General features: G+C 39.5%; 1 protein-coding gene across 1 annotated transcript; it reads left to right on the top strand.

Moving 5' to 3' along the window:
• The first annotated feature begins 39801 nt into the window (after positions 1-39801).
• On the top strand, positions 39802-143211 carry CDH6 (cadherin 6). The gene is made up of 12 exons (XM_058833195.1): positions 39802-39987; positions 91337-91692; positions 113203-113497; positions 114928-115047; positions 117007-117174; positions 118717-118904; positions 120324-120577; positions 126344-126480; positions 130878-130999; positions 131800-131917; positions 132005-132256; positions 136042-143211. The coding sequence occupies exons 2-12, from the start codon at positions 91465-91467 to the stop codon at positions 136530-136532; spliced, it is 2373 nt and encodes a 790-aa protein (XP_058689178.1). The 5' UTR covers positions 39802-39987; positions 91337-91464; the 3' UTR covers positions 136533-143211.
• Positions 143212-144179: the final 968 nt, after the last annotated feature.

The following is a 144179-nucleotide window of genomic DNA, read 5'->3' as shown; positions in this document are numbered from 1 at the left end:
GCCTCATTGTAAACGCGTCCCGGTTTGCAGTGGGAAGAGTTAATGTGAAGACACACTGTCTATCATTCTCTTTTGCCCTTCTTTTGAAGATCATTAGAGTTGGCATTAAGAGGAGTTATACGGATAAAGGCAGCTAGGTCTGCTCTCACTGCTCGATGAAACAGCTATCATCACAAGGCAGCATACCTTCAGCAGGCTATTAATTACATCCCACTAAAGTCCTTAAAAGGTAGTTGATTTTAACCTTAAAATTTCACCATTTGCTTCTAAGAGACCTTAAATTTAAATAATATTAATAATATGAAATAATGAAATAATGCGTTTAATTATATCATAAATGAGTAAATAATAAATTACTGAAGTAAAAAGTATTAAGATAATAAATACTAAATACAAGTGTCTTAATAAGGGTAATATTCAAAGTGTAATAAGGGCAATAATAAAATAAAGCCTTCACATTGCTGTGCTTAAAAATCTTTTGTACAATGACATTCTTTTCTAAACTGAATTATAACAAAGGATCATCACCTTCTTCAATTCTCTCCACCCGCCGCCCCCATAACCCAACACTAAATTTAGAAATGGCTCAGGTTCTTCAATCAAGCTAAAATTCCACCACTCTCCCCTTTTCTTCATCTCTCCTCATCCCCACGTCGACTTTGCACTCCAGCCACACAGAGATATACATTAGAAAATCTCACACTTTAACATGTCACTATGATAGACTACAAAATATATCAACCTTAAAGGATCAGGAAGAAAAAAATGAAAGTATGAAGGAATAATAAGAAATATTCATTCACTCATCGAAGTCTGTTTCAAAATCACAAACAAAAAGGATAGGAAGCCTCAGTACTCACACATACTCTTTTTATTCTTCTGTTTTCATTAACATTTGTATAATTAATTAGAGTCCTCAGGGAAAAAAAAATAACTAACACTTCTTTACACTTCTTTAGTTCTGAAAAGCAATCAAGATCTATAATAGCCTCTCAGTTCTGAAGTTTAATGTAAGCTTGTATGAGTGAGGGAACCATAGCTGTTTTCTTTCTGCTTTTTTACAAAAAAAAATAAAAAAAAAAAAAGAGGAAAAATAATATATGATGTTTGGGACTAAAGACATTTAAAAACTAATAATTCTATGTCCCAGTAGCAAATAATACGTTTAGGAGCCTAGGATGAATTAAACAACTTGTATTTTTCAGTATCGTACTGTATCATTTACAACCCAGTCAAATTGAATCAAATACAACAACAATCCCGTAGCATAATTTTAACATAATTTATAGCTCCATGAGGTAAACAGAAGGAGGATTTTTTTGTTGCCTTCTGTTTGCTACTTTAATCACATTCTGGGGACACAATTCTGCATGGAAGTGGCTGTAAATATGCTCATGCATTTCCAGCTCATGGAGGCGGTTACAATGCGCATATTAAGGACAAGTTTTACAACCAAATGTGTGATGCAGAGTGCTTTGATTCTGATGAAATTGCACCTCTCTAAGGGTGAGATTAATCCCATCTAACTTTGGCTGCTCAAGAAACTAACATAAGATGGCTAACTGGATAGTCAACAGAGAGTTAAGTAACTCCAGAGAGGGATTCTTCCTATCTACTTTGGACATCAAAGTTTGTCTACTAATGAGCTGTCAGACACACTCCTCTGACTGCAGAGCATGCCTAAATGGGATGTTTAGATTAGACACCTAATTTCCAGACAAGTGAAGCTGGCAAACCTAACCCCATGCTGCAGCCTATCTGCTCCACAGCTAAAGCCAGCTTCAAGGTTGTTTTTTATGGAAGCCTGAGCTGGGAACTGAAATGAACTGTAAGGATTTGGAGCCAGTGCAGCAGAGGTTTCATTGTGTATTTCTTGCCTGGGCATCTCTGTGGGGATCCTGGCCAGCCTGCATGGGGATTGTAGCTACAGTGCCTGTGCTGATCTAACAGCTGGGAAGATTCAGGCTCCCTCCTCAGCCTCTGCTCCCAGCTGATTCAGTATGATCCTTTTCACTGCTCCCCGTGCTGAAAGAGCATGCTAAACTAACCCAGGCAAATTTAAAAATAAATAAATAAAGTAAGGTAAGAGAAAGAGGAAGGAATACTTTTCAACCTACTAGGTAAGTGACTTGGGAATTGAGGTAGATGGCACAGCATAGGCAGGACACAGGACCTCAGCAGAAAGAGTAAAGGAAAGAAAAGAAGGAAGGGGTGAAGAGGGAGCTCCTTGGCAGTGCTGAGACATTCACCTGGCTTGGCCGCTGAGCAAACCTGAGTTTTCCACTACCCTGCAAGGCCTGTTACTGCTACTGAGACAAGCTGGTTCTGAAGGCAACTCAGGTATGTCTCAACACAATGCAGTTAGTCCAATCAGGTATGGATACATTCCAAGAAGGCTGGGTTGATTTAAGCTACCTGATGGAAACATTAAATTTTGGTATTGGACCAATGTTTGGCACACTGCTTTAACCCCCTGTTTTTTCTTGGCAGTGCTACTGAGCAGCCAGGTCACAGCTCTGCCTTAGGAATGGGCTGGGGAATGGGATAGGCCAAGCAAGGTAAAGCTCTGTTGAGCCCCGTGCATTGCAATGTGCACAGGATAACTCTGAGGATGGAATCAGGATGTTCCATCTCTTGATGATGAGAAGGAAAATCACTGGGCACTGCCTCATCCAGTAAGCTAATTATCAAATACAAATTTATACAGTGTCCTTGGTCTACCGGTAGCTAGACTTTGGAAAAGAATGTCCCTCATGAACTGTGTATACCAGAAATCACAGTGACAGATAGATAAATCCAGGTACTTGAGCAAAGTGTGTTTGCTGCCTACGGGGCACAATGACAAGGGGAAAATTATAGCCTGTATTGGGTTTTGCTGGAACGTAAAATGCACATAAAATCTTTTAATGCCCTCACGCTCTGGTTTGCTCTGCCTGACTGACAAGGTGCACCAACACATTGGTATCAGTTTACACATCTTTTTCTGCAGAGAGGAATCCAGCGCCACACGGCACATGTTTCCTGCTGAGGCACTTTCCCAACACACCTGCAGTGCTGCAGCCCAGCTAGCAACCACTGATTGCCTCTAAAAGGCTGGTCTGTGATCATTCCTTCCCCTTCCTTGACACACTGACATGTGCTGCAGCGACTATTACCTAGCACTGTACAAAACCACAGCGCAAAAGGTAATGTATACTGATCTGCAGGCACAATTTGCTTTTGAAACTTCCCCTCCTTCCTCTGGCTTGAGGTAGAAAACAGGGCATTATGGTACTGGGTCAACAAAGGATGAGAGTCTGTTATGGGCCTCAGGGAAGTCAGGGTGCCAAACTTACCACCTTGGCAAAGTGGTAGTGAGTCAAAATGTTTATCATAAGAATAATGAGGGAGGAGAGAGGAAACCTGCTGAGCAATCACTTTTTCACAGCCCTGGTTTCTGGAGTTTGCAGTTCTCCTGGTATAAGCCAGATGGGCAAGTGGGGAGTCATGGTTTCACTGGAGGCTGTATTGCATGATCTCCCTCAGTGTTACAGCTCTGGACCCACTGCTGCACAACCAGTACTTAAGGGGACAGCGTGAGACACAAGCTCAGAACCATCCAGGGCAAATTCTTCAGTGAGTGGTACTGGGATTCTTACAAACCCTGAAAGTTTCTGCTGCAGCAGGAAACAGAGGCCATGGTGGAGCACCTCAAGTCTTGGATAGTCTGAGGCAGGGAACATCCCACCTCACTGTAAGTACTTGGCCTCCCCTTCCTCCTGTGTGACACCTGGCCATACTCTCCAGGGCAAACCACATGGGAACCAGTCTGCAGGTTATTTTCTGGCACAGCTCCCAAGTTCTGTGTAAATCAAATGACATTTTTCAAGGATGCTAGCGGGCAGACCAGGATTTTTTTCTTTTTTTTTTCCCTTTGGTCTGACCTGTCTCCTTGTCTAGTAATAATATATTAGTGATTATACATGACACTTACATAACATTCTTCATCTGAACTGCTTCACTGCCCTGCAGAAAAAAAGGAACAGTCTTGTCCCTACATTACTAAGTGGGAAAGTAAGGGGGAAGGATGTGCTGACTGCAGTGACAGAGCAGGGCTCCTGAGTACACCAAGCAAGGGGACTCACAGCCAGTCCTGAGACTTGTCTGCACTTCTCCATCTTGTTTCCAAAATCCTCCTCACTATCACCCTTTCCTCAGTACTTCTCTTCTTTTGTTTTCCCAGAAAAAATTTCCTACATTTATATTATTGTTACTGATTTATTTAATGCTTTCTTCTTCAACTACACAATTCACAGCCAGTATATATCAACCCTTCTTTAACTTCTCTCCACAGGATTGAGGCAGTCTTTTGCTGAAGCTCGAGACAGAGAAAAAAGTGACTGACAATGCACAAGGCAGCAGGGGCTGGATGTATCCTCCTGCCTGGCTGGACCTTCCTCACTTTAAGCTGCTCTGAGAAGCACAGACAGAAAAAAATGTCTATTATGAAAGAAAAAAAAAAATAAAATTTGGAATCATTTAACATGTTCCAGACTGTTTCACTTTCCTAACAGACCTACCCCTGCACCTGAATAAAATTTCTGTTTGGTAGAATGACAGGATGACAGAAGTCCCAACATGCAAGTTCACAGGGCAGTGAAGAAAACATGAGTTTCCCCACTAACACAGGTCACCATGCAATATATTTCCATAGCATATGACCGAAGTGCATCTGTGCCATGTTCCTTCTACAATAATAGTTCACAAGTCAAAGCATTATAATGTCATAGTACAGATCCCACTAGAACATGCACTGACTTGGGTGCCTGAAGTATGAATATTACTGCTGGCAACCAAATAATTTTGCTCATTACCGAACATAGCAAAAACTCTCAGAATTCCATCTTTTATTCTCTTATACTGGAGAAAAATAAGTCTCAGACATACACTCTACAGGCTCTTTTGCAAAGAATCCTTTAAGTACAGCCTCAGATTTTGTTTGGATAATGACAGAACTGAGCTTTGGAAAGCCAGTCCAGAAGAGACTTTTTTAGGTGTTTTCTTCATCTCAGAATAGTCCACACAATGAGATTTCTGTCAAAGAGGCACAGTATAGTTCAGGTTCCCCTGAACATACAGAAGATCAGCCAGTGTGTTCAGCTAACTTGTTAGTCAGTTTTTATTTGCAAAGGACAGCATCTGGTATTTAATCTCCAGAGCAGAAGTAACCATTTACACAGATCTGAGATCACTTTGTGACAGGTGCCAAAGAGTCATTTCCAAAGGCTTGTGAGCTGACCATATGCTGCATCTTTCCCAAGCTGGAATAAAAGCATTCAGCCATCATAAAATTCATTAGCATCATAGGATAAATAGATAAATTAGTGATGAAATCACACTAAATATATAGTAGGTATATTTATTTCTCAAATGAACTAAGCAAAACTAATTACAATGCCAAAATTATGGTTCATGGTTTGATTCCAGAAACATGTAAAGAACAAGCTGAACATTTGGTTTTGCAATACATTAAAAAAAAAAGGTGCATCACAATACCACTTCTTTATCATAGTCTGTGTTCAATATGTTGTTGCTCAAACAAGCCTGAAACCATATTTACAGATTTTTTTTTTTTACCAAGATGTGATTAAAACATGAGAAGAGAATGGGAAGGATTCACTGAATAATCACTGTAAATAATAATAAAATCAGAAAATTATTCAATAATCAAAGTGGTTTTTGGTCTGATTTAACTAAGTTCATGTCCCAGGACTGAGCTACCAGGAGAGGAACAGGAGTCTGGATACTAATATTTTACATGTGGGAAGTGATGAGTAGGATCACACACAAACCAGTCGTGAGATTTTCCTTATCATCATTTTGTGGAAAAATTCTGAACTGAACTGAGGTCAGGATATTTTCAGGCCTCACATTTCCCTAATTCTGACCTCAGAAGTCTATATTCCTTAATAGAGGGTGAAAAAAAGGAAAACATCCACATGTTGTTCTCCTGGTTGTCAAAATCCTGCAACACTATATCTGGGCAGCTATTTCTATCACTTTTTCAGAGGCACTGTTTGGGATAGGAATCTTTTCTACATTTCTCAGAAGATCTGGAGAAAAAGGGAAAGAATTGAGAGGTCTCCTGGGAAAGAAAGAAAAATCTTGCCTCTCATGATTGATGTTACACAAATGCTATTTCACACACTTTGTAATCTCTAGTTCTTATTCCAAAGACTAATGTAAACTGGAAGAATCCTTTCTACCACGGGTGGCCAGTGACAATGGGATGGAGCAGATAAGGAGTCGTTTGGAGTAACCAAGCAAGCAGTTTATCCAGAGTCATTCCCTGCAAAAAGGCTTTTCAGGATCTGGACTGTGTAACCAGCATAAGCCTAGCACTGATGGGTTCAGCCATCATTAATTTCCAGCCATTTGGGAATAGGTGATTATTTGACAGTAAGATGTGATCTGAGAGAGGTGCTATTAAAATGTGGAGAGAACTGCTATTCTTGCACTGCAGCAGTGATCTAATACAATGGCAGAGCAGTGTGACTGGTAAAATTCACAGGGGAACAGACTTCTTCCCAGGGCTCAAATTATCAGCACATTTTCATTGCTGCCTCCAGAAAGAGACATGTAATGCTGTCAGATGCTCTTTGAGTTGGGAGTTTTTAAAAAGAGATGGAAGTGTATGCATTAAAGAAACCAATATTTACACAAGGACTTTTCTCTCATGAAATATAAATGCTGGAATTCTGCTGGTTACAATCCTTATTTTGAACTTTTACATGAGGGCAATAAACTGGAGAGGATGCAATGCTTCCTTCCCACTCACCATTTTGATTATCATATATGAATTTTAAAGGGGTTGGGTAAAATCCAATCAAAGCTTCATTTATAGACGCTTGTACTTTATACTGCTGTCCTTGGTACACACTTAGTCCAAGCAAAATAACTCCAATTCAGGCAACAGTTCCTGAAAAGGAATGCGACTTTAATGAAATAAAAGGCTCATCATGACAAGTCCAGGTTGAGAATAACACCCTATCCTGTTGCCATTACAGACAGAGACAGGAATATATCAAAGTCGCCTCAGCACTTGAAAGAGAATGGCAAATAAAAGGGACATGTCCAAGCAGTGCTGATGGCAGGTGTCGGAAAGTGAACATCAGCAGGATCAAATAGGAGATCTTTTCTCTGTTGCTTCTTGAAAAGGAATAAAAACCCCAAGACCCACAGAATTTTATTAAATACAAAGGAAAATTAGATTAAGGCAACACTAAAGGAAGAGCCTGGGGTTCCTACAGCATGGGCTTGCAGAGCTTGGCTTACTTGCCTCCCAGGACACGGTAAAAAGGCAGAGCATTTGGCATCGTGTCTTTGCTAGCATTTCCTCATGGACTGCCTCAACCGGCTTCTGGGTGGGCTGAGAGATGTGTGAAAGCAGTTCAAGGTGCATGAGGTACTTTTCATTCCCCCCACCTTGATACAATCCTTTTGTGATGCCTCACTGAAGAAGAGCAGATGTATGTGCCAGGGATGTTAAGATTTCCCATCAGCTGGACCAGATGGGGCTCTAAGAACACTCACCTGCTGTGGCGTCAAGCACGGTGCTCCCATCCCTGCTCTGGAAGAAGAAGATTCAGCTTCCATGGTTAATGAACAAAACTTAGGAAAACTGTTCTCATCTCTCAGCTCTGCTGCCCGTGCTCCATGTGACTTTAGTCAGATCTCTGAGGTCACAGGTATGTCACATCTATTTCACATGTATGTCACACATAACTGGGCTGGCACTGTCTGCACACAGCAGGGAGCCCAGGGCCAGAAGTGATTAGTTCACACAGCGCTAGGTGAAATTACCAGCTTGCTTCTGAACCAGCTTGGAAATCCCTGCACTGTGCTCCACTGATCCATAGAGATATGTCTGCACTTCTCTAACACGTGATCAAGCTGGTACCATTTATTATGCTCACTGATATTGCCAAGTTGCGTGCCCTCCTATGAGTCCCTTGACTCAGCTGCCTCCTAACTTTACCCAATTCAACTCATTTGGCAGAAATTTTACTTGCCCATTATCTGTGCAGTTATTTATATCTCTTCCTGCAAGATTTCAGGCAATGCTTTCTAGTCATTTCCAAGAAAAAAAGCTAATGAGAAAATACATTATTCTCTTCATGACAATCCTTTCTGTGGAATTCTCTCCTGAAACTGAGCATTAGGCAAAGACCAGAAATTTGTCTCAGGAGAAAAAGGAATAAATCAGGGTTGTGCCTATATGAAAATTAGCCCAAATGTAGCCAAGTTAAAAGTCTTTGAATAATTGGTGTTTGTGCATATCTACAATAGGCTGTTTTGATTTTAGCAGCCAAATTCCCCAAAGAATCTTCACAGGATATGCTGGAGATTTTCACAACTCCTGAGCTTGAAGGAAGCATTGTCTGTACTACTAAGTAGAGAACAAGGGAGTGTGTTCAAGCCAAGGGTCATAGGTATGGTTTTCCTCTGTAATGACTGCTTTGATTCAGATACACAGGATTGTCTTTCCTGTGCTATTGGTGCCCCTACTGCTGGCACCCAAGCAGCCTGGGGAATATAGCTCAGGAGATGTGTGAAATGGGAGAGAAAGGCAACAGATCTGACAGAGAGTTGGTAGAGAATGTAAGGGGATATGGAAGCGAAAAAAGGTACCAGGAAAAGATTAAATAGGAGAAGGACTTTATGGTGAGTGGTACAAAAGTTGTACTAATTGCATATGGTATTACCATGTTCATTTTATAAACATAGAAGTGATAAAAATGCTTATCCCACATATAGAAAGTTTTAATCCTGACATTTCTTAAATGTTTGAAAAACATGGGTTTAATTAAAAAAAAAAGGTATCATTTTGTGTATGCATTGTCCCAAATTTAACTGAAAATAACTAAACAATCTAAAATACAACAAAACATACACAGACATAACTTTTATTATCTGGAGCCTTCCTAAAACACATGCAGGTCATCAGCAGAGTTGAAAGCTTTCCTGCCAGCACACAGATTTTGCCACTGAGCTAATGGAGCTGCTGCTTGCATTAATAGATTGCCGTCCTCCTTGCAGGCACATTCTGAAGGGGGATGCACACCCCATTCTGGCAGATGATTCCAGGCAGAGCAGCAACATTCAGGGATCAAGATACTGCTCAGATTTGTTCATGAGCTACCTGGCTCAGAAAGGGAGTGTGTTGATGCAGCTCAGACACATCTATTACTTTTCATAAACTTGGGGGTTTTTTCTCATGCAACCACTCCACAGAAGCCTGATCTTGCCTCTTCCTTGCCCTTGGCTCCTAGACCAGCCATGTACTTGACTGGGTTCTCATGCCCCCAACCTGCTTGCCCACCGAATCTTCATCTCACTGGATGCACAGCCTCTGATTTCTAGACCCAGAGCCCTGTTGCTCTTCCTGTGCCATATCCAGCCTCCCTATTCCCAGTCTATTCACCTTTCTTCATCACCCAGCACCACGTGTACTCTCCATGAGGCCTCCCAATGCTATCCCCCTTGTCTTGATCTTGTGTATCTCCTGTTTCCTTCACTCTCTCCCTTCTCTCTCACCTTATCTCAGCCTCACCAGAACTCTGTCCTACCCTCCCAGCCCATGCAGTTTTGTCTCCGTCCCACACGCCCAAGCTTTGTTCACTACACCCAGTCATCACTTCTTTGTAGCAAGAATGGATTTCAATGTCCTGCCATAAAGATGGTGATGTCTTGCCTGACACAAATGCTAAAACACCCTGAGGGAATTTCAGAGCTTGGAAACTTAGAGCCTCGTGAAACTGCTTTAGCATAGTCTAAACAAAAGGTTTCTAGCAAGTTCCTTTCTCCAAGAGTATCTTCAAAGCCATTTCAATGCTATAAAAATTTGGCCTCTTGTTAAAAGACAATAAACAGAAATCGTTGCAATGTTCAGTCACTGTTGCTAAATGACAGACATGGGACAGGGTTGGTCAACCCTAAAATCAACTAATGTCATCAAACACACATTCACTAAAAGTGACTGCAAATAGAGCTTTAGAGTGTAAGACAAACTGTACTGAAGTCAATATGAAAAACAAGCAACTAGTCTTTCAATTTAAATGCCCTTTGAATTTCCTAGGTCAAGGAGCTTGAAGTCCAGACATTTATGTATGGCTAATTCACTCAGTGAACTGCAATAGTTATTTACTTGGTGTGATTCATGTAATTCGTGTAATTTAGCTGACCAGTCATCATTTAGCATCATTATAAAACTGCAAATAGTTGTACATTAAAAACATCGACAACAACAAACCAACAAAACAAACAAACAAACAAAAACCAAAAAACCCCTTCCATTCAAGGGCTGGATGTAAAACTGCAGCTGGAAAATTACAATCTTGCAACAAAAAAATCTTTCCAGAAAAGAAAAAAAGTCACTAAATATGCAATTTCTTACAAGTGAGTCACTCAGATCCATTATTAATTGGACTAACTCTGGCTACTTAGTGGTTTTGATTGGTTTTGATATTGTTTATTTTATGATGTTTTAATTATTGTTGTTTATTTATTACAGTAATGGCATTTTAATTGTCTCTGGAGCAGCACCCTGACTGTCTTGGCAGGGAGTTACTAAATAAATAAAAGCATTATTATTATAAACATAATTGATGGTAATAGTTTCTCACTGTTATTGTTAGCAATGCATAAAGAAAAAAATATATATATAGTCTCTAAGAGAGAAACAGTAATCAGAACCTCAAGGTTATATATCCAACTCTGCCACTGATTATATCTGTGACTTTGAAAAGTCACTTAGACTCCCTCTTATCTCAATTTATTCATCTGTGAAAGGATTATCATAACACTGTCAAATCTCCCAGGATTAGCGTAAGAATTAGCTAATGTCTTTAAAGCATTTTGATCTCCTCAAATGAAAAGTGAAAAAAAGCTTTAATCTTTAGATTATTAATGGTAGAACAGAAAAAATGGCATAATCTACTAAACTGGAAAGTTACTCTAGTATTAATATTTTTAATCTATAATTGGTGCATTTGTATTGTCCATACACAAAAAATAAATCATTCTACTACCAGCTACTACTAATAAAGGCAAGAATGTGCTCCAGAAAGAAAGCAAAAATGTTTCCAAAGTTTCCAAGCTGAGAAAAAAGGGGGAAGCAGTGCTTTGTGGTACATAGAATCTTTCTCCTCCCTATTTCTACAACCAGATCCTTTTCTTAAAAAAAGGGAAAAAAAAAAAAAAAAAAAGAAAAAAAAGAAGACAAAAACCCAACAAGCCAAACAAAAACGTACACTTTTTTCTTAGGATATGCAAACACAAAAGTTGTTTATGTGGATTCACAGAAGCAGAATGCAAAAAAAAAAAAAATAGAGGGCAAATGCTGCACACCATAATTCAGAGAACAAATCCAAGCTTTAAAATCAGACTCACTCAGAAACTTACAGGAAAAGAAAACCTTGACAAGTTGCACAAGAGAGGGAGATTTAAAGATTTTATTGCATTTTTTTAACGTTTCAGATATTTGGATTTAATTTAAACTAAATAATATTGTTTTAGGCTCTGAATCATTACACTGGACTTTCACTGAATTAACTGGCTTGGGGTTTTTTTCAAATAGCTTGTCAGAAACTGCTGTAATTAGTGAAAGTAGCAGAAAGAAACACTTGACTATAGCAGCCTACCCACTTGCTGGATCTCTAGCCTGAGGTGACCTATCTACTCCTCTTTCTCCATATTCCCACCCAAATTCTTACATGTCTTTTTACTGTTGTAATTAACAGAGGGTTCAGCAGAAACGCAGTAAAATCTCAAACAAAATGCATTCATTTTTGATATGAAAAGATTTGCTTGACCTCACCAAGATTCATTTTTCTTCTCACTATAGAGGGCTATACCCTAAGATGTGATTTGTCCATGAGGGGGTTTTTTGGTCCAGAAAATGCTGCCCTGTCTTTCACAGCTGCATGGTTTGAGTTATCCTCCCCACAACGATCTTTGCCTTGCCATGCTTCACTCGCACACATCAATACTGATGCCTGTTGACAGTCAAATCCCTGCTCATACTCCTATTAATTAAAAATTTATACAGCTGATAATTTGTTAACACTGAGAATATTGCAGCTATTATTAATGATATTTGGCTTCCCATCCTTTTCTCCCTTCAGTGCTATTTGCAATGTTATTGATGACTGCAACAGAACATCATTGAAACACTTACCAAATTAAATTCTGTTTTTCCATAGACTGTCTTATTTGTGGCAAAGAGTTACCTAAAATTTCTAAAGAATAAATTCATACTTAGACTGTGAACAAGAAATTAATACTTTACACATACAGCATCTCCAGTGCAAGGATTCCATGTTATTTATGCTTCATGTTGGGACACCTGTGTTTGGCAGGTATTACAGTCACAATTGATTTTGTACAGCCACTGTAAGGTCATGACAAAATTTTTAGCGAGGGCTCAGAATACCTCAGATGAGCCAGATAAGCCTTATATGCCAGAAGTACCAAGCCCTAGGTATCAGTCAGGGTAAATCAAAACTGCAGTACCAAAGCCCCTCTGAAAGTTAGACCCTAGATTACTTGAGCTGGGCATTCAAAAACCCAGGGACCCAAAATCAATGACAGTTTTCAGCAACTTGCCTGAGGTAATGGAGCAAAACCCTGGCAGATCTAGGAGTGTATCCCAGTTCCCTGATGCTCAAATTGCTGCTATAGCTACTGTGGCATCTTCTCTCCTAAGAAAAGCCATGCTTAATGTGTCGAGCTTGTCCACCAAACCCAGTGTCAGAGCACTCTGCACACACAGGCAGAGAGATCTCGCCTCACCTGATCCCTGCATTTGACTCCTATTAATTTTCAACAACAGCCTAAGAGTGTTAGAATTCAGGGCCAGCCAAAGGATGTGCTGCATGCAGCTGCCCAGGGTTCATTGATCACCTTGGTCACTCCCTGTCAGCATCCTTTCTGGACAGCATCCATGGACCCCTGGTTCACCTCTCTTTGCATGATTTGAGAAAAATTCAGTTCCCCAAGAACCTACAATCACAGCATCCACATCAGTTTTCTTACTGCTTTCATAATGAGAGTACACTTATTTTCCAGTCAATGTCTGTAATCGCATCTTGATATCTATGAGCCGCTGAAATTCACACCCTCAAAAAATGGGCCTCTCTATCATATAATCAACCCCTTTACCAAATCTTCCGTTCATCTCAGTTGCTTATCTAAGTCTGCCCAGGTCTTTTCTCAGTCCACAGACACCTAAAGGGTTTTGCATGGCAAGTTAAAGTATAAATTTGCAACACATCGACCTCCTTTCTCCACAGCCTTACACTTATGATCAATGCATTGTGTTTTATACTTTGTCTTCCTTCACAGAAGGATGAAATACCTCAGGTTACTTTACAATTACCATGGCACAAGGGCATACATGCAAAAATGTTACCATGGAGCTGCTGAAACACTGCAAATTCACAGCTTCACTTCCTCTGTAGAAACTTATTTGGGTGTTCCTACCCACAGCTTATTTGCACAAGTTCTCAGAGAGACCTGAGCCTGGCACCGAGCGAATCAAACCTCCCTGCTTATTATGGTGAATGGGAGCCGCATATGTTGGAGTCTGTGGGGCTCTTCTTGTCTGTGAATAGCTGCCATTAACATTTATGGGGGGTATGCACATTGAGGAAAGAAGAGAATGGGCACCCACTGAGAAGAGAGCAGACTCCAGCAATTCTATTCTTATCACATTGTGTGCTTTAGTCTTCACTAATCTCAGCAAAGTATCCTTATGCAAGTCTTCTGAAATGGTTGTTTTTTTTTTTCTTTTTATCTCCACGGAAATTGTATTTTTTTAATAAGAAAGGTGATGAACGGTTAGCTTATGCACCAGTAAATCCACAGAGTGAAATTATCTCATTTAAATATCTATTCAACTCTCAAAACAAATATCAAAGTTCAGACTTTGCAGATTCATTCTTTGCCAGAAAAAGTAGGAAACTCTCCTTTATACCTGTTTAGGCTACTTCAGGGTCTGCTTATTCCCTCACATATACACCTGTGTTCTCTTGTAAACATTTTAACCTGTCAAACGAAGGTCTCTTCCTTTGTCATAGGGCCAAGAGACTTTCACAATCTGAGCTGTTTCTCAAAACCTCTGCAGCACTACAGCCAACAGCAGACTTTCACCACAGGGAGGATAAGCACAGGCTAGGCAGTGACAGGATTTTTACTCTTGCCTGCTCTGAGCAAGATTAAAATGCCAGCAGCTAGTCCCAGTTAGCCCCTCTAACTGTTGTTATCACCAAGAGAGGTGAATCAGTGCTGTGCAAACGCTGGGAAATCTAATGAAAAATGTTAGTGCCAGCAGAAGCACAGAGGCTTAACTGAAGTGCTGATAGAGAATACTTTGGACAGCAAGAACTGATAGTTGCATACAGTGGGAAAAAGCCTTCAGAGTTTGCCTTTTCTTCTTCAAAAGCATGCATGAAAATTTTCATTTAGCTAAGATTTAAATTAAGGTTTTGATTTTTAAAAGTTTTACAGTTCTTTCTAGTATGCAACCAAGGACTGCTGGTGTGACAACATCAATATCAAATGAAAAAATAAATAGATTCTTCTCTCTACTTAAGACTCACAAATGATGAAAAAAACTCTGCCTGAACTAGAACAGACTTTTTCCCCCTTTAATTCAGAAATCCCATGTTCCTTTCCTGTAATACCAACTATCAAACGAAAAAACATTTAGTGTCTCCTTAGATTTAGCTGACATTTGAAGTCCTACAAACTTGGGAAACAAGCAAATGTGCAAGATTGCTGTCTGCTAGAAACCAGTCAGTTTCCTGTGAGGTTACACCAGAAAGTCTCATCACCACAGAACAAGTAGTGACTGACATAGGACTAAGGATGAGCTTGGACTTTGGCCACCCTTCTTGTATAATCTTCCCCCAAAATAAGAAAATGAGGTGCAGGAGCCTACTGAGAGCGACAGAGATCCAACCTGGCAGGACAATAGCAGTTTCTCATTTGTCTGGCTCCTTGGAAGAAACCTTCAGGAGAAGATGCAGGAGAGTATTCCCTGCCAAAGAACAGCCCCATAGAGATCATTTTGAGCAATGAATTGCAAGTCAAACACACACAGTTTGGTTAGGTGGCTTATTTAATGAGAAGATATCTGACCACACAGAAGTGCTTGTGATGGTGCAGGTGCTGCAAGGTATTGTGGATTAAGTTAACTACACTTGTGCTACTGGCTCATTAAATCTAATTCATTCTTCAGAGATCTTTCCCACCTACCAGTCACCACTACAGAAATGAGAATGAAAAGCTCTTATCGCACAGCACTACCCTGCTCAGCAGAACAAGTGATGATGCCTAAAGCTATCACTGAGCAAAACAGAACTAAGTTATGGAAGGAGCATTTGGTACAGTCTCCTCATTATCAATATTTAGTCTCTTGACAGACCTGAGTGATAAATATATTTTCCTTTATTTTAGAATGTTAATTGTATCACAAACCACAGAACTTTAGTGGCATAGGTGAAAATTCATAACTGTTAGTTCCCTGGCCTGCTGTCCCCTCTAGACAGAGAAAAGGCCAAAAAGGGTCTTTGTATCCAGGTAATAGGAATATTGCAACCAGTTAGGGATATAAACAACTTGATCAAGCAGCTTGTTCCAGCCTGTGATAAACAATGATTTTGTGTCACTATAAGTGTTCTCTATTGTTCTGGTGTCCAGGCTCTATTGCCTATTTCTCTTTTTATGAGTGCTGTCAATGGCTGCTGTAGTCTTGCAAACCAAGCAGGTGCCTATGCCCAATGACACCAACTTTCTTCCAAGTGTCTCATTTCCCTTCAAAACACAGGCTTTTTCCCCAAGCTACCACAGTCCTGGCAGGTGCTTTTCTTTATGAAGTTCCCACAAGGATTGTAGGTTACGGCATCTTCTCATTTCTGTACTATGCAGTTTAGCATGCACAGCAGCGCAAAACCAGCACGTCACTGTAACTGAGAGCAGCTCCAGGACCTTTTTCTCAGCCAACCAAGGCCTTAACCAGTAAGTGGCAAATAGAAGTTGCCATGCAGAAGGAACTGTAATTAGGCTCAAAACAGACAGGTAACACCGACAGAGACAGATGACCTTGAGATGGATAGGTGATCAATAGATAGATAGTCTGGTTCTTTTGTTTTTAAATCATTATTGATAGTACATCTTAAATTAATCCATCATTCTGTAAATCTTCGACTCTTCTAAAACAAAAGCATACTGGAAATTTTATTTATCTTTTTTTCTTCCTCCTTTTTTTCTTCCTCCTTTTTTTATTTTTTTTTTTCTCTTTTTTTTTTTTTTTTTAACTAACACATATACTAAGCAGCAGCTGAAAGGCAGGAAAAATCAAGTCCAGAACAAACTAGCTGTACTCAAACATTTGTAATTAAGCATGATAACCAATTACAGAAATACCTGGAATAGCTCCTGATTCACTCTCATATCAGAGGTTTCCTAATCAATTTGAAACAACTAGACACTGCTACAGAAAATAAGCAAGATCACAGCATTTGCTAATGAGTCTCAAAAATGGATTTCACTGTATGAAAATCTTCATTGTCGGGAGAAAGCCTGTGTTCCCTGAATCTTTAGGGTCATTTTCATTTGCATTAAACTGGAGAAAAGTCCTTTGTTCTTTTCTTCCTTCTCACATCCTCTACAACTCCACACTTTTTTTTCCCCTCTCTCCCTCTGTGAGTTGGTGTTTTGTATCAATGTGCTACACTAACTGCTAAAAATACATCCAAAAAGACCCTTTGTGCTGAAGTAGCTTAAATCCACTTCAATTATTACCTAATTTCTCTATGTTGCTCTGATTACCACGAATATAAATTTGGAGATGTGTGATTTCTGGAAAATTATATGGCAGAAGATGCAGCAGCATAACTCTGATGCACGCACCAGGGTAGTGCATTATGTTATGAATAATACCACTTAAACATTTGTAAAACGTAAAGCTTTTCTGAACTCTTCTCCTTCCCCTGAGACTTGAACTCTTGTTGAACAAGCTGTTCAAAGCTCACCACTCCAGTAAAATCCTACCCCAACAAAAGAGCGACAGTGACTTTTTTTTTTCATTATTATTGTTATTAAATCACTGTTTCAGGTTTCCAGTTTCTTGATCTTCCTGCGACAAAAAAAACCCAACAGGTATCCATTTGACCTACTTGTCCCTAACCCAGCAATGTTTGGAGCAAGATGAAATCTGATGATAATGAACTTTTCTTGAAAAAGGAATTGCAAACTATGTCCCAGACCCTGCAATCAATTATTCATGTGAGCAACTTTGAACTCAGCAGGAGCACCCACAGGCATAAACCTTCTTACAGGGGAACAGTTGGCAGGATCAAGACCCACCTCAGGAGGAAGACACACAACACAACATTTGAACCCTCTGTGGCTCTTTTTATTTTTATTTTTTTCCCCCCTTTTTGACCTTGTTATTGTTCAATTTCATTTGCTAGTATATTTCCCACTTCCAGCTGGGAGTAGAAGCGAAGATGCCAAAATAAGAAGACAAAGACTGTTGTTATGCTCAGCTGGAAGAGAAGGTCCTAGAAACCTCTCCAAAAAAATAAAAGGCATAGAGAATTTCAGACTAATTTTTAACTCCCCAAGGGCAGCATGATTGTTCAAAGAAATTTTGTAAATTTTGTAATGTAAAGCAATGGAAAACAAGGCAAGTTACTGGCGTGTTGCAATTGTCCTGCCTAACTTCCCTCAACATAATCTTTCTTCATCAAGATGTTAACAGTCCCTAGCCAGATGATGCTGCAGAGCCCTCTAGATGCAGAAAGACCCAAGTCTACATGCCATGTAACCCTCAGCCCTACAACCACAAGAGAAAAAACATCTCTTATGATCCTCCTCCCAAAGAAAAGGTGCTCAAATACCCCTGGGCAGAGAAGATGTCACCCTTAGAAAAACTCTCTGCTTTAAAACAAGCACTTCCTATCCTTTGAGCTCATTCCCTCAGAGAAGGAATGAGATGGCTGGCTGTTGATAAAATTCAGAAGAGCCATTTTTGTACACCCAAATCTCTTATTCACAAATGCAGAAACTTGGACTCAAAGAGTAAATTACTGAGTCAGAGGAATTAATGTCTCACTTTCCAGTTAAAGCTGGTAAGGGGAAAAATCCAAAGAAATTTAGACATGAAGAAATGAACAAAGAATTGCTCAGAAGAACTGGAATATGTGGTAAACTAGAAAGGGAAGACATATTCCTGTACAGAGGTGTTCCAAGAGTGTTGAAAAGCAAATACACACTATTCATGGCACTAGCCACATGTTTTTACAAGCCATGAAATGCCTCATGAAACACCTAAGTACTCTATTCAAGCTGTGTGATAGCCACTAACAGTTTCCAGTATTCAGCTCTATCAAAATCCTCTGCCAAACAAAATCCGTTCTTTGTACTGCTGCTGGGTAAATAAGCAAGAGGATCCCAGCTGAGATTAAGGTATAGGATACAGGTGTTTTGCATTGTGTGAGACCATAGCCAGAATACTGTCCTGTTCAAATGTCCACTCTACAGAGGGATGACAGTAAACTGACAAAGGCTCTGAGAAGAGCTTGGATGTTTATATTCACTGAAACACATGCCCTATGGTGACATGTCTCAGCCTTATGACAAGGGGATACAGGTATGATTTGATCAAAAGCAGGGGAGAACTACCTGAGTTCTCTTTATAAATGTCTCTTCATTATCTAAACTTAGAAAACAAAAGCAGAAGAAAAGTCAAAGTCTGAAAGTCAGAACTAGACAAAATTCAAGCTAGCCGTAAAGCAGACTTTTTCAACAGTAAGGATAATTAACTACCAGAGTGTTAGAAATATTACAGAGAGGAATCTCCATCACTGGAAGTGTTTTAGAATAAGGGTGGGATGTCTTTTTTTTTTTTTTTCTGACAAGCTCAGATGATAAGTCAATTAGGAAATTCCTGTGGCCTACATGATTACTGAGGTCAGAAGTGGCTGTCAGTGTTTCTTCTGGCTGTGCATTTTGCATGCTGAATGCAAGAAAAAGCTCCTGCAAAGGTCCACAGTGTATAGCTGAATACCATCTGTAACTCTGGGTTTGTTTTCCTTTCATCCATTGTTTTCTTTTCATCTGCTGAGCATGTCCTAAAGACTGCCAGTGGTTAGGCTTTATATGGTGCTTAACAGCAGCATTCCCACCATGTCCTAATTATCAGAGCTTTAGAAAATATGAAGGAGATCAGTCATTCCCACCAGCATATAGAAGCTTTGAAAAGAAGAGTACTCATAATTGTACATTATTCTCATTTTAGCTCTTATGCTGGATCGAAGTAAAAAGAAGCACTGCAAATCACTCTGCATCTTTGGTGCTGTGGTATCAAAGGGTGTCTTTGGGATCACAGACTGTTTCTTCGTCAGGGAGAAATTAACTCAAAAATTAGCTCAAACATTTATGGATCTATATGAGCCGAACAGAGCCATAGTCCATCCTGACAAGCAAAGCCTATAGACACAAGGAGGCTTACACATTCTACTAGCAAGAAAACCTCTTCATTTTGGGGGCTCATTTCAACCTCTGAGAAGAGATAATCTTCTAACATATCACTAGTTAACTGAAATTGCAAATGATGAAGCAGTGAGGAGAATTTCAAAACCAGACTTCAGTATCAATATTGTGACTATCTCTTATTTGGGAGGTGAGTCTCCCAGGCAGTCAGGGAAGCTAAGTTCCTGATGGTCGTGGCCTTTGTGACTTTCAGCATTGAGGAACGAGGGACTATTGAAATAAATAACTTTGCATCCCTGACAACTGTAATATTCTAAGATATTGCAAATGCTTATATGACAGAAATATAGCATACTCTCCAGTAGCAGGAAAAAAAAATCTTCATAAAGGCTAATAAAAATTTGGCATCTGTATGTGAAACATTTAAATTTATACCAAGATCATGCCAAAACAGTATGAAGAGAAAACCCTGAATCAAATGAGGTAATAGCTTAGAAAATGTGCTAGAAAATTAATAAATAGAGCTTCATTTCACTTTAACCAAAAATTATTGAAAGCATAGAAAAGCAGATAGATAAACTCACAGTATATAGACTAAAAGAAAAACATATGTTCAGCTTTGGTTAAGTCCTTCAGGGCTATCCACATAAAAAGCCTGGAAAAGACACCTGAGAGCATGACTTCACTTCACAGAAATAGACCTAACTGTGAGAAAAATGGTAAGTCCCAAAGCAGTAATGGCTTTCCAGTGGAGTTTTATTTAAACTCTAACTAAATAACCCCCAGTCTCTTCGATGAGCTCCATGAGGCCAAAAGAGCAGTATCTCACCTCTGACCAAGTAAGAGGTAACAATATGTGCTACTCAGGCTAAGGAAGAGATCCTGCTGACTCTGCATGCTGGAAGCCCATTTCATTGATAAATTATGACATGATCATTCTTGCCAGAGCCTTAGTCTTCAGCTGGAAGAAGTTATGACTCAAATTATTCACGTAAATCAGGTCAGATTCATTTCATGTCAGGTTTGGACAGGCTACCCCAGGCCATTCATTGAAACAAGTACAATTTCACAGCACTCACAAGAGCCTTTGGGAGCCTTTTTGCTAGATTCTTTCCTTAGATTTGGCTGGGATGTTCCCATAATTTCTAAATGGCATACAGTTTGGTGACCAGTGTTGATTAGAGTGGATTAGGCAGCTCCACACCCTCTCCTCCTGCCTGTGTGCTTCCTTGCCTCATTACCAAGGCAGGACCACTTCATCCCAACTGGCTGAGTCAGCACTGGTACCACTAAAATGAGCAGCTGTGGGGATTGGAGAGTGCAATGTAGAGGTAAAACTGACCATAGAAAATGACAGCAGCAACAGACTGCTTATTTGGACCCAGCACAGACTCAATTCTTGAGCTCAGAAAGCTCAGTGCCCAAACTGTTGAACAGTTTGGCTTCTTGCCTGGATGTGGGATTAAAAACAACAGGACTTTAGTGGGATTTCCAATAGCTGTTTTGACTGCCAGGTGAATTTATTTATCTAGGAATTACAATTTCTGGAAATTTAAAACAAATGCTTCAGTTATCATACCAATCACGGATAAATGAGCTCTATCTCCATAAAATTTCATAAAATCCTACTTCAGTGAAATTGTTGCCCAGACAGATCACATGTTCAAGCAACTCCATTACTATGCTCCACAAACCACACAAACCAAAGCAGCTTTTTCTATTATAGTGTGGTACTATTTTCAAATCTGTTTTCCAAAGTGCTACTGCTGTTTGTGTGGATATTCATCTCTCCAAGAGCTTGTTCTTAGCATGACTTTTGAACTCATTGGCCAAATTTAGACAAGCTGAACAAAAGGGCAGAGGCTGTAACAGTCTTAAATTCCTGTGAGTTTGATGAAAAGAGATGAAGGGTAAGAAGATCTCACTACTGAATGAATCACTGAAAGGCTGTGATCTAACCATAAGATACAATTCTCCAACCTCAAATCACCCACTTCTAAGAAAGAAGGCTTGCCTCCAATGCTGATGGGCTACCTTCCTTCTAGAACAGGGAAATGTCCATATATCTATTTTAAAGAGACTGTACCTACTAGCTGAAAATCAGTTGCTAAGATTCCCAGACCTGAGGTAGCATTATGATGCCTTTGTAACTAGTTCAAAACATAGCTTTCTGAACTACTCTTAATTTAAAAAAAAATAAAAAAATCCTAGAAACCAAAAGCTTTGGAATTTTGTAGATGCCAAACACTACATGTGAATGTTGGGCTCTGACGCTGCTCACAGCACGGCAACCACTTGGTCCACCGAAATCCTTCCCACTGGTGTTAGAAGATGTCCAGGTATGACTTGACATTGCAGCTTCACCCATGGTTTCAGCACAGTGTGGAAATACTTAATTTTCCACCCAAGTAGTGTGAGTACCAGGCACAATAAACTTAACACAGCAACATGGAGGTCAGTGTGGACTATTCATCCACACTGAATTGACTCCAACCCACACTAGTCCTTTCATGATAATTTTTCAGATGTAGTCAGTGCAGCAGAACCAGCAGACTAGAAGTCCTGAATAAAGTCTGAATATAAAACCACATGCTTTCATTCTTTCTCTCTCATCCATTACCTCTAATCCCAGAGTTTGGCAATACAGAGATGCACGGCTGCAGCGCACATACCCCCACATGGGCCAACCTGCACATAATGAGCTAGCATAACCTAGAAAGGTTTCAGCAGAGCATGCTTCCCACCTGTCTGGAATACTCAGTTCACCTCAGGAGGCAATACTCTATATTAAACATATCAAAAAGCACTCAAAATCTGCACACCTGTAGCAGCATTGTGACACACCAATGGTGCATTCTAACCCCCCATGTCACTGCCAGACTATCCACTGCATCCTTCTACCTCTGTCTGGGTTTGTTTGTTTTTTGTTTTTTTTCCCTTTCAACTTCTAACTGCTTCTGCATTTGAAATCACTGGGAACAATGAGGATCCAAGCACTGGACAAACAGATCTTTCTCCTTTCTAATGCATTATATTTTGGTATCCAAATATGGTTATTTTGTAGCACTTGAACACACAATGTAGGAGAAAAGCACCAAAACAGGAAGGAAATTGCCCCTTGGCTGAAAGTCCAGCAGTTTGTGAATCACTGCAAACTGACATGTATTGAAATGGCACAGTTTGCACAGAATCATTTCACAGAATCACACAATGGATCAAGTTGGAAGGGACCACAGTGGGTCATCTGGTTCAACCTCTCTGCTCAAGCAGGGTCATCCTAGAACACATGGCACAGAATTGTGTCAAGGCGTTTCTTGAATATCTCCAGTGAGGGGGACACCAAAACATCTCTGGGCAGTCTGTTCAGTGCGTGGGCACCCGCACAGTAAAGTTCTGCCTCGTGTTCAGGTCGAACTTCCTGTGCATCAGTTTTTGCCCATTGACTCTTCACCTGTTGCTTGGCACCACTGAGAAGAGCCTGGACACCCTCCCTTAGGTACTGATAGACATTGATGAGATTTCTTCTCAGTTGCGCCTTCTCAAGGCTGAACAGACTAAGCTCTTTCAGCTTTCCCTTATAAGAGAGAGTGTCCACTCCCTTAATCAACTTTGTTGCCCTCCTCTGGACCCATGCCAGGAGCAGCCTGTCTTTCCTGTACTGAGGAGGCCAGATGTGGCCTCACCAGGGCTGAGCAGAGGGGTAGGACCACCTCCCCCCTCCCCGACCTCCTGTCAACAATGTTCTTCCTAATGCATCCCAGGATACTTTTGGCTTTCTTGGCCACAAGGACACACTGCTGGTTCATGGACAGCTTGTTGTCCACCAGAAGCCCCAAGGACTTCTCTGCAGAGCTGCTCCCCAGCAGGTAAGACCATGCTGGTCCATGGAGTTATTCTCCTCCAGGGGCAGGACCCTGCCTTTGTTGAATTTCAGAAGGTTCCACTCTGCCCATCTCTCCAACCTGTTGAGGTCATTCTAAAGGCCTGCACAGCCCTCTGGGGTATCGGCCACTCCTCCCAGCTTTGTGCCATCAGTGAACTTGCTTATCTGGAAGCAGTTTCCTTCATTAGAGGAGGGCTTGTAAATTTGTATCACGCCTATGCAATTTCCTTTGATTTTTTTCTTTCCTTCTGATTTTGTCCATACTTCTGTAGTTTATGGAAGAGTTTGTTTTAATACCTCTAGTGTGAAAAAAGGGGAGGGTATCCATATGAGCAAGACATTTCAGGGTACTCTACCTACATCTTTAACTGAAGAACTCCCTCTAAAATTAAAATTCTCTGTAGACTTTAAACCTAATTTAGATTAGAACATAAACTAAGACAAATAACTTTCTAACATACAGGAAATCTCATGTAAATTTGAACCTGTCAAGAGGCAGTTACCAAAATAAATAGTTCCATGGCAGAAGTGTTGCACACCTTCGGTGAGTCCCGCTTCAGAGCAGAACATTAACTTTTTCTGATGGAGTTACAGTGAACAGAGAAAATTCATAATACCTCTAAAGTACTCAGATATTATGATATTAACCATGCAAATAATTAAATAGATAGATTAATTTTCCTTTTTGCAATTGAGATCCTTGTTTAGCTCACAATTCCTTTTACTTCAGTCAATAACTCTTTAACCATTTCACTTTTAGTAGTCTCTTATCCTTAAAATTTCCAATTAAATTTATGGTTGGAAATTATAGAGCTGTATTTTAAAAAAAAAAAAAGATTATATTGCTCAGCTCACTCTTCAGTATAATTCAACTGGCAGCCTACAGCCCGATTCCTCAGAGATCCTTGGACAGGGGAAGAGGGGAAGCATTTCTCTATTTCCTGTGGATAGGCAAAAGCAGAAAGATAATGGCACCTGCTGGAGTACTTCTCACTGCACTCTTTGGGCAGATGCCACTCCTGCCCTACAGAGGCATTACTCCTTCATTTTCCTACTGTGGAGCATCACTGTCAGCTGGAAAGGGACCTGGGTAATCTTGTTGCCACTTCACCCCTCTGCAGGAGTATGTAAAGCTGCATATTCTCAACAACAAATGTTGCTGTTTTAATGTGCAACTTCAGCCTTTGTTCATACACTTTGACTACTGGTAATGGCCAAAACTGGAACTAGTTAGGGCCCATGGAACTGGAGAAGTCTTGACATTCATTTAAACTTTGTTGCAGAGTTGAAATGCCCTTGACAGGAGTGCAGTGGCAGGGTAGGAGTGAAAACAGAGTTGTCCTGGCAAATGAAGGAAACATTTTTTAGGCGATCCTCTTTTAGGGCAATGTTTCTAAATAGGTTATTTTGCATAATTACAGATTGTTTGTTCCTGGTTAAATAGGAGAATAACCAAATGAAAGACTCACAGAATGGTAGAATTGTTGAGGCTGGAAGGGACCTCTGGAGGTCATCCGGTCTAAGTCTCCTGCTTAAGCAGGATCACCTGGACAGAGTTGTCCAGTGCTATGTCCACAGTACTCCTGGTGTGGTCTCACAAGCACTGAATAAAGGGGATGGATCACATCCCTCTGTGAGCTGGCAATACTTTGCTGAATGTAGCCCAGGATAACATTAGCCTTCTTAGCTGCCAGGGCATGTTGCTGGATCATCTTCAGCTTGGTCTTCAGAAGAACCTCCAGGTCTTTTTCTGCAAAACTGCCTGCCAGCTGGGTGGTACACAATGTATATTGATGCATGGAGTTGTTTTTCCCAGGTCCAGGATTTTAATCTTCCCCTTGTTGAATTTTCTGAGGTTTCTGTCAGCCCATTTCTCCAGCCTGTCAAGGTCCCTCTGGCTGGCAGCATGACCCCCTGACCTATCAGTCACTCTTGCACTCATTCATACCAATATCGGAACAACACATTTGTACACTTGAACTTTCTTTTAATTCATAGGTGGAGATGAAAAAAAAAAAAGCAAAACACTGTACAAGTAGACTCTCATGAGCATATTATGGGACAGAGTCAAACATGGGATTGGTAATAACTGATGCAATCGATTGTCTTTCAAACTATAATAAAAATTGCTAATAAAGGAAGTAGGGTGGCTATTTCACAAAGCAATATAGGGTTTGGGTAACGTTTTCTTGTTTGTCTGGGTCTTTTTTGTTTGTTTGTTTTTAGGTTTAAAGACATCTATATAGTATCAGTAGGAATTAATGGATACCTAGGACAGAGATGGATTTGTGCCTTATTAATGAGTCTGTTCCAGAGAATGCATATATTTCTACAAACAGAATATGGAAAAGTAATATGGAAAGACAGACAGAAAAGGATTTTGTTCTTCACTACAAAGTAGTCATGACAAGCTTTTGTTTTCTGTGATTACAAAGCAGATAACACAAAAAAGTGCCTTGCAGCCCAAGAACACCTTGGTGACAACAATAGATCATGGGCATGGATAGGTAGCAATGCAACTACCATGCACATAATAACAGCGGACAAAGCACTGAAAAGGAGAGATTAAGAAAGTTTGTCTACTTCCCAACTTTATAGTCACCCAAACAAACAATTAGAAAACATCACACTTGTGTTTTTCTGCTTTCGTCTGCTCCACACCATATCTTTCATCCCACTTCTTGGATAACTCGGTGTTTGAAAATGAAGTCTAAAAACTCAATGAGTTTCTCCTGATTAAAGGACAATGAGGATCCAGCTTCAAAGCTTCATGCAAACAAAATCAACGGAGTCACTGTGTGAGGCAACTGCAACCATGCTGGGCTTATGATTCTGGCAGCTACTTTCAATATTAAGGAGCAGGAAACAGGATGGCAGAGACCCTTCTCTACATATCAGACAGATACTTCAAGCCTTTTGTTAACATTCAGAAGAGTTTCTCTCTGGTCTCAGAGGAGAAAACAAACTAGAATCGTATCATTTCTGTTGCAGCTACATCAGTTGATGATGATGACAGGGAAACAGGAAAGGAAGAGTGACCTTACCTCCTCTGCCTTCTGCTCATCAGCAGTACAAAGGCCTAGAAAGGCAGAGGGAAGTATAACATGAGACATTCACATAACTACAGTCAGATCTAAAGAATAAAAGAGGTATCTTTTTAGCCTGTGCCCCAACAGGCAAACTTTTATTAAGTACTATTCATATGCACTGTATCTGAATTGTAGTATGCTAAAACACATCAGCAAATATGAGTACATCTATTATTCCAATTAGTTTTTGTGCCTCCCCTGGAAGATATTAATTTGAGATCTAATGAAAAAATGGGAAAAACAATTATTTTGTTGAAAGGATGATGAACAAGACTGGTACAAAGTTGATTAAAATAAGTGGAAATCACTGCTTTCTAATGTGGGATTTTGGCTAATTCAGTGGGACACTGAACACCCATTTTACAATCTTTTTAGCCCCAAGCAGGAGACATGAGAGATAAAATCCCCAGCAGGGGGTAATGTAATGTGACCTCATTGGGACGTTCCTACAGAGATGATAACAGAAGGTTTTGATCATGACAGGGCAGCCTGTAAATGTACTAGTTAGCTGAAATTTGGTAAAAATTTTATGTGTGTGGCTTTTTTTGTCACAGAACTGCCAATATTTTATGGAGTTGTTATTGCAGTACTAGTGGGAGAATCGTGTATTTACCTGATTCCTATAATAGAAGAACCATTCACAAAATAAAAGGGGAAAAAACCTGCCTGGAATCCTGTCACTAATTTTAAAGGAATAAGTAAGAGTTTACCACCCAAATACCATTGAAAAGTACAAGCAGTTTGGTATCTGAGTCTAAATGTTGTCTAAATATGACTAGGCTAAATGTTTACGTGCAGTTACGTGCTCTTTTAATTGAAGAGAAACTGGAAGAGTCATAGATGAGCCTGAATCACAAATTAAATACCACAGGGATAATTTACTCCATCTAGAGCTTTTGTTTTAGTGTAAACAAACATCTTTTAGCCTGCTCTATTTTAAGATGAAGACTGTACAGTGAGAAGTGGCTGTTCCTAAGATACTCATACCTCCGGGAGCAGTGCTGCAAAATAATACACCATATTCTTCAACTCTGACACGGAGGGATTGCCAGAGAGCTCAGAGTGGTTGGGTCAGCGCAGTTCCCTGCTCTGCCTCTCACTTCACACTGCAGCCTTACCCTTCCTGATGAGCCACAGCAACTGTTTATCTGACTGCTCTGTAAACCAGATCACTCAGATGCTTGGGGTTAAAAGTAACCCTGAGAAGTTACAGCAAAATAACTTCAGTGACCTAGCTCACTGGTTCAGCTCTCATCGAGCTGTGTCAGCAGAGCTGGAGGAGTGGGGACGGTGAACTGCAATGCAGTCTTCAGCATTTCCCAAGCATCCTTCCCAAGTGTAACACGTAATTACACCCTCCTCAGCCTCTGCAGCCCTAGGAGCTGGATGCCTCTTACCAAAAATCTCAAAAACAACAAGGCTGTGCTTTGGCAATATAGTACATTTGGCTTCAGAGTTCATCATAGATCGTGGATGTAATGTATTAATTGACTCTGCCAGTGGTGACAGGTGAATTTTTACCAGTTGGCTGTATCAGCAGTTGTCTGTTGCCCTATAGCCAGCACACAGCCACTGTACCAGCACATCATCATTCATTACTGTGAATCTGTGGTCTGTTCAAGAACCAAAGAGAAAGCAACTGTGAGCCGCTTCTTGATCCAGGCCAGATGTCTGTTTGGCAGCAACCTAGCCCACAGATCCACTGCTTAGGAGTGTGGAATTACAGGCTGGTGTGAAGGCAGCCTCGCTGCCACCTGTGCCTCATGCCTGGCTTGCCCCAGATCTGTTCCAGCAGGATGAGCCCATGCAAGGAAGCCCAGCAGCTTTCACCTGATATCACATCAGCTTGGCCACAAGAGCTCTCAGTACTGCTATGGCTATAGATGCATTGTCATGCAAGCCTGGGAAATTATTTTCATCCAGCCCTAACGGCGTTCTCCTTTAAAAATTTGCCCGCTGTGTTACAGAGTGAAAGCTGTGATGGATTGCATTCTACCTGGCAGCTGACACAGTTGGCGAAGGCCAACTGGAAAAGCCTTCTTGAGGAGGGAGAGCTGATGTGCCATTCCAAAAGCCGTACTGGAAGGGGAACTTTTCCATAAAAGGTAACGCTGCAGCTCGGAGATTTTGCAGGGAGATGTTGCAATATGTCTAGGGCAGCTTCTGCGACAATCAGTTTCCAGTTCCAAACCAATCCTGGTAACAAGCACAGCTTAAATTCAGATGGCTGGTTCAGAAGGAACAGGACAAACCCACTCCAAAGCCCTTTGGTCATCTTGTGACACCAGCTACACTTTGCTGAGATTACTTTGAGCTTTCAGAAGCATTATTCACCTCCTTAACGGATATGGAACCTGTGTACATGTCACTTTTCATTCCAAGATTTTGGATCCCTGAATAAAGCTCACCTGTCCTTTCACTATAACATTTCTGATTTGGTTTGGTTTTGCTGTTTTTTTGGGTTTTTTTTGTTGACTATGCCCCTACTCCTTTCAGATTTCAGAGAGTCGGGTTTTCTCTTGCAAACTATCCAAGAAGAGAAATGGAAGTATCTTGTAAATCCCAAACCAAGCCAGCACAAGCTAGTGAGTGCAAAGGATGGAAAGAACCATAACATTCTGGAGATTAAATGCAAGGGTAAGAAAGGATTCTCTGTGTGTTCTTGCCTCCTTATGTGCATTAGAGGTTCATTGCAGCCTTTAATTGCTGATGCGGGTGGATAAAATAGAAGGTTGAAGAAGAGAGCCAAGGAAAAAATAATGGAAATCTGACCAGTGACAGGAGCTGATTACTGTTGGCAGACTGTATAGGTTTCAAATTCATGCTGTGACTTAGGAAATAAGTCCTGGCTGGGATGCATTTTTCTGGAATATCTATCAGTGATTCATCTAAGCAGCTACTGGATATCATTACCACTCTACCAAAAATGAGGATAAAATAACAATCTGGAAGAAATGAAAGAAACAAGTGCCCCAGATTTTCTCTCCAGCTGTAGTAAAGAGATCACAAGGGTGGGCAAAGAAAGGAGGGGGGAATGAGGAAAGGGCTGAACTTTTCATCTGCATGTCCTTAGCTTGCCTTTAAGTTGTGCACATCTAGTTTACTCGTCAGAAGCTACCACCACCGTACTTTGTAGCTCCCAAAGAAAGAGATAATTGCCTTTTCTTACAGTCACATGCTTACTAATACAGAACTCGATTTCTTTTTCCCCAGCCCTACACAGTAGGACCTCCATCATTCAAAATAGCATAAGCTTTGCTAGAGATGTTAATGCACCATCCAGAGCAAATACAATGCACAGGCTTTGACAGGTTCACATTTTGAAGTCCCTTTTGAACTCACAGTTTCTCTCTTTTTTGTCAGATGAACAGTGGCCAATTATAAATTATGGCTCTTTCCTAAGGCCCCATCCCATGAGTTATGCTCCTACTGGGTGTGTGTTACATTAGGCTGATTTTATGTCTCCAGATAGTTGTTGGGCATTTTCCCTGCTGTGGTGGCTAGCTAATATATAACTAATCATAAGGGAGAAAATAGAAGGGAAAATTAATTCTAGCAAGAAAGAGCCTTATAAACTTTTTTTTTTTTTGGTCAGGGACATGCCAAGAAACCTATTTTTATCTATAGCATCCAATACACAGCTGGACCTCGAACAACAGTTCACTAATTTATGTCAGATACCCCATAGGGTCTATTTGATTTGCAAGTTTAAGTAGAAGACTGTTATTGAAATCACTGTTCTTATATATAAATACATAGCTGATCCAAAGAGAATGTAAATATCTACCACAAACCAAATTTACCCTAGATTCTCTGAACCTTGCAGGAATTAACTGCAAGAATTACACTTTGGAGCTTTTAAAACAAGAGAAAATTGCCTCTTTTTTTCTGTCATGGGTTTACTAATACAGAACTTTAGATTTTCCCAATCCTCCACAGTGGGACTTCCATAAGTCAAAGTAATGTAAACTGTGTGAAAGATGCTAATGTTAAGCACTACAAAAATATTCAAATAGGCTATACAGTATTTCAAGTGTAAAACAAAGCCTGTGGGTTCAGGAAATATTTCCTCACCCAATTCAAGGAGAACATATAAACAAGATTTTTTAACTCTTCATAGTCTGCAGTGGAGCTTTAATGTAGCGCTACTCCCCATACTACCTTGAGCCCTGATTCAACAAAGATGTAAGATGAACTCTCCAGACTGGGGTGGACTACTCTGGTGCCCAAAGTTTAGTCTGTTTCTACTAACTTGCAGAGCTACAACCTAGGTCAATAGGATTTCCAAGAAGAATCCCAAAACAGCTACTGTCTTCTCCTTCATTATTGTGGGTCCTTGCTAGTATACTTATTTTCATTCAACTATCAGATGGTCTTTTTTCCCACAGGACTCCACATGCATCACTCTAATTCCTGCTAAAATGTTTCTTACCCTAACAGAAGCTGAATAAAAGGTTAGAAGGAGGATCTAGTAGAGGATGTTTAGCTATTTCCTTTTCAGTATAGTACCTATTAACAGGATCAAGGTGTATCCCACAGTGTTGCAGTTCCTAAAATAGCTACAGGAAAAGGAGACAGTGAAGTGCAGAAGGCAGTGTGTTAGTTCTCTTGTGAATTACTATCACAGTTTACTACTAATTGAGAAAGTAAATAAAAAAGGTCCTGACAATATGTTCTTTCCTAGTGGGGACTATTCTCATTAAATGCAAAATAAAAGGCTTCTGCTTTTATTTCTGACTGGAAATCCCTAACAGAGGCAAGAATATTTCCTTTCATTCAAGAAAAAATGGCCCAAAATTATATTAATAACAGGCTGAGTAGCCAGCTACATTATAGACAGCTACATTATGCAGTTTCAGTATTTCCCTTGCATTTCAGAGCAACCATTACTGAGCTGCCTTGTCTTTAGGGACTTTACTTCTAATGTCACACATAGGATAGTTGTGCGACTCCATTTGAAGGGAGTCAAAAATTCTGGCTAGAGTTTGGCTCCTGGTTCTAATACAAGTTCCTTGAAAGTGCCAGGACTTGAGGATAAAGAATACAGGATGACTGGGCAACCATGTAAATAATCCTGGAGGATTAGGATGAGGGGTTACAAATTACCAGCATGGAAGCAGATGAGGTGGAAATCTTTTAAATTTTGCAGCCTTATAAGAAAAGTATATGTATTTACAGACACTGCATAGGCATTTGTACATTTTCAGCTGCAATCACACATTTATTTGAAATTCAGCCATCCACTTGAATTCAAAATACCCTTGCCTTCTTACAATGTAGACTGGGATTTGTGTCACTTTCCTACTGCAACAAGTAGGAGAGTACAGTACAGTCAGATGGGATAGGGACAAAAAAGTTAAGAAAATCTCCTGCCTAATGGACTTCATAAACTGGAATCACGAAGTTGTCCTGGTTACTTCAAAGAAAGGCATAAGGAACTGCAATTTCCACACTTCAGATGAAAGTTTTTGTGACAAAGCAGATGAGAGGAATTCCTAAAAGAAGGACAGAGTGAAGAAAGACGCATTGTAGGGAAGAATAAAATAGCCCATGTGAAATTCATCAAAAAAATTTGCTAGACCCCTGCCTTCAGTCAAACATCAGGAACAGCAAAATATGTTCATAGATAAAGCAAATAGCATACAAAGAACCCACAAAGGTGTGTTTCAAAGGGTGTTTGTTTCTTCTGGGATGACTATATCGGTTGTCAAGTAGAAAGGCAGCAGCAGATTCACTGATTAGCTCAAGTAAATGCTAATACAAAACTCCCAGGTCACTTCAAATTCTGTATAGAGCTAGAGAAGTGTCCTGGGGATTTTTCATCATTTTTATTACTATGCTGCTACACAACTTCTTCTGGAAAGGGAATGTATCTCTTAATGTGTAATACGACACTACATTTTTTCCAGTGACACAGTCATTTAAGAATTTTCCCCCAACCAATACTCTCCTGCACATACACAGAAGTGCAGTAGTTCACGATCCACTCAGATTTACCACTGCAACAGGTGACTCAAATGGTCCAAATTACAAAACTAACTTTGTCAAGAATAATTTGTAACCATATTGATTTCTGTGACCAGGTTACAGCACATCCCACTGATGGTTTTGATGAGAAAACTGGAGAGAGGTGAGTGGGGGCAGAGGCAGGTAGAGGAAAGGGAAATGACTTAAACTGGTTTGTCAAAAAAAACGCAATGTGCATTTGCAGCCTTAGTGTAAGGCAGGTTTGTGGGTGGGTTGGTGTGGGTATGTTGCAGAATTCAGTGCTGGTGTAACCCCCACAGGTCACTGCAACCATACAAGGAACATACTTGGGACTATATGAATCAAAAAGTGAAGGAGATGGGGAAAAGCAAAGCACCACTTTTTAGAAAACTACTCAAAAATTATCTACTATTCATTGTGTAAATGACCTAGCCTAACAGACAGAAAAGTGTATGTGTCAACATTGTTATCAGGAAAGATGAAGATTTGGACTTAGTCTTAATCCTGAGAAGGAGGAACCGATCAGCCTGGGGTAAAAGAGTGACCTGTGGTTCTCAGCAATACTTATCTGAAAAAATTAGAAAAATACATCTGGATCGAAACCTTTGGTAAGGACCAGCCATGACAGGAACTCTGAATAAGAGGATAAAATTCTGGTTTGAGCTAGAGCAGAGTAGGAGTCAGGTTTGAATTTTATCCCCGGATCTAAACTGATCCACTGCATGAATCCTAACTCACTTCATCTCTTCATTTTCCTTTTTAGCATCTGCTTTTCATCTCTATTTAGGTGACAAATCCTTTGGGCCAGGAAATCTGCAAATGAATGCATGTATGTGTGCACAACTGAAAAATACACTGTGATTTTGATGTATTAATAATTTGCATGACTTTTTTAGTGCTTTTTCTCCCATTGAACCAGGTACTGTGCAAGCTGAGGTAGAAAAGACAGTTATTTCTCCAGAGGTTATTAAAATACAAAGTATGTTCATGACAGACTCACAAGCAAGTTATTACTGCACAGTGAGTAGCCTACATCAGCTGAAGCATAGTACCTGTTCATAGAGGCACTCTTAGTCAGGAACAAATGGAAGGTAATTCTTTTTAGCCCAGTCCACAGTGAAAAGGGATTGACAAAATCAAATTACATGGTGTTCTCTACCATCTGAGAGTACATACAGACAGTCACTGTGGCTCGGGCAGTGAGAAGTAACTGGTTAAACCATGGTAAATTACAAAGAAACTCTTAGCCCTTAGAGAAGAGAGAATCGATGGATACAAACAGACAGGGGACTGGTAAGAACGTCAGCTTTGCACAAATAAATAATAGGCTTCATGGCTAAAGTGGGGCTTTGTGGCAATAAATGCAATCATGTAGAAGAGTTCTGCAGGTTATGCAATAAAATAAAGGGTATTTTTTACATAAAATTAAGTATTTCTTGAAAAATGTTTTTATAAATCTTGTAAAATATTCCCAAAGCATCCAAAATTTTGACTGATATGGAAAAATGCATTACCTTCTAATTTTGCTATAATAATATTGCATGTGGAAAAGGATAGTATCTCCAGATTTTGACTAGTGCCCATGACTAAAAACTCCTACATCAGATTATCACTGATAACCTTTTGTATCAGCTCCATGGAAGCTATCAAGACTGCAGCAGGATGATGTACAGTGAAATTTTCTCATGGACTGATTCTATTGTATAATGATTATTCAGATAGAGGGATAAAATCTGATTTTTCATTTGCTGTCATCCCACGCATGCAGATGTGTGTTGGCTCCTCATTTATCCTAATGATGTCAGCTTTCATTTTTAAAGACCATACTGCTTGAGGTTTAGTTGATCTCCATGGTGTTTTGCATGGAAGAAGTCTCTGTCCTTTCAGGCCTTTTCTATGGCAAGTAGAAGTGGTGGCTGCTTGTAGGAATGCTGATTAGTGCAATTATAACTTCATGTACCTGTTGAGGCAATGAAACTCCCCAGGCATTAGCTGCTATTTACCCATCTTATTTGTTACTCTGACATTTTTATGCTTCTGTCAGGAATGATCAATCTGACATATTGGGAATGCAAAAGGTGAAGGATGTTGTATATTATTTTTAACAGGAGAGTTTCTTGGTTGCTTGCCATGAGTGAGGGGTGAACCCTGATATACAAAGGTTTGGTTCAGCAGAATCTATTTAAACTGTGTGTGAAACTCACCTGCCACCCTTCAGCTTGTTACTTTCACAACACAATTCTGTAATTACTAACTCCACAAGCAACATAACAACAGCTGTTCTTGTGATATTTTAATACCACTGGAATTAGGAGAGATAAGAAATTCAGAGGTATATGACAGTTTTGAAAATATCTGTTTCAGTATGAGTTTGATGCAAAATGAAATTGTTTTTGCCATCCCTAGGCAAAAAAGGCATGGACTAAACACTGAGGGAAAAACTGGCGAGGGACCACAATGGTCAGGTTTATTCATTTCAGAAGTAAAGCCATTCCTTAAAGAAAACATGCATTTCTTTGAAACAGTTTACATGTACCCAGAGAAGCAGAGGAATAGCTACCATGGCAATCTACTGGAAAGTCGAATTTCCAGAATAATTTTGAAAATAAATTTTTATAGTCAACCTAGACAAGAAGACTGAAGTTCCAGTTTGCTCAGAGGAACTGCATTATTAATAAATAAATACAACTACTTCAAGGATAAACCAAAAATGTTATTACTATTTTCTAATTGCCATCATTCCTTGACTTTCACCACTGAAAAGGGGAAAGACAGACACTCAAGAAACCATGAAACTGCAAGTATCAGGTTCTCTACTTGGGAAGCAGCTGAGAGGTTCAGACAGAAAGCTAAGAAAAAACAGGCAGATTTCATAATGTTTCCACAAAATCAGCAAGCTCTGATTCACATTTTGCTTCTTTGTTCTTTTGTATCTCGCAGCAGGAATCTTTTCACCCTAAAATGTCTATGGAATAGGCAGACATGGAGTAGCTCCTCATGTGGCTTATGAAGGAACCAATCAAACCATCTGCTGCTTTTCTTCATCCTTTCTAGAAAGGGCTAAAACATGTAACAAATTCAAGTTAGAACAAGGCATTCAGATTCATTGGAATAATCTCCTTCTGCAATTTTGGTGGCCTCACTTGAAGAAGGACATCGACAAAGAACAAAACTATTCAGAGACTGAGAACAAATATGCTATGCAGGGCTGCATGCAATCACTGGAATCCATGAGGCAAACCACTATGCTTCCAGTGGCCAAGCAGACCAGAAGGAATAGACAGAAAATGGAAAAGTAGTTTGTGCTACCCTGTTTCTTAGGTATTTGCAGCAGACCAGGACTAGGAAGCCACCAGGGCTGTTTCAGTGCTATGGGAAGCACATCTTGCTTGAAGAATGGTAAAATGTGACATTATCTCAGCCCTTAAAATTGTCTGGCTAATCCTTGATCACTGCATATATATCTACAGGATTGGGCTTAAAGAATTGAAAGATGTGGCATTACAGCTTGAGAAAGCAAGGCTCCCCACCTCTAGGGAAAAAAAAAAAATAAATAAAAAGCAGAAAAGAGTGAAGAGAAATTCTCTTAGACTGAGGTTCCCCTTTATAAATTCAGAGTAAGGTCCCTCTTTTTTTTTTTTGGAAGAGGCTGGGAAAACTCTGAAACGCGGAGTTACAAAGTGAGACATTCAGATTGTTTCCTAGATACTGCAGCTTGTAGTGAACCCTAAGCAGCTGTTTAGTCTTTAAATCCCACACAGACATCTTCTATTGTTTGGAAATAGTATTTCACCTGAATAGCATAGAGAATATCACCATATATTCCTAGCTCACACTGTACTTTGTTTTTATGCTGGTGACTGAGATTCATAGACATTTTGATCACAGTTGGAAGGGTTTGGGCATTCCACAGAAACTGCAGACGCAGAAGTTGCCACTTGGGATCTTCGTTCTGGCTAATTCTTGTCAGCCCATGGGCAGGAATATTAGCTTAAGAGAAAATCCACAGACAAGATAGGCGTTGGGACTGTATGTTTTACCTTGAGTAGTCATTCTGATTTCCAAATACGAGATTGGTTCAAGAGCTGAAAACAATGTTTGTCTCCTTTCTGGTCTTGGAGTCTTAGACTCGTGAACATCCAGTTCTTCTCTGAACCGTTTTATATTCTCCACCTCATGGCAAGGAAGTTGTTTTCAGCCAGTCTTGATCAATTTTCACAATCCTAGCTGAGCCTTTCACTCAGCTAATGTATCAGGTATACAAGGACACTTCATTGGCTAATGATGTGATCTAACCTACTAATTCTATTATCATTATAGCTGTCAATAGAAGAGGGCTGAGGAAGAAAACTGCCATTCTAACAATATTTTTTTTAAAAAGTGAAAGAAATTTTCTTCACACAGCTGTGGACTTCAAATTGTGAACCACAAATTCATATAATTGATTAGAAGATAAATATCTTTTGCACACATTATGGAGAACACAAGAGTTCCTTCACTTTTCCTTTTTAACAAAAATGCAGAAGTCTTTCTTGGATATTATTAATTCCACTCTGGCTGAAAAAATTAAAATAAAATAAAATAAAATAAAATAAAATAAAATAAAATAAAATAAAATAAAATAAAATAAAATAAAATAAAATAAAATAAAATAAAATAAAATAAAATAAAATAAAATAAAATAAAATAAAATAAAATAAAATAAAATAAGCAGCCTTACTAAAGCTAATCAGAATATGACACATCTAGGAATGAATAATGCCCAAGGAGACCTCAGGGTTAGAGTGGGCAGTGAATCGACAATGCAATATGGCAGGGAACAAGAAAGTCTGTAAATGTGGTCTGTCATAAAGAGAGATAGACTGTGTCCAGAAAGCTCCTGTGGGAATACTCTGCAAATATTCACTGAGTTCCTGACCTGTCATTGCTGAAAAAAAAAATAAAATAATGAGGGAACTAGGGTAAGTTCAAACAAGAGCAACCAGAATGATCTGCAGGCTGGAAAAACTCAGCTGTGGAAAGACTAATATGGCCAGATAATGGCAGTGGTACCTAAGTGGGTTTTCAGGGTGATTTGCTCGAGTTCACAAACATATGCAAAGCAGAAGCCAGCTTCTTTACACTGCTTTGCCTCTTGTAGTATTATACAGAGTCCTTAAAAGAAGAATTTTGCCAACACAGTGGTTCTGGGAAATAGCTTGAAGACTTTCTTAAGGACCCTGTTCTCTACAAAAATCAGATTCATTACCTGGTGTGCAACAAGCTAATAATTGCACACTCAAGAGAGACATTATTTATTTCGCAGTTGCACAAGCCCGGGTGCTTGGTGGTATTCCACAAATCAAGCACACAAGCTATCAAATTTTTACTATTTATACAGTTCAGCAAACAAAGGAATTAGTGTTCATTGGTGACAAGTTACATAGTTCTCTGTTAGTATCCTGTCTTCTATTGGTTGATGATTTTCTTGCTTCTCATGCTAATTAATCTTTATGCTCAATCTTTCTCTTGAGTTGTTGGGTTTCTTGGGTCGGTGGTCATGATCTCTCCCTGTCAGAATTACCTTTAACCCAATTGGAGCTGATTTCAGCACAATTGCTGAGTTAGCTTTTTCCTTACCTTGGGAGTTCTGCCAGTTGTCCTTGTGGCCTGCAAATTCTGCATTTGCTGTGTCCACTGTCAATGGAACATCCTTCTTCCCAAGCTCTGGTAAACTCCCCCTAGGTCCAAGATCACTGTAGCATGTCAGACTCTAACCCTTAAGAAGGCAATTCTCCCCGCAAGTAATTTGTTTTTCTAACACCTGGACATCACTTAGAGTGTGCTTGTTAGCTGTGGTTTCATGGATTAAATCTCCCTTCTTGTTGACTAGTCATGAGAGTACACAGAGATCAAATATTAAAGAACATCCTTCCTTACAAAAATTTTACATATTCCATTTTACAACAAGCGCAGCACCAGTTTCAGCTGTGCTGTGGACATGGTGCTGCAGCACTGTAGAAATTACAGCACAAGCAGCAAGATTGCTACCTGAATTTCTAGTGCTCAGGGTATTTAAATTACACTAAAAGCCTTGAAATAGTCCAGAAACAGGACACAAAGATGGCTTAGAGCCAGCACAGATCCATCCTTAAGACATACAGCATACAAAAACTGTGAAAGGTGGGTAGAAGCAAGGGAAGAAAAAAGGAATAGAAAAAGAAAGTAAAACAAGATGACTAGATTTACTAGCAGGGAAAAAAATCATAAAGGTCAAACCTAAGACTGTGGAGATGCGAGAGGCGAATGGCAGAAAGCTTCACTTCTTGCAACATTTGCCATGAATCTTAAGGGGACACCGTGCAGCTGAATTGGAGAGGACTCTTGTCAGGTAAATAATAAACTAGCTGGCAATTTCCATCTTGTAATTTAATATAGAGGAAGAAAATGCAAAACCTTATTTCAGGCTGTATTTAGGCAGCTGGGGGGTGGGGGGAGAGATTGTAAAAACGCATGTGTGCAGAGGGGCTCCATGAGTCCCACAGCAAAATCTGAGATTTCAGCCTGTTCTGCGTTAAGATTAGTCATAACCTCCTGAGTGGGGAGCCCTCTGGGAAGAGAGGGATCAAGCAAAGGCAAGCACCTAGAAAGTCCCCCTCTGCTGCTTTCCATTCACATAGAAACCGCCACCTGCGACCAAGAAGTGTCATCTCCATTAATAATTCACCGAAATATCTTGATTCATCAAGTCCATGAACTTCCTGGGAAGTGTGGGAAAAGACCAGCGCGGCATATCAGGTATCGAGAAAAGGACTTAAGACCAGCTCGGAGGATGAGAAGCCGCACAGCACAAACACACAGCTCCCAACAGCGGAGCGCGCCTCTGCCTCCTCTTATTCCCCCTCCCCCGATTTTATTCCGCTTTAGCTATCGCTACCAAGCGATTGGGAAGAAGCTGGCTGCTCTCCACCTCAAGCGCGGAGCTGCTCTCGGGAGGGAAGGGGGGCTCCCTGGCACAACCCTCCCCCTCTGCCCTCCCACCGCATTCAGTTGCAAATCCCTGTCCGCTCGGAGGAATCGGCTCCGCGCCCGCTCCGCGCCCCCCCGGCCCCAGTGCGGCAGCTCCGGCGGCCCCGGCAGCCGCAGCGCCGGCGCCAGGGGTGCGGGTGCGCGTATGTGCGGGTGTGTGTGCGCGCCTGCCAGGGAGCCAAGCCGAGAGGGAGGAGTTTGGCTTTTTTTTTTTTTTTTTTTTTTTTCCCTCCCCCTCCTCCTTTTTTTTTTTTTTTTTTTTTTTTTTTTTTTATTAATCAGGAGCAGTGAATGGAAACCAATCAGATAGAGAGCCCCCTCGGCTCGGGCTGCCTGCATGCCGGAGTTAAAAAGTGCTGCTGGCCGAGCGGGAGCCCTAGTGCGAGGCGGGGAGGCTGAGCGGCGGGAGAAGGGGCCGGGGAGCTGTGCTGCCGCGCCGCCGACCCGGGCGAGGCTCGGCCGCGTCGTCCCTGCGTGCCGGTAAGGAGATGCGGCTCTGCACCTCTGGAGGGGCAAGTTATAGCTCTCACCAGCCAGCCGCCTTCTGCTTTTTCCCCCCCCCACCTTTCTTTCTTATTCTTTCTGCCGTGCTTATTGGGAATGCTAATTAAGGGGGGGGGGGTGCGAACGGAGGAGGGGGATAGCACTTATTTTGCAAAGTTGGCAGCTGTCTTGCGGAGGGGTCTGTCCCCGCCGCCGCGCCGGGGTGACCCCCTCCAGGGCTCCGTGCCCTGCCCGATGCTCAGGGGCGTGTGGGGACCACGTTTGCTGGCGTTGTAAGTCAGGCGAAAGGATGCGGCGTTGTCCTGGGGACTGTCATCGCCAGCAAGACACTTCGGGCGAGGAGAGGTGGTGAGAGCGGGAGAAGGGTCGTGTGTGCTTGGAAGAGAATAGCAGTAATAATTAATAATAACAACAGCAAAAGGAAAGTAATATTTTTTAAAGTCTGTCTCGGTTTCTTGATACTGCCGAGTTGCTGTGAAAAGAATACAGGGCAAAGCCCTTCGGATCATGAGCGAAATCCGAGGCAAAGTGCAGAACTGAATGTAGAGCGCAGTTGAAATGAGGCGCTCCCTCAGTGAAAAGAAGGGGGCAGAGCGAGCAGATCTAGGGACGTTACAGGAATTGACAAATGTGAAGTCTTTTATTTGATAAAAGAACGGGTTGGGGAGTACTGGAGGAGGTGGAAGTAAGAGGGTAGGCGTATAGGCATTTTTACAGGAAAGAAGTTGGGTAATTGCAGAAAGCATCACCGAAACTGGTGGTGTAGTAAATGTTTCTAAGGAGCTGGTAAGATACTTTCTGTGTCAGCTAGGTTGAACTATTTATGTATTCATATGTATGTAACACTACTTATATGCACACACAGGGAAAACAGTTTGCTTACTACATCTGTGTATTCTTATGCAAAAGGTTGAGTCAAGAGATAAGCAATAGCAGTAGAGGTCAGTGGCTGTGGAAAGGAGTCCTGTCACTGCTGCAATAAAATCCATATTTTACGGAGAGTTAAATGCAGTACTTTTTAAGTGCAAGTGGATGGTCACCTAAGTAACTCCTGATGACATTTAAGGTTCGGGAAGTTTAACGACCGAAATTACCGCCAGCACGATGGCACAGCTACTACTTTTATACAAATCGAGAAGATAGGGCACCTTTTTCCTTTTACTTGTGTGTGGTGGGGGATTTTAAAGTTCTGTTAGCAGTGCATGAAAGATTGAATAGCACAAATTACTTACAGAGTGTAAGGTTAGTCCTTTCTCCAAATTTACTGTTCTTCTAGCACAGCTGGAATAGAGAGTACAGTTCTTGTCTATTTAAAAATCTCTGAGGCTGGAATGTACATCCTACATGTGTACCTCATGAGCTACATGCATGAACATTTGCACAAGGACAACATTACAATCAAGAGCAAGGTTATTTCCACTCCCTTTTGTCACAGGACCGTGTGTAGTAGCATTCTGGAAATGACATAATTCCAAGGGAATAAAATTGCTTGATCGTGCAGACCTCTTTGGTTTTAATCAAAATAGACATAGCTCTCCCAGTCAAGATAAAGGCTTATCTCCTGTATTTGCTGGGCTGAAATCTCTATTATGCAGACAGTTCTTTGCAAAAGTACTTGCATGTTACTTAAAACATTCCATAAAACTGATTAACATCTGTTCCTGAGCAATATAATGCTATGGGTAATGGTGCATCCCTATTCATTTCTTTTTTTCTAATTCCTGTTTAAAAGCAATAAGTTTGCATGTCACAGGAGAGTCGGGTAGGGCTCGGAGGCTTGTGATCAAGATTAAGTAGATTCCTTTATCATGGATATATACAGTTTTAAAGGCCTGGCAGCAATGACACAATTGGATAGCTCCTTTAAAGAGCCCAAACATGCTAATAAAGACTGCAATCCTGAATCTCTTTTCCCTCTCCTCTCAGATATTATCTGACACAGCACCAGTAAATATATAATCTTGTATGCTTCTGGCTTTCAGCTGCACCATAATCTTTCTGGACATATTTCTAGTGGTTTGCAGTTGACTTTTGAGCTGGGGGAGGGAAAAGGAAAGCAGCCAGTCTTTTCAGAATAACGTAATCAGAGCAGCAATACTTTTTTGGGGTTTCTTTTTTTTTTTTTCTTTTTTTTTTTTTCCCAGGGAAAATGGCATTGATTCAGCCCTGTTGTAGCTCTCTGCAATTATCCTTTGCAGTCATTTAAGTAACTGGGGTCCCCATAGGGACTTATTAGTCTCTCTAGGTATTTTAGTTTTCACACCAGTTCACAGCTCTTGCATATCTCCATGCCAGCACTGTAAAGATTGCATTTATAGACACGGTCATCATTTTCTAACCAAGTTGTTCAGCTAGAAATGTGCATCTTAACTTCTGACTCTTCTCTCCCTCCTTCCCTCCCTTCTTCCTTTGCACAGCTTTCCATGCAAACAGTAACCTGCCGCTCTTCCATAAAGTTTGCATTTTGCCATCTGCTGTTTCAATAATATTTAGTTGAGAGACTTCCTTCAAAGCAAAACATACACGTGTTAAAAAAATGTGGGTTTTTTTCCCCCCGCTTTCTGCAGAAGATCTCAAAACTAATGTGAACTTGATGGAAGTTAGGACTGTGCCTGTGCTCTCACCAGCTGAGATCCTTCTCTAAATGAGCAGCCTTCTTTTCAAGGGCACACTGAGTTCCTCTGGGCAGGAGCCTCCTTCCAGACCACTGTTCCCTCAAGTGTGCTACATCATTTTTGCTTTGACTGAAGAAGTTTTCAGCACACTGATATACTGCTTATTAATAGAATCCTGCAGTATTTTAGGGTTTGGAAGGAATCACTGCTGGGTTTTCTAGTGAATGCTTGTGTGCTGTGTCAAGCAATGTATCTGTAATTAAATGAAATGATGGTCTCTGTCTCATGTTTAACTGAACTTTTCAGTGTGTCACCTGGCCTTTGTTGACTACTTTTAAATTGTGCTACCTTTCTAGTACAATCTTGCACCATTATGGCTCAAGATGTGCAGGAAATTACTTATGGATCTCCTTGGAAATGGTGGCTAATTACTAAAATGAAAGGTAGCTGAAATCTATAAAAAAGAGTGGGTAGAATGCATTTGAAGCAGCAGGCCCCACTGTGATGGTGCCTCATCTTACATAATGGTTACAATTCCTCTAGTGGCTCTGCTGCAATTATACCAGAATGAAGTTGAATTGGTTTTCAGTATCTTTTGATTATCATAAGCGTGCGGGAAAGGCTTTGCCTTGGAAGCTGGGTGTTAGGGAGACTTCTCCATTAACCCCTTGAAGACCTAGTAAGCTGCAGTAACTGTTCTTGTGTCTTCAAAGGCTTTGCATCATTTAGGGTTTACTCCTTTTTTTCATTTTTCTTTTTCCTATATAATTGCTTGGGTTCATAGCTCTTAGAACCAGGGCTGATAAACTCAGTTGTGGTTATCCTGACTGACATGGTAGGGCCAAATTTAGGATCTTTTCAATGTAAATCTTTAAAGTGAGTCCTCCATCCTGTGCACAAAGTGAAGAGTTCTGTGGCACACGGTGAATCTCTTCTGCTGGCTTTATGCAGGATTCAGTTTGCCATATAAACATCATTCTCAAGTTTAAATGTGTTCTGGTTGAGATAAAAATCCAGTAGCAGCTGGTTTGCTCATGCTGCATGCTTAGTCATGGCAGACCTTTCCAAGGGGTCTGAAAAAAACTATGCTGTGTGAGGGAAAAGGTATGGCATCTTGCCTTGTTTCATTTGGGATGGGGAGAAATGAGATGCAGCATGAACATTTAGTATTAAATGCAGCTTTTAGTTGTCTTTATTGCTTAAGAAAAGTCACTGGACAGATTATTAGTCCCTGTTTTAAAATCACCCTTGAAGAATGCATAATTAATACAAAACATCAGCAGAAAAAGTCATCCTCTCTGAGTTGTGCTGTGAGTGTTGCTGCAGTGGAATTAGGTGAGGAAAGTGCTGGATAAAAACATTTTTAAGCTTTGAGTGTGAGTACTTCAGTTGGGCTTTCTGTGCCGTAAATCTCAGCCTAAGAACCACTTTTTGGTTCTTCCCCAGTGACTGGCTGGAAGTCCACCCAGGCTTAGGTTCCTAAGCTTCTGTAGGGCACTGCTGTGTGTCCTAATCCTGATCACCCATCAGCTACATCCCCACCCCATTTCAGTCAGGCTTATCCCCCTTTGTACCCATGACCATCTCCTTATTCCAGGTGGGGCTGGTTGCCACCATTGTCTTTCACTTAATTTATTTTCCTAGTTGTACATTTGGCACTGAATGGCCCAAAAAAGACTGTAAATATTTGAGTTTATGCTTTTGTTTGTTTGTTAGCAAGAGCATTCCCAGAAGAAAATAGGATGACTGAATTTCAGGAGTGTTTATAGAGTGGTGTGAATTAATGTTACCAGTTGGTACGTACACTCTCGTGGAGCTGACTGCTCCTTGAGTATTTTTCTATCTCAAAACAAACCAGAAAGGATAGTTTCCTCTGCAGCTGCAACCCTCTGAGCAGCAGCGAGGATCAATGCTGATGGGGAGAGGTGAGAGGAGCCTGTGAGCCCTGTCAGGGTGGAAAAGGCTCAATTGGCATGGTGTCCTTCCTGAGTTAGGATGCTGGACCTCTAAAAAGAGTCTTTAAGCAAAGAAATGATTGCTTAACTGTGATGATGCTGGAGCACTTGATAGCACCATGCTGAAACATCCAAGACAGAGCGATCTTTCTTTGCACCCAGCCACAAGACATCCTCTCCATACCCTCCTCTGCGCCAGGCGCACAGACAAAAAGTGCATATACATTTCCATCTGGTCTCATTCAAGAGCACTGCCAGCCTTGCTATGTTTTAAGTAACCTGTTCAATAATGGCTTTATTCTGGCATTGTGGGCAAATATTTTATGGGTTAATAGCCTGTCTTGTCAGGATATGCATATATATTTATATATAGTCAGAAAATGCTTAATTCTAGCCAGAATATGACTATTAAATTTCATTTGCAGCATAAATACCCGTTGTACCCCTCAGCTCTTCCCTAGTGACACACCGCAATGCACAGAGGAGAGCACTTTATGAATGAGATCCGTCCTGTACTATCTGGGTACCGTAATTCCTCTCAGCTAAACTAATTTCATTATCGTGCTGCAATGTTTACAGCTGCCTCTGAGATAATAGGTAGTGTATCTTTCCAGCATTCCCACTTCTGCATCTAATCACAGAGTCAGAGCAGGAGGACCTAGGAGAAGGGTCAGCAGGAATTGAAAATTAGCACAAAAATTAAACACTAGTCAAGTTTCCCCAGGTACTGCAGGTTCGTGCCTGTCTGGTAGAAAGCAGAGCTGCCTCTTCCCTCATTGCAATTGTCAGCTAATAGCTTCTATAAGCACAAAGGCTGCTTAATCAACACGATCATTAGCATGTAGCTCTGCTTTGTTGTGAGGGTAACACCAAACTCAAAGAGAATACTTGCCTCTGATGCTAACTCCACTTAGCACTGAAGGTCATGGTGATCCAGACTTTCATGAGAGGCTGTGGAGTGGTGGCGGAACTGCTTGTGACTGTGGGCCCCAGCTGGCACTGCGGTACTGGGACCAGCCTTCCTACTGACCTCTCACTCCAGGGAAAACCCTCTCTCTTAGAAAGATGTGTCCTTCTCCCTCATCCTCTTAGATTCAATACCATAGCAAAAATAATTAAAAGCACGGTTGCTTTTAGTTTTGCCCTGAGGACTCAGGTGAAATCTGTTTCCTCACTGAATTGATTCGCTTTGAATGCCTGCTGGTTTGTAACTTTAGGGTGTCATTAGTCTGGCCATCATTATTTGATAAAAGTATCCTCATGGACAAATAGGAAATGATACAGCTCATAGTAGTCTGCAAACCCCTCTCCCAAGAACCCACAGATACTCTGTGGACATTTGGGAGTCTCACTTCAAGTAAGGGACAAAGTGAAATTCATTGACATGGCGCCTTCACTCAAAAGCTGTTCAAGTATTCTACAATTCCACATCTTCACCACTTGGCCCCTCTGTGAGGCTGGCCTGTATAATTGGCCGTGTTTTACAGCGGGGGAAGCGAATCACCGCGGAGGTGAGTGACTTGCCCAAGGTCACAGAAGGAGATCATAGCACAGCAGGGATGCTGAACCAGGCTCTTATAGCAAGTACAGCTTGCAGTCAACCCACCTGCCTCTCTCCTGCTCTCTTTAGTTGTTGTAGCTGATCAAAGAATGGATGAGGGGCGAAAAGTCAGATTTGGGTCTCTTCTTTTCATCCAAAAGAAAGCCAATTATTTTTCTCAAGGACTCCTTGCATCTGCTTTGACACTCTCTCCCCAAAGGATTTTCTGGATGTTTTTTCTTGCTTGTTCAGCCATGTTTTCTGTGGAGGGGAAGGGGGAAGCTGGGTAGCTCCAGAGCTGTCTGAGACAAGACTGAGTATCTTACTCCCAGGAGAAAGTAATCTGAGCTGTCCCCAAGCAAGGCAGCAATGACCTTACTCTCTGCATTGGCCGAGTTGGACTGGCCACAGAGTTTCTTTACCCTTGCCTGCCTCATACATTCCCACCTACTTATGCCTGTGGGAGAGAAGGGGATAAAAAAAAAATCTCATAAAAGGCTGCCTATTCTGCATGCTGCTCCCTGTGGTTTGGGGCAGCCAGAGGTCATGCCACACTATCTCTTGTTCATGTTCATGCCTGCATGAATTCATTTCAAAGCACCCCTGCTTTGTAAACATCTAAGGAGTAGTATTCCTAGCACATAGATATGAAGGTGAGTCAAAGGGAAGTTACTTGAATAAGGACATGGTGTACACCAATACCCCTGACACGGGTATTGATCTTAGTGTAAATAAAATAGAGGGAGAAGTAGAAAAAGGCTCATAAAAAAGACACATTAAATTTACAAGTTATGTGGCTAGTTTAGATCGAAGTAGTACCAGGTCCTGAGCTCTGTACCACCTACTATGACCTAATGCTTTTGGAGCTGGCCTGACAAACTGATCAAGCTCTACAAGAATTCAGGAGAACCTATTTCCTCACTTTCATAGTGTGGAGAGTGCCCTGGCAGATCACAGAGCAGGAATATATAGAGGTAGAATCTCTTTCAGGGAGCAAATTTCTTTTGTGAAATTGGTGCTCAATTTAGCTGTCAGGGCTGAAAGGGAAAAGGATGCAGAAGCAACTCTTAAGTCCACCAGCCACATCCCTTTAAGCAATTCATGCTGTGCCAACCAGTTTTATAAAACCCTGTATTTCATATAAACTCCATATAAGTCTAAATAATATGAATGCTCTTCTATGATGTTTTCCTTCTCACTGCTGATAATTACCAAGTTATTTCTGCCATAAACAAAGCATGTTCTTTTCTCTGACTTATAGCTGGTCCCAGAGCAGTTTACTTTTAAAAGTACCAATAAACTGCGCTGAAGTCCACAAGCCTGTTTGGATACTTAAGTGTCGTTCTGGATCAAGATGTCAGGCTTTGTAATAAAGTGTTTACAAATTTGCAATTATTTTCATGGTGACCACAACATGACCACCAAATGTTTGTATAATTTGTATCCCTAAATAATAGACTATGCAAAATGGGGATGGAAAGGAAAACTGTGTAAGGAATAACTATAATTTCCCATTGATGCCACTTCACCAGTATAGCCCTGGATCATCTGTACAGCATGGAGAAGTATTCTCTGCTGTCTGCCAGCTCCCATCAGCAGTTGCAGAGGGGATAGAGAGGACTGGACCGAGATTTTCACTTCCTGGCTCTTTCTGCTGGCATGTAATGGGAACATACTTCCTTTGTGCAAGTGTCACTGTGCGTTGCATCTCTAAAACCAATTCTTAGCTCAGATTCTTCCTCCTGGTGCCTGTGTCTCCGAGTCATCTGCACTTAAGAGGAAGCAGAGCATAAGCATCTGAAGAAAAAAGCTGGCCCAGTGTATCATATTTATTAATATTTACAGCCATCAGCACAATTCTGCAGACAATCTAATCTCAGGTAGCTTTGAAATTCTGTGCTTTTCAGGACGATGTTTCCCATCAGAAACAGAAGTGTGCACTCTGACTTATAGGAAAGATTTCTGTTCCTCTTGTAAAAAAAACCAACAAACTCTACAAAACAACACAAAAATAGGCTCCCACTTTTCTCAGCACGTAATTTATATTGCTATTAAATGAAATGTATTACCATATTGTAGCATGTAAGGGTCTCTCTTGCAGTATTTCTGAAGCAGCTCCTCATTAATCCACTGTAATTCATTTGTCAGATATCTCAAAGCTACTTGATATCAGAGTTACTTTAAAGTATGACAGAGTTTTCCTTAGCATCAGGTTGTAATTTCAACCAGGCTGGTAAATGGGAGGTCAGAGGCTGGTTGCTGCAAATCTAGAAGGTTAAAATAGGCTGCATATCCTTCTTCCCTGTTGCAATAACATCCTGAGTCCTGGATGAGCAAAAGTAAATACTGGAACTATTCAGGAAAAACAGTTTTCTTCCTCTTGGAATGGTCACTTAATATTGCATGTTTTGTGTTTATTACAAAAGTGTTTATATTTGTCGAGCTAGCATTAAAACCAGCCTTCATGTGATGCAGACACCTCAGGCTCAGATTTAGTTTCGAGCCCTGACCCGAGCAAGTATCTGTTTCATCTCGGAGGCTGTGGGTCTCTACGGACAGAGCTGCTGGAGCCGTGGCAGTGCCTGGGGGGGGTTGCAGTGTTAACAACAGATATCCTGACATGGGCAGGCAGGCATCCCAGCACTAGGAGCAGCCAGAAAACTTACTTCTGAAGGCTGAACTGAGCAAGGCAAATGCAGAAACTAGTATTTATGAGCAACTGCAGCTTCAATAAGTGTCTGACTGGGGCCAGCTTGGTGCAATCCAAAACACCAGAGGTCTTTTGTTAAGTCCCAGAATTAGCATGCTTTGCTGCTGGTGATAGAATGTACCAGGTTATGGCAGCAGCAGCAGTTTCCAGCTCTGGGAATGGTGGGGTCAGCATAAGCAGGAGATATTCAACCAGATGGTGTTCAAGTCCTATTCTTCACTTCCTTCAAATCTGATTTGGTGGAATGTTTGTTACTTTTTTAAATATGCTGCTGATGGTAGTGCAGGACTCATGCTTATTGCAGGTTTATTTCCAGAATATGTAGCATTAACGAGGACATGCTTTCAGATACCACCTGACTTTCCATATTCTCCTTCCCTTACAGATTTCTTCCATAGGAATGTTTCATACTCATGTTCATCTGTTGTTTTACAAAATAATAATTCTTTGCTCAGCTCTGTGCGTATTCTAATCATAGAATATTTTAGGTTAGAAAAGACTGCTAAGATCACCAAGTCCAAGAGTTAACCTAGCACTGTCAAGTCCATCACTAAACCATGTCTCTAGTGCCATGTTGCCTCAGGAAGGACAAGGCACACCAGGAAGCAAATAGTTCAGAAGACTTCGGTGTGTTGGAAGTAGGTGTTTGTCATCACGTAGTAAGGATAAATGATGCCCCCCTATCACGAGGCTGGATTAGCTTGCTCTTGCAATTGCTGTTTTACCATAGACTCCAAGCTGCCCAAAACAAAACGACTAAGGAGAATTCATCTGCAAACAGGGTTAGGATAAATTATCACAGCATGTTCTGAGTTGGAAGGGATCCATAAGGATCTTCAAGTCCAGCTCTTAAGTGAATGGCCCATACAGGGATTGAACCTGCAACCGTGGCATTATTAACACCGTGCTCCAACCAAATAATTGAACTGAGCCATTAGAAATAAGTTGCTAATGTAAGCAAGATTAACTTGATGTGCTGCCTGAAATGAGATGTTAGAGATGATAGGCAAGAGAGAAAACTTTTCATTTAGATGGAAACAGGACTGATTAATTAAGCAGTAACGAACAGGGAACCTTGCCTTGAATTGATATGAGGCTTGCAGTGCTAATTTAACACAAAATACAGCTCCCAATTTGTTATTAAATTAAAATGGCTTTTAAAATTGTTTACTTTTTTTTTTCCTTTTCTGCTTCTGTGTGGCAAAGTGATTATTCTGGCTAGTTAGAGAAACCAATCAGAGCAGCAGAAAGTGTGAGTTGAAAGAGGAAAGATTGTTCTGTTGTGTAATTAAGAAATATACACTAATATCCATGACATCATGAATAAGCACTTCAAAGTAGTAAGTATGCTCTGTATTGCATATTAAATGAAACAATTAGTATGCTAACAAGCTGCTCTGGACATACACTAAAAAGACATCACACTTCAGGAAATGACTGTTTCTTATTTTTCACTCTAAAGATCTGCTCACCTGACTGACAAATAGTATTAAGAAATAAGGAGGAAGAAACATTCTTCCTTTTTCTCCTTTCCCCTTTTCTTGTAATTTTCAAAGCAGTTTTAATTTCAGAGACTTTGTGGTTACTCCATACAAAGGAACTTCTTCTACCCCAATCAAATTATATGGTGGAAGTGTGCAATATTGTGTGTGATAGACAAATCCTATGGAACAAGAGGGAAAACAACCTTGTAGCGACATTGCTTTTTTTAGTCTCAAACAAAATACATTCTTGACAGGAATGATTCCTTGTAATTTATTGTAGGATAGCTCAACAGTAGCAATTTGTCATGCGTAGTTATGTAATTTGATGGGTTCATTTCTTAAATGAATTATGGATTATGGATTACCTCTGTATATCAACAACAGAGCTGCATCTTTTATGTAAATATTCCCTCAACTTTTCCTTCCTCTTCCAATCCATTTTCCGTCATACAGAGATGACTTTTTTCCATCTAATCTTTCAACTAATAAGGTGTTTAATAATTTAGCAACCTAAAAAATGAGCATATTTCAAAGGAGTTAGTATCAATGGTAGTGTAAGAGCCTCAGGCTACAAAAAAGTGGATGAGGTTACCAAAGTTTTAGAGTCAGGATCCCAACTGTCTTTCTGCTTCAGGCAGCTATTTTATTAAAGTTGGTATTAAACAACACTGCCTAAGGTCTGATTAACAATTTATGACTTCCTAAGAAGGATTAACAGAAGCCTATCATTTTTATATTTAAATCTTGATTTGCATCTAAGAGAAATCATACCCAGGTTTATATTTTCATTATTTTTTATTTTTGTTATTATTATTGCTACCTCTGAAATGTTGCTTGTGTGAATATTGGAGGCACCAATTTGTTGTGCTGATCTGTTGGTACTTCATCCCCTCATATGTGATGGCTTTTTGTCTCACGCTGGGCTCAGTTACTCTTGACTGTCCCTGAAGTTGGGACAGAGGGTAATCTGCAGTTGGCAGTCAGGCTGAGACCTGCAAGACCAGGAGCTGAATGTCATCCAGCTAACATTACTTTGGGGAGTAAAATCCAGATGTACAGGTCTAAGGCTCACCTGACATACCTTCCCCATGGGGAATTTCCCTGTTTGACATTTACTTTGTGCAACCAGTAGCAATTCTGTCTGTGTCTCAGTTTTTTGTAAGCCTTCCAGTCCTGCTTATGAGGTTGCTTCTGGACCACCTCTGCTAGGACAGGAGCAGAGGATGAGTCTGCTGCTGTGTTCTGGGATGTAACAGAGCAGGAGCTGTTGTTCCTTGCTTTTGCAGGAGCAAAGCAAAGGCAGCCCAGGAAGCAGCATGCTACCAGGTGGGAAAAACGTGAGAAGTAGATACCAGAATCTGCTGGCCAAACTTTGCTCACTCTCCTGTACAAGGAATCAAGCCAAAGACATGCAGCTTAGTGGAACATAGTGGAATTTTTTCTACTTCTGGCTAAGATATTTTTTATTATTTTTGTTTTAATGTTCGAATAGAAAATAATAACAATGGCCTGTTCTGCTACCTCTTTTCAAACTGTCCTAATTCCCCCACTGACTGTCTTTTCCTCAGCTGCTTAAGAAAGTCATGTAGCTTCTTTTTTTTTTGGCTTTTTTTCCCCCCTTGTGTATTTCCATTTCTGATACTCTTCAGTGAATTTAACACTCATTTCACTAAGGGTTGGATGTGGTGGTCATAGCGTGTAGAGCTAAAGGAAAAGATTGTCAGCTAGGGGCTATGAGCTCCACTGGCTCACAGCAAGGGAGACATTATTTTATTTTTTCTGAGCTTCTCTAGTCAGTAAGATACTATAGGTTCTGAAGAAATGTTGATATTTAAGGATCTTTACTACTTTGTTTGAAGTCTCAGTGTGTCCATGGTTTTCCTTATAATCAGTAGCATGGTTTTTGTCTTAAGGGCTTTTAAGTTTAAAAATACTAGAGCCATAATCTGAAAACTGCTGGTTCTTCAGAGCAAAAACCAGCATTACCACATTCAGAGAAAGATTTCTCATTCTCCTGGCTTTTCAGGATGTGCTAAACTGAATTTAAGTTTCAAGGCTGCATTCACATTTCAATAATCTGCTGTTAGAAAGACTCCAAGAACTGCAGTCAGAATATTTTCTTGTGACACTTGCCTTCGGCCTGTGCTTGTGGGTCATTATTGACAGAGGGATTTAAACAAATGCTCAAAAGATTGTGCTGAATCAGGGAGCAGTACCTGTGAAGAATAAGCCCTTTAGATGCTGGATTAACAACATTCAAGGTTTCTAGTTTATTCTTCAGTTCTGACTAAAATTTTATCCAGTCATTTTCTCAGTCAAAAGATGACAAATTAACATTATTCCATTGACTTCCAAGGAACTGTAATGATAAATATGTGCTGAAAAACCAGACCAAGGAAGCAGAAGAAAATGCATGAATAAATTATCAACAGTGGACATGCCCAGGAATTTAGAGCAGTCAGCTCTACCCACTTTTTCTTCTCTCTCTCTCCTACTGAAAAATCCTTGGCCATGTATCCAGAGAGCAGGAGCAATATCATGGGACTTCTGTGGCCAGAGACACAGAAATCAACAGTGCAAGTGGATAGTTCATACTTAATCTGTACAGTGAATTAGTTATCAAAACTATTCTACAGCAACACATTTATTTTTATGACATTAATGTCCACAGGTCCTAATTGTGGGAAGCAGTGCTCTAACCTAATAGAGTCCCAGCTGGCAAATATGTTCAGAGAAATCAGTCTTAGCTGCAGGATTATTTGACCAAAATATGGCTAACTTCACAGGAAATCATATTATAAGAGAGTGGTTAAGTGAGTTCTATGCTATAATAGATGTGTAAGTTAAACGTGTCGGCTATGCTTTTGTCCAATTAAAGCATACTTATTAAAAAAGATAGCTGAATACCTGCTGTATTGTGATTCATTCTGTAGCCACCAGAATGGTTTTAAAGTCTTCTGTGCACAGAATTTGCAGGTGAGGTCAGTGTGATTTTTCACTCACAAAAATGGCTTCCTGGTTCCCTTAAATGAATCAGAAATAGAAAAAAGCCCAGGTGTGACCATAACACACAATAATGTCTTATGTGAAGGAACAGCATGGTATCAGGCATAACACAGAATATCACAATTCTTTAAAGAAAATAACAGAAAGAAGTAAGAAATGAAAAGTGAGGTACAAAACATTTGCTGGGAATCACAGGAGACCATACCAACTTCAGTTGTCTTCAGGATAAATTTTGCTCAGAGAGCGACACATCCTTCCCCTGTATTTGTAGATAGGAGTGTTGCCAGGAAAATGACCCCTTCTTTGAGCTTTGATTTTCATTTTATTCCTATTCTGTGACTACACTGTCAGAACTACATAAGCTGTTCAACCTTGGTCAATAGCTATTTTGTGGATATCCCAGGTTGCTTTCTGGAGCAAGGTTAACTGAGTTTGGAGGGAAAGGCTGTCTGTGTCATCACAGTTTGCAGATATGGATATGGTGTATCCATCAAAAGAACCGCAAGGTGAACAGTCTGTCAGGACCTGTAAACATCTCTCAACATCTGCTTTTGGATGCTCATTACTAGCTGATTTCCATCACATGCCAGTGCTCTAAAATGTTCTCATGTTCTCCTTTCCAGGAGAACACGTGAATAGGCTTGCAGTGTCAGCTAGCCCGAATCCAAACGTAAGGCCAAGTACCTTCCCATTTTGAAAGTTTCGCAAATGGTCTCATCTTGACATGACTGAATGAGGGAAATATATAAAGTTGTGATCTCTTAACATCTGCTCCTGCCTTATTTTCTGAATCTTCAGAACGAGCAGACACCTAACCCTGCATTCACACACCCAGCTTTAAATGGGTTGCTGGTATTCTGCACTTTGCTGCTTGAGTCCTTCTGCGGCTTCAGCCCAGCTCTGAAATGTGTCCCTCCAGGTTAGCTTGCATAAACATAAAGCCCCAAATTAGCATTGCAAGCAACCATTGCCCTCAAAAACCAGTAGTTTTTCTGTTCTCAGTGCATATTTGCCATCTGCTAATGCATTAAAAAAAAAAAGAAAAAAAAATAATCTCGGCCAAGTCCTTAATTTGGAGTAAATCCATGTCTAACTCTAGTAACTTTAAGGAACTGTCATTGCCTTTACCAGCTAATGAACGGGCTTTTGCAGCTGCAAAGCAGAGGATGCTTTGGAGCATTTGGGCTATGCATTGTTTCTGCCTGCCTGAAAGGATGCCAAAAAGATGGAATACGTTTACAGGAGGCAGCCTTCTGGTTGTCCACTGTACAGAACGGGGTGTGTACCTATACACTGCAAGTCTTCTGTACTGCTTGGCTCTAGGCACAGCTCACATACCTATGTGATATAAATACTCAGCTTTGCTTTCTCAGCTCTAACCCTTCCCATGCAAAGTCAGAAGCGTGGACACTGTGCCAAAAATAGGATGCTGAATCCTAGCTCCTTGCAGAAATGATCTCTTTAAAAGCCACAAGTAAAGAGGGAAAATGATCTGGAACCATCTCACCCCGTAAAGGATATTTTGGTTGTCTGGTGACTTTTTTTCTTCTATGAGGAAAAAAAGCCCCAAGCACAATTAAAAGATTAATATTATAGCACCAGTTCCTGTAGACACAGGAATGAGCATTTTACCCAGAGTCCTGCTCAGGACAAGTAGTGTGTGACTGTCTGGCTTGTGCTACACCATTACTATTCAGGCCACTGGCACTGGGAAAAAAAATACACAATGTCAACACAAGAAATATAGAAGGGCAAGAACTTAGAGAGAATATGATTGTATTTTACATCTAAAATTCTGTCTATTTTCAAAAAGAAAGACTCCTAGAATTATTTTTTTTCCCCCACAGTATGGTGGGTTGAGAAATCACTTTGGAGGAGCAATACTTTTGGACAGAATAAGATCTTCTCCAAAAGTTTTTATACAATACTACCTGGACAAGGTAGAGCAGTAGGAGTGTTTTAAAAGGTCTCACAAGAAATTCTGTGTGTTTATTTCACAGCTCGCCCTCACATGCCTGTCTCTTTCGATAAAGTGTTTCTCTGCCATTGAGAGTACCTGGCGTGCTGGCTAGTGTCACACATCTTTCAGTATGTTGATACCAATGTAGCTGTTATTCTGCAGGGGACTGGCAATCAAATGGGTGTTTGAAAGCCCTCTACCTTCAAGGCCCCTACTCGAACCCCATCCAGAGCAGATGCCAGCAGTCAAAAGCACCATTAGTACCACCTAATGGCTCTTCACAGGACTGTGTAAGCAAAACAAGTATTTTATTCCCTTTCATACAGAAAAAAAAGATAAACAGTAGTGGGTTGTACTAATAGCATCATCTGTTGAGAACTTCAGTGGCACTGGCCCATGAACTAGAAGCAGAAGTGGTATGGAGCACTTAGCACTGCCAAGTGATATCTAGGCTCCTTGGTGAGGTGAGCTGAACAAACTCTTATTGCTGCTGTTTATCCATTATCTGTTCTGTGGTCAAATAAACCTTCAGCCTCTGAAGCTGACAGTGTCTACACTGCAGAAACATTGCACCAATAAAAAGATTTAAAAGGGAAAAAAAAAGTGCATTCCAAGGTAGATGACTTATCATGGGAAAATGTCCTGTGCTTTTGGGCCCCTGAGTTGCTCAAAGAGTAACTGTGTTTGGCCTGTATTTTCTCATATCTGCAGAGAACTACAGGGGTAATTCTAATCTCAGGGTGGAATTCACTTGTCTCACATTGTAGTCACACAGTGAAAGATCTGCAGTATATAAATATATACCTGATGCATTCAGGCTACGTTTTTAAATTGTAGAACTTTGACTTGTGAACATCTCCTCTGATGGAGGAGGAACAGGAAAGGAGCACAAAAGATACAGTTTTGCAACCACCCATTAAAAATACCACTTTTTAAAGAAGGAATTGGATAACTCCAGGTTTGAGAGTCAGTGCCCTTCCTTTCATGAGTGATCTCATGCTGAGTTCAATTTTTTTTCCCCCTAAAGTACATTTTATCACTGCCTTTTAAGGGCTTTATACCCCAAAGCAGATCACTTGCAAGTTTACAATGGAAAATTATTTCATGAAGCTGGTAATGACTCACTGGAATAGGTATTTGCAGACCTGGACACTGGAGTCTGAAGACTGTCTGAGTGCACAAGCTTTTTAGATATGCACCCTAACAGAAGCACAGGCATGTAAAAAAAAAAAAAAAAGATTATATGGCATGTAATTGTAAATAGAACTGATTCTTGCCCTCACACAAATAGATGTGTATACAACTAGAATGCATGTATCTATTTATCCCATACAGACATCTTTTTCTTCTACTTAAATCCAAGTCTGATCTAAAACTTAGCCTTAATTTTCAGTTAATCAAACAAGCACATCACTATTCTTCCACGGAAAAAGCAAAACCAAACCAAATGAAATTTATAACAGGACATGATCCTGTTTTCTGTCATTTAGATTGTCTGGCCAAATGACAGGACCTACAGTCACTCTTAGTTAAATTGAATTATTGGTCCTTCCTCTCCACTGGAGATCCTGGTGACATTTTCAGTGGACTTCTATGAGTTTGCAAGGTTGAGATTTCAACTCATAGATTTTAAGGAAATGGTCAGCTTATGTGACTAGAATTAATTAATATTTTATATTTTAGGGTTTTGGTGGTGCTTGTTTCTTCTGAAGATTTATTGTGTGGGTTACTCCTTGTTGTCCACTCTTAGCATTGATTTCCTTAAAGGTCTGACCAGTTAAGGTAAGGATGTTATTATACATGGATTTTACTAAAAAAGTTAAAAGTGTAGCTCTTGCATGTGAAGAAGGCCTTGAAAACATGAAGTCTACCGAAGGAAAAAATATAAAGGCCAATCTTAAGCCACCCAGCTAATGATTAATTTGGAGACTTTGCAAACATTTATAGCTTCCTTGCTAACTAGTTGTTTATTACATTACCAGCAAACTTATCTCTCAGCTTTCTGGAGCAAGGCATATTTCAGGACTCCACTTTTCCATTCCTGTGGTCTCCCTAGTTCACACATGTGCAGCCTGGTGAAAGACATTGGATGCCTTTGTCACAAGTAGCTAAATAAAACAGAAATGTAATAAGTAAAGGTGAATGATAATGACTGTAACACTTAACACTTGCATGTTCCTCTGTGTCCAAGAGCTTCACAAGCAGGAACTAATTACAATACATTCAGTAATAACGGTGTGTTCAAAGACATGCTAAACTGTGCTCTTCTTGAAATAAACTGCTGTGCTGGGAAAGGAAATCACTAGATTACAAGATAGAAGGCAGCATTTTTAGGATAATCCCTATGTAGCCTCATGCACCCAGGTCCTTCCATGAGATGGCACACATCCACATTTCCCTACTAACACCTACTCCGCAGAGGTTTGTACCTTGCCTGCACTGCCTTTGCTTTAGCTTTGTTGGTGCAAAGGGGCTGCAGGGCTACAGGAAGTTCTGCCTTTGTCTGTTTTTGATAGGACATAGAAAAAGGATTGGGAAAACATTTTTTAATGGCCATGGCTTTAAAGAAAGCTGACTAACCCCTAAAGCATTTTCAGTTACATATTGCAGAGCAAGACAAAAAAAAAAATCTCTTTGCTGCTCTGCTGTACTGCTATAGCAGAGTCATCCTGTGTTTTCTCCTTGAAGTATGTGATGTCACCAAAAATTGATTGCTTGGGCAAAAAGAAATAGGATTGCAGGGAAAAAACAGATTTGTTATGCTAACCTGATTATAGCTTCAGGTAATAGATAACCTTATGCTTTATCCTGTGGGGAAAAAAGATAGCTTTTTTAAACACTTAAAAATTTCCCATTTTTAATGAGGTGTCTAGAAACAAAATAAAAAAAGCATCATCCTTTTTTTTTTTTTTTTTTTTTTTTTGCTTACTTGAAAAAAACCTTCAAGGGACAATTCACATTTCAATATAATCTTTTTTTAACTTTAGCCAGTAACCCTTTCCAGGAATTAAGTCCACTGCATGGGAGAGGTGGTGGCAGATACTTTCTAACGGGTAATTAAATTGTGCATGTTGTGCTTTCTCAGTACTGAGCTCCAGGCTCTGTGCAGCTGCCCTGGAGCTGCTCCTTGGGCTCCAGGACATGGTGATGCAATTTCTGTGGCACCTCAGGGACCAAAGTCATGTTTGATAAGAGGGGTCCTACAAAGTTTTAGGCATTAAATGAACTTTGGAAATGAACAGGAGTTTCTATTGTTTTGGCCGTGCTCCCATACAACATGTTCATGGCATTTCTGAGCTTGTCCAGCACACATCACTGCAGGCAATTTTGCTTTTCCTTGTAAGGGATGGTGTGGAGATGAGCTTTGCTATCCATGGATGCTTCAGGCATGGATGTTCTTAAAAAAATATACAGCCACTAAACAGCAATGGTGGGTATCTTGGTTACTGGAAATGCCCAGGGTTATGGAAGAACACCCACCCCCAACTTTAGTTTCTTGACATTAAAAATTGATCTTGAAATACCAGCCCTGTAAAATCCATTGATCACTCCTTCTAATGCAAGACATAAGGAATTCCTGAACCTCTTCAGTGTTTATAATATAGATTTAATGAAGGTGGATGTTGCAACTTACATGGGTGGTAACAGCTTGGGTTGTATTCTTTCTGCTTCTTGTTCTTAAAGCAGCATTCAATGGCTGTTTCCCCGAGCTAAGATGCTGAATGTCTTTTGCTCCTCTCAGCTTTCTAAAAATTAAGTGTAATTCAACTCCTGTGAATGATAGCCTGCAGATAACAACCTAGCCAAAATTCCAACTGGATCTCATTTAAAGAGGTCATTATTCCTTTTAATTAAAGAAAAAATAGGAAGTTGGTCCTTTCATATTGGCAAGGAGCATGAATAATTTTCTCATTGATCTATGTTCAGTAAATCCTATAACTTACATGAATTCTAAAAGCCATTTTAAAGGTATTACAACACAATTTTTCCACAAATAACATACATGCTGAAACCTTATCCTTTTTACATCTTTTTTGTTTTGGGGTTTTTTTTGGTTTGTTTTTTTTTTTAAAAAAAAAACCTCCTTAAACCAGTATCTATTTGACCTGAGCTATCATGGTTATCAAAGCACTAAAAACATGGAGGTTATTAGATTATTGCATGAACTAGCATAGCTCATGATCTATTTAACTAGAAGAAGTTAATTTTCTAAAATGCTGATTTAGGTAAACAATAGCAAACAGAAGGTGTTTACACTCAGATGAGAGTAATACCTTAAAAAGAAAAAAAGCCCCAACAAAACAGGGTCAAAAGCAAACAAACAAAAAAATCCCCAGCTACCCAAATAGACTGTGGAAAATGGAAATGATTAAAAAAAAAAATCTCTGATCAAAAAAAACATCTGCATGCTAATCCTGGTGTTTTCAAGTGGAACAACAGAGTAAGAGGAAAAAACCCACACATTTAAAAAGAAATGTGAGAAGCAAACAAAAATATAATGATGAATGGAAAAATAAGACCAAGTCAGAAAAATTCAGAGAAAGAAACAGATTGAATCTGCGTGTTCCTTCACAATAGAGCTTCTGCTGGTGTGCCTGCATATTCAGCAGTGTGAATATTATAATTAAAGAATGTCAGCTCAAGCAAAATGTTTTAAAACCTTCCTATTAATAAGCAGATAAACTGCTTAAAAATACTGATTACATTAGGAAAAAAGGGAAGTGTTTGGGTTTTATGTTTCCATTCCTTTCATCTGCTAGAATACATTTAAATAGCAGATGTCTCTCCCAGGCAGTGTTTGATAGCGGTAGTGTTGATTTTGATGCCGAGGTGATAAGACCATCTTTGCGGAGGGGCTGAGCTCTGTACTGCAGGTCCCGGCGCCGGCTGGTACCTGTGCAAGGGGCCGGGCAGAGATCCCCCAGCCCGTCAGCAGGATGGATGGGGCGCTGGTCCGGCGGGGCTGCTGGCGGCGCCGGGGAGGGCTGGGCGCTCTTGGCTGCGCAGCCCCTTGGGCTGCCTTTACGGGTGCTGCAGACAAGGAGCACGGCTGCTGGGGAGGGCAGGCAGCGCCTTATCCCGGGCTGGGAGCCGAGCAGGAACGCGTCACTGCGAGCTCCCCGGCACTGGGAGCTGCGGATGCGAGGTCAATGCGAATCTCTCTCATCTCAGGAGTTTGGGAATTTTTTCTCCAACCGCGTTGCAATTCAAGTCGCTGCTTCTTTTTGTACTGGCAAGGCAAAGCTATGAAGGTCCCGGAAGAGCTAAAAAGAAAAAAATAATTTAAGCTAGAATGAGAATTAACTCTGGTGCCTGCAAGTTAGCCTAGGCAAGCCCAATCTTGTAAATAGTTATGCACAAAGAGACACAGTCTGAAGCCCTTACATGTATAGCCAGTTGCTTATCATTCAGAGATTTAAGGAAGATTTAATCATTGTATGCAATGATCTCAAGGAAGACCATCATGACAATGTGGCTTAAATCTACACCTTTTTATGTCTCTTTAAGATATTGTTCCAACACAAACAATTCAAAGTTTGAAAACTTGAAAAAATGAAAAAATAGCAGTTGAAAAATAGCTGCTGATGTATATATTCATCCTAGGCTCGAAGGAAAACATTTGTCATTTGGAAAGCCACTCTGAGCTTGCCTTTTTAGCACCCAAAAGTATCAGAGTACCTTAAGGTCTTTGTCAGGTTCTGCATGTGAGGCTGCAATGCACTTTTTTCCCCTATTGTGACCAAGTTCTGTGTTGTGAGCAAGACAGTTTACCTGTGGTGTCATTACAAAGCGTGAGAAAATTGTCATCATAAATCACCAGTGTGAAAATAAAGACAGCCTCTCGGATTGCAGGATTTCTTCCAAAATTTTATCCTAGCTATGAGGACAACTGTAAGCTAGCACTAGGTTTCAGTCTTTTTTAGTTGCTAGTGCTGTTCTGCATTTCCAGGTTTCCAGAGAGTCACCATGGCAGTTACACTGTTAACCCAGCCTTGAAGAGCAAATAACAGCACCAGCAACAGCCTGGTTATGAGTCTGTAAACATTACCTCATCCATTTCAGAGAAATTTTAACGCTCTTCCCCATTCCAGACAATGACATACAAACTGCCCACTCCAGTTTCAACGGTCAAAACTTAAATATTATTAAAAAAAGGGTAATATTTAGAAATCCAGAGTAATAAAAATGCACATAATCACAGTCTGGTGACACCCTGATTAGGCACTTTTTGAGTCAAAGACAAAACTAAATAATTGTTTCTCACTGTGTAGTGTATTTAACTTTCTTTCATATAGAAGTCTCAGTAAAAACGATGGAAGTTTGGAGTTTGGCAGATGAGTAGAAAGGAATGCACTCCACTACGCATTTGTGTAGCAGAGCTACGTGATGCAATATGATGCACATCTAGATGAACAAAAGCTTCACATTTAATGGGTAGGATTTGGAGAGAACAGTGTTTAGTAATGTCAGTTCTGAGTGTAATTTTCCCTTCTCATCCTTTCATCCAGTCGTTGCCTTTCCATCCTGTAGTAGTTTTATGGTTTTGTATCAGAAATTTATTTACCTCATGTTCACAGCAAGTCTCTGTTCCTTCTAGTTTGGTCATCACTGGCCATTATTTCTTGCTCTGTGCTGTTCTGTTTTAGGCTGCATAATTAGAAATGCTTAATTTGCCCCAGTGTCCTATGTCAGGGAAGAAAACAATATTTTACCTGTATTAAGCTCCCACAAATATTTCACTTCATGCTAATTTCCCTGCTTCCAGCTGAGCTGTTCAAAATGCTAAAAAACCCACCCTTTTTTGTCGCAGTTAAATAGTTTACTGGGAAACGGTGTCAAGATTAGCTGTTTGTAGTTTAAAATGTGTATCAGTGAAGGAGATAGAGGGGTTTTGTTTGTTTGTTTGGGGGTTTTTGTTTGTTTGTTTGTTTTACACTGGCGATCCTTTCCCTTTTATGCTCACATTATTTGCAGCTAGCCCATCAAAGCGCGGATTTAATTGGTTTTTTCCCCAGTGCCGGCGGGCCGAGCCCGAGGCCGAGGCCTGCTGCAAGGCCTGGAGCTCCCCCGCGTGGCGGCCGCGGCCTGAGCCGGGCCCGGGAGTGGGGCCGGGCCCGCGCCTCCCGCCTGGGAATGCAGCACCGTCCCCCAGAATTCCAGCCCTGCCATCAAACGCCAGCGGGCCTTGTTAAAAGTGCACCGAAGCGCCGCTTTTAATTTTTTAATTGAAAAAACAACTTCTCTTTTCACTGTTTCCCGCTGTGCCTCGTCTTGCAAGGTTTTCTCCTAGAGCAGTGAGGAAGGGGAACTACTGCAGAGCGTAGTGCAGTCACACTTTGGAGGTGTGAGCATCCCCTCGGGCTGTGCCTCTTCTCCAGCCGCGGGGGCCCTGCTACCACAGCCCGTAGGTGTGATCCAGGGATGTCGGGTGTCATGGCAATTGTAAGGTCACATCCCCTAACACAAGAGGAGCCAGCATGCGCGGAGAGCTGATGGAACAAACACAGCACGGGCAGGTAGTGGGGGGCTGAAAATACCCCATCGTCCCATTGAGAATGGACAGGGATGGCACTCAGCCATGGGACAGGACAGCAGCAAGGAAGTGGCTTAAAAGGTTTTTGACACCAGCTGAATGTTGCCCTACTGCTACCGGCAATGCAAGTGATAGAGCACAGTATTAAGTCCTGTCCCTGGACAAACTCAAACTATTCTCCACTGACATGTATTTACATGTCACACAAAGTGTGCTTTGTGGCTCAGTGGCATCTGCGGGGACCTCTCTGTGTTCGAGTGTGGGGACAAAGACTTTTCCATCTAAGGTCCTGAAACTGACCTGGTCTGAGCCCTGCAGAGGTGCCTCCAGCATCTGACTACAGCCTGTGCCTGAGTGAGCTCCTGAGCCTATGTGTTGGGTCAACCTGGCACACCTTGAGTAGTGAAGAGGGTAGGTTTGGCCCTTCTTCACCACTTATATTAGCAATGTGCAGGCCATGGAAGATGAATTTTATTTTTTTTTTTTTTTTTAATATCAAACAGAAAAAAAAGCAAGTTAACATGCACAGGTAGTCTCAAGAGCTGATACCATCAAACTCTTCATCAAGTTTTTCAGTGTTATTTTTTCAATGCATGTAACAAGGCAGCATACATTTACCTCGACACACTACTTCTTCTTGCAGCTTCAATTTACAGCTGGCTAGCGTCATTTCAAAATCTTGGCTTTTGAATCACACATAAAGCTCAGAGCTTAGAGATTCTCCTTCAAACATCCCAACCTTTCTTCACTTTTTACTACCCCCAGTGAGAGTATTGAAGGAGCACTGTATCATGCTCAGTACATTATGCCCATGTTCAGAGTCAAAGTGCAGTAATACGGACACAATTTTGTCTATCCATTTCTATATGATAGTTTCTTTAACAGCTTGTTAAAGTACTGATGCAATTGAGTTGCATTAACAGGGACTGAAAATGGGTTAAGTTAACAGTTTATTGAATGAAAGATCAAATACCAAAAAAAGCCCAGCCTCCAGCCAGCTAGGTCTGAAATATCAGTCTTTGGCTTTAAATGATTCTTCTATTGTTACTCCCTTTCCACATTCAGACCCTGTTTGCATTACTGCAGATTTGTACCATTCATCTAGTATGAATCTGTCCTCACTCAGCCCTGGAAGGCTTATCCCAAAATAGGTGAATTCTCAGACTGAGCAGAGCATTCCTAGCAATTTTTGTATTACCTCCCTGCAGAGAGTGTAAGTCAGGACTTGGTCTAAAATGTCCTTTATCACCCTGTTGAATCCCTGCTGTGTTTAGCAGCTGGCACAACTTAAAATAGCCTTCAGACTACACTAAATATTGCTGAATTTCTAGTGTACTTTCTAGTGCTGTGTTCCCATAGCACTAGAAGGAATAATTTGGGACACTGAGTCCAGCTCTTCCTTATGCACAAGTCTCCACATAGTACACATTTAGTTTGTGGGAGTGCACAGCACAGATCACCCTTCATTACATCCTGTAATCCACCTGAGACCTGAAGTACAAGTTGCAGAAGCAGTTTAAAAATGGCAGAAACATTGCAGTAAAGGAAAGGAAGTGATCAAAGGTATGACCTGGCAGAAACTGACAGAGAACTAGTAGATATAAGGATGTCATAAAGCCACCTTTAACCTTACCTTTGCTCCCCAAGCCACTCTTAAGCCACAATTTGGCATGAGTCAGGCTCCTCTATACTGCTTTTGTGCAGTGCTAACTTTGTAATCCTTTCTAGAAGTCCAAGGCATTGACAAAAAGATTTGTGGGACTCATTTTGAAGCCAGAATGCTTCGCAACCATGTAGGAGTTTGTACTGTGTGGTTTCTGCTGAATCATGTAACGTCGTACTGGTGAGCTGAAAAATGCTTGATAAAATAGGTTGGTTTGATACTGGCCAAAAGCAAGATCTTTTTCACCATGGTGATATACTGCCCAAATCGTACATCCCTGTCAAGATACTCCCTTCTGAAATACAAGAAATACATTGTTCTAGTCTTTGAGATGTCAATCATGACTTAGGAGTGCATTCCCTCAAACTGTACCTATACTTTTCTTACTTCCTTGCTACATTTCCACCAAAAAAAACACAAACCACAGGCTTAGTTAATAACAGATTAATTTTTAGGGCCCACCGAGAAGGATTGTGATTCTTTCAGTCATTCTGGTTTCTTTTAATGAATAATTAAATATGTGAGTGTGAAATGGATTCAGAAATTATTTTCAGGAGCTTGAATTTTACTTGCCAGCTTTTCTGTTGCTTATTAGTTCGATTGACAATGACATGTTATTGCTCACCCAATAAGCTTCTATGCAATACTGACACAGTGGCAGTGTTTTTTTCATTTCTCATTTTTCCCAAGAAAGGAGCAGTGCAAAAGCAATAACAATTTATCTTCTTCAGAAGTCTAGTTGTTTGCAAAAGTCTAGAAAAGTTTATGTCCTCATTTAGCAGTATGCCTACAGCTTTGTGTTGCAGTGGAGCCAAAATAGGCAAATGCAAAGACATGTTTAAGAGCACTAATAGAAATATGCCCAAGAAAATAGTCTTATCAGGGCACACATAGCTGTTAGAACTAGTGATAACAAGGGAAAGATCTTGAAATTTTCTGCTGTAGGAAATACAGCAACCAGAAGGTCTTAAGGAAAGACTAAAAAAAAAAATCTGTTAGCAGTATCTGTAACATGCAGGAATCCTGCCCCCGCTTCCATTTCCTTCTTTCCCTCATGTGCTTGCAATATGTTGTAAGGGTGCAAGTGTGAAAAAGAACACATACAGAGTTACTTGTAGGCAATGCAGAGACACTTGTGGTTTTTCTTGGTGTATGTATTTATTTCTGATGGCCAAACATCGTAATATACCCATTTTCATGGGGTTAATTTGGCGATAGGGTTTGCATCTGACATGACTTTTTTCCCCCCTGAAATCCTGCAGAGGTATTACAAGTTATGGTCTCACTTGAGGTGGATCACTGGGACCTAATTTTCCCTGTAATCTAAATAACTTTACAGTGAAAGCACTCCTTATATATATTTTTATATGCCCATATACTGTCACCATTCACTCAAATAAAACCTTGTAAAAATCAGTTTTATAAGAATATTGATAATTTCCATATGGATATGGATTTGTTGGCTTTTGTAATAGAGCAAAAGGGCTTATACTGCTTTGTTTGCTGGACAGGGAGCGAGCAGTGCAGTAGGATTTTATTAGGAGTGTTCTGACAAGTGAATATTGTTTCATGTTGTATGGTCTCGGCTTGTCTTGCATGTTTGTGCAACTCTGTGGGATCAGAGACAAGCAACATTTGTCAGGTATCTGTGTTTCATTGGTTCTCATTCACATTTCTGTTGTAATTCCTGCTGCGTTATAGTCTTACAGCTGCTTTGCAGAACCTTCCACTTCTCTAAGCTTTATGGCCCCATCCCTAAATGTATAAATTCAGGGTATAGGAAATGTGGGGTTTTTTCATCTAACAGGAATATGTACTGGAGGAACCGCTGCTACACATAATCCTGCTAACCAAACTTTGCTAGTGCCCAGAAATGTGTGTGTGGACAAACAGTAAACTAGGAATGAGAATTCCTCAGGGTCCCCGTAACTACTTTTGGGAAGTCCATAATACCTCAGATTTTTGGAGCTGAAAGAAGTCTGTAACTCTACCAGATGAGGCTCCCCACGTGGAAAGCAGATTATTTCCATAACAGCCTATTGCTGGGATCTTTGACCATTCCTCTAAATGCAGATCATCCACCAGATGCTGGCCACCTTCAGAGAAGAGACACCAGGCTCCATCTGCCAAGTGCTCATTCGCACACTGCACAACAACTCTAGTCTTACATTCCATATATTTTTTTCAGTGCTTCAGGAGTTCAAATTCTGACTCAGGTTGAACTCTGCTATAAAATAGCCATAGCCCCGAAGTGTTACGATAATCAATCTTTTAACAAACCAGGTAGAAGAGACAGAAGAGCACAGATGTAGCAAATGCCACTGCACAGTGTGCTCTCCCATTACCTGGAGGCGTTAGGCTGTACAGAGCATAATGTCAGCAAGCACTTGGTTAATTCAGCTCCTCCTCATCCTCAGTAAGTGGTACAATAGACCTCTTATTTCTATTCTTTTCAGATTTTGTTACTATGTGTTTCTGTAAAGTCAAACAAATAGGAAAATTAATGACAGCATGTGAATATAGCACGGAATAATGCTACTTAGGGACTGCTGTGCCCTTGTTTCCAATTAACCTTAGTGTTCATCATAGGTTGCAGCCAACTGTATCTATCACAGTTACTTGGGTTGGGAGAAAACATCCATCATTATTACAGCCACACAGAGGTATATACATTATTTTCCTAAAGCATCATAATCCTCCCCTTAACCAGAGAGGGCCTGGGATAACTAGGAGGAAATGAAACGCAATTTTCCCTCACATCTGCTTCAGCCGTTGGTATAATCAGCACCACATGCACTAGGCAAGGTCACAAACTTTGGCAATGTTCATCACAACATGTAATTTCTCTATTCTAGTGCCATTAACTGCTCAGCAACCTCTCTTTCTCCATCCTACTGTTTTTAATCTGCTAGAGCATTCCAGGCAGGAATGGGAGAGCTTACCTTACAGACCCATTTCCAGGATCACTGCCACACATCACACTTTGAGAAAGAACCAGTACCCCACTTGTTTCAGAGGAATAGGGAAAAGAACATCACAGTGGGATGCAATTTCAAGTTTGCTGGCCAGCCCCTGAATCTGGAAAGAGATTCTGATGGCATCAACATTGCAGCCATTGTAGTGTCTCCTCTTAGTAACATCCTGTTTGTAGGGACCTGTAGCTGACATGTAGAGACAATGGGACCAAAAGCATATTGTTTTTCCTTTTATTTTTGAAAAGGTAGAGAGTCAGTGTTTTTATTACCCTCTGTTACAAAGCTGATTATTTGCAGGATAGTGTGGTCAATGATGCACTACTTCTGAAAGCCTCTTTGCTTAACCTGCATTGTTTTAACTGAATCTTTGTTCAAAACCTGTAGTTTGTTTGAAGCAGAAATGAAAGCAAAGCATACATCACTTGAGACAAGGATAGGAGGTTCTTGTGAATCTTGGCTAATACTATTGCCTAATACTATTTCTTATGGTGCTTTTTGTGCTTTAATTGCTTCCTTCATAGAAGCAAACCTTTCCCGAGCCACATCCCTGTAGATGCAATGGGTTAGATGCACTCCTGTTGGCTTTGCCACCTCTCTCCCCCAGATATTCATTGTGGTCTCCTTCCATGGAGGGCCCTCCCTCCCCATCTCACAAGGCAGCACACCACGCTGCCCGTGCCCAAGGGTCAGAGCACCCAACACCAGCCACTTGCTTTGAAGTTGTCCTTAGATCATACAAGGGAGTGTAAAAGTGAGTAAAAACATTATGAAATGTTGGCAAGATAGGCCACAGGTGCACAGAAGTAAAAAGATATCCAAGTCCCTGTCTTCCAAGCAGCAACATCAGCTCTAAATAGCTGTCTCTGTATGTATCCAGCTGATGAGCTGACAGATACTTCACAGCCCTCTGGCTGAGGATTTGGTTCTTATGCAAACCTATGACTTCAGATTGCATTCATGCAAGAGGATCTGGGATTTTTATAGAACCAGATGCATCTTTTGGCAGGAGGTGTATAAGCGTGTGTGTGTGGAGGGGGGCACATTCAAATTCAAATTCTCCTCTCCCTTCTCTTTCTCTGTAAGGGAAATTGTTAACCAGGGAAGACATTTATGTTCCCAGAACATTGTTTGCTTTTCCTGGTTTCAGAAATGCTACTCTACTTAGCAAATGGTGTGCTGGTCTCCAGCATAGAAGATAAACAGACATCCTGGTTTGCCAACATGTAAAACAAAATGTGTCACAGGAGAAAAGCTAAGGCTGCTCTGAACTTGCAGGACAATCAGAAGAGTTCATTTACCTTTGTTCCTACCTGACTAAAAAATAAAATAAAATAAATAAAAAGCCTGTTTGGAAGAATAAGTTAAATAAACTTGCTGGAAACATAAAACCATTTGTTTCAATGAGTGAGAGATAAGATGCAGAAACCCATTTCTCACCTGTAATCCCTACTGTTTTTATGTGCACTGAAAAAGTACTTTTATCAGCATGATGCCAGCCCATCATTTCTTAGATAATGATCAACATTTTCTCTGTTATGCTCTCCTTTTTAGGCCCCGATTCAGCAAAGTGTTCAGGTACATCTTTATCTTTAGGTCCTCTAGCAGCCTTCAGTAAAAGAATACAGTTTGAAAGTAAAGTGCTCTGCTAAATTGGGTCTTTCACAGAACTATAGAGAAAGCTCACATAAGAGCAAAGCAGCTTTGCTTTCCTTCCAGTCACACTTGGTTTATTCACTTGCTCTTGCTGTGTACAGCTGTGGATTGCTGGCAGTGTGCTTGGATGGAATTTGCAGGATTCACAGCTTCAAAAATGAGATGTGCCAGCCTTTAGAACAAGCTTGTATAAACACAGGAAACCAAAGCCTCCATGTAAACAAAGGGAGGTAATACATATACTCACACCTGAGCAAACAGACACACTCGTACACGCAGCAGAAATGCTCCAGCAGGTTCTACAACATTCACTGTATCAGCACACACAGCTCTTATTTCTGTGTTGCTTTTCTCCTGGCTTCGTGATCAGAGAGGCACTGGGGCCAAGCCTGCTAGTTTTGCAGCACACTGTAAAATGTATGAAGAGGTCTCAAAAGCTCTGACAGGGTCTCATCTATTCTGAGCTAGCTTTATAGTTGTGCTCAGGGAGTGCAGTACACTACTTTGAATTCCTACCTTATTTTTTGTTGCCCATGTACTTTTTGTGTTTTCTGTAATTTTTGCTTGTAAGCGTGGATTTGCCAGCTGTCTTGCTGAGATCTTGGAGGGAAGGAGATGTTATTTGATTTCTGAGAAGACAATGAAATTTTAAAATAGATCCTGTAATTTGAAAGACGTGGTTTAGAGACTAAACCACTAAGTGATGTACAATCATAGAGACCAGAAGAAAAAAAAAAACATATCATCACAGATATTAAACATTTCTGATTTCAGGCACAAAAGAGCTGCCAGGTAACTCAAGACTTCAGAGGAAGCAGGTTGCTTCATTGTACTCTCTGCTGCCTCAGTGCCTTTCCTGCCCAGCCACTACTTACACCAAGAAGCAGCACTACACTTCACTGCTGGTGTAAGATGAGCTAGATTGTACTTCCTGCTCCATTACAGAGTGGCATGTGCAAGTCACCCCAGAGCTGACTTAGTGTTTTGTGGGCTACCCAGGGCCACCCTCTGTACCAAGTGAATATTGGTCCTGAACACCCAGTTAGAACACGTGGAACCTTTCAGGTCTGAGCACACTTGGCCTGCTAGTGTGGCAGGCTTCTGGATTATCCAGGTTCACTGTCGTGTCCTTAGGGCTGGATAGGCTGATCTCTTTTAGAGCCCCAAGTCCCATTCACTACAGTGAGAGGTAGAAACATTCAACCATAATCACAGTTGGCTCAGACTTGACATACCCTTCTGTATGAGATTTACAAAGATTTAATGTTACTTCAAGAGACTTAAAAAAGTCCCTGAGGGAGTTCATCCAGAGGAGTTAGATTCCTTCACGGGATGCACTGAAATCAGATGGGTGCTTAATTCCCATTAAGTTAACTTGCACAAGTATTTTTATAAGTCCCTCTCGGCACTATTCCCTCTTGGCTTCCCTTCCCTCTTCTCCTTCCCCCTTCAATCTTTTAAATAAAGATAGCACTTAACATAAAAATGTGTTGCAAGGCTCTTCTCAGTGCCTATAAAGTGCTTTTAAACTCTGGCAGAAGTGCCTAAGTGTACAGTTTTCAGTGAAACTGGAAACAGTGGGGATTTTTATGGAGATGATGTGCAAGCTCTGTTCTATCCGATACATTCATCTCAGATTTCCCAGGTGTCAACGTCAGAAGGCTAAAAGATGGTGCTGATTCCCCAGGGCTCTCCCTGCCTTTTGGCACCGCAATTAAATCCCCTAAGTCTGATTCCCATTTCATCCGTTTCTGCATGACTGAAGCAGGAGATGTGGTTTTAGCAACAACATAACAGGAGATATTTTAGCTAAAGCTATGTAGCTAAGTCTTAGTTATACTTTGTTATCTTCAAAGAAAAGACAGATAATATATGACCAACTGCATTGCAAACAAAAAATCACAGAAAGAAAGTAGGGAAGGGTGGAAGCAGACAGCTGACAAACCAGTAATTTGTTAACAGGGACATGAAATGCAACAACAGATTTGTTTATCAGACCATTCTGGTAACCTCTAATGCAACATTTCATCATTTATAATTAAGCTTTCCATTTTGTTATTAGACCTTAATAGCTAAATTGGCATCTTGAAGACTAGACCAGGAAATACAAGCAAGCACAGGAGTTCAGACAGAACTCAGTCCCTTCATCAATTCTCCTCAGAAGCTGCACCAGCCCCCATTTTTCGATGTGGCTGAAGTCTTGGTTCTATATCCTCTTCTGGCTATCCTGTGCTGGTGAAGACCTCCTCACTCCTCCACCTGCAGACCACCTTCCCAGAATTGTTCACATAGACCCCTTCCTGGGAGCCCTTCCCACTTCCTTTGTGTCAACTGTGTAAGTTTGCTCTGAGATCTGCAAGCTACAATGAGTTTGTTTCAACTAAGATTGGTTAAGGCATTGTGCAGCTTAACAATCTTCTCTCCTGGCAGGGTGTACAGATGAGCATTTGGTGACATAAACTAAGCCAGCACAGCTGCAGCTGAGAGAGAACATGTGGACAAGACTTTGCTCCTCCATGTGAGTGCATTCAGTTGTGTAAGGTAGAGCTGCAGCAGTTGTGCTCCAATCATTTAGGCAGGAGCAGGGAAAATAGACAGGAGACAGGACTTGAGCCAAAACTTTGGCTTTGTTACTACGCCAAAGAAAGGCAGGAGAAGGGTCTCAGATGCGGTGGTTTTGCAGTCAGATGGGCACTGGGTGCTATAAATATTAGAGTGTGGTACTCAGCTTTAGCACAAGCCGCTTGGAAAGGATTTTGCTCTGAGAGCCCCACCAGATCACAGGGGCTGGAGGTGGGAAATGGACTTGCATGCTGTTCCAATTTGGTAGACATGGTTTGATGTCCCAGCTGAGGCTCCTGAGGGGAAATAGGAAAATGAGGGTCTAGCTTGTGAATCATGCCAAGTGTTAGCTGCCACATTGCCTGCCTGCATCAGATTTGCATAATTTTGCCCTTTCTCAATAGCAGAAGTGCACGCACCTGGAGGGCTTTGATGACAGAAGTACAAGTGCCTGGGGAATTCTGGCACCACCAGGGTCAGCTGGCAGCTGAGAAGAGGTTCAAAGGCTCTAAATACTGAGCCTCAGGGTCCAAATTCTCTGTCCAGGAACACTGGTCATATTGGCTGTTTTATTTCAATGGCTGGACAAATATTACTTCCATAAGCTGAGAGTTGCTTTTTGCGCTTTGAGGAACCTGCTTTTTTTTTCCCTCAAATGTCACTAATCCATTAAAAAAACAGCATAACAGCCACTCTTACTCCATTCCTTTATCCCTTTCTTCCTGATGTACTCATGCTTTTCAAAGCAGACAAATTAATAAAGCTTGTTCTTAAAACTCTGCCAGTTACATAAGTGGAGACTGTTATCAGCCACATTTGGGAGAAAAAAAGGCATCAAATTACCTAATTCCAGGGCAGATACTATGTGAAACTAGCATGTTTTAACCAATGAATCTATCCAGCAAACTAGGTCACTCCATGACCATATTCCATCGGTTTGTGACAGGTTTTGTGAGGTAGGGAAGGAAAGAAGAAAGTACAGTTTGGTAATTGGAAACAGATTTCATCCTACTCCTCTTGAAGCCCATGTAAGAACTCCTATGAATTTGAGTTGGCATAAGAAAAAGACAAAATCCAATGAGTAATAAAATATTATTTTCTCGTCAGTAAGAGGTTTTTATTAAAATATTATTGAGTAGTAAAAAACAAACATGAAAGCTACAGAACTGCACTTGACATGAATGTCTTTTTAAAAATAAACAGACATGTTTGATTATTTGTAATCCAATATAATCCACTGTGTAATATTAAATATTTTAAGAGAATTTTTCTTCCATTTGTTCTCAGCATGGTTGGCCTGAAGCCAAAATCTTGTTACTTTTAAAGGCAACACTCCACTAAGGGGTTTGAATTTCTTTCATGTTGGCTCTTTTTGTGGCATTTTGAAATTGATTGTGCGTAGCAAATTCATGAGAGAGGGGAAAAAAACAAGAGCCACAAACTATGGCAGCATATTTCTCTCATGTAGGTAAATTCCAGGTCTTGTTTCCCAGGTTTCTGCAGCAGGACAGACTACAAAATAGTTGCTAGGAGAAATAAACCTGTAAGGTTTGTATGGAAGTATGGAAGGGTAGTTGTTAAAATCCTGCTTCCACAAAGCCAAAGTATAACCAGTTCCTCCCTGTGTCACTACCAGAGAAGGAGAAGCAGGTGGGTTTCTTGAAACCCTTCAGAGATGAGAGTGCCAGTGGTGAAAGAACTTGCCTGAGCCTCAGCCGGATATAGAGGTCTGGGGAGAATACAGCTTGTCTATGGACTGAAACCAGGGCCTAGTTCATTTCATACAGCTTTGAATGCACTGTTTAATGGCATTCTGGTGCCAAAAGATCAAGCAAATCAGTCTCAGCAAGAAATTGGATTCTGCAATAGAAGGCAACAGAGCAATTTTTGTCTGGTAGTGTTTCACTCCCTGGCAGAAAGCATGCTTTTGCTCTGTCCAGGATGTACACCTAGCAGATCAAGTTTGCTACATCTGTTCTGTTCCTCCTGGCCACAACAGGCATCTTGCACCCCTACCACATCCTCCTTCCCACAACAGCCTCTTCCATCTGCCGTTCTCAGTCTCAGCACGGTTCAGGGCTTGAATTTTAACATCCAGAATTAGCCGTGCCACATCTGAAAGTCTGGGGCCCAGCCCCAATGTGTATTATTTTGGCTTTCCACTCAAGAGGTGTTTTGTCTCAAACCATGGAAACACATCGTACATTCAGATTAGCATTCATTGCATTTGAGCCCAGCTAGCAGGCTAGGACACAAGTTATATTTCCAAATATTGTTTGGCAAACATCAGACTAGAAACATGCTTTCCTAAAAGAAAATGGAATTTCTCCAACATTAACTCGTCTCCAAGAGCTGGGACTTTAATTAAAATAACAATTACTGCAAGACTCGTAATGAAATTTCTAGTCTGATCATCTCGCATTCCTGCCCTACTCAGGCTTCTAAGGTGACATCCCTTTCTTCCTAAAACTTTCTGCAATCTAAAAAACGACCTGCATGAGCAGCTCAATTCTCTTGTAAGATATTTGTATAGGCCTATAACCTCTTTCGGGGATTTCTTCTTAATTTGTATTCAATCGCAACCAGCAGAGAGAATGAAAAGTGTGGCAGGGAGAAACTCATTTCAGCAGTTCTGCAGCACCCTGCAGCTTAGCAAAGGTAATTTGTGTAGTTACAGCTCTGCTTTTATTGAACACATCTGCAGCAGTCATTGGATTGGGATGTTTCCTTTATGCCTCCTTGAGAGCTAGTACATGTCCTGGGTGGAAGGCTGAATTTGAAAAATGTTCATATAGCCTGTCACCAGCTATGAGAATACAAAAGTCAGATTACTCTGATCCTATTAAACCACAGAGATACTATAGCACACACACATACACACACACAGAAAAAAAAAAGAGAAACAATAGAAAGGACTCAGGGGTAAATAGCTATTTATTTGTTATGATCTCACCTTAAAGATTTTCACATTAAGGCTTAATGTGGTTTGGTACAGAGGTGAGCTGGGGCATGGGATCAAGCCTATAAATAACAGTAAGTATAAAAAACAGTTTAAAATTTTGTTCAGATCTTTTTCCTTGTCTAAAATAGAATTTATGGATTTTGCCCTTCTACTATTAGGATGAAAATAAAGTAGGATAAAACAGCCTTAAACTGGAATTAGAAGCAATTCAGGATAAAAAGCTAATCATGAGTAAACAAGTGCAGCTGCAGGCAAAGGCAGAAGAGGACTGACCCACAGCCACAAGGTTGATTTTTACCCAGCCGAGTGGATGAGAAATTGGGTTAGATATCTGGAGTGTTCATGGGCTGCTATCCCCTCAGAGTGGGTGAAAGAGATGCAATGGAAGCCCTTTTAAACCCAGAAGGAAATTCTGTTTGACCAAACTAAAGTTGTCTACCATTCCCTTCCCATCCCTCCCAGGCTCTGAAACATTCAGAAGAAAAATAGTGACCCATTCTACTTCTGAATTTCTTTGCATTTTAATATCATTCCTGCTACGCCTAGCACTGCAAGTATTATGTTCATATATACCCGGGGAAAGAAAAAGACATTCAAAAAGTGTAGATGCCACACTACACTACATAGAAGTCTGTCAAAATTTTGCACAATAGACCAACTGACAATTAATCTCCCTTTCACCCCCAGCCACAAGCTGTGCTTACGTCCCTCCACATCAGAAAAAGCACATTCATCCATTATCTGTCTCTTTCCCATCCCACTCACCAAACAGCTGTAATAAAAAATCCCACCTTATAGATTACTTCAGAACACAAAGGGAAATCTCCCCATTTTGTAACAACTTGGCTAATTTAAAATGGAATGAGGATTCTTTTTCCCTCATGTTTTATGCTAGTATATATTTTCTAGGACATCATATCTTGTTATCAATTTACAGCAAGTATTCATACAGATTACTACAGGGTCCTCCAGCAAATGCAGAAACAAATTGACATTAAGAAGCCACACATTTTCTGTAGGGAGTCACCTTCTGCAAACCTTGTGTGCCCATAAGTATGCATAAAAATGCGGCTTCTGGGAAAAAAAAGATTGAATTCTTATCTTGGGGGAATGGAGGAGTGAAGTTGTACTATTAATAAATCCAAATGTTAGGCTTAAAAAATTATGCAGAGTTTAAGCAGGGATGATATATTGTACTTCCCCCATTTGAGAAGGAATGGCAAGGCAGGCCAGACATTGCCATTTTTTCCTTGAAGACAACTCATTTTCTTTCATATACTTATTCAGGACTCATGACTCGAGTGCCTTTTAAGAGGGAATCCCCACAGGAACTGCATCCTGGCCCTTTCCCCACCATGTCAGTTCAATGGGTATGCAACTCCACTGAAGTGAAATGCTCTCTTTCCCTGTTTAGCTTTCAAGAGCAGTGAGGCATATTGTTTTTTTCTTTTTTTATGACAGAGGAAACCAGCTTGTCTGTCACACCTTTTGCTGCAATTGGATATGAATAGAGACCAAGCCATCATTTCCAGATTCACTGTTTTTACCAGAGGGTGTATTTAAGGAGCTGATAAAAGAACTTTAGAAATTCCAGACACCATCAGGAGGGACACATTGCCTCAGACTTCACTGCACAGGAACTGTATTTCAGCAGCTCTGCTCACATACTTTATCAGCCATGGGTGCACGTCCAAGGATTTGGAGAGGTGGAGGCCGAACTGCAAAACCCAGGCTGGTGTGGTGACTACAGAGCTCAGGACTGCCTAGGCTTTGTCAGAGGCCACTTCAGGCCCCCAAGCATGGCAGAAAGCAAGGCTGCCTAAGGTCACCTTCATCCACATTTCCTTCAGGCATCCATACAGACTGAACCTCTGAGATGCGGCTCAGAATTTCAGTCAGCCTTGACGAATGAACTGACACTGTCTGTTTTGGCATGGGGCTTGTCCCTGTGGTGCAAAACTGCTGCTTTTGCACCACAGGGTAGCTTCAAGAGCAAAAATTATCTAGCAACCAAGAGAGCAATCACAGCCCTCATGACTGCACACAGTGCCATTCCTTCAAGGCTGCTCCAAGAGGATGGCACAGGGGAGGGACACCCACTTGCTGGGCTGGAACCCAACCCCTGCATTGGCGGTCGGTGTGTCAGAGTGCTGCTGGCATGAGATTAATATAAATGCATGAAAAGGTACATCTGAGGGGTGTGCCCTGAGTCTTCCTTGTCTGGCTGCATCCCAGGATCACAGCTGGATAACCAGCTGTGTCCCAGCTCTGAAGCGCTGCCAAGCTAGAAGCCTCTTCTCTGCCACTCCTCTTTCTCCTTGCTGCTACTTAATATTTTCCCTTTTTCCATACTTCTGCTGCATAAAAATTGCCCATCTGACAAAGAGTATTACAGTCAAAATCTCATTATGGGCACAGGAGGACACACCTTTTATGCAGAGCTGACAATTAGAGTTTATTGTTAGTCTAATTATTATTTCAACAGTAAAATAAAAATTAATGAAAAAGTTATTCCAGGTCCAGCTACAATGATGCTGATATTTATAGTTTGTATTATCTAATTATTTGCTAATTCCCATTAATAGTACAACCCAGTTTGTTACTCACCAGCTTCTGGTATCTAACTCCTTTTGTTATATCGCACTCATCTTTCTTATCAGTAGCAACAGCAAATAATTAGCACCTTAGATTCTTCACTGGGAGGAATATCTTTAGTCATGCGGCTGCTTGAGTTTTTTATGCAGTCTGTTAATACCACTTTTTTAATTGGTGCCCAACTTTAGTTACTGGTTACTTGCTTAAGAGGTGTTGGAACAACATGCATGCTGTAATCTCTTTTGGGTAAAACCGTGAAATTTTACAGTGAATATAATACCAAAAATAAGTTGGATATTAGTCATCTGTGGGCAATTGCTGATTCAGCCAAAACAAGGTAATGTAAGCTCAGGACCAGGCAAGGCCTGAAGTGGCCTGTGTTAAGGTAAAACAAAATCTGCAATTTTTTGGTAGCAATGATAACATCATGTTTCCTAAGGTGCAGGGCTATAAAAGCTGTGCACACACTGGTACTGCTGATGCAGTCTTGTACATGCCAATTACATCAATGCTTATGTCAGTAAAACTCTCCTTAACTGTTCTTCTTCCAGCTACAACCAAATAAACTGCAGTCAAAGTGTTCCATGTTATTCCCCCAAACACCTGAGGTTTTCTTTCAAGCTGCTCACATCTGATAGAGTCACACTTCCATTTTGAGGAACACTGACTTGTGGTTTTAAGCCTCCATCCTATTCTGGATACTAACATCAATTAATCACTTGAGCTATTCAGCACTGAAATTAAAGTTCATTTACTACAGACAATAGTAGGATTACAGTAGTCATTATCAATATAGATAGTAATGTATAGCACATAGGTACAGCTTAAGAGATATATATATAGATAGAGATAGAGATAGATATAGATATATCTTTAAATACATGTATTTATATATACACATGTAAGCTCAACACTTGGAATATGGTACTAAGTGACAATGTATCACATTTCCAACAAACTTCAGGTATTTATAAACATAAAGGAATGAACACCCAAAAGCATAAATCTTAGACTGAAGTCGATTGAATCTTGTTTTGCCATAGACAGACTGAATCTTGGGTAATCCCTACTGCTTTACAATTGCCCATACTTGGAAAACAGTGATATTACCACCTACAAGCTAAAACAGCTTGCAGTAAATCAGAAGAAAGGGGTATTGGTTAGTGATTATGAGAAGGGAGAAGAGGCAGATAATTCTGGGGAAGAATTCCCCTCACATTATCTGTGTGTACCCAACACCTGTGTGGTGGCTAAGTTGGAAGGGTTTTAAATAGGAGAAAGAATCTAATTTCTGGTTTAAAATAGAAAAATTATGGATTTATTATGCAACTGAAGAAACAACATTTCATCACAAGGCAATTCAATAGATAATGTGTAGACAGAGCTAAAAAACTGCTGGTGTAACCTCAATTTTGTGTTTAAACTTGTCTTCATCCAGCAGGCAAGAAACATCATAAATGTCTTATAGCTTCTTTAAGAAGAGGTCATTAAAAGCAAAATTGTCAAGACTTCTGTAGAAAAACGTTAAATCTTATGGAGTAATGAAAAAGAAACGTGTATGTATTTATGAGTTGATCCATGTTCAGTTTATAATAATTTTTCAGATTTTTTTGGTGTCCGTATAGTCTTCTGTGTCTGCATTAGGTCTAAGATGTCAGGGTATAAGAGGCTTAAATGCCATTGACTTGATTGCAGTAAGTGTTAGGTTTTTAAATTCCTTTGAAGGTCTGGTCTTTACATTCACTTTCTATGTTCAGGAATGGTAGCTTTACAATTCTCACAGAACTACACTGAGAATAAATACAGTAAAGATTATTAAGTGATCAAACTCTTTGGTAATTGAGACTATGTGGGTACCTTAGGTGAATAAACACTCATGTTTGCAGGGCAATTTGACAATTTTTGGCTTACGTCAGTTTGCCTGTAACTAGAGGTGAGAAGAAAACAGGAAAGCAGAAACTGGGAGGACCTAAGGATCAAAGCTAAGTGACCTTGACAGGAAGAAGGCTTTTATCTCTCCAGAAGGAAGCGGCCCAAGCTGATGACAGTCAAAATGTAGTTGAAGTGCATGTAATATTTAAAATACTGAAGTGGAACATATTCTGAGTGCAAATAAGTCAAATTTTTAGAAATGTTTGAAATTTAATTAATTGTGTTCTTTGTTGCAAAAGCATGGATTTCTGTGGATCTAATCAGCAAACATTTGGTCACTTCAAGTCATATTTAAGATCCAGTCATTTAAACTCTTGTCATGAAAATCAGGCTAACAGAAATTTTGCCAGTAAGAGTCACAAAAATTGAAAGAAACAACAGTAGAACTAAGAAACATTTTAAAAAAATTAGGAGTGACTTGCTGGCTCTACTGACACAAAATTCTTAACAGTTTCAACAAGACTGATGCTGATTGTTTCTGTTCACTGCTTTCTGTAAAAGTATCAGAGAAGTTTAGATTTGGCTCAAGAAAATACTTAAGATACATGGAGTCTGTCCGTTAATGGAAGAACAGATGATTTACTCCTCTCTGACGTGAAGAGATTGTATTGGCACCTTAGGTAGTCACATTCCTTTTCTTATTGGAAATAATTTTCTTGAGCATTAACTGATCAGGGAAATGCCTGATGAAAAGGATTTTCTGGAACAGAAGTAAGTCTCTCTTGTCCAGATAAGTATCTCCTTGGGTTTTTGTGGTGTTTTTTTGTTTGGTTTTTTTTTTGTTGTTGTTTTTGTTTTTTTAAACAGGGTCATCTGTTTATAGGCATAAAAGCTCAAATTATACAGAAATTATTTCTTTTAATTCTGTTCCTCCCAGACTAATTCCCCAGTGATTTTGATCTTGGCTATCAATCCTGCCAACTCCATGGAATTAATTCAGAATCAAAACCAAAAACTGTAGTGAGCAAAGGCCAATTTTGCTGTCTTCATTGGCTTGAACAGAGCAATGTTCTACTGAATCCTGGACTAAGAGCAGCCACTTGAATCATACATTCGGTATTTTTAGGATTAGCTCCTTCAGTTGTCTAAAACATAAAAGCAGAGCTGTCCTAGAAGCTTCTAATCCCCAATTTGCTGCATATGATGATCACATAGTTATTTAGCATTAACAATGTAGTTAAGAGTTGCAGGATGGCTCCAGTTCCCTTACACGGAAAACAATAGAAAAGAGTCTGTCTGGAACAGATTTTAAAAATAAAGCACCATATTAAAGTCTCCATTGCACAGGGGAAGATTTCAGTAGTTCCATTATAGACTCTACTTGCAAAAAAACAAACTCTTTATATCCCAAAGAGATTCCACATATAATTGCAAAGAATTTAGCAATACCAGAAACACCAGTTGTTTCAAGTCAGATTGCAGTCTTTCCTGACTTCTGTTGATGTTGTTTTTGTTTTTGTTTTTTTTTGTTTTGTTTTGTTTTGTTTTTCCATTCCTATGAAGAAACACTTTTACAGGGATTAGATCACATATATTTTATTGGTTTCAATGCCCGGAGAAAACTCCTCACCAGAGGAATATGCTTTAAAAATACAAGAAAAGGTGTTTGTCACCTGTGTAGTATTTGATTTTCACATTGTGTGTATATGGAGCTGTATGAACCAAGTGGAAAAAAAAAAAAAAATTATGCCATTCAAATTTCCTCAGTATTTTTAATTAAGCAACTCATTAAGGTTTTTCAAAGAAATGGTGACATAAGTGGCATTATTAAATACTTCAGAAGCTATTCAGTCATAAGTAACATTATTCTTTTATACATTTTCATATTCTGAGAAACATAAAATTACTAGCAAAAACATATTAAAAGGCCCTTCTCAAAGAAGAAAGCCACCTCTCATATTAGTGATTTGAAAAGCAAGTATGCATGTTTCCTATTCAAGAAACTTGAAGAGTTTCAGAAACATCACTCACTGTTCACAAAACCTCAGTTAAATAATGAGTCATCATGGCTGGAAATATACACTGAAGTGGTGAAGTTTATTTCCTCACCTGAAGTTACAGGTTGAGTGTAGCTGCTTCTGCCATGCACTTGAACAATGAATAAATATCATCCTTCTGGAAACAGAATGTCCTACTTGTCAAATTGCTAGAACATCCCTGCCAGCTTGGCATGGTATTTATTCATCCTGAATGATCCACAAGCATGCCTTATTCCCATTTTAATACTCATTATTCAGTCCTAATAACTCTGAAGTCATTTTGAAATGGTCAGGCCCTCTCACTGCTGCAGCTGCTTCCTCATGCTCGTCCTCCTGGGCTTTCCTCGTGGCTGTCTCCACCCTCTGCCATCCAGTCTAGCCCTGCTTGAGAAGGTCTCCTAGATCCTTAAGAGGATCACAAGTAGGATCAAAAGATCTAAAAAGGGAGGCCAGCCCATCTTCATAAGCTCTCTTCTCTTTTGCTACAGCTTCTTAAGCTGTGTAGCTAATAAGGGTAACATTAAGAGTCTTTTAGAGAATCTGTAGTGTTTTAGTGTAGCCAGTTACTATCATGATCAAAGAAATAACAGACCTTTTCATCAAAAAAGCGACATGACCTCCTAATCTACAGTTCTTTTAATAGCACATTCATAATGAAATCAGTCTTAATGGGCATCTCTGTATTTTCTAGTTGACTTCTCATGTTGGAGCATATTTGCACAAATGGAGTTCACTTGCCTACAATGAGCTGAGAATTACAGGCATTTCTGATTTGGTAGCACTCTGCGCCCATTTCACATTGGTAAATAGCCATGAAAGTCTATAAGAGACAAGAAAGCTCCTGACAATCAAATGCAAAGTCAAAGTTTAGCTATTTCAATCATGCCCAGGTTCCAGTACCTTATGTACCACCTCATTTGTTTTCACCTAACTTCAGAGTGGGAAATTAGCATATGTTTCTGTCAAGAAGTCAGGAAAAATGTACTGAGCACTGAGCCTCTAGCAGAGAGGAAGATGCAAGCAGCAGCTGGTGAATAGAAAACTGCTTAAGAAAGACAACTGCTTTGCTCTACCACAGATGAAGTGGGGCATAGTGGGAGCAGGGGTAGCAAGGAGAGTCCCTGTAGCAGGGAACTGTGAAACGTAGGCAGAAAAGATGAGGATCACTAAAAGAAAAAAAATAAAAAGAGACAGCAGCCATACCATTTGGCACTGTGTCTACCCTAGAAATGTGAAGTTACAGACAGTTGTAAGTAAAAAAAATAGAAAAGAATAATCTCTTTTGTACATAGGAAAAGTGCATAAGTTCTAACATGCCTAAATTAGAGTTGTGGGAACTCTGCTTACCTTTTGCCATCACTTATTAAAATGTTTCTGTTGTTAGAGTATCTGGGTTTCTTCTGAAGGAAATAAATCAGGATTTTAGCAATTAATATCATATTTCACAACAACATACACTCTGCCCAAAGTACATCCAAAACACCCTTGTCAAAGAATTTTCTTTTTCTTGTGTCTCTTATTGAACTGCCTAATTGCTACTGTCAAAAATAGTCAGTCTTTGATGAGGAAATATGCCTGTGCCTATTGAAAAAGACGCCTTACCTCCTCCTTGCTTTTATTCTTGGCTATGCATGTGGCAGAATAGCCTCTGCCTTCATTATCACACTACAATACTTGAGGGAGAACTGCAATGCCACTAAAGCATCTGCAAGCCCAGATTTTTCTCCTGTGTTTGGAGAGTATCGCTGACACTTTGGCTTTGAATAATTGCTGATCAGCACAGAAAGGATCTGTTGCCTGTGGTTCTGTCTTATTTGTGGGAGTTTGTGGATAATTTTCCTCAGATGGAATGAGGGTAAATACCTAATAAATGGTAGGCTCAGTGTGCGTGGAATAAAGCAAAATAGGATATCTCCCCTAGAGCGAGAGAAACAGTTTTAAGAGAGAAGCTGACCAGGTTTTTCTTTAATGCATCCAAAGATTTTTAATAGTTTCCCTACCAGATATTCTTGAGTGGTGGCATCCCATACCTTTCTCAGACTGGAGTCTTGTTTAACATAACTCAATTTTTTTTTTTTTTTTTTTTTTTTACAATGAAAAGCCTAAAATGTCACTGATCAATTCTAAGAGCCTGTCTAGGAGACTTCCAAATTCCAGTGCCTAAACAGAAATACAAGAACATGTATTCAGACCATGTAGCTTTTTTAGTGGGAGACAAAGCACTTTAAAATAGGCACTTCATGGTCACCTAAGAGTATTTCTATTATCTGGATAGGCTCCTTTTCAGACATCAAATTTTGATGCATAGTGTAGACTGAATTTCTTTTTGATGACACACCTGCTTTGAAGAGCCTGCTAGTTCTAACATACCTAAATAAATACATAAAAAGGATTAGGGAAAAGCACAACCTTATAATTTGATAGTAGCTTATTGCATGTCTGAGAAAAACAGTAACTTGCACAACTAGATGACAGCACTGCAGACTTACATCAAGTACTGCAACAAGAAATAAGATTTTCCTGCAGCATTTTCATCACTACAGGATTACTTTAGGTATTGCTGGAAACTCTGGCTGTAGTTCCATGCACATCTGCTACTCTCTGCCATTAAGGTATTCATCAGGAATAAAAAATATGTATATCAAATATGCATAGCAGTAGGAGCACTACTGATTTGTACTTCTACTAAACGTAGTTGATTGGTTGGCTGTTTCAGTCTTCTATTAAGGAACATCTTAATATAATTTACAGCATTAGTCTGTATGATCTGCTAGTCACATACCTGTCCCTGGTTTAGATTAGTACACAGCATTAGCAGGGTGCTTCCTGCTGCAGGGGGACATTGAAATGCTGTGGAAGCCTGTCCCCACATCACCTGCAAAAGGCAGAAGAAGCTGGACTCCTTTTGCAAGAGCAGCTCCTGCTTGGTGTTAATGCCACCCAGAGGTAGCTCACAAAGAGGACAGGATCAGCTAGGGCTATGTCTGTCCTTCCTCTCCCATAGCACTCCTTGCAGAGGTGACCAGCCTGTGATAGCTACATAAGGTTGCTGCTCTTGCCTTCACACCAGGGAATGTCAGATCCTTTTCCAGGTGCTCCAGCTACAGTGTCCATACACCCTCCAGCTCATACCAGTGTCCAGCCAGCATGTGCAGCAAAGCTGCTTGTGGTGCTTAAAGCACAGGCAGGATGACTTGGACTTGCATCAGAAAGGAAGATAATTAACTGGTGATTACAATACTGCTGTAAGCCTCAAGAATCTAGGTCCAGGTTCCAGTCCTACCACAGATATTCTTAAATGACCACAGAAATGTCACTTAATGCAGCCATACAATGAAAACAAGATTTTCTGTCTTGTGTGTTTTTGTGAGACTCTTTTTTCACAATGGATAAAAGATACGCTCCCAGTGTGGCTAACTACAGAGACTGAGAACAAGATGACACTAAGGCTCTTTTCAAATGCTAGGCGGAAAAAAAAAATCAAAATCTCTGAGAACAGACAAAGACTATCATCAGTTCACTCACCAGCTATTGAATAAATTCCTACAGTCATCTTTTGCCATGGCCATTCATGAACGTAAGAAGGAGATACACTTCTCACTTCCCCTCTTCTGTCAGTGTGACCAGAGGCCTGGTGCTCTCACTAGGTCCACTAGGATTAAATCAGTTGTATTGCACAAAACCACCATGTTAATAGTTCCCAGTGCAGGATGGGGGTAGTAATCTTTGTATTTCTACTGCATTTAGTTATTTTTATAGTTCAGCACCTTTTTTCCTGCTGAGAGAACGGAATAAAAAAATGACTTTGAAAGACATTATAATCAACGGCTGCTGGCTGCAATTACATTGTGTACTTGATGTCTTCATAAAGTACCTCTAGTTTAAGCCCACAAATCTTTCAGTTTGAATTCTCTCTTGACTGTGTTCTGTTTTTTTTTATTTCAGTGGTGTATTTGCAGGAATGATTGCTAGAGAATATGGGTTTATATAACAAAGATATAAAAAAGTTATCAGAAGATTAAAATTTCATCATCTATCTTTACACTGGAAAAGTGACATTTTGTTCCATTTATGACTGATATTTACAAAGGCAAGCCTTGTGGACAATAAAGAAAAAAGTATTTGGGTTTCACTGCTGTAAAAGCTTATTCTCACTTGAGAAAATTATTAGATTAAGACTTTCAGATTTAAATGGTCATAAGAGAGACATAATTGTAAAGCAAGCTAAAACTTAACAACGGCGTTTTAAGTCCAAGTCAATTATGTCCAAGTCTGCAGTGTTACAGCTTCTGAGCACATGAAACTTAGCTATTACAAAAAATATCCATCAAGAAATTCTTTGCTATATATGTGAAAATGTATTAATATGATTTGTTAAAATATATTAATATGACACTGAAAAGAAGTGAATATGATAAATTTGGAAGCTTCTATTTTCTGAAGTTAGCTGGAATACTTTTTTTATTTGTGCAACTAATGTCACTTTAACCTTTCCGCCTCCATGGTAAGAAAGTAATTTTTTTGCAGATTCTCCTTAAAGATTTAATAATTTACTTGAAGTCTTGCCTCCAGGCTAGCAGAATCACATTCTTCACACTAGATAGTACGGCCCCAAGGACACCCTAGGGTCCTGGCTTCTCTGACTCATTCAAATTCTCCTAGGGACTTGGACATTGCTTCTTTGTCTTAGTTTTGCAGTGAGGTAAAATCCAAGCAACAGATCACCAGATCCTTGCCTAGAATGCCTCATTCCATCCCCCAGACTCTCATATCTGACACATTAAACGCAGAAGTCACTATTTAGCCATTTTTCTCCTCCCCCATTAATGTTTTCCTCACCTTTGGTTCCTCAGGCTTTGACAGTAAGTTGTCGATGTCTTCCCCTGTCGCAGACATGACAGATTTAACACTTGCACGTGATGTTTGAGCCAGGGGAGAGTCCTTCCAGCAAGACTACATGAGTAAATAGAATTCCTCTTGCTGCAGGGTCTTGCTGGGGGACTAGGAAGTGACTCTCCTGCATAGGGAATCTGTGAATCCAGATCCTGCAGTCCAGGTACTGTCACTGCCAGTTGGCTCTGTAGAATTGTTTGGGATTTAAGCAGGCTCAGTTTTCCTGACAGACTTAAATGGTTGGGTAAGCATCTAGAAAATGATGTCAGAATATTGTTAATGTGTTCTCACATCATCTACAAAATTAAATATAAATTAGGGTAGAAACCTCATTTTCTTCCAAAGACACTGCTGGTAAGCACTTAGTATGATGATGAAGCCAGGGACTAGTTTGTATCTTTCTAGCAACAGCTCTAAATTAGACCTGATTTGGGGGCAGTAAAGGGACATGTACATAGTGTAATCTGCTAGAAAGAGAGAGGAGGGTCTATTCTCTATCTTTGTGCATCTTTCTCTAAGAACTTAATGAAACTCCATAAAGATGGAGGCAATTTATTGTGTCCCAGAAATAAAGAAACAAATAAATAAATAAACATGCCACAAGCCCTAAAACGTTTCCCATGCTCAGATTCCTACATGCTATGCCAAAGCAAATATTAACTTTGACCTCCTCATTCAGTTTCTGTGCGAGAATAGCAGTACATTAGGAGCTCTTCAAAGCACTGTTGTACTAATGGACCTTAATCCAAATCTGCAAAGCTTTGTATGCAGCACTGGAACAATGAAACTGTACCTTGATAACCAGAGAATAAAGGATCTGTTAAACTGTCACTTCTGTCTGAATAAAGGTTGTATCAGAAACTTTAGAGAAGCCAATGGTTGCTAGCCTATTTAGAAGCTATTTAAAATCTAATGAACAGCAGCCCATAACATCCAGGATGTATAAATTCATACAGAAATACAATTGAATGCATAGGTTCAGAAAAGAAATTATCCTAAAGTCCAGACTCTATAATATGCTTTATAAAGCATATTCCTTTGAGAGTCTGCTGATGGAGTGAGTACTATGGGGCTGAACAGAAAAGAATGAGGAAAAGCTCTTTTCCCTTTCCTTGCTGATGCCTCTCATGGGAAGGCTCTTTGCTAGACTGGTTTATTTAACAACCAGCTGGGAAGACCATTACAACCCAGAGTGCTGAGCAGGAGCAGAGGAGAACCTCTTCAGGGCTCCTCATGTCAGGAATCTGTACCTGATGCCTGTCATTGTGCCAGAAGGGCATCTCCAGGGCAGAGCTCCCTGATTCATAGGAGTAACTCCAATGGATGCATTTCCCTTTTGATTTATAGTTGAAATACTTGGATATTGCTCTGAAAGGATGTAAATTTGCACTGAGTTCTCACATTAAGACATTACATTAATGAAGTATTGGAGAGGGTGAATAGAAAGGCTTACTATGACTACTATCACCTGGGGGAAATAATTTTGAAATTGATGTTTATAGTGATTAAGCAATTGTCTGAAGTTTAAGTCTTTCAAAGAAGCATGAACATAAACTTCAGATCTGCAGCTTGTCACACTGAAGAAAGTTCTGTGGCTGCAGGTGGCATTGCTTTTATCTTAACAATGACCATAGCTAAAGTGAGACTGGGATTTTTTTAAGCTTGGATGTGCACATTCCTTCTTTTCTTGTAAAAAGCCTAGATTTGCTATATATTTGAGCTGGCAGAGCTAAGCTAGTTGTCTGAGGCTGTTGTACACTAAAATTGTTTTTCATTCTTGACATTTGATTACACAGCAAGTTCCCCAGCCACCTGACCAGCTGGTGGTTGAGAGAAATGCCACATTTAAAGTGCCTCTTTTTACCTGTCTTTTTACAATGTGAAGAAAACAAATTTTAGCCCCCCATCCCTGGGTCCCATCAATTATATTTGCACATCTACACTTAAAGAAAATAAAATGTCCCTGGTAAATGTCTTGTTTTCAAAATAAAGAGAGGTTGCAAAAGAAAAACTATTCCATTGCAGAGACTTCTCTGGTGCATGAGACACTGGGACTGGAGCACAAAATGGCATTTAGGATCCACAAGAGTTCACTCTACTAAAGGCTCAGCTCAGAATGTAGTGCTCTGTCCTTTTTTATTCACGCTACTGAATTTATCACTATGACCCGTAAAAGAGTAATCAGCACCGATAGGGCAGAGGCACCCTGCATTCAGCTGGTACTTACCCCAGTTGCACGCTTAAGCCAGGGTCTGTAAAGGTGTGTCTCTCTTGCCACTCACAGGGTAGCTGCTGAGGCTTGGCTGCTGTGCTGCATCGTGAAGGCTATGCAGTCAAGAAGGACATTACAGGATCATGCCCTTATTTCAGCATTTTGGACACATCTCTGTGGGGAAGAGTAAAAGGCTGTATTTCACAGCTATGATATCATTCTTGTAAGCTATAATTCAGCATGAGCCACTATAAAACCTTTCCCATGACATCAGAGCTGTGATATATAGCTGACTTCAAGTGCAGAAAATTCCCCCACAGGAATAATTGTTTCCTGGCAATTGGTGTTTGAAGGACTGATCCTTTAAAAGGCTGGCACAAATCCCATCTAGGTAATGCTGCTCCAAGCAACACTTCTCAGGAAATGTTATGTGCAGGAGCGGAGATATGGAGCCCCACCACAGGATCTGGCCATGGAGGTGGTGGGATGAGCACTACAGGAGCCTGCCAGGTGATGATTTTCACTCCCTTATGCCTCAAAATTCCATACAGACCTCACCAATAGCAAATTAGTAGGTTTGCTCATGTGCTGTACTCCCTACCTCAGACCCTGCATCCCCAGTAAGGGAAGACGTGTACAGCCAGAACCACTGTCTGATCCATCTTTCCACATCTATCCTCCATACACAGATCATCCTTATGATATGTCCATCCTGATACATGGCACTTCACCAGGTCTGTCCAGGGACAGACCTGTCCATGGAACAGTACATAACTCACCTGGGAAGGTCCCAACCTCCCGCCAAAGCAACATGGCAAGAAAATGGAAGTCAAAAATGTCATGTGAGACAAACTTCCTCTTCCATATCACATGGAGGAAGATGTCCATTTGAATACAGTCCAATGAGAGCCAGAGTAATAATCGATGTTCGCAGAGCCATGAATGACAGGACCCTACATGGGTCAGGAGGAGAAAAGAGACTGTAGGTATGGAGAGGGTTAAAGCCACCTCAGCTCTCCCTATCCTGGTGCCTGAATCTGCTGAATCTGCTGCCTGTATCCTGCTCTAGAAACCTGCACACTAGTTTGCCACTGGTCCATCAGTTGCTCTGAAAGCATTTGTTGAACACATTGTAAAGCTTAGTCATGCCAGTTTTTCCTGTTCCTCCTCTGGAAAGGTCTTCTTGTGAACGCAGCTCTGTTCTTGCTGTTCTCTCTGTGTGTATGGGTACATGTATGTGTGAATACAGCCAGGGGTCTGTGTCTCTCTCACAAGCTCTCAAAGCTGTGTGTGGACACAGCTCCCATGACCTGCAGGACAGGGTTGTCTTTCCCTGGCTAATAAGAAAGCTAACTACAGCCGTTCCCTCTTCTCCAGAAAAAAGTACACTGTGTCAGAATTAATTGTTCTGTTTACATTCTTCCTCTTAATTCTAAAAATCTTACTCCTTCTCACACAGAAGTTACCTATTAACAGAGGCTTTTACCTTTTGAAACAGTAAAATAATATTGTTTGAAGAGTCCTGTTCCATTACTTACTGTTCATATAAAAGCTAAGTGGTATTTCTTTGTAGAAAATGATTTACTAACAGGAACTCTAAGAGACTTGAGGTTATTTCATACAATTTGTTACCAAGAACAACGACAGCCAGAAGAGTTGCTAACCCAAGGCATTTGCAGGTACTGTAGCTGCTTTAGTATAGCTCAAAGGCTAAATTCTGCCTAATGTACACCTTTAAATGGACAAACACATATTATAGGAGAAAAAATAGTCTTTGGTGTAGAATATGATCCAAGTAGTGTGTCATGAAACGCAGTTAAGCAAACAAAAATTTTCTCTTCAATTTTGTATAGTCAGATTGTCATTCCACAGTCTTTATTTACAAATACTGAGAGGTGCTGTATTGAATTTTGAGCTGGTTCAAAATGATTTATTGGGTTTTGATCAGAATACTGGAAAAAAAATAAAACAAACCTTTTTTTCAAAGAGCATCATTGAGAAAGCAAATGAAAATTAATCAAATTATCCTCTGAGGTTATAGATCTGTATGAACTAAAAAATTAATGGAGTGTTTACAACAAAAATATATATTGTGGAATGTTTCTGTCAACTAATTCTGATTTCTTCACATTATAAAATGTTCCAAAGCTGTTCATTAGGCAGTTCATTTTTTATGACTGGTTACCTGAGATGCATAGTATATTTCCTTCCTTTTGAATAGAAGCTTTCAGCTTTCTTTAAAAACGGAAGAGCTGTCCACAGTACTCTGGGATATTGTATCTGTAGCTTTTGGCAAGTTGAAAATTATGCGGTATTAAAAGATAGAGATAATTTTGTAATTATTTTGTAGATGCACCAGTATTTAGTATTAATAATAGAAGGAAGCAGTAGCTAGTAAAAACCCAGAGGTAGCAATGAACTGGCTGTGGTTTGTTTTCTACTTTTAGAAGTTATTAGTGAAAGCATTTACATATATAACTATATGTTTAAAGATTCAAAACTCTGGCAGTAGATAATGAGAAAACCAAAGTGTCCACTTCATTTCCTATGCAATAACAAATAGGTCTATTATGTGTGAGATATTGACAAATACACACATTTATTACACTAACCTGTTAAGTCAGGCCTTTCTAAATGGAGTCAAATGCAAAACTCCTTAAATGTGAGAGAAAAATCCTGGAGTTAAGTCCAGTCTCTTCAGTCCATAACTATAGCAACAGAATGCCTCCTAGGAAGACAGCGTGCAGTTTTGCTAGCACTTCTTTAGTGTAATATGGTAACCTCATCAAGATCCCCAATCAGAAAATAATCAGCTACATCCCAAAGTTCAGGCAATAAAAAGAGCTTGCCTTTATCGATGGAGGGAAGCAAATGGGGTTAAAGGGGACACACACACTCCCTAAAAACCATCATGACTCCTTCCCTATACTCAAAATAGATTCACTCAGACCATTTGAAGGACTATTTGCAACATTTTGAATCAGAAACAGCCTAAGTTTTCAACAGTCATTATTACTCATCTACTTTGTTGACTTAGTTGCTGCAGTGATAAGTACCTTTGGAAATGCTAAAAATTTTGTTCTTTTTCTTTTCAGAGATCCTTTGAGACTGCAAAGACTATTTAAAGAAGGAAGACGGCATGTGATTGGATTTAGTGCTGTAAAGTAGGTTAATTTGAGGACAAGACAAAAAATCATTATTTAGACCATCTTGTGTTGCCGTGATGAGAACTTACCATTGCTTCTGGCTGCTGTTTTGGGCTGCTCAGCCCCACCAAAGCTTCTTAACTCCATTATCCAAAAGGACTAGTGGCTTTCCAGAAAAGGAGAATGTTTTGGTGTTGTCTGGAAACAGCAGGCAAGATCTCCATCGTTCCAAAAGGAGCTGGATGTGGAATCAGTTCTTTTTGTTGGAGGAATACACAGGAACTGACTACCAATATGTTGGCAAGGTAAGTTTCTTTTGTATGCGTCTGTGTTCTGATTTTAGAAGCACTGGAAAGCCAACAGTAGCAAGTAGGGAAGAACAGTGCCTGCTACAGCTGTTAGTTCATGTTCATGTGTGCCCAGCTTCTGCTGAGGAGTAATTCAGTAGAAAGGTTAGCGCGCTTCAGATTCAGATTGTAACCAACAAGTCTTCTTTTAACCAGGAAGTCCCATGGCAAATCATTGGCAATTCTATTAAAGATTTTGCATTTTATTTTGTGGCTGGTAATAATGCAGCTTAATTATAGGCCAGATTTTTAGCTTTATACTGGGATATGTGTTTTCCCTCATGCTCACTAATTTTGCTGCAGTCAAACTATATAAACCAGGAGAGGTTTAGATCTAAGTTAGAATTCACAGTACCTACATTTTTGGTGAGGATTCTCTCTACTCAACAAAAGGTAATTGTTTCCCTTTTTATTACCCACTGCACACAACAATGCTGCACCCATTTTCTGATGAGGTTTCGCAGTGCCACTGTGTGACATGACCTTCACACCATCAGCCATGCTACTACAAAGCATGGTTGAAGCACACTGTGTATACTAAGAAGCAATAGGCAGCTGAATATTTCTAATCTCAAAGCATGCTGTCAGCTGGGAAGGGGTCCAAAAAAAAAAAAAAAAATTAAAAAGAAATGTCACAGCTTAACTCTGAGAAGGTCTGCCTCCCTGAGCAGCTGACCCCCATGTAGGTCAAACTTTATGCGAGCTGTAGAGCTAATGCACCTGTGTTAAGAGCCTAAAGAGAGCCTATCCTGCGCAAGGTGCCACAGTCTATAGGAATATGTCTTGCAAAATGCAGAAATTATGCTACTGATAATGACATTCAAAGCAGAAACAATACAACTTGGTTTTGCAAACTAAAATGGGGTTGTAGCTGATCTAGTTTGATCTCTCAAGCCTCTTAGCAAAGGCTGCAGATCACAGTGGTTTGACATTTTATCTGTCTTTGCAAGTCTCTGAGCATTCCCATGAGAGATGGTGGCTGCTTTTCTTGCCTGCCAGTCAGCTGTCAGTCAAAGCTGGATGCGACACTCCTTTCCTGCTAAATGTCTGCAAGGCATGATTCAAATGAAGAGCTACTCAGCTGGTGTAATACTCATAGAACTCCAGCCAGGATAATCAGCATTCGTGAAAGGTACCATTGAGCCCAACCTACAGGAAAAGGCCAAAGGCAGAGAGTCCTCAGAGAGAAGTAGAGAAGGAAGATAAGAGGGTAAGAAAAGATACCAGAACAGAATAGAGTAAGAGGAAAGATCTAGAAAGACAGAGATGGAAGGAATGGAAGCTTTACAAAGATGAATCAAGATGGAAAGGAGGGGGAAATTACATTAAATGGGGATAGAAGATAAGACTTGGGAGAAAGTTTACCTAAAGAGAGCAAAAACAAAAACAGAAAATGAGACAGTGAAGGAAAAAACCAACAGATGTGAAACATGGTGTCAAGGGATGAAAAAAAAGGCAACAATTTGAAGGACAGCAGTCTTACACACACTCCTGTTTTACAGTCTGCTGAGGTTGGTCAGGGTAGTGGGGATCTTTTTGTTCAAAGAGAAAGCATATGGTCCTGAGGTGATCCTACAGTCTTTCACTGTCATTGTGAATTTTGACATTAAACCTGATCAGCCCCTCATTCTTCCCACTGCAGAATTAAAGTACAAGCTATTGACTTCAGAGGGACCGATGGGTAAGTGAATATTTCTGCAGGATAAATTTTTTGAGAGACAGTTAAAAAATGGTCTTGTTTGGCTAGAAAACCAAGACAGTTTCAACAGGAGTCAGAGAGAGAAAAAAATGTACATTATTTTTAAAAGTTTTTCTTCCACCTATTTGTACTTTATTACACTTTCTGTTGTAAAGCATAGAAACAACGCACAATGTATAAATGTCATTGATTTTGTGTTCCTAAGCCATTCACAGGTGGCCTTTCACACATCTTTCAAATGCCAGGACTGCTCACACTCTTTTAACTGAACAATTAGCCAAGAGGCATGGAAGAGCAGCCTTTTATTATTAAAGTTGAAGATTGGTGTGAGGGGAAATGATAGAAACATCTAAATGTCTCCAAATGGAGGTAACTAGGCAATTTAACTGAGCAATTAAACTTGATTGATGTGGGCAAATGAGGATTATGAAGATTTTTATGAAGCATATTTTTTTTCTCAGAGGACTAAATGTTAACCTTAAATACGGTCTTAAAAATGGTAGAAATATAAGGAAAAAATGTGAACAGCAAAATCTTTAAAAACAATAGCAATATATATATATAAAAGGGAATTGTGCTTATGCTTACTGTATAAACAGGCAGACATGAATCTTCTGGGGCTTTTGTGTTTAGTGGTTAAAGCTGGTGGGCATTAACATCATAACAATAAAAAAAGTTTTTATATAAGCTATAAAAAAAAAATTTTTACTCATGCTGGTTTCACTTTTGCCTCTTCATTTTTTTTAACATCTGTTTAGTCCAAACATCTACATCAAAATTTGAGATGTAAGAAGTCTGTTGTGAAAGATTCTGAAAAACAACATTATTTGTATGAGCTGCCCAAATTACAGTTGTAAAATCCTGTAACTGTTTAAACTACAAAAAACACACTTTCATCATAGTAGTTTTAGAGAGTAGGGAAAGAACAGTTAAAGGGAATGCATTCAGATTTAGGATAATAAAAGAGAAAGGTAGTCTCTCTGAAGACAAAGCTCAAGGCAGTACTGAAGACAATGCTGTAGCATCATCTGAGTCACAGACCAGAGCATTGTTGTTGTCTATAACCCTGTGCACTCTATTCATTGAACCCAGAGCTCTCCACCCTCTAGGAGTTAGTTGTCCAAGCACATATGAAACCTTTTTTTTGGTTGCTGTGGGTGCTGTCAGCTATTAAAAAGTGTTCCCAAGTTCTGTATGCTGCAGACTTCATTGTCAGCCCAAACATGCTGCTGTATCTCACTGGACAAGGATGTGCAGCTGCCAACAAGACGCTCTCAGTGTTATAAATACAAGTTGATGTTTGCTGTGGCGCTGACACCAGATCGATTGCTTTATTACCCCTCCTTGTATTCCTGAATTTCATTCCTGTATATTTGTGAAATGAAGTCTTTTTAAAAAGAGAAGAAATTCGCGCCTCTAGTCACTCTAGTCTCAAACCTAATAATAAGGAACTTGAAGAAAAGTTCTAGAGTGGAATTATTCATTGCACTTCTGAATAACTTGTGAACTATAGCTATGCATTGAAGTGTGACTGATGGGCACAGTGACATTTTAACCTGAAGATATCTTTTCTTCTGGTTCAGAAATTATAGCACTTGGCAGGGACTCAGTCCAAAAATAAAATAAAAGAATTACATGAGCATCAAAGTAGAGAAGTGTCTAGCACTATTACCTAGCCAAAATTTGCAACATCTGAGTTGGGTTTTAAAAGATACCTAGTTCTACATGCGGCTGCTTAGAACAATTTGAAAGGGCTGAGGTGAATGCAGCTTTAAATCACAGGCAAACAATTAAGTGGTATATAGTGGTATATGTATATTAAAATATACACTGGGTTTCCTAGAGATATTATAATATTCTAGGGGTAAAATAAAGGAAAAAAAAATCTGCCCTGTTCCAAGATTATACTCACAAGTATAGTTACTATTTTTATGCACTTGACAGCTCTGACATGGTGGTCCCACTGGCTACATAAAATCCATGTGCTGGTATCCATCACTGAGTTTAGAGCACAAACCTGGAATCGTTGTTACATAGAGGGATAGGACTCCACTGTCTTTAAGACTAAAGGAAGATCTGAACAAGTCTTAAATCTTACTCATTAACCCAGGGACAGCATCCAGCAGCCTGAAATGGAAAGGACCAACTTGCTTTCCTGGTAAAAACAGGCACAACCGTGGAATCGTTTTGTAATGCTCTGGCTGGCTGGTACTAAAAGGAAACTTCCAGACATACTTTTCATTTTTGCTGTGTCTTATTGATGTTCATATAGTTCAAGCAGTATGCTCGCCTGGAAGCTATCTGGTGTTACTACCTGTACAACCCATCATAAACAATCAGCCTCTGCTGACAACTCCATTTTTCAAGGAAGATAAAGTCAAACTCCTGCTGGTATGTGGCTTGGAAAAGCAAAAAGGATACTGTGTTACTGTAGGCAAACCCAGAATCTTTTTGTTTGGTGTTGAAAGAACCTCTCGGAAAGATGAATTCCCCTCTCTGAAGGAATGATTTAAGGTACTGTTGACCCTGCTTTTGAGGAGGGGATGAACTAAATTTTATCACAGTATAGTTTCAGCAGTGTTTTTCTTTCTTTTGTCTGATTTTACTTCTGGCTACAGCTATTCTGAAGGCAAGCACAGCAGTGTATTTCAGCAGAAGCAAATGAAACAAAAGGCAGAATCTTTCCAAGCTATTGCAAGTGGAGGGACTAAGCAACATACTGAGGCAGAATTATCTGGCTGTGAGCACACACAAGGGGCTATTTAAACAAAGGAAATTACTGTCATGTAATACAGTCCATGCCTTTTCAGCATTTTAGGAAGTAATGGATAACATTACTCCAATGGTTAAAAGGTATCATATCTTAATTGGATGGCATGATAGCTAGCAAGAGAAATCTTCACTTTCTCTCAGATTCTAGTGTGCTGGTGTTCTGTACTTACCTTTAAAGTTTTTGTTCCCCAAAAAAGGAAGGTTTGAAAAGTCAAACTAAAATTACTCCCCCATCTGACCTTTTAACCTCCTTTAGGCAGCTTTGTTGGCTTGCTTTATTGACACTTGCTCAATATTTCTTTTTCCTTGCCTTGTAACTTGCACTATGATACATGCTTGATGCCTTCAGTTTCCTGTTTCAAGCACAGTGACTATTTGTTGTTTTTGCAATGCCTAAAGTTAAAAGTTACCCTTGTGACTTCTGTTTATTCAGAGAGTATCTCAAAGTAATTTTTCATTCATTTTTGATTATTAGAATAGTCTCTCTTAGGGTCTAGATTTTGCATTCTGCATCCAGAGCTATGTAAAGCTGTAAGCATTACACCTTTTGCATGTGACAAAACTGATGTACAGGGAGGTTAAGTGCCATTCTGCACAGCTAAAATCTGAGATTTCAAAACTGAGATTGGAAAACAAAAAAAAATCAGAGTTCTTAACCCCTTTCCCCCTAGCCCTCCCTCACCCACCCCCCCCCCCCCCCCCAGTTTATATGGTTAGATCACCTGCCTCCCTCTTCAATGGGCCGAGTACTTGTCATTCTCTTAAAAAGTAGAACAAATGCTCTGGCACACCTGCGCTTCCATTATTCCTCATCCCTCTGTCATATTTTATGTTCCACCACTTGACTTTCCCAAGTGCCCTTCATTTCTATATTGAATTGCACACACATACACACACTTGTCTTGTATTCCTCTTTGAAAGATTTACTGGTGCTGATAGAAGTTCTCTGTACTGTCAGTCTCTGCAGAATAGACATAACTCCATAATGAGGGACAGTTGAGAGGTTAGAGGCCCAGGACGACAATCCAGAAACAGCTTGCAGGTTTTAAACCATCATACAGGGGCTAAGAAAGGAGATAATGAGCAATGGGTGGGATGGGCAAGGATGCTATTCAGAAAACGAATAGGCAGGAAATACAGCATGGTTAATGTTTACGATCATCATAATTGTGAATCTACTTGGCATCATCCTTGTATCCAAATATATTACACAGTATAAGAGCCTTACAACCATCTGTTTCAAACAAACCACATTTCCTACATTATGGCACATGATGGTACTTACAGTGTAACAATACAGAACCTCCTCCCCTTCTTCCCATTCCACCTACAGAAGCAAGCAAATCCTGGGACCCTCAAGGCAATATTTCTGTTAATTCTTATTTTTCATTTTTGTGCCCCAAACAAAACAATTTTGTTTTCCACATTCTAATTACCCACTCATATTAGTGCTTACATTTTGGATCATGTCTTTTCGCAGATTATCCTGTTCTACTCTTGTTAGCAGTCTGCACGTAGTCCTGAATTGTGTGTCCCTAGACTTCCAGCTGTATAAAAACAGCTGAACATATTAATCTTCCTCTTTAGGGAGAGGCTACATGTGAAGTTCATGCTTGATTATGGATTATTCAGATCGCTGTTATTTGGAGCTGCAATTACTATTTTCTTATTTGTTTGTTTAGCACAGTGGCATTCTCACTATGAAGCTGCAACATCATGAATATAAATTTTGAAGGCTTGGGACAGCTAAAAAATAAAATCCCTCTTTCAGGCCTAAGACAACTATTGTTATTCCACCATTTGTTGTTTGCAGTTGGCTTACCAAGTACAGTAAACCATAAAGCTTAGAGAAATCTCTTTATTAAATTAAATATCTTGTCTGTTCCCCCCTTTTCTTTTGCTGCCGTTTCCCTCACTGGTGAACATCGGTTCACAGTGGGACAGCAGCAGGTTGAGAGCTGTGGCCAGTCAGTGTAACATTTCAAAACACAAACTGAAAATGTGTTGTGATGTGAATGCCTACTGTTGATCTGTATGCGCTAATGCAGACTGTGGCTTGCTTTCACCATTAATGGGGTGAAAGAAACCTCAGCATGCACTTGCGAGTACTTCAGGATGCAGTGAAGCTTGTAGTTGTCATGAAAGTCTGAGGTGGCAGATGAAGGAAAGGAAAGAATTGCCCTCTAGAAGGAAAAGAGAAGGAAAAAATATCCGTCCTTTCTCTCCTGTCTTCTAATTTCATAAAAAAACCCACCCCAAAACAGAAAAACAAAGGTTGTGAAGAAATAAAATACCGAGTGAGCTGGGAGTTAAAATCTTACATTAAAGGACAAGGAGGAAACATTAGCAAATGTTTATGTTAGAATTATAATTCCCACTGTTTTCTCGACAGTTGTTTATTTTGGAGTTGACTCATTTGATGAAGACTGCAGTCCTTCTATCCCCAGCTTGCTTATGCCATGAGGTACAGGGTAGGGCTTCTGGAGAGCTCATCTGAAATGGCCTGTCTTTATAAGAATATTGTCCCTCTGGCATTATTTCATACTTTGTCTCTTTGTGAAACATCAAGTGATGTTTCACATTAGATGTCTGCTGGAACAAAGGACGTTTTAATGTGTTGCACAGTCTCACATAATGATCATTTAGTCATCTTTAGCATATTGGTCATCTCTGCCCATTCTGTATCTTCATGTTGGAAGGCAACATCAAGTTCAGTCAAGTCATTTGTATAACTTTTGTGTTTAGCATCATGTTGTTATTAGTGGAAGGTCACATTCTCCCCAAAAGACAGGACCAAATAAACATGTGTACCTTTGGCTCTTTGACATCCTTCCTTGTACCTAACAGCCCTTGCAATCAAGCTGATCAGGGCACTGGCAGAGGATTTAAAGGGCATGTAAACTGAGGTGTCAGAGCATTTATTCATAGTTCCTTTCCACTTTGTGTAGTTTTACACATTTCAGGTCAGTTGCTTAAAGTACAGTTAATGCTGCTTACAACAGCTAAAATTACTCACAAAATGGGAATAACATAACCCACATCTTGGGAATATCAACTGCCAAGGAGGTTGCAGGCAAGGCGTTAATGCCTGTGGAAGAAAACTCTTGCATGTACATTTGTGGTATTTGTAAACTCAGGTGAGCTTTACCCTCATGCTACTTGCAGGTAGATCCTTTCAGGATCTACACCATTCACCTTATAAATATCTGTTATTTTACCTACAGAAATATTTTATGAACAATTTCCTTTTGAATTTTTAGACTGATAGTATCACAGCAATTATATGTGCTTCAGAGAGAATTCTTTCCTTTCATGAATACTAGATATTGTATAATTAGGAAACCATAGACACAAGTATTCTCACCAAAAGAATTCCAGGTTTTCCAGTCAAAATTAATATGCATTCCTAGATAGGCTATGCTGGATCTTGAACCTGAATTGGTGTGACTTAGCCTATTTTCAGAATTTAAGTACTTTCCCCAAAGACTATGGCTTTTCAGACATATAGAAAGGAACATTTCATCTATGTCACCATCCTTAGATGCATCCAAATTTTTTTTTTTTTTTTAATGGAAGTGAGTGTGTCCAATTTACTTAAAAGGCTCCTGATTTATTGGTTGGTGTCTGCTGTGGATAATGCTTCACTCTACCAGAATTTTCTGCCTGACTCAAGGCTCTTTGGGGCCTGTGGGCAAAGTGCCGTTCCATATCACTGAGCAGTTCTCCTTTATTCATGACGAATGGGTCCAGCATAACACACCCTCTGGTCAACTCATCAATCAGCTGGGGGAAGAAGTTGTCTTCGGACATTCTGTAGAAACCTGGGTTGCTTGCACACAGACATATTGCCCTTCCGGCAAACATAAGAATGATTAAAGTCCCCCAAGAGTACTATGACCTGCAATCACAGGGTTTCCTCCATCTGTCTAAAGAAGGCTGCATCTGCTTCATCTCTCTGAGCAGACAGTCTGTGGCAGATACCTAATGTAACATCTTGTCTTGGCTTGTCTTCTTATCCTCAAGATCTCAACTGATTTGCCACCTGTTCCAAAGCAAAGCTCCACCTATTTGTGCTGATTATTTGCTAATTCCTGGCCTGGCCTCTGTAAGGATCTACATTCTGCTGCAGCGTTCAGGTCGTGTGAGCTGTCCCTTCTCAGCCTCACTAATGGCACTTTGAGGAATGCTTGTTTGAAGGAAGAATCTACTCAATGCCAGACTTGCCTAATGTTTCCCATAAACTTTTTTCTAGTTGAGGAGTTTTCCTCAAAAGGGTCTTGTTGAGAGATAAATGTATGGCCTTTTATATTGTATCTACTGTCTCACAAACCTTTGATTATCTGATAACACAAAATTCTGTTTAGAAACAAAGTTGGAGAACGTGACAGAATGGAAATATTTCTCCTTTTCCCAGCTTCTGACTTGTAGAACTAAGTGACAGAGAAATGAAAACAGATTAAAGACTAAATTAGACTTGTGGATATGAATTAGTATCCTTTTTGTTAAGTCTTCATTTAAATCTGAATGTGGGTTCTCATTTGTTTTAGTGTTTGTCTGTATCCTCCCTTCTCCATCCCCCTTCTTACTCTGACACACACACACTTTTATGCAGCATATAAAATTCATACACATATTTCAAGGTTTGATTGTCAGCATCAAGTACTCAGAATATCAAAGGGTCACCTTTGTCAGTAAGCAAAGGATGAGCATTTGCTTTCAAGCGCATCCATCAGGGAGTAGTCAGAAGCTGTTACTTGCCAAAGAAGCCTGATGTTTTATTCAACTATATCCCAGTAAAAACATTTCTGGATATTAGGCCAAGGTTTTTATTTTTTTATTTTGTTTTGTTTTGCTGTTCATCTTTCAGATAGATTCTCCCCTACCCCCACAGGAGAATAGAGGTTTTCATGGAATTAGAAACGTATGTGCTCATATACCTTAATTAAAGTGCTGTATTTGCTTACAATTTAATTATGAAGCATTTTTGAAAATTCATGATTCCAAAGAAAATATTTTGTCTGATTAAATAGAAAATTCCAACCACTGATAAAGAGTAATCAACTGTCTCTTGGTAAATTCCCAGAGAAATCAAAGATAAATAAAGCTGGACATATAATACGGACATTTCTCTACATTTACATATATATTTCACTAACTATACACATCACATAATTTAAAGACTAAGGCACATACACTAAAATTATTATTGAAGTGCATATTTGCTGAATATACTCTTTAAAAAAAAGAAATTTCTCCTAATCTCAAGAGAAGAGCTGCTGCCATCTTCTACTATATTAATTCCCTTTTCTGACTGACTAATGCAGTACAGGACAGAAGTCCCATAATAGTCAGTGGAAGGATACCAGGATATTGGAATTAACTTCCTCTGACTTGGAAAAAACCTGTAAAGGAAGTTGGTGCTCTTGAACTGTAGGCACAGTTCTAATTGAAAAATGGGGGGAACTTAGGTATGCATTCCTTTATGAACTCATTCTATTCCCACTGAATGTCATTACAAGTCAGGCACTTAATTTTCTTTAACCTCTCATATGACAACACACATATTCCTTTTCAAGGAATTTTATAGATACCTCAAAATGCTACTTTAGCTAATATAGCCAACCTCAGAATGCAGAGACCACTCTGCATACCCATCCAGACCTTTGGTGACAGTAACCATCAGGAGGATAATAACAATAATGTTAGATTTACTACCATTGCAGCTGTGTTAAGGAAGGGCCACCGCCCCACCCTCTAAATACTGTGGCAAAGCCACAGTGTTGCTGTTCTTGATTCCAGTTAAATTATATTTAGTCATTCCATAAACACAGAACAAATTACACCCAAGATTCTCAAATCATGTTATAATCATTACATACAGAACTGGACATTGTAAACATTTTACTGCAGGAAGAATGTAGAAGCATCAAATAGTGATCTAAAATCAGACAGGATGACTGTGACAAAGGCCATATTAAAACTTGACAGTGTATTTGTGGCTACAAGCCTGCCTTTCCCTTACATATCTTGTGTTTTTGTCAAAGAGATACTCTTAAAGCTGCTTCACTCCTTGTTTGTATGTTTTTTGTATACCAAGAAAATCATCAGTGATATCTCAAACTAAGTGTCCCATTCAGTCTTTAAGACTCAATGCTGGACGCCAGTGACTGACCATCCAGTTAAGGTGGAAGATTTGCAGTGCTAGCAATGTCTGTCTCCTAAAATGACTTGTACAGCTCTTTCAAGAGTTCAGAGGCTTGAATTTTCATTCCTGATCACTGAATTGTATGCACTAGATAAAATAATTTTTTTAATCTATTCTAATATTCTGCTCAGCTATTCGAGAGAGTTTTCCTATTACCTGAGGTAGGTTGTGAGAAGTCTGAAGTTGGCTAAGCCATTTTTACTTTTTAGTAAGTTAATGCTGATGTCTCAACTAAAGCAAATCCTCATGTCTACCACGTTCTTTTGCTACCCCACAGTTTGAAAACACTGGCAAGAAGAAACAATTCTTGTTTTGACAAAGAAATCCAGATGTTTAAATAGATGGACCAAAAGCATAAAACAGGGATTTTAAACTGCCTTGGCCTTTCTTGAGAGAAGAACAAGATCTTCATGCTTTTGTGAGGGTAACTGTGCAAGTCTGTATAATGCTCTATTGTTATCATCACTACTGTTTAGCTGAAGAGAGCTCTTTGATCTTTCAAAGGCATAATGAAGCCCAACTTCTTTAAGTAAAACTGGGAAAATTCAGTATATAACCATGGATTTTTTTTATTTTTTTTTAAGAAAGAGGTCAGTTATTACTCAGAGTCAGAATTGTTTTGAGTTCCTTAGAGTCTTAAAGGAAGACTGCTTCTTTCTAGTGTTATACAGTAGTTCAAAGAAAAACAAGAAGTTTGATAAAAGGACATGAAACTCAAGGGCCCATTTGTATAGAGATCAGACTTGACACCATGGTCTCTTGTTCCTAACAAATTAAAGACCTATTTGTCTTTGTAAAGGCAAACTCTGTAAATTCCTGCTATAATTTGGTTTAGAGATAATAGGAAGAGGAACAAATAAACTGCATTACCACAGAAGTGCTAAGCAGCACTCAGCTCAAGAGAACATGGAGATCTCTTTACCTAGTTTGAAGCTTTGCCAGATATTCATTAAGATCTGATAATCAGTTGCCTCTAGAGAGTAGGGCTGTCAGAATAAGGTACCTTGCTAGTTTGGTGTACTGCAGCAAAGGATAAAAGCTCTTGTGCCACTGTCCCTGTTAAATCACAAGGAAGAGCAGAAGCAGCTGGGGAACCCAAGAGGGAGAAGACTTGAGAGGTCCCAGGCAATGTTGAAAGGATTGACATATTCCAGTTGAATTTTTGCAAAGCTGATTAGCTGTGGCTGCATGTTTGCACTTCAGGTTAGAAAACCCATTTATGATTTTGAAGGGTGTGTAATAAAGGTGCGAGTCACCAGAGTGTGGATGTTTATTCTTAGCTCCATACATTTAAAACAGAACACCAAGTTCCCAACTACGCTTTGGGCAGCCTGTTCCTTAAACCAAGGAAAAAACTCAACATCAGCCAAATTGTAGTCCCTGTCTGTCTCAGCCCATGTGGCCTCCCATATGGCCCTCACAGAAAGAGGCTTCCAGCCTGCCTGGACCTTCTAGCCTGCCTGAAGGGTGTGTGAGCCTCAGGTTCCAAAGTGAGAGAACTTGTTACATCTTGTGATGTAGTGGCAAATTCTTATTCCATTCCCCTTTATATTTCTTATTATTTTTATTTTTTTCACTCCAGCACCCTCTATTCTTATTATAGTGACATTTCTGTGTTCTATTGGTTTTGAAATCAAATGCCACCATCTTTTATACTCACTTTGCCTTTTAAGTACCTGTTTGATTCTGAGTCTTGAAATATGCTTAGTGCTTTTTGATCTGTTCATTTTCTGAATTCGTTTATCTCTATAAAACTGGTTTTAGCCTCTCTTGGTGTCATTCATTTACAGGGAACCAATTGTCACTGCTACTTTTGCAAATGAATAAGAAAGTTCACTGACATTTTGATACTCTCAAGAAACAGAAAGACAGCATCACTGTGATGTGTTTTTTTTAATTCTCCTGCAATTCTTAATATCAGGACAATATGTTTTGCAGATGATAGTGCTGTTGCTGAGTGTTTATAGCTTTTTTCCCTGTTTACAGTGGGTGCAATTTTAGCTTTTTCATTGTTGTTCTTGAATCTTATGACTGCTTTCTTTTTTGTTTTCTTTTAAAAAGCCAGTATTTAGGCTAAAGGTTACCCTTAGAGAATATTTTTTGTGTTACCCTTTGCATGTTATACACTGAGGTGGTTATCTTATTAAAGCATTTGACTTATGTTTAATAGTTCCAGTATTGAATTCCCATATCCTTTACCATTTTTTCTTATTATTATTTCAATATTTACTGAGTTTTTCTGCTAATCTGCCTGTTTGAATGCAACCAGGGTTGATACGCTTTTTGTAAACAAGGCAGATATGTTCTTTCTATAAAAACACAGCCTGCTATATATTATTATATTAATAGGATTCCACAGCTGAATGAGCCAGGTTTTGAGATATTCTTGTGTTTGCTATACTAACTCTGATGGATCAAAAATGTAAGCAAAATCAAAGAGACATAGTATATTTTTCAGTAACTCCAAAGAAACCAACACCCTAAAATGCAGGAACCTACCATAACCTCAGTAATTTTTCAGTGCTCTATTTCATTACTTTTTATAGATGTAATGTTTTCAGTCAAGATTTGGACGACTCGATGATCCTAATAAATCCCTTCCAACTCAACATATTCAGTGATTCTATGATTCTTGATTTCAGTCTTACCCTTTATTATGAGAATATGTTACAGTAGAAAAGAGAGGTATTGAAAATGGGAGGAATAGAAATAGGAAAAAAATGCAGTGTTCATGAAATAGGAGTTACTAAGAAAAAAAATCTAATAGACAATGCATGCTCATAAAATGGAAGGAGAAGGAACAGAAGAAGGTGAAGAAAACTGAATGTTTTAGTCTGGAAGAACTAGTTTGATACAGGAATGAAAATAGTAGATCTTTGTACTCATTTCTAACGCAGATAGGAAAATATTAACATTGTTGTTCCAAGATCTATGTCTACTTGTACAGAAGGAAGGCCAATTGAAATGCAGCAATTACAGAAAACCAGCTAGGAGCATCAGCCCTTCATCTCTGGCCTTTTCTTCACTGGCTCTTTTTGGAATCCACTTGACTTGAAAACAAGATACTGAGGTTGTAAACAGGTTTTCAGCTGAGAGCTCAGAAGTGCCTATTTTGCAAGCAAGGATTGTATATAAGCTTGGGGTCTAGCAAAACAAAAAACAAAACCTAGAGCATATGGAATTATTATCTGTAAATGCAGTATGAGGAAGAATGTATGTATGTGGGAGGAGGCTCTTAAAAACAAAAACATAACATTGGTGCAAGAACAACAGATCCAGTTTGGGATACAAGATCTTTTCTACTCTCCTGAGCAGCTATTTCTTTGAATGGGAACTGTGAACCTGTTGCAGTTTTTTCTTTGCTAGGTATGGCGAGAATCAAGCAAGATAAAACTACATTAATAAACTCAAACACTCAGGAATCAGTCACACTGAACCATATTCAGGTTTACTATATTAACTATGGTATAGGAACTGCACTTATCATACTAAACCAATCACTTACTAAAGTTAACCAATTCAGTTACTCCATAAACTGTGACATCTGTCAAGCCAAGAAAATGATGAAAAATGAAGACTACTGATGGCTTAGGACAGCAGATCTCAGGTTAGTGATGGGATACAGAAGAGTGTGAATCAACTTTAAGTATCTATGGTAACAGTTTAAACACAGTCCCTGTGTGAAAGCATTGTTCCTAACATCTGTACATTAGGCATCGTGATGCTGTGATCTTCTAGCACAGGGTCTGCTTGCCTTTCTTTCTAATCTTATCAAATTTTTTTTTTATCATTTTATTTTCTTTGAAAATGGCAGTGTTTGAATCTTACTTCAAAGCCTGTCTCTCCACTTTTGAGGCCATAGAGTATAAATCTTACTATAATCAAATTGCTTCATATAAGAATGGAAAGGAATCATCTCTTTGAGTTAGTGTAAGCACCAAGAAGACTTAGAATCACTGTAGCATCTTTCTCCATTGTCTTCAAAATTAATTTTAAGCATCTAGCCATCCAATCATCAGGTTCAGCAGTCTAGCCTCTATTTCTTCCCATTGGCCTCCTTTAAATAGCTCTGTAGGCCATCAACTTATTAGAATTTAATTTTATAGAGGAATAAAGGTGTAAAAATCATTAATCTCATGTACAGTTTGAAGAGCAGTAGCTACATCAGGCAAATAAATCTACTTTTTGCCTTGACTAGCTGGTCAGCTGGCTGTTCCATAGATACACACATAAACCACCAACTATGGCCGGTGGTGGCTCTTCTCCAGGAATCATGTAAGGAACATGAGAAGTAGCACCATTTTGCAGTTTCTAGAAGATTTAAGGACAAAGGCCAGAGCAGGAAGTATCCAGCACCATGCAGTGAGGTGAGTGATATGAGGGAAACAGGAGGCTTTGGCTTAGGGCTGAGACAGATAGGTTATGTGGTCTATGGAAGGATCCAGAGCTTAACAGGATTGAGACCAAAAACACATGGCACACACATCCATGGGAAATGTGGCATTTCTGGTGATGCTGGATCTCTTAGTGAACCTTCTGGAATATCTTCTGGAAGAAAGGATCTTTTATGTCTTGAAATAAATTATCTGTGTAGGTGTTTGCCCTGATGATGCATGATATACTTTGTGTATATGGAGGTATATGGAACCCGTGTGTAGTGTTTGGGGGTTATCTTTTGTGTGTTAGAAAGAAGCGTATACTTAAACTTCACCGAAATACATATAAATACTTACTACCTAAAGTGCAAAGCCAGTGACATTTTCCTTTTAACACAGAGTCACCAAGTAGAATAAAAAGTTTGGTGCTGATTATTTGATGATAGTAAAGGAGTTGGTTATTATAGTAATTGAGGGTTGTTGTTGATGCTGTAGAGGTAAGGAACACCAGGAGAGCCAAGGAAGAGTGCAAGGTTGTTATTACTTTTACAATTACAGTATTAGCAGTCTCTTTTCACATGCTTTGTTTTTTCTAAATGCTTCAGTGTATGCACTGTATAACCTCAAGCAATGCATGTAGTTGAATTTGTTTGTTACTAGACAGTATTTTGGTGTTTGGATATAGTAAATTCAGAGTGAAATCATGTGCTATGAATACTCCCAGGAGTAAAACCATGTTTCTCTTTGTTAGCTAACATCCAACTGCTTGCTTACTATTTTAATAGTTTGTCTCTATTTCATTAATGTGTTAGGAGACAAAAATGGGACCACACCAACCCCAGAATATCAAGTCAATCTTAAAAACGCAAACAAATAATAAGATGCAACAGACAGCTTATTTGTGCATAATTGTAGTTTGATGGTTCAGTGTGTACATCCCAAGGTCAATTGACTTTGATCTTTGCAGAGATTCAGTACCTGCTCTGGAATTCAGCAACAAGCATGTAACATTCACAAAAGGGAAAGGAACTTGGTCTGTAGGGTGAATAGAAAACCATTTTACCTACTGAATTGCCAGGTATCGTAACCAGCAATATGACATTAGTGGGAGCTAAACTGCAATTTACAGCTGTCTTTCATAACCTAAAGCCACTTCATAAATGAGATTAACTATGCTGTTTAAATCAGTGTTACAGAATGAGGTAGAGGAGGGGTGTTATTTGACTCTGGAGAATAGTCATGGCCTGCAATTTCAATTTTTTGGAATTTAATTACCACAGCTGTAAAAGTACATTTTCAGTACAACCTTGTTACAAATATCCATGCTAGAAAGCCACTTCTCTCTGGTGTATTCCATTTAAACAGTCAAAAAAGTTAGTGGTTAGTCTTAACCTATTAATACATACGGGATCTCACTTCAATTATTCGGTTTTGCTCCTGATGTTTCATACCAAGGTGAATTTAACATGTTGAGAGAAGGACCCCGAGTTCACCACCCAGGCCTGACTGTCCCTCTCCTCATGCCCAAGACCCCAGGTCAGCCACATGGCCCTGGCCCAGAAACACCACAGCAGGGCCAGTCTCCAGCTCCTGACAGCCCTGCCCAGCCATCACCATTCCCAGGAGTTCCCAGTACCCAGCACTGGGGCTCTCCTGGTCACCTGTGGCTGCCCTGCTCCTGTCTGGGGTGTTGGGACAGACCATGGCTGCCAGGCCCTGCCATTGCCCGCCTGGGGACATGCTGTTCCCTGTGCCACAGCAGTTTATAGCCTTGCTGCAAAAGCACTTGGAAGATGCCTTTAAATTCTTCCCATTTGCTTTGCTGAAGGAATTCCTCTGTGTAGAATGGATCCAACTTAATTCTTAAAATCCCGGTAAAATTTTCCTGGAGTATTACTTTTAAATGAAGCAGTGCTATCTGTTGGAGATGAACACAAATGCTCTCAATATATTCAGTCCAGAAATAAATTAAAAAATAAAATGTTTGTATAAAAATACTTTAAGCAGAGATTCCTCTTCCCTTTTCTTTGGCATTCTGTCAAAGACAGTCCATTGCCTCTACCCTGGGAGATTTTGGAAAGCTCTGCCAAAGGCACTGTGGAGAACAAAGGTACTCTGGATTGTGGCTAACTTTAAGAAAAAAAAACAAAACAAAAAACCAAACGGCTTTCACTTTAAAGTAATTATGTGTATGACAACAAGGAGAATGCCCAATCCAAGGAGCTATTGCTGCAGTCCTGAGTGTACTTAAAACACCTCTTACTTCAGGAGGAATGCAGCCTTCCCCATGTCCAGGCAGTTGTATTTAAATGGTTTGGGCCAGGACATTTGGGAGGAACAGAAGCCAGAGGCTGGAGAGTTTTTATCTGACCATAAGTCATTAAAAGCAAACCAGATGGTTCACTTTACAGTGGTATTAAAGTAAAATGAGTAAAAGTATGCCTAAGGCATAGTAAAATCTTTAATTTGTCATTCATCCTCAGCCTTAGCCAGTGATTGATGGGCAATGTCAGGAGTGTCCAGATTAGATTCTGAATGAATCAATTCATTATAATATTAATACAGTGCAATTGCTGATGCATTTACTTTTTATTGCTTAGACTTAGTTCTTCACCATTTTGCTTACCTTTGAGGTATTGCTCAGTTCAGCCACCAACTGAAATGCATGCCAGTAACACTGAGTTCTGACAGAAGTAAAAAATCTGCCCTGAAGTGGAGTACTTAAAAAATTGGCTGTATGAACTTTGTGTTGAGGAATGGTTATATGATACAGCCCAGATTACATGAAGGCTGTGTCCCAAACGTCTTATTCTATCCCATGACCGTCTGCCATGGCCCTTTTATTTGACTAACTTTATGAAGAGGATAATGGACACCTTTTTGCAATGTGGAAAAGTAAACAGAGTGAAGCTATAAGATCTTGTATTGGCTAGCAAGAGTCCTGCTAAAAGCATCTGCAGTGTAATTTATGCACATACTTCATTACAGCAAACTTTCTTTGCAATGAGGTGTCCGTGTAGTGAAAAATAACTTCGACATAAAAGGAAAATGGGGTTGTTATTACCACTCATTTCATCCTCATAACCTCACACTGGTATTAAGTTTTATATACAAAATGCATCAACTGTATTTTTAAGTACATCTCACCTCCAGGCCTTTCTTCAGGACTCAATTTGTACCATTTTTTTGTCCTTTAATTTTATTTGCAAATTTATCTTTTAACATGGTAACAGTAGCAATTTCCCTCTTCATCTAGGTCACACAAACAAAATATTACTTCCAAGATAAACTGACATTTAATAAAAAATAAAAAAGAAGATTGTCTTTTTCTGGGTAGAATTTTTCTACCAAACAAACTGTCAAGGACAGATAAAGTAATCTAAAATAATAATTTATTTTTTTCAATATTTTCTTCATAAGGCAATGTTGCAAATTTGTCATTTGTGAGAAATTTTTCTAGAGATCTGCTTGATCTTTTTTTTTTAATATATAAAAGATTTTTTTTTTTTTTCTGAATAGAAGAGAATGAAATTCAAACTATTTTGGTAATGTCGTTATTGTCCCAGCAATTAAGCAGGTGATGTGATTTTTGTCCCACAAAAATCTTTGAGCAAGAGCTATCCTCCTTTACTGAAAACAAATAGATTTCAGTCATCCTCTTAGAGACCCTTTTGTGAACCAGGATGATGAGGCCACACATGATGATATGCTGTACATTCCTTGTTGGTTTGAAGAGCAAGTATTCAGCCAGCCTTAGCTCTCTGTAATATACATAGAGGACATGACCTCCCGCAGGTCAGACTCTTAGAGTAAATAATCCACATACAGCCTGGGTAGCTGTTAGCACTTAGTTTGTTCAGTCATGTCTTAGGAAAATTGTAAAACTAAAGATACTGAGGTTGGAAAGGATTTTGTCAGAGGGAGCATTTCTCAAAAGAGAGCGGTTTAGATGGTGGTCTAAAGATTGAACCATGGATGAGGATCACCTCATTCTTAGTGTTGATGACACTGAGGTGGACTTTGTCTCAGTATCCAGAGTCATGGCTGGTCTTACACAGGTGGGTTAATTTTGGAGGAGAAGTGGAAATTTAATAAACAATTGACAGGAAAAAAATCATGCAAGTTTCCATTTTTAGTTCTTGAAGTAGTCTAGGCTAGTTAAAGAATATTACGAAAAACTATTCCCAGTGGTTCCAACACCTTTTCTGTCTTGACCTTTTTTTTGCTATTTTGTTCGTTGAAACCAAGTTTAATTAAAACGATGATAAAAATTAACTTGGGAGTTCAGCCTTTACCAAGTCTCAAAACAGCACTATTCCGTGACTCATACAAATTAATGATAGTCTGTTACTGAGGGCTGTTTTTGTCCCATTCTGATATAGACAAAGTTAAACAGGTTTTCGAGGCAAACAGAAGTTGAATTTTTGATGTGAAACAATCATAAAAATACACGGTTTTAAAATAAAATTATTTTCATGCCTTTTCTGTTGCAGGCTGCTTTTGAGGAAAGTTCCATTCAAATAACCTATTGAAATTACTTCCTGCAGTAGACTTCCAGTCTGACTTCTTAGCAAGCTGGTCTGATAGATGTTTTTTAGAGTCTGAAGTTATGTCTAGTAAATAATATAATTCCTCTAGGTCCCCTGGTCAAGGAAATTGGCCAACTGAATAGGACTCAAGAGACCTAAATTCTATTCCAAATTTAAAGGTTAGCCTTCTGGGAAACTTTGTTATCCAAAAAATAAAGCAAATTATATTGACTGGTTTTGTGAAGGGATGTGAAATCTGTTTATGAAAAATTCTGCACAGAACCTACTAGAATATTGCTATTCTTATTATCAAGAGAAAGAGCTCCGTGCAAAATTGCACGGAATGCCCATTTTCTCCCTGAAGAAGAAAACTAAGAAGAGTGCTTCAGCATGTCTGCTAATGATTAACCATGTCACAGTTAAAAATATTTTGTATTATTGGACAGTCTTGGAATGTGTGGTGATAGAGAGTTTTGCCCTTAAAGGCAGACTTTTTGCACAGAACGTGCTTTCTCTAGGGATCACTGGCATATGCACACACAGTGGAGCACTGTGCCACCAAGTGTGTTGTCTGTGGATTTCTGATTTGAGCAGAAAGTTGGAGGAAACCCAAAACATAGACCATATGGTCATGCTGGAGGCTGTCCTTCCAGCATGGTAGGGGCATAGCCAAGCACAGCTGGAATCTATGCCAAGATTCTTTAAACCTACAAATCTTACTGTCCTCTGCATTCTATCCAGCAATGCTAAGTGCTTTGCAAAACACTCAACCAGGGGTTTTCTCCCTAACTTTTCAAGAAAAGATAAGCAAAGAGCTGGCTGAGAAAATCCAGTTCTCCTGATTCATAAACATGTTTTGTCTATGAAAGAAACAATTTACAGTAATCTGCTACCTAACAGATTTTTTTCTCCCATTAACTTCATTACCTATGCTCTCACATTAGAAGCCATTTTAATGTTTCAATTTTTTTTATTTTTATTTTCTCTAATGTAACGATAAAATAAGTTGTAGTTGAGTAGTCTGGATTTTAAAGCCAGGGGAATAAATGAGGCTTTATCAAGGAATGCCCATAAGTATATGATTTAATCAGTTACACCTTTGGTGTCACTCAACAACATTCCAGGAGATGTGGAAATCATCTGGGGAAATAAAAGATGATGGTTCAGGCAGCTCATGTATGCTAATTACCATCATTCTTTTTTTTCCCTTTCCCCCACCGTGTTTCAGCTTCTCCCATGCTCCTTTAGATAAGGCAACTGATCACTTCCAATGCTGTAATGGTCTGTTATATCTGCCTGTCTCTGCCCTTAGTTTGCCAGATCTGTGAATGCATGTGTTTATCTGCTGTTTGTGTATGTGTTTGGTAGGTTATTTTATTGTGCACTATATGATATATTACATAATGTCCATGGGGAATAAGAGCCAAGCACCCAGAATTTAACTCAAGAAGCGGCTTGACTGGCTACTTTTTAATTCTTTGCTTACTGCCATTCCCAAACCCACTGTTTTTTCACTATAGGATATCATTGCCCTGTATTGTAACCCAATATTCCCAGGATTCCACCTAAGCCACTAGCATTTGGATTTGATTGATATATATTTAGCTTGGAAAAGTGGTGTGCAGCTTCAGTTCATGGTTATCCTCAGGCAATTTCTTATAATATTGAAGACCATTTCAATTCTGACATCAAGACGCAACTCTATCTATTCACTGCTTCTACTGTAGTATCAACTCATTTCCCAAAAGCAGTGTACAGCCTTCTGGCTGAGTATTACTGATAGGAAAGCATATATCATGATATAGGTTAAAGTATCTAGAATTGTGTCCCAATTACTTATTTATTTTCCTTTTTTTTTTTTTTTTTTTATTCCCATTTCACCACCAGCTGCATTCAGACCAGGATAAAGGAGACGGATCACTTAAATACATCCTTTCTGGAGATGGAGCAGGAGACCTCTTCATTATCAATGAAAACACTGGTGACATCCAGGCCACAAAAAGACTAGACAGGGAAGAAAAGCCTGTGTACATACTCCGTGCCCAGGCTATAAACAGAAGGACTGGAAGACCAGTGGAACCAGAATCTGAGTTCATCATTAAGATCCATGATATCAATGACAATGAGCCAATGTTTACAAAGGACGTTTACAATGCCAGCATTCCCGAAATGTCAGATGTTGGTAGGTGTTAACTAATAACTGATTTCAGTGTCTGATCTTGCTTCTTTCTGTGGAGTAAGTAAGGGCCCAGCATTTACAGGTGTTGGATAGAGACATCTGCTGTTTGAGTCTGGATTAAAAGCACCTGAGACATAGAAGAAAATAAAAATAAAAATTCAGGAAAATAGTGGCAACTGTTTGCTAGAATCAGAGGTGTCAGCTGGATGAAACATGCTCCCTCTGTTGTACCACAAAAAAATGCAAGTTAATACAACCTGGTTTAATGCCAATGAAAGTGAGTTGAGCTCTGTTACATGGTACCTGAGTTTAATACATATTAGTAATATGGGATTTCATGGTCATCTCTGTCAATACCACTCCAAGATCTGTTCAGCAACCCTTATTTAGTTCAGGAAGATAAACAAAATGGAAAAGGGCAGGTACAGGAAAAGGGGTTGTACACATTTCTGTCACCCACTGGTTCTGAGATATGCCATTAGCTTCCTATGACCTTTGTTATTCTTTCCATGCAAAAGAAAAGAGCTTCAAAGTCCCTTGAAGTCCACTGAAATCTTTCTATTGATTTAAAATATATTGAGCTGTAAAAATTGACAAGACAAGAAAAAAAATAAAATAACTTCTCTGGAAAATGATTTTAAGATAAGATCTTTTCCGGAGAAGCTGACAGGTTTTGATTTTTGATTCTTAGGGAGGTCATTTTGATTTCTTTGTCAGAGAGCAATGGACGTTTGAATTCCAAGAAGCACATTTCTAATTTGAAATAATGTCCAGGGAGAGAAGCATTAATTAATCATGATCAACAATGAGATTTAAATTAAGCTCAAGCAATATGAAAATAAAGACTTCGGGGCATACAGTCTCCCCTCATTCATAGGACTTATTACATGGATGAAAACTCATCTGGTGAAGTGAGAACCTAGTATTCACATTTTAATACTTTGTGAACACTTCATCCACAAATGGTTTTAAATGCCAGAATCTAAGCTAATTTTTTATGTTTCTTAACACTCTGTCTAAGATTCAACACCACTTCTTTCTCTGGAAGACACATGAAGAACCATATTTACATTCTTATGTCAAATACCTTACAAGTATGAGTAGATTTGCAAAAGTATGTTCTTGACCTAGATTCAAATTCTGAATGCTTACAATATCTGGAGAGGGATACATTTCTGTTTCCTTCATGAGAAACATGATGAAGGATCCACATACCTGATCAATAACTATGTTTGAATGAGTTGAGAATAAGACAGGTATCATTTTGAGTTTATGTCCCTCATGACCAGAGAAAATTCTACAAAATAAGAATATTTCTAACTTCTTGCCACAAGTCTGACCTGAACATGAATTATTTTTTTCTCTACATCATAATCTGTCTTGGCCATGAAAAGAATCTATTAATTTTTGTTTTCTTTAATTTTTCATTTCAGGTACCTTTGTTGTGCAAGTCACTGCGACTGATGCCGATGACCCTACATATGGGAACAGTGCTAAAGTTGTCTACAGCATTCTCCAGGGACAACCATATTTCTCCGTTGAATCTGAGACAGGTCAGGGGACCTTATCTGTCATTCTGTGACAATGTCTGTAATTCAAAATGACACGCTAAGCCGAGCTAGGATATATTGCCAAAAAAACTTTGAAGAGATTACATCTTACTCAGTGCAAAATCTGACAAATTTAGTAGAGCGATACATCTGTAAACATGACACCTACATTATTTTAATCTTACCAGCAAAGTCTAATAAATACAATTAGTACTGGATGTGAACCAGTTTTCAATCATTTTTAACAAGCAGTGGGTACAGAGACTGCAGTGGATGCTTAAATTAAACCAAATAGGTTGGCTTTTAGATGAAAGAGAGAAACAGGTGGGTGTGGAAAAAAGTGCTTAATCCTCATAGATCTTCATAATGGCTAAATTAAGACTGAGGGTTTGTTCAGGTGAGTTTTTTTTTTCTCCGTCTGCTTCTTCAGAACTTGTTTAAAGTCATTATAATTTCTGTACATATGCAACATATCACTTTAATGCTAATTTTATGAAAGAAATCTTAATTAAGAGTAATGATAGAAGAGGTAAAATTGACTGTTGCGCTAAACTAGAAGATCACAAATAGAATCCCAAAGTTCTGAGTTCTGTTTTTGGAAGATGTTTAAATTATACACAGTGACTGGAATTTTTAATGGTCTGACTAACAGACAGCTTTGGAGCCTCTGCATGTACAACATATGTATGCTGGCTGACTGAATCTGGTGTACCATTGACTACCTGACTACATAGTCTCTTCCTAAGATTTTTGACTAATTTTTCCAAAAATAAACAAACCATTTAAAGAAACCCCTTCAGTGTTAACATCCACTGTGTTAGGTTGCTGGAAGCTAGGGAAATCAGTTCTCCTCAGCATCCTTACAGGAAAGAAATAGACTATCCCAGACAACTCATCAGGTTTAGGATTGTTTCTTATATAAATCTTAGCGAATCAGGCAGGGAACAGGAAGGAGAGACCATATGTCTCAAAGTGAAACTTGAGTTGAAAGGGTGTACACAATTCTGAAAAGAGGGAGAGCCAAGATCAAAGGGAGCTTCACTTCAAGCGTAAGGTATTAGATAACAGAAGCCAGGATTTTTGCACTGATGCCCTCTTTCTGACTTGGACAGTACAGTATGTGCTCCTCTAGAGTTATAATAAGGATAAAGTAGCTGGGAGTTCACCAGTAATAAAATTCTATCAAGAGGTTTGTGTGGGGGATGGGAAGCTAAGTAAACCACAGTCTTGATCTTCCTGCCATGGAAATCAATTGCAGAACTAGAGTGAAACATGTCTCTTTCAAAGCCACTGTGAATTTTGTCATGGATTTCACTACTTGGATTTCACCCCTTTTGCCTACAAAGGAGTCAGTTCTCACCTTGAGATACCCAGTAAGAATGCAAACATTTTGCTTCATGGTAAATCTGAATGATTGAATTTCAGTAGTAGTTGGGCTTAAAACTGGTATTTGTGCCTTTGAAGAAGGAAGTAACTGGTAAACCATTTCAATCAATGTATAAATAGAAGTATATATACTCAGGCATGTTTGGATGCTCATAATTTTCTTAATTAATTTCTCTTCTTCCATTTATTGTTGCAGCACTCTTTAATGGTGTCTTGCTGAAGTTTTCTCTTTTTTTTACCATATCTGTCAAAATAATGAACAAACATCCTTTTTCCAGTTCACTGAGAGATTTTAGCATGTTACTGAAAGAGGGTAAATAGTTGTGTAAAATAACATGGCTTACAAACAAGTAGAACATCTTTCTGTGGGTACCGCTTGTACTGTGTCTATCACATAGGCAGGAGCCTGAGATGTGACATGACAAGTCTGTAATTTAATGAACCATCTCATAACAGTAAATATTTGTACTGGGCAAAGTTTACTTACTACATAGAGATTGTTTTGTTCTTTTAATAAGAATTTCCATCAAAGTCACTACCCTTGAACTCCCCACTCTTTAATTTTCATGTTTACAGGCATTATTAAAACTGCTTTACTGAACATGGACCGTGAAAATAGGGAGCAATACCAAGTGGTCATCCAGGCTAAAGATATGGGAGGCCAGATGGGCGGATTATCAGGAACCACCACCGTGAACATCACGTTGACTGACGTAAACGACAATCCACCTCGCTTCCCCCAGAGTATGAAATATTTACATTCTATGTTTTAACACTAAAATGGACAAAAATGGTTCTTGTTTTGGTTTTTGTTCACCTTAGATATCGTTTATTCTATTGAGAATTTACTGAGTATCAAATTTACATTTAGGAAAGCAAAAGAGAACACATAACTAAGCAATAGCATCATGCCAAGGTTAATTGCAGTAACTGGGAAATTAATATTTAATATTTTTATTCCAGTTGCAGTTGACAGTCTGAGAAGTGAATTAGTGTGCAGAAACAATTTTTATTTTTCCTATCTATTAAATAACTGATCAACGTAATCTGTATTTCTTGTTTACTACTATTTCTTTCAGACTTTGTGGTTGATTTCATTTTAAGGTATCTGTTGTAATCTAATATATTTAAGGTTTGAAACAAATTAAGTATGCAAAAATATCCCAAGAGCAATTCTACAGAAGTTAGTATTTATGACCAGAAAGCATTTGCTACAATGAACTTTCCTTTATTCTTTGCACACAGAAACAAAAGCACGTACATAAATATAACAGGTATTTCTGCCTATTTTCTTCCCCTGTCTCAAATAATTTGGTAGATATCAGTGTCATGCTTATGGGAATCAGTTGTGCAAGCTCCCTTAGAAAGTAATTTTTATTAATGACCATTCATTGCCATAAGGGATTCAAAGTGATTCAGCTTTCATCCTCTTCTCTTTTCCTCTCTCTTTACTTCCTTCTTTCTCTCTATTTTTTTTTCCTTTTTTACTTTGTCTAACCACTGCTCTCTGTATGATGTGTGTGTATCACAGTGTCAGTGTGTGTCAAAGTCAAGAGCAGCTGTTACAGAAAATAATTGCAGATACTATCAGACAAATCAGTGAGCTTTGGCAGTTAAGTCACTGGGAAAGTTATTGGAAGCAATTTGTCATTTAGGTTCAAAGTCTGTTCTTAGCTGTGGGCAAAGAGTTTCCATTTAAATTAGAGCAGCTTAAGAAGAAATATAACACTCTGCACCCAATGAGTTAATTAAACATCACTGGACATAAGTGTCTTTAATGTAAAAGCCAAAGATACAGCTTCATAATACCAACATTCCAAAAGCAGAGGGTTTTTTCCCAGCAAAATTTCAATGTAGTACATTTTTAATAGGTATTTGAGCTGGATTCAGCTTTGGTGTTACTAAGCTGTGCTAGCTTCTGGAAATTCTTAATATTTGTCCTTTGTCCTTTAAAAAAAGACATTTTTCATACACACTTCTGGTATGGTCAACAGAGACCATGAGAACATCCAGAAAGGGATATCTGTTGCTAAAGTTACATGTTTGCAGCAAAGCAAAATGCTCATCCTCTGCATGAGAAAACAGATAGAAAAATAAGTAACTTTTATACATGAAAGTATGGAAGAAGCTGAAGGCTTTTGCCCCAGGAAGGCCTGTAGACCCAGCGACTCACTAACTCACCTGCACACACCCAGCGTGGACAGTGGCCTGAGAGATGGTGTCCAAAGCACCTTGAGACTGACTAACCAGATTTCCTGACTAACCAGATTTCCCTCTCTGCTATAGGCACATACCAGTTCAGAGCTCCTGAGTCTACGCCACTCGACTCCCCGGTTGGCAGGATAAAAGCCAATGATGCTGATGTGGATGAAAATGCAGAGATTGAATACAGCATCACTGAGGGGGACGGATATGACATGTTTGGAATTACCACAGACAAGGACACACAGGAAGGAATTATAACTGTGAAAAAGGTACGTACTTAATCCCAGCCTCTGAAACAGCAGTCAAACCTTTAGCTAGCACATACTTGGTTTCCATTTTTATTGCAATATGCATGTTTTGCTAATTTGAATTCTATCTGCCGTAAATCTCTACATATGTAAAGTTTCTTTTATGAAAGCAATTGGTATCCTTCCTTTTATACCTCCTTTAATAAACCAATGCACAAACTTTGGAGGACCTGAGAGAGAAAATTACTTGAAGCATGGGGTGCAACTGAGAAAAAATCCTCCAGCCTGAATATACTCACAGAAAAGCTCAAGGAAGCTCCACCATCCAACTGTGATTTTCTCCCTATGATGCTTACAGGTTTTGCTCTCTTAGTAGATGATACTGTGTTAAAACCACAGAAATAATGAGTATCGCATTGCCTGTTTTTCATTTTAAGAAGATGTTGATTCTGCAGCTATAATATATTAAAGTACATAGAGAAATTTCTTTTGACTCACATTTTTGTAAAAAGTTTAATATAACTATCAGCATGGTTTTGCTGTAGAAAAAAACCCAAAAACAGTGCCTTGCGAGATCACAGTGGACATCATCTACTAGGTTGCACAGTGGTTGTCAGAAAAGGTTTGAGAAATATTGTTTACAGTGGGTTATCAGGCAAGCTTGATAAGGTTACAGATATCATCCTTCATCAATTCAAGTTCAGTCATCACTAGATAGACATTGTGTAGATTTTCTGAACATGCACTTGCTTGTTGATATCAGTACGACACCTGTCATTACTTGTTTTTTGGGAGATGCCTTCCAGGGTCTGATTATGATATCAGTCTAACTCCGTTTGTATTTCTGTCTGTTGCTGACAGAAGCTGTGAATTTTCTACCATGTAATGGAAAAACGAGGTGACTACTCTGATCCCACATTTCTCCAAGTAGTAACAAAGAGTCTCTAAATGCTGTTTCTTCATAGTCTTAACAGTGTGTGCTATAGTCATACCTGCCATAAAATCATGTTTGGCTTTGTAGGTGGTCCTGGATATCCAGATGCCACAGTGTTTCATTTCAGTGACAGAATGCCAGTATCTGAACAAGCAACACCTAGAAAATCTTCCCTCCTTTAGTGTGTGGTTCTTATAGGCAAGAAATAGATAAGAAATCAAAATGCCAAAAAATGACAGAATAACAGACATGAAGAGTTAAGGTTGTATGAGAAAACTGCTTGGTGTTTAGGAGTTGCAGGCATAGAAGTCTTTGAAGAAGTAGGTTTTTTTCTAATGTATTATCTGGACATAGAGCCTTCTCTCCTTTCTGGCATTTTAATTCCAGTTCGGGCTTCTGTTACGTAGCACAGGCCTCTCCATGACTTCCCACCATTCACCCTGCTCATCTGGCTGAGAATCACAGCAATCCCCAGAGACTTCATGAACTTTTTTTTTCCTTCCCAGGCACTGGATTTTGAAAGTAAAAACTTGTATATTCTCAAAGTGGAAGCTACCAATACTCATGTGGACCCTCGATTCCTGTACTTGGGGCCATTCAAGGACTCAGCTACAGTCAGAATTCAGGTGGAGGATGTAGATGAACCCCCCATGTTCAGCAGACCAGCATACATAATGGAAGTGAAAGAAGATGTTCCATTAAACAGTGTAATAGGAACAGTAACTGCTCAGGATCCAGATGCTGCCAAGAACCCTGTCAAGTAAGCATATACTACTTCAGCTTGCCTGTAAATTTTTTACAGACTTGATTTTGCTTTTATCATGTCAGCACAGACAAAAAAATCCTCACTTGTAACAATGTGAATTGTAGGGCATGCTTGAATATGGAGTATTTTATGTGGTAAATGATCTCTCACGCTTGAGCATATTTAGGTATGTGTGAATGTGGTTGCATGGCCTTTGCATCTTGAATTATATCCTAATCTCTTTAGTAACTAATGTATGTGGTTATTTCTACCATGAAAAAATTTACTGCAAGAAGACCACTAAGAAAATCTTAGTACTTTCCTTCCACCTTTAACATTTTCCAGTGCAGTGCAGTGCATCCTCTTGGCAATATGACAGGGGGCTGATTCAGCACCCTTTTCTTCTTCAATCTGTCTGGACCTGCTTAACAGAGACCATATTCATATTTTCTAAATCACAAGTAGAAATGCCACAAAATCAGCTCATGTGCACACCCAGGCTCTGACCTCACCTGTATCGGTGCAAGGCTTGTAAGATAAGAGCTCTCATGAGCTTCATAAATTAAACTTGACATGAATCAATAAACTGTTCTGAGAGGAAGTGGAGGAAATGTTAAAGTTGGAGTAGCTATAACTAAGTCTTCTTTTTTTGTAAATTGTGTATGGTTTCAATGCATACTGGAGTACTTAAGTCATACTGGATAGAGTATTAAAGAACTTTTAAATAGTTGTGTTCTTTAATTAAAGTTCATTGCTAGTGACAAGGCAGCAAGAGGAGGAATTGAAAAATGCAGAACTATTAAATCCAGGTCAATTTTCAGCAGGTTTCTGAGTTGGGCACCTTGGAAACTCAATAGTAGCTTTTGATCAAGTAGAACAGTGCAGGTTTAATAAAAATCTAGTTCATCAATACTTTACACTTCTGCAAACAATTATCTTTCATCAAGATTTCTTACAGTAATGAGGAAGTTTTAAGCTCTTAGCTCATCTTGTGAGAGCAGTAAATATTATAATTTTAATTTCCTAGATGAACAAGCCTAATCTAAAATGTTTCTAGCAGAAACTATCTTCACTGTGCATAGCATGCCCTACACATGAATTCTTGTTCAAGACTAAGCCTTCTAACTTTAATTAAAGTTTTCTTAAATTTGTATCATGACATGCAGCAATTCTCTGTCATTCTGGGTCAGCACTTAGTCACTTAAAGAGCAGCATAATGCTTTGCTGACTTTGGTGAAGACCCAGGACAGAATGAACATCTCTTCTAGCACATTTTCATGGGCATGGGCATGCTAGCATGAAGATGAAAAATTGGTTGGGGTGACACCCAGGCCCCTTGCAATCTTCATAGGAACCTGCTTTTTTATATGTAATGATACTGGGGAGTAAGGGGAGTGCTTCCCTCCTTCCCTGTGGTGATAACTACAACCATTTGCATTTCACACCAGCACCAGCTCCTAATTATAAGTGATTTACAGTGGATAGGGACTATGCTGTTCATTGTTGAGTACTGCCTACCAGCTCTTTGCTATTAATTGAATGTGTGTGCTAAAATGTATCTAACTTTCAAAGGGCAGTTCTTTAATACCATATAAGTACTTCGCATATTTTAGTATCAGGTAGTTATTGAGCAAAATTTAGTAGAAGTGTCAAAACTGATGCAGTGCAGCAGAAAACTTGTTTTCTTCTTACCTTAACAGCACGCAACAGAGAAGAAAAATAAAAATTAGAAAGAGATTTAAGAATAAAGTATTTAAAGTAATAGAAATAAACATAGAAAGAAAAATCATGAAAAACAGTAAAAGAGAAAGGGAATCAGCAGAGAGCAGTAGCCTGAGAGATGTTAACTTGCAATAAATGTAATTTTATGGTGCTAATATCTTGGGTATCTGCTAGAATTTAGGGGCATGGGTTGAGTCTGCATCTTTTTGACAGGGTAATTTTTTTTTTTCTATCATGCAATAGAGATGCTAAATCCGATTTTCACTCTGAGCTTCGGGGAAGATGCAATTAGACTGTATATATATGACTTGTCACTTGCTTGTCAATTTTTCTTGGCAGTTAAAAATAAAATCTTTAGACACTTGATATTACAATGAAAACCTTCCATTTTCTCCTCTACCCGAGTGAAGATTTCTCTTCTTAAACAAACTGAGCCCTAACTCTGTTAGATGAAAGCCCCTTTGATCTTCCATTAAAGGAAACCTTCACAATATCATTATGAAAATGCATTATGAAAAATTCACACGCACATCCCTTCCTGACCCACAAATCTTCCTGACTTGTGGTTACATTAGACAGCAAGCTGCTGAGCATCAGAAGACAATGAAGCGATAGCAAAACATGAGGCAGATATCTGCCCTGGTTGTAAGGCTGCATAACCATTTGTGACCTGTGTATTGGTAGAGCTAAATTGCATCAGTCTAAGTCTTATAGGTAAATTTTTCTCTGATATGACATTGAGAAAATACAAAAATATGCCAGTACCTGTTTGGCTATATTTGAATATGTGTCCAAGTGAAGTAACATTAAGATGCTCCCAAATAGCACTTTACAGTCCAGAGGTATTATAAAAAAAAGTTTTGCATTCTACTTGTGTTTGATCTACACAGAAATAATATGAACCTCTGCATACTGATAAAAAAACAAAAATGAAAATGGCACTGCTGTATTGTACATCAGATCTTTTTAAATTGCTAGCTGAGTTTTTTTGCTATAGTAACTCCTCAGAGGCATAATGAAGTTCATCAGTCACTGGAACTGTCTTCATGCTGTGATTTGATTTACAAAAGTACCCCAGATGAAAATGATCTGCAAACAAATGTAAGGCTAAATTTTGTTTGTGTATTTTACTGACAACATATTTGCATGTGTTAGATTCTCTTTTTTACCCTTCCCTTCTTCCTGTTATGTACAAGGAGAGACTGGAGTTTACATTGATACTTTTTAAATTCATAGCTTGTCAATTCCTCAAAGCTTAAAAGAGATGAAGTCCTGAAGTCTGACAAATACCCACCCATAATTTCATTAAATAAATGTTAAAATTAGTTTGATGTTGTCGACTTAATTCTTACTAGGTTGTGATCCAAAAGTCAAAATCAGCACCAATTCAACATAATTAAAAATCCTTGATCAAAAGAGACTGGATTATGCAAACTGAGAAACAGAAGTGACAGTCTAGCTTATTAAAATCATCCTTCTAGACCAGATTTAATGGTATAATTGGAATATACTTTAAATGCACTGACCTTGTATGTATTTTCTTTGGGATATGAAGAAATAAAATTAACATTCCATTAAGAAACTGTCTCTGCTGGTTTTATTTTTATGAGTTTGAGTTTCCACTTTACAAATGACTGAATATACATATAGCTTTACAAATACTTGTACTTTAAAATCTTTAATATCTTGAAGAAGAAGCTCTCAATGTTACAGCCCTGGTAATCTTAGAAAAAGTCCAGAACTTTTTTTTTTTTTTTTCTTCCAGATACTGTACCAGATTGAATTTGAGAAATCTTACAAAGATAGTGATTGCAATACACCAAGGCATTAAAATGTGCTAAGACAGTAAGATATTTTAAGTCCATTCAAAATATGAAGCTGGAGTGGAAGTAAAGCTGAAGAAAAAGCCCTCGATGAACAGACAGCTCTTGCCTAAAGCTAGTTGCTTATTTAAATGTCTTGCTGAATAAGACTCTGAAACCTAGTATTACAGTTAGCTGGAATAGCTAATCTATGGAAAATCCTGATATTTCATTTCAAAGAATAATTCAGAATCTAGATTTAACTGCAGAATGGAAATACCAAAGTATTTCAGCTGAAAGGTGTGGAAATGAGCTACTGAATATCTGAAAATAATCGAATTCACAAGATACCAACATAGTATCATATAAAAGCACGATGAATGAAAGTTAAAATGAAATGTTTACCATATCAAATACTTACTTTGTCAAAATACAAGCATTAGACCAGTTTGTATAAACTAATTCCCATTAAGCATTTCAGCCAAGTCAACAATTTCACACGTGCTGTTTAGATTTGGACAAAAGCAGCACTTTTCAAGCCGATGTTAACGTCACAGTGCTGCATAAAGGAACCAAGTTGGTGACACCACAGCTGACTTCCTGCAACCAAAATTGCAGGGTTGTCAGTGAAGTGACAGCAGTGAATGAAAAACAATTCTGAACTCCTGAAGAATTAGCAAAGTGTGCCCATGTGCAAAGAGTGCAGGTCCTACTAAAATGTGTCAGCTTTTTGTGCTAGTACCTTTGAATGTCATTTGGGTGCTTCCCTAGGAATTTACCATGGAAAAAGAAAAACAATTTAGTGCAAATGATTAGTACTTGATATTGTTTTGTTTAGAAAGGTAAGCTAAACTTAAATTCTTATTTTAGAATAAGACCTAATAAGTCTAACTTGCTGTAGGCATTATATTTCACTTTTGGTTTTTTGGGTTTGTTTTTTTTTTTTTTCAAAGAAGGAAAAGAAATCCAGTTACAAGAAAATTAGAAATTTCATTTTAAAATTTTGGCAGAACCACATTTCAGCTAGTTTCTTCTATTCCTTCTTTCATGCAAGGTCTTTCTCAGAATTTAGGAGACACTGCACAGGCACTAGGAAATCTGTGCAGAATAGACAATGTGTCTTGCAGCTGCTTCTAGGACAGAGCAAGGGAGAGAAATTTTTCTTCAGCCTCTGCATTCCCCTGAATTCTGTGGTGGCGGTAAACTCTGCCAGTCATTCCCCCGGCCCAGTTTTCATCTGACTGCTCACCAGTTCAGCTGTTACCTTTACCCTTGTCTGGACACAAGGGACAGCAGCAGCTGCCTTGTCTCCATCGACGTGGCCTGCAAGGAGGCCAAGGGAGCACGCTGGGCTTCCTAAGGATCTGTCCTGCATTGTACATGAGCACACAGTTGGGCTTGAAACAAGAGCAGAATAATGCAATTGCATTCTTGCTTTGGCAACATCAGAGACATACTTCTGTCAAAAACCTCCATAATTTATGCAAGATTTTTCCCTTCAGGAGAGATGAAACCAAGTCACAGCATTTGGATCAAGGTGGTAGCACTCTCTCCCGGGAATTGGAGAGTTCTACTTTTAAACTTGGATTTAGTTCAGCTGAAAAAGCAAAAGATCATATTTAAAATTTGAATCTGTATTTAGACTCCGAGCTCATCCAGAGCTCGTTAGCATGCATTTTCACATATAGATGCCATCAAGCAGGGCTGAGAATGTTAGTCTTAATGAGTTACAACAAACCTTTGTGTGGTATGTGGAATAATGAATCACTGTTCCGTGCTGACTTGGTTTGGGCGGGCAACCTTTTTAAGTGCTGGGAAGTGAAATGTACAAATGCACCCCAGCTGTTAAATTTTGTATCAGAAATGATTTGGAACAGTTGATATCAAAACACAGAAAGAGGGTTTTATAAAGGAATAGCCAACTCAGCCTTAAAATAAACTTCATATCTTTCAGGACACAGACTTCACATTTTTCACTAAAAACAAAGCTTTGATGATTCTCAGAGGTATGTAAATTCCGCAGCAATTCATTTATTCAGTGACAATACTCCACCTTCTAAATCAAACCTCCAATGTGTCATTATCCAGTAGCTCAGAACTAGCTCTTTGTGTGAATACATAAAGACTCTGAAGCCTATGCTGAAAACAAAAGGAAACCCCATTTACTAGCTGTTTGATGTCTAGTCTTAGAAAATGGTTTTAGAACATAGAAATTAAAAGGAAAGCATTCCTCTAACTCCTGTCTCTGTATTTGCAGGTACTCTGTAGATCGTCACACTGATATGGACAGAGTATTCAACATCAATTCAGGAAATGGTTCGATATTCACTTCAAAACCCCTTGACCGGGAAACACTGCTGTGGCACAACATTACAGTAATAGCAGCAGAGATCAGTAAGTTAAACCTAAATACGACTCCTGTCCCTGATGTAATGAATTTAGCCTTCTAGCTGAGTGTGTGGAAAGCACAGCTGGGCACATGTCAGGTTTATGGATAGCCCACTCAATACTAATGAAGAAGCAGTAACTCTGCAAGAGGTCATCTGCAGTTTTGTGTTTATTAGGGACACAGTTCATGAAGAGGTAACTTAGCAGGGAGAAAAGGTGACAGTTCTGTGTTCTCTGATCAGTTATAGCCACTTTAAATTTTGAACATGGTTGTTGAATTCTGAAACTGGCATGTAGCAAAACAGATGGTTTAAAGCCAAACTGCATTCCTTGGCTGAATTCAGTCTCATTCAGACTGGATGTTTTCAAATAAGGCTAAAGTGGCTGGGCTGAGCTGGGTGCCCAGATATTAGTCAGTTTTATGCATCTCCATTTTTCACTTTGTGTGCATCCTTTGAAATTACAAGCTGCAGCTACAAATCAGTCTGTCACTTAGTTTAGGATTGTGCTGAAGTAGTAATCTTGTGATAATACTAAACATGCTGATTTTAGAAGTCTAAATGCCAGGGATCTAAGATAAGGACGTGTTCGAGATGACATTAATAAACAATTTGCTTTGTTTTAATGCATTATCTATAAGTACATCACATGCCGGAATATCAGGGAATGCAATTCTATTTGCTTTTGCAGAGTCACAGTGCCTATGTTTATGGTGGAATGGTAGGTAAGTTTAATATAAACACCAGTTCTGTGACTGTCAAAATTTCTCTCTGCAACTCAGAGGTTAAAAAGCTTTTGATTTTTCTGAGATAATGTAAGCTCTACTTTCTTTTTTTGTATGTGTATATGGCTCGATTACCTTCCTAACAGTGAGAAGAGTGTTAAAAGCTCAGGATTACTTGACTCAACTTTCTTTATTGTGTAAGTCTTCTTTAAAACTGAAAACCTGAAAAAATGTAAAACAACACTACTGAGGCAATCAAATGGGATTGTATGAAGGAGTAGTGGGTATGAGCCTATAGGAATGACAAGACATTAATAGTTTTCTCCCTCTCATGAAAGTTTGCACCTTTTAATGCTAGGTATTTGATTTCAGCACACCAAACACTGAACATTAGTCACGTGGCTGTGTTTCTATTAAGTTCTTGAAGGCGGGTTCTAGGGTCAAAAATTGTTCACTATAGGCAGCTCCTGGGTAGAGCAGAAGGGAAAAATAAAAGCCTAAAAAGGAAAGAATAGCAAGAACGTTTAGCACAGACAATAGCAAGAACACTTGCATTCACCCCAGCTGGGCTGAAATAACATGCAGTATATTAAACTATCTGAAAAACAGCTTAGCAGGAAGTATTCATTTGGTTTCTTGCTTCCTCCCTTAAGCACAGACCTTCTACTGCGCCAAACCCTCTCAACTTAACCTTTGTGTCTGAAGCAGGCTTCCATCTTAATTACCATTCCTCTTAAGTCTGAATCCTTTCAAGGTGCAACAAACTGCTTCCCAGGGTGTGCTTTACTAAGCCTAGACCAAATTTGGAATAACAAAGGTAGACGTCTTCCAAAGGCAATTTTTTTTTGGTTGAAATGTACTTTTCTGATCCAGGACACTTCACTAATTTTAGGCTCAAGAGACTAGACTGGAAAGTACCACTACTTATTGTTCCTGGCAATCCCAGAAATTTCTAGCAAGGCTACTTAAAGTCCCATTCCACTAAATTCCATAGAATCACTTATTATTCTCAGTAACATTATCTCATCAAGCTCCAAGTATATTTAATTGAAGTGATCTAAAAAAAAATATCCAATCAGTTTACAGGCAGGATGCACCTTCAAATAGGTGTGTGCTCTCTTTGATATAGGAAAAAAATAATTATAAAGTCATAAAGAGAAACACCTTTCAGTAATGTCTGCTTTTGATTTTGTTTTACAGTTAAAAAAAAAATAAATACACAAGTTGTTTTGCCTTTGTCTAGAATTGTCAGTAAGTGTAGATTGCTCCAGTTCTAAATGTTCTCCTTTTTCACCAGTATGAGCTGCAATTGCTCAGCAGCCCAGAGAATCAATCACGCTGTGACTGCTGCACATAAATAGTTGGTGAAACACCGGGTCAGTACATCTGCCACAGTCAGACAGCAAACTGGCATTAAAACGCGGGACACAGGTCTAGTGAGTCACAGCTGCAGAATTACAGCTGATTTACCAAAGACAATGCCCAGAGTGTTTTTAAATATTTGTTACTTAACACTTATGGGTAAGTCAAACACTGGCAGGACTTTGAGGCTGTATTCTGAAGAAAGCCACCACTTTAACAGTTTTGTTGCTGGCTCGGCAGAAAACATATCCCTATACGGAGAAATAGATTTAAGCGGTTTGTTGAGTCTATAGAAATGAAGCCCAGCAGTAATTAAAGGATAACACAAACAAATGAACCTACATGGAATATTTGCACAAATAATTTGAAAGATGATGACACAAAATATCAAAAAAAAAAAAGATATTAATTTCCATTAAATCAGAAAAGAGGCATATGTTCATAGAGCCGAGAATTTATACGAAGCTTCTCTTTATTACAGTATGATTTTAAATTGTGAGAACCTTAAGCACCTAGAAGTAAAATGCAAATATGTAGGTTTAGGTTGAAAAAGCAGGAAATAAAGCAATTCTCCTTCTTCAGAGCAGAAGAAACATGTTTGCCAATATATTTGAATGTATTTGTTAGAAAAGTATGCCCTACAAAATAGTCTTGCCAATAGTTCTGTGACTTCAAATGAATGCCTTTGATTTCTGCCTGTTATAAAAATTCAACTCTTTTATTGATGTATTTTAGCAAAGAATTCAGCCTAGTCCATATTATACATAAACTGTTATTTTATATATCGAATGAATTTAGCCCAGTGGCTGATATTAGAAAGAGGTTTGTGCTTAATGGAATCATATTAACTTCAATGGGACTGTGGAGCCTTAAAGCACAATATTTTGTCCAAATGACTGAGCTCTGTAATACAAATAAGCAGTGCCAATTTTGGAGAAGGCATTTTCACATTTATAAAACGATGGTAAACACATTAATAGGACTTTTATTAAAGTCAACAAGCTACTATAATGAATGCTTGTAGAAGAATATAGAGTCTTAGATCTGCTATATTTTATTGCACTATTTTTTCACTTTAATTATAGGCTAAAATGCATTGATAAAATATATTAACATGGGTAGGAAATCAACATGGGAAAATTCAGTTTGAGCCCTCATGTAGGAGAGTGTAAGGTATTTGTTTTAAATGAACCTTATCTCAATCACACTCTCCCTCAGATTTCTCTCTCTCACATTCCCATACCCACATACTACTAGGTGGATATTGTGTGGTGTGGAGCACAAGGAGACAGATCAATGGCAGAGTCTCTAGGGTTTCTTTCAATTAGTGACAACAAATTCCTTTGGGACCAGATCTTGTACATTTTAGGAGTCAGTAGTTGTTATTGTGTGACCTTTTGCCTCAGAATCTTGCCTATTTCACCACACATGGTTCTAGGTAAGGTTACTGCCACTGCTTTTCTTCCTTATTCTGTGTATGGTTTTGACTGTAGTCTGCCCCCCTCTCATCAGGAAAAGGAATGGTCTATATGGTATGATGCACTTCCAGATGTTTTTATTTTTATCCAGAAAGATGACAGTATTTTCATTAATATTCTATGTTCAGGAATATCTTTGTCAATTTCAATCTCTTGGCACTATGTGGTTCTTATAGGGGAAAAAAAAAGATTGTTTACATAGGGGGATCCACAGGTGCTTATGTTTTTCAGCTGGTACACTTCTCTGGTATTTACTCTAGAACATCAGACAAAACATTTCACAACAGGATGTGATCAAGCATCTGTGATCACAGCTGCAGTTACTATTTCTATAAAACAATGATAATTATGGTAGCTTAAGGAACTATGCCACGAGATTTGTAGGGCACAGAGTATTATATTTAACAAGTGGAGAAGAAAAAACCCACTCAATCTCGTCCTCATGACTCTTGCTGTTAGAGAGCAAAGGAAGAGAATATGTTCTAGATACTTCACTGCCACCAAAGAGTATCAGTCAGGCTAATAAATAGATTTAATTTAGTTCCAATTATTATATTTACATATATCACACATACATTCATAATCACACTTGGAATGATCAAAGGAATTTGTAAATCCTGGACTCCCACTCCATCTTAACTCTATAGTTTACACAGAATTAGAGTAATGAAACTATGTTCATACCATAATACACTCACCAGAAAGCAACAGAAAGTAAGTGAAGTGCTCTGAGTGAGAAAAAATTAAGACAATGAGCCTCCAAGTCTGTCCTTTTCTTCCACTGCACTGAGTCAGTAACTGGGTTAAATAAAATCTCCATTCTGGTTTTGTCATTTCAGACAACCCAAAACAAAGCAGCCGTGTCCCAGTGTTCATTAAGGTTTTGGATGTAAATGACAATGCTCCGGAGTTTGCCATGCTTTACGAGACCTTCGTCTGCGAAAACGCAAAGGCAGAACAGGTGTGTTGTCTGCTCGTACTAAGAAAATATTCCAAATTAAATGAGTTTTGCTACTACTCTTGCATTACCTCATCAAGTGGTATACTTTGCACTGCATCAAACTTAATTGCAAAATTAAACAGTGGCTGCACAGTATCTGATTTCACTCAGTATTCTTCCAGCTGTCATGATGGTATGTTTTTGAATGTTATTTTCTGTACTGCACCTTGTTACCCCTGATTCATTTTCATTCTTTTATCCTTTGCTTTATTCAGGCACCTCCACTGTCTCCGTAAAAAACAATTTCACGTCTGTAAAAATTCCAAGTCCTGTCTGTGATACAGCTACAACCTGCTAGATACCACTCCTATTGTAAAGTAGTTCAAAGTTGCAGATTATTTGGAAGATTCAGCCAAACAATTTCTGTGTCATGAGATTTGGATAGACAAATATAAATTCAGCTTGGACTTTTATCTTTCACCTTTCATCTCTATTCCTTGTCACATGTGAAGGTTTCCTAGCCATCTGCAGTGGCACTAACCCAAGCCTTTTGGTGAAATCAACATGATTTTCCTGCCAACTTTCAAATTCATTATGTCACTCACTAATGGTATAGGATATAATAGTATGGTGACCCTAAACATGTATATATATAAGCAGCATGCAGATGACTTCTCTTAAGCTCACCATAGCAAGATCATCTGCCTTGAAGCAGAAGAAAAAAATTGACACAAAAGATAGCTTTTACAGGTTTTTTTAGAGTACATAAATAAATATAAAGTTCACTGACTTAGGAGATAATTTTGTTCTTATTGTTTCAGCTGATACAAACATTAAGTGCTGTTGATAAAGATGACCCTTACAATGGACATCAGTTTTCATTCTCCTTAGCTCCCGAGGCAGCCAGCAGCTCAAACTTTACACTACAGGACAACAGAGGTGAATTTCTAGGAAGACTTTTCTTTATTATCTTATACTTGCTTTCAGTCTTCAGATGAAGATTTAATGCATGCTTTGTGTTTCCAGACAACACAGCAGGGATTTTCACTCGAAAAACCAGATATAACCGGCATGAAACAAGTACCTACTTCTTGCCAGTGGTGATATCAGATAATGATTACCCCATCCAGAGCAGCACTGAAACAGTGACTATTCGGGTGTGTGCTTGTGACCATCGGGGAAAGATGCTGTCCTGTAATGCAGAAGCCTTGATTCATCCTACTGGTCTTAGCACTGGGGCTCTTATTGCCATTCTTCTCTGCATCATTATATTACTTGGTAAGTAGCTCAGGGACATTTTGTTCCTTTCATGGTTATTTTGCATTGCTATAATTATTATTCCAAGACTAGGACATCATTGTCTCATCCTGTACATATATTATTGTATTTCCTCCTCTGAGGGCTGCTACAGATGGGATGTATAGGGCACAACCAATCTAACCTTAGTTATCTGAAAGTTAGTGATATATGAGGAAGAGGAGACAGCTGGATTCCACACCCTGGTCAATGGAAAGAGACACCAGTAGAGAGACATGCCATGCCATGCCATGCCATGCCATGCCATGCCATGCCATGCCATGCCATGCCATGCCATGCCATGCCATGCCATGCCGTGCCATGGATGCCATGCCGTGCCATGGATGCCATGCCATGCCATGCCATGCCATGCTGTGCCATGGATGCCATGCCATGCCATGCCATGCCATGCCGTGCCGTGCCCTGCCGTGCCGTCCCGTCCCATCCCGTCCCGTCCCATCCCGTCCTTTATTGGTATCTGAGGAGGACCAGACACATTATTCATAACCCTCTGCAGGTGCCTGTCCCTTTCTGTTGACCATAGAAAGAGGGCAGATAACTTAGTTTTGAAGAATTAACTTCCTGTTTCTTAACTGAGGAGAAACAAGTCTCAGTGCTTTTCTATCTGTTGGAAAAGGGAGCTGAATGATACTGAGGGACTCTCTCAAAGGCTCCAGGTCCTCCATTTCAGCCACCTGTGATTAGAAGGAGGTTGGATCCTGAGTGTGGAGGATGTGCAGAGCTCTGGCTACAGCACTTACAGGTGGTCAACCTTTCTTCTAGATATATAAAAATAAGGACAGTTTGCAACATCTCTCACATAACTGTCAGGTTCCACCCCTCCTGTACTGCAAACAGATAGTTGGTCACTCGACCATTATCTGTATCTGTTCATCTGGGGATAACTGTGCAATGCAACACAGGCTGTTCTCTGGGAGATATTATTAGGATGTTGGGAGGAAAGAAGGGAGTCAGACCAATTTTACAGCAGTAGGGTCAGGCAGGGGAGAAAATTCTTCCTTCATGATTCTGCTTCTTTTTACCATACTCCTATATTCCTTGGACATGCTTATCACCACTGCAGAGTCATCTTGATCTTTACTTTTAACAAAATCTCCCTCTCCAGTAATGAGTCGAAGATGAGGTTGTGGTTCTCAGACTCTAACAATATTGGCTTGCTCAAATAAGCTCTATCCCATTTTCAGAAAAGATTCCCACAATAACAATCTGATCTTTAATTCACCATTAAATTCATTTTTCAAAACATGGTATCATTGCCCCTAAGGGCTGACTCACTTTGTATTAAGTTCCTTACCAGAAAAAGTAATGTAATGCTGCAGGTAGTCTTGCACTCGTTAGTACAACTGTGCTCATTAATATCAATCTGACATTAAACGATTTCCTGTTTTATGTCAATCGAAAATAATTGATTCTGTGTGCTAAGCAGCACTTTATGTCAATTACTGCTCATGCCACCATGCACCATAAGCAGATTTTCAATTAACTCAGCTATATAATTTTCTATTTTCAGGTTGGTTGCAGGGTTTGAATGTGCAACCACTACTGAGTGAAAAACAATACTCTGGGCAGACCTGAACCACAACTCAAAGTTTAGCAGCAACAAAGAGTGCCTGTAAATTACTAGGTTTACATGCAGTTTGAGTAAGTTTAGCATCTTCTCAGGAGGTTTCAGATACTGCTGAACACAGACATGCAAATAAAGGTGATGTACTTCAACATGTAGCTTATGATGGGGTCTTTTTCCTGCAAGTTCAGCACAAAGCAGTAAAATCCATGTATCAAACATGTGATGTATTTATCGTAGTGTCATCCTTGCATGTTCTGTGTAACACTGCTTTTGTAATGAGATACTTCAGCAACTCTGATGTAAAATCTAACATTTATGCTTTCATCAACATCTATGCTTTCTCAGGCCATTCTACTAGTCACTGTTCCAGAAGCCCATTCCAAACTGACATTGTTTTTCAAGTTCTCCAAAATGTTCTCCAGCTATCTCTCTTCTTTCGTACACACCTTTCACCATCATCCCACACACAGTGCCACAGCTTTTTGCTGTTGGGGAAGAAAATAGTGTCTGTCTAATTTTTGCACAGCAGCACGAAGACGCATCACTCAAACTAGGACCCTTCTGTGACACCATAAGTAAATCCTTATCATTAGGCTGAGATCCCAGTGCAGTCTGAACCACCTCTCCTAATCCTTCAACTTCACGATCCATTTCCTTTCAGCTCATATTGATAGTCAATCTACAAGATGCTCAGGCATACCTACAGACAGTATTTTGCTGTAAGCAATCCTGCAGGGGAACTCATTATTAAAAAAAACAACCAACAAAAACAAACAAACAAACAAAAAAAAACCCAACCAAAACAAATAATCAAAAACAACAAAAAAAAGCAACCACACCACACCATGCCACACCATGCCCCCCCGACCAAAATTAAAAAACCCACCAGAATTTGTCTGTCAGAGGAAGCTAAGAGTGATAATGTTCAGTGGAGTAAAGTTTTGGGTTGGGGACACCCTTGGTCCTTGATGTTGACCTTAAAAGGTTACAGCTGAGGAAAGGACTGAAAAAAAATTCTTTAACAGTTACTGTGCTTGACTCACACGCCATTTTAGAAGCAAAGCTGACATGAAGCATCATTGTGATGCACCTTATCATCTCACATCAATGAGTTTCGGCATTTCTGCTTTGCTTTGCTATGAAAAAACTGTAAAGACAGCATGATGTGTCCTTCCTTGGAGTTTGCACAGCAGAGCTGAAATGCTGGGTATTGCAGACCTCAGACTACCAAAGCAGCACTGACAGCAGAAATACATCCCTGCTCCTTGCTGCTGTTCATTTGTCAATGTTCAGCCATTTACATCTTAAAGTAGAATCCAGCTAAGAAATATGAAACTAGCTTCTATAGAAGTGTTGACCATATTCCTTTCCACGTTCTGTGTCCACTTCTCCATCACTACTGAAAATCATTATTGAGTAAAAATACTAAAATTTGCATCAGGGTCATGGAAGGAGTTCCTTCCCTCCAAATAAATGAAAAATATGTGTATGCGAACACACACTTTAAAATTAAGGACATAAAAGATGCTCTAGAAATCTGCTTTTGTCAGATTAAAAAATACCTTTATCATATCTCATCTGTCCATTATTTAATTTGTGTACTTTTCAAGGTGATGTACATTGTAAAAACATTCCAGGGACGCTAACAAAACTCAGACTTTGTGCTGGCTGAAACTCCACTCCATATTCCAAGCTTTTTTCCCAATGGAGGATAGATTTACTTATCTTGAAATTTGGCTTTGCTAAGCTCAGTAGATACCATCCTTGTCCATAGCAGAAGTTGCATAATGCCCAAGGGGTTCAACATAAATAACATCTAATGTTACTTATTCTGGAGAAAGTGTTTCTTCCTTCCTGGCTCTCATGAAACTAGTTCTGTTCTCAAGGTGACAAAATTAGTATATGGCTTTGGGTAACAAAGATCCTACTGGCAAAAAGACACTCTGCTTGGCTTCCTGCAAGCTTGACATCTCCTTTCTTCTGTGCATGCATGCCATTTCATCTCCCAAGGAGCTCACAGACAGAGCAAGCGCAGCCTGAAAATCTGATGTGCACATTTTCAGTTTTTCAGAACATCCTCTCAAACTTCAAACTCAAGCAGAGGTGCAGCATTTCTTATGGGCTTTAATGGAGTTGGGGATTAACCTTCTTTCCCTTTCGCTGTTGTTTTTGTTTGCAGTTACTGTGGTGCTGTTCGCAGCGCTGAGACGGCAGCGGAAAAAAGAGCCTTTGATAATTTCCAAAGAAGACATCAGAGACAACATTGTCAGTTATAACGATGAAGGTGGTGGAGAGGAAGACACCCAGGCATTTGATATTGGCACGCTGAGGAATCCCGAAGCCATAGATGATAATAAATTACGCAGAGACATTGTGCCGGAAACACTTTTCATGCCGCGGCGGACTGCAACAGCACGAGATAACACGGATGTCAGAGATTTTATTAACCAAAGGTTAAAGGAAAATGATACAGATCCAACAGCACCCCCGTATGACTCATTAGCAACCTACGCGTACGAAGGTAATGGTTCTGTGGCCGAGTCCCTCAGCTCCTTGGAGTCGGTGACTACAGACGGAGATCAGGACTACGATTACCTCAGTGACTGGGGACCTCGGTTTAAAAAGCTGGCAGATATGTATGGCTCAATGGACAGTGACAAAGACTCTTAATATGTTGTCTTTTTTTTTTTTCTCTTTGTTTTCTCTTCCTCATTCCCAGAAACAGCATCAGGATATGTGAAGTGGCTATTTCTTTCTGTTTCTCCACAGCTGTTTGAAAGGGTTCTCTGTTCTACGCATTTGAATTGTCTAATGACTGCAGTCTGTGTGGGTTAGCCATCAGAAAACTTTCTCTAGTATCATTTTATGAGCTTCCAAGAGGCAAAATCCTTATTTTTTGAGTGCATCCAGTTTACCAAGCCAATCTTACAGGCACAGCAGTAGTGGAGGAAAAAAAATGGATCAGATTGGGAGCAATATTTTAACTTGTTCTGCTTATATTGTAAATTGGAGTATATTACTGTTTAAGCTCACTTGCTTTTTACTTGTATTCAGACTATTCAGCTCAGACGGCTGCTCTGTCGATTGTGTATTGCACATCCCAATGTAATGAGGTACCCTAGTTTACCCTATGTATTATAGTCAAAAGTAGTGGTGATGGAATGAAGGTTTATTATACAAGTAGAGTAAGCTGAGAAAAGAACATCAAACACACATTTTACTCATGAGGAGGGTAGAGAGGCTTAATGGTCATTTAAACCTGACTGTTTCTCTAGAACTCACCATTGCCCCATTGCACTGAATCATACTAACACACACATATATATAGCTCATTGACTGCTCTGTATATATTCTTTGGACCTAGCATTGCTGGAGAGATGTGTGTGTGTGCACGTGTGTGTGGTCAGTAGCCCCAATATATAATTCTGAGATGGTTTCCCCGTTCTAACCCAGGCTTACTTTGTGATACAGGGAAAGTCATCAAATCCAGCTCCAGATTAGGTCACAACTCAGTGGAAGGAGCAGATCATAACTGTGCTTCTGTTTGCACTTTCTCAGTTAGCCTCCACCTGCACATCGGTTCAATGATGGCCACTGTCCTGGGGACATTGGAGTCAGGATGTTCATATTCAGCTACTCCTGCCTGTTCTCATGTGCAGGTGGGGAGGAGTGACCTCAAGGTGACTACCACCCTCTGGGGCAAAAGGAGCAACTGCAGAGGAGGAAAGTTCTTTTTTTTGTCCTGACCTTCTCTGGATGTCCAGGGTTGATTCCTGACTGACTCTCTGCCCAGTTCTGCTATCTGTAAAATGGGGAAATAATGCCTACCTCATCAGGACGTTGCAAGAACTATTTAAGACATTTGGAAAATGCTTTAGAAGTGGAAAACACTGGCATTCTGCCAGAGGAAATAACTTTTCATGCTTTTGGGTAGTTGTTTCCCTTTATTTTCTTCCAGACTCAAGCCCTGAATGAACAAATAAGTGAGAATTAATAGTCATTCCAGTGGCCTGAAAAGGGGGTTTATAATTATAAGTCATTTTTTTAAAATAAACCACTCAGCAAGGGTTGTTAAAGACATCACCGAAAGGTAGAATTTTAACCACAAGTTTCTCTGTGTGTGTTTATCTGCTTTGCCAAGCTAAGTAATTTTTGTCCAGGTGTGGGGTGGGAGAAGTTGCCATAATCTTGGGCCAAAACAGTTTTCTTTATAGCTTGCACACCACTCAGTATTTCAGTTGTTTTTTCAAACATGTGGTGGCTGCTCTTCAAATCCAGCCATCTAGGAGAGGCTCTCTGGAGAAAACCCTAAGGGGCTGCCATGGGGCATATCCAATTCCAGGAGTTAAACACCACCCTGTGTTCCAAAGTAGGGAACCAGCCCATGGCACTGTGCCAAGGAAAGAAGGAATTACTATCTTTAAAATACCTCATGTGTGACTATTCTCATTTATTTCATGAAACAGTATTTAATACCAGAATTAAAGGAATGATTCTATTTTCATCCTCCCCCAAATTTTAAGTGAACCATTTTGAAAATTAAACAGCTCCAATTTACTTCAGAAATAAAAAGAGATTAGTAAATAAGTTAATAAACAGAAAACTAAAAGCAATTAAAAATTAATCCCTGGAATTCATTACTCCTTCTGCGTTAAAGAGAGCAGTGAGGGTCCCAAGTATTAGACTTTGACAACCACAATGACAGAATTTTAGGTTTTGTGGACCAGCTCAAAGGGAAGAGGATGAACCAGCCATGCTGTGGCCCCAGCTGCGCAGGAGAAGACTCGCTCACAGTGAGGAGCACTGGACACCTGTGGGTGTAGAGCACAGCAGCTAATGGCTTGCAGATGCCCAGCACTATAGATTGGATGCTTTCAGAGCAGAGAAGATCAGAGTTTCCTCAGCCTCCCTGGTGGAGGCCTCTCAGAGTGTTTAAGTCCAACAGAGTGTGGTTCCCAACTCCATCACTTAGTGGAGGGCTGAGCTGTTGTACCTATCGCAATGGCATGGCTAGAGCCTTATTATGTCCTCTTCAGAGCCCTCAAGTAATTTAAGAAGCTAAATGCCTAGCTCTTCATGGCTGCCTTGAAACTTCTAGGAAGCAATCTGTCCAAAAGCTGGCTCTGGCAGACGGGAGAGACCATCTGGATTTCAGATATGCAGAGGAGCAGCAGATGCTCAGCACCAGCTGCCACAGGTCCCTCACTTCGGGCTGCTCCCCTCACACAGTCAATGGGGCCAGCACATCCCTCCAGGGGCTCTCTCCAGTGGCTTCCTAACACATCCCTCTCACTCTTCACTCTGTGGCTGCCTCCAGCAAATAGCCCCAAACTCAGAATCCAGCTGGATGCCCAAAGTGAGCCGGTGAACTGTCCACTCCCTTCCTTAGGCCTCAAGGCCTCTAAGGCTTCAGTCTGTTGGCTGGTGTGCGGAGGGGAGGGCAGGGGTGGCTGTGAAGTCACACAGCTGCTCAGCCCTGCAAGCCACCTCCAGCTCACTGGGAAGAAGGAGGTGGTGGCACTTGGATGCAGAGAGCGCTGGTGGCCTGAAGGGGCTGGGCCACCCTGCATTAGTCAATTCTTGGGTGGGATAATGAAACAGGAGGATCAGTGAACTCCTTGTAACTATTTTCCTATCTTTGTACAGTGATTTTGTCTGATTTAGTGATTGTTAGTAGCAGTCCAAGCGCAAGTTTTGAGTTGGCTTGGGGTTTTATTCCTTTTAATTCAAAGCTGGTTTTATCTTGTCCATTGAGTGACACAGTAAATAATAGAGAGTGGCTACTCGTGCCTGCTATGTAAATATATTATATATATAAAATTATGTTATGTCACCACAAATATGGTGCCGGAATAGCAAATGCATTCTTCTAAGAAAATTTGAGGGAAACTTGCATCCAAATTATTATTTATGCATCTAAGTTTTAAGGTCTATTTTTTTTTCTCCTACAAATTGCAGATTTAGCATCTCACATACAGCAAGGAGAGTTCAATTCTTTCTTTTCTTCTTGTTTGGCAGTACCACAAAGTGCAATTTATAAAATTAGTACTGCATTCTAAATATTGAAAGTGCCATATTGCAGTGAATACAAACCTTTGCAGTAGTATTTCTTTGCACTTTGTTGCATGGTGGTGTGCTAGATGATAGAAATGAGTATATAACAATGCTTTCACAGTGCTGCAATTGTCATTTGTAGATAACCAATTGTTGGACTATGGGCTATGAAGTTGCTTTCAAGGCTGTTTTAAGCCTCTTCTTACAACCGCACCTATTTCAGAAGAAAAATATTACTAGGAGGTTCAGCTAAGCCAGGTAAAGAGATAAAAATGCAGTTGATTTTTAATTTGGGAAAGCATCTGACCTAACAACAGGAAACATATTAAAAGATGTCAAGGAATTCAGTGGAGTCAACATGAAACAGGGATCTGGGAGTCTATGCCAGCCATGCTACTGCAGAACAATGCCATCTCTACACTTGAAATGGGATACAGTAACTATTTCACCTCAACCCCCAAGAGAATCACTTTACCCCAGAAAACTGACAGGGAGTTGTTTTGTTTTTGTGTTCACTGGGATGTTTTGGTTTGCAGAACTACTTCAGGTTAAACCCAATTCTATTCCACAGCAGCCCCAGTGTGGGGAGATACAGCAGCCCGTGCCTCCAGTGCAGCTGTGCCAGGACATCTCAGGACATCTCTCTGTGCAGACAAGCGCTTGCAAGAGCTGAGGCAGAGACTTGCAGAGAGCTCTGCACAAGGCTCTACCAGCAGTATCACAGGACTGAGATGTGTTCCCAAACCTGACATAGATGGAGTTGTGTCTAACCATGAGAAAACCAAATTGTCTGTATTTTTCAGTTATTTCCATTAAAAATGTGCTGGAAAAGACACACAGTAGAAAAACATGTCACCTGTCCCAACAGAAATATTTTCTAATTTTTCCTAAGAAACAAATATATTTTTCTGGTCTTACTTCATTCTATGGACAGGTGTTTCTTCACTGTTAAATGTGAATGGAAGAGGCAACCTTCAAATAATCCAGTTTAGGAAGTAGCAGTCATTGTAATGTAACATTACAAGTTATAGTTTTCCATTTCTCTATTAAGAAAACAAAAAAAAAATCCCACAAAACCAAGAAAATTAACATCTGCAGTACCACAAAAAACCAGAACAGTCATAGAGAAGTATAGCAGAGAGAAATGGCTTTCGAAATGTGTATCTACCAATGTACACTTTCAAAACCAGAATTATCCATGCTGAGCAGAACCAGGAGTGGATTTCTAACACTTTCAGATTTACTGACATGCCACAGGGAGATCTGCATGGAAAGGGAGAAAGAAATCTTTTTTAGGCCAAGCAACTTTAATCCAGGCCATTTCCATGTAGCTCTTTTGGAGAGAAAGGCACGTGTTAAATTTCTGCAGCAGAACTATCTTGATGGTCTTCTGCAGGGTGAATTTCTGACAGTGGTTCTGAGTAGGTAACTCTTTACAACCACCACTGCGTAAGGTCTACCTGCCACCATCTCTTAGAAAGGTCGCTCCATGTTTCCTTTGGCTATGAGAAGTATTGAAGTGTTTCAGAAGACCACTGTCCCAACTGGATGCTGCTATCCCCTGCCTATTTGCATTTCAATTAACTCTGCAGTCTGAGCTTCCTCACCCAAGGAGAGCTGACAAAGTAACAGTCATTATGCTACTTCCAGTGAGTATGAACTATGTCATAAGCTGTGAAAGGCAGGATTTTTCCAACCCATATACACCTGTGAAACAGCAGCCTTGTCCAATAAATGTCAAAGCCACAATATTTTCTGCTTTCACTTCAGTCTTTAGAAAGAGTTCTTTTCCCAGAGATTGTTTCTGTACTTAAAGAGGAACAAAAGCATATTTAATGTCTACAGAGTCATGCGTTGCTCCAGAAAGAGAGAAAAACACAGAACTTCATCACAATGCTTTAATACCAGTCTCTGCCCTCAGCAGTTTTATTTAAGCCAGCTGAAACAATCTTGATCCTGCCCATCATTTTGCAATATTACACTTTTGAGCCCAGACCTGTGTTTGTCATCCACTAAAACAGTTTTCTCAACAGTTCATAAAATTCAGTGGTAGGTATCCAAAAGCTGTGGCTGGGGTTATAGGAAGTACGAGTGTCAGAGAGCTGAGCATTTCAGGAAGAAGAACAGGAGGTGAATTGCATGGGGGGTGAGGGGAGGTAGTCAGTCACACGCAAGGCAGGCCCATGGCACTTAAAAACCACAAAGCTATCATCTTGTGTGTAGAGTTACTGGATTTCAAAGCAGTTTTTACAGAACCTGCCCTTACCTTTTTTCTTCATGTATCTTTTGCTTACTTTAAAAATAAATTTTAAAAGGAAAAAGAAAGAAAAAAATTAAAAGGAGATGCTATGTTTAAATTTCTCCTACCACAAAGTCGATTTGACAAAAGGCGTAAGTCCAGCATATAGAGAAATCCTTTCCATCCCCATGGGCTTCTGACTTTTCCTATGAGACTGCACTATTTATGTAAATATACTTGGAGACACTTTCTATAAGCTTTTAGTTTTCTATGATCTATTATTTTAGCATTTATTAAAGATACAAACTTATAGAACTATTAAGCATTCAGGTGAACACAACAAAGAAGGAACACTGCAAACACAAAATGGTTCTGGATTTTGACACAAAAAAAAAACTCTTCAGAATCACTGTACCGTTTTAATTCTGTGATCTCTTTCATTGCTTTGAAAAAATTAACCTTAAAAGAAAGGCCTTATAATAAATGCTATGTGCATCTTAACTGTGTTACTGAGCGAAATCAATCTGGCAAACTCCTATTACGATTTGTGATTTTTTCTAAACCCTCTAAAATAAATGCTTTTTGGTATTGATTTTTTTTTTTTTTAAATTAAAAATACTTCCAAGCATAAATTGAAAATTATGCCTCCACCTGGGAAGATTTACTCACTGGCATGCTCCAGCCACTCAGTCTCTCATGATGTCATTCCCTGGTTGTGCCAAGGGAGCCTCAGCATTGGATGGATCTGGTCATTGCTCAGCAGGCAGGGCCATTTGTGGGTAACAATTTTTTCATCCAAGAGGTTTACACCTAGAACTTCCCTGTATTGCAAAGAGACCCATGCTGGAATGATTATCTCTTCTGCAGTGTGGATGGGCAATTTGTTTTTGTCAGATGGAAAGTGTGCACTCTCTCCCTTATATTTCCTGTTCATTGTACTGGCTTCATTTTTTGGGGTTGGGGGGCAGGGGGAAATGAAATTCAAGGATTTGATGAGAAACCAATTTGAACAACAATTTCTCACAGACAGAGTGAATTTGCCTTTTTGCAAATTGATTTTTGTAACAAGTTATTTATATGATATTACTTAATAAATTGTTTTTTCTAACTTGTTTTTTTTCTAATTTTCTCAAACTATGGTATGTATTTACAACACTATCATAAATATAATCCTTTAAAAAGATTCTCCAATCACTTTAAGACAAAGGGCTAAATTGACTCAGTCTTTGAAATTCCATTCTTAAGTATCTGGCTTGCACCATGCTATAAAAGCAGCAGGATCACTATTCTGTGATCATTGAGGCCTCCCAAAAGTGGTGTAATTCCAGAAGGCATCATTTAGTGATGCTTACTACAAGGAGGATATTAGTCTATGATCACAAGCCTAATTTTGACTAGCCAAGGTTTGCCAGGAAGGCAGCAGAAGATTTGTCAAGGTAAAGCATGCAGAATGCCTTTATTTAAGCATATAAAGATCACATAATTTATAATAGCACTGTTCAGTTATTTGTCTTTCATCATGTGAGATTAGAAAAAAAATGTAGTCTCTTTGCACTTATGGAGAGTCCAAATGTCATTTGCAGTATCTTTTTACATAAGAACCACCTCCAGAGAAAATTTTTCATTTTAATACTCCCTTAATAAAAGAGCTGTTTATATCTCCAGAAATTCCATCATATTTAAAAGAAAAGGACAAAGAAAAGGGTGGGAAAGGTCACAGCAAACTAGTACTTAATCAAAAGCATTAGAACGAACCACAAAATCAAACAGTTTAGCACTCAAACCCATGTGGGGTTCATGAAAGGACTGAGTAAGTTCTGTAACAGATGATTAATCAGCCCAAATATCCACCTGCAATCTTTGGTGGAACTCCAGCAGAAAACCTCTGTATGAATAGCCAAAAAACACCGTTTTAAAAACAATAGGAGATCACAAGGATATAAATACAAAAGTCTACACAGTTTTTATTTACCTCCTTATATGCACACCAAGCCAAGGAAACTGAGCACTGCACTGAGCAGGGG

Source organism: Poecile atricapillus, chromosome 2 (genome assembly GCF_030490865.1).
Source record: "Poecile atricapillus isolate bPoeAtr1 chromosome 2, bPoeAtr1.hap1, whole genome shotgun sequence".
In the NCBI taxonomy this organism is placed as follows: Eukaryota; Metazoa; Chordata; class Aves; order Passeriformes; family Paridae; genus Poecile; species Poecile atricapillus.
This window is presented reverse-complemented; position numbering and strand designations above follow the sequence as displayed.

Excerpts from the sequence above, each read along its gene's own strand:
- CDH6 (XM_058833195.1), top strand. The coding sequence starts at position 91,465 with ATGAGAACTTACCATTGCTTCTGGCTGCTGTTTTGGGCTGCTCAGCCC. Across the intron at positions 131,000-131,799 it reads AAAACGCAAAGGCAGAACAG|CTGATACAAACATTAAGTGC; the intron begins GTGTGTTGTCTG and ends TTATTGTTTCAG. Across the intron at positions 132,257-136,041 it reads CTGCATCATTATATTACTTG|TTACTGTGGTGCTGTTCGCA; the intron begins GTAAGTAGCTCA and ends TTTTGTTTGCAG.